The sequence below is a fragment of the Bactrocera oleae genome, chromosome 4, assembly GCF_042242935.1.
Source record: "Bactrocera oleae isolate idBacOlea1 chromosome 4, idBacOlea1, whole genome shotgun sequence".
In the NCBI taxonomy this organism is placed as follows: Eukaryota; Metazoa; Arthropoda; class Insecta; order Diptera; family Tephritidae; genus Bactrocera; species Bactrocera oleae.
In genome coordinates, this window is record NC_091538.1 from 37095045 (window position 1) to 37239223 (window position 144179).

Below are 144179 nucleotides of genomic sequence, written 5' to 3' on the forward strand. Positions count from 1 at the left end.
ATTTTATTTAACTTTTTTATTTTATCAATTGGAATCTTAGTATATCTCAATTCAGTTACTTAAATAGCATATTTTACTCACTGAAACAATTATAATATTTCAGGAAAATATGTTCATATGTTTAGATTTATTGAATATTCCCTTATTGATGCGTATTTACACAAATGTGACAAATACCAATGCTTTCTTAAATACACGTACGTTGATGGTTGTTTCTTCTTGCCCTGCACAAATAAAGAACAACTAGAACGAAGCAAACCTTTATGTGCGTTGCATGAACAATATCTAATAGGCAAATGATAACAATAAAACAATTTCCAAGTGGTTTTGTGGTGGCGTAGGTCGTAAGCGTAAAGGAGTAAAAATCAATCCGAACACGAGTATTTACGTTGGAATCCTGTAAATCATGAAGCTTAATTTTTATTTTTATTTTATTTTATTATTTGACATTTTAGCTGATCTCAATTCAGTTACTTAAATAGCATATAGATTTATTGATGCGTCTTTCGCTTGTTGCGAAAACAACTATAACGATCGCTGGCAAGGAGGAGTCAGGGGGTGCACGGCGACATATTTATTTCAGATTTTTTTTTATTAATAAAATTTATTTTAAAAAAATATAAATATTATATATTACGTAAATAAGCTCTTAGATATCAGCATTTCTGAATTCAAATCAAGCAATATAATAATATGATATGAATCCTCCGTTGAAACTCCTCTGTCCATGGTGGCCCGCTATTATGAAGGTTTTCAGTGATTTTACCAGCAAATATTACTAAGTTAAGGTTGATTCAGGTTGCTTAATAAAATATCAGGACAACCTAATTTCAACACCATTTTGTGAGGAGGGAGTCCAGACGGGTTCAAAGAGTTTAGAAATTCTGTAGGAAAATGAACAGTTTCTTCCAAATCGAGAACAATATCGACCGAGTAGTATATTTTCATCGACGCATCAATCTTTGAAAGAATCAAGTTATTTACCTTATCTACTTGTTAGTTAGTTAGTGACAGAATCGCTCTTTCTTTAAACTAAGATATTGTCTTATAACCTATATTATCAATGTCAGGATATACATTGTTGACTAACTCTTCAATGTTATCTATCAAAACACAAAGGTTTTCTGGGCTAATCCTTTCCTCCCTTTGTATTAACTCTCCATTGCCAACTTTTAGCAGCGTCTCTGGAAATAGCCTGTTCTCACGTGAATATGACGAAACCCTCATATTAGTTTTAAGTCCTAATTTATTGACATATGGCCAAAGGTTGGATCTTTTTAGGGAACATTTATTTTGTCAGCCCGTGTTCCTCGAGTCACAACTGGTAGGATTTACGGAAATCTTTTGAGAACAGAATTATACATCCACCCATAGATGAATTTTTATTAGTGTTATTATCATCGGTGGCGATTTTCAGCGTGAACTTGAATGTATAGTGTGCGGTTCGGCCTCTTTCCAAAAGCGTAGCGGCAATGCCGGATGACGCAACAGCTAACGCAATTTTTCCGGTAGATCTCACTTTTTTTAAAAGCAGATTGAGTAAAATGTTTTTCCTGTACCTCCTGGGGCATCAAGGAAAAACAGTTTCCATCAATTTCTCTTGTGTATTCGGCACTCTTAGTTAAATCTGAGTTAGTAGTATTAGCTGACATCGGCAGCCCAAAATCCTTGGTCGATTTACCCGAAAGTAATTGCATTACTTTGTTCAATTCAAATAATGCTTCGTCATGTATGTTTTGATTATATTGTACATCATCATCCATAGATTAACAGAATAAGTTACTTGACAAAACGCTACTATGACGGCAAATAAATATCTTAATGATGTAGCTGAACTACAAACAGCTGCTTCTGATAATTTGTTTTCCCAGTGAGAATCGTCTTCCAAGAGACCCATAGCTTTGCAAGCTGCTTGATAAGTATTGTAAACAACACCTTGTACAGTTCTTAGGTGTGCGAAGGATGTCGGTCCATTTACAATATGCAGTAACATCCTCAGATAAAAGCATTCGCTGTTGTTGCGATGAATCACGTAGACTCTGCCAAGAGCATGCGTTTTTTTTACTCCGGTTTCATGTATAGTAACTTGTAACTCTGTCATATGTCAGTGTTTTCGCGAAATCATCTTGAGCACATAACTTGAAAAATGCTGTCAATGTTGTATTCCTCTTGTTATTAACAACTTCTTGCATATTGTTCTCAGTGAAATATACTCATTGTTCTAAATGAGCTGCAAGGTGGACAGATGTGGGAGCCCGGTCGTACACTTCGAATGATAAAATATAGCTTCAGAGCTGCAGATGCAACGTCCAGACTGATATTTTTCCACTTAATTTGGTGATTGTATGCTGAAAGTGGCTTGATCACTGCCTTTATTAATGTACTTAGTAACATATTGAATTGCACAACTCTACGTTGATGTGGGCATCCAAATTTTTCAAAAGGAGCGGATTATAGGGAACGATCCATCAATTATCAATATCATAGTTTCGGACGGTAGCATTTTGCCCACCCTGTTCTGGCGATCGACGACGATATTTGGGATATTCGTCATCGCTAGTATTTGTTTGTGTTTGGAACGACTTTGGAAATTTTTTGTTGCATTTAGAATCTCGCATACATGGAGAATTCGGATTTAAAGTCCCACAAGGGCCGTGTACCATATGTTTCATTACGATTTCGTACAGGATAGGAGCTTCATCTTTATCCGAAAATTCAGCTGAAATAACCCTGTCAATTTGGTTTGGTCTAATTTTGTACACTAACCACACCTTTCCTCTGCGAATGGCAGGCACCTTGCCGTGGTGCAGGGGCTTAAGTCGCAAGGCATTCTCGGCATCTCCCAACTGGTGTGAGCGGTGCTTGCACCCTCACACTAGTTGTCAGAAGACGTATGCGTGCGACAACCAAGAGCTGCTACCTCCTAATCCAGGGTGTTATGCGACTCCCGTGCCCATTGGATGATTTGCAGCCAGGAGGTATATTCGGCTGTAGTATAACGGAGCCTTCCCAACACCGGGCCGCATTGGAAAGTAACGGTGGCCTTATCGCGTCAAAGGGCTCTTGCGCGGCGGACTCTTCCCCTATACAAAAGCTGACCCGACGGCTCGCCCTGTCGAGCCAAGGGTCGAAAGAAAAAGATGAGCAAAACAACAAAAACAAAAACCACAACTATAACTATTGAAACCCGGCAACAACAACAGCAATCGACTTTGGACAACGGAAACAACAAGAGCAGCGGTGCAGGTAAGGGCGAATCAGGGACTAAACGTAAGTTCAGCTTCCTGGACGCCCTTTCGTCAGAGGAGCGAGCGCTGTTCGAGGAGCATGCCAGGGATGACGATGATGACATGCCTTCGTGCAGCTGCGCACAGCAGACGACTTCTACTGCGGCCGCTGCGGAAAAAGAAAAAGAGAACCCGACGGAGACTCTCTCGAGCAGGAGCAACTGCTCGGATACAGAGGAGTCGCAACGGGCGATCACCGGTGGGAAACGGAGAAGGAAAAGGGGAGGCAGACTACCCCCCTGCCACCAACAGGATGTCCGGAGGACAGGACGATCCCAGAAGAAAGGAAATGAGCGGTGCCAGCCTGAAGTGGTACCTGAGGCACCTCCAGGAGGGAAGAACTCCGAAACCCTAGCGCGAAACAGGGTGAGAGGTGATAGCACCTCACCGGCTTCAGGAAAGCAAAAGGGTGGTAACACCGCAGCCATTAGGAAGCGTAATGGCAGCAATCGAGGCCTAGTAAGCGCAACTCAGCCCGCGGGCCGAAGTTGCGAAAGGCCAGCTCCCTCGACCACCCAAGCGGCTAAGCGGACAGCTGACGCCGCAGGAGCCGCCCAACACCAATCGGCCAGTGGAGAGACAGCGCAGGTATGCGGATGCCCTCAAAGGCATTCGCATGGCTGTGCAGCCGCTGAACTACTCGGCCTGGATACAAAGCCTCCTTCCATGGGGTATATTTTAAGGGAGGCATGCTGCAGGTTGACTGCAAGGATGGAAGGTCGGCTTGTTGGCTGAGGGAGAATGCTCCCAAGCTAGCAGGCTGGAATGGCCCCATCCTCTGCGCGAAAAAGGGGGATGAAATTCCGCCCATGCATCGCATGACGGTATTCCTCCCTAGATGCGCAGGCAAGTCGTATGAGTTTGCTCTAGGGCTCATCCGCAATCAAAACGATGGCCTCAACACATCGGCCTGGCGGGGGACCAGTAGCATAGCTGAAGATTTAGGGTGGAGGCTCAACCTCTGCATTGATGACGAATTGAGATGACGAATCGTACAAATTCGTCAGGAGGGTGAGCTTCCGCCTGAACTACAGGTTCAGCTCGGTGGTCCTGAGGCCATTCAAGCCAAAAACTATCACCGAGGGTGATGCAGGAAAAAAAATGCAGGTGGATCAGGTTGCGACTCAACCCTGCGCAAGTACGTCGAAGCAGGCGGAAACTGCTGAGACAACGGCGAAGGTCCCTTCCGAGAAGACGGGCGAGCAAGGGGGGGCGCTACCCTCCACTCAGAAGCAGGAGGGGCTCACAAACCTGGCGGGAGACATCGCGGAGGAAGGTGAGCATGAGGACCAATTTCTCATGGAGCCGATCCTGTAGTGGGGCCGCGCTTAGAAGTTGCCCAGCTGAACCTGCACCACGCGGCGTCGTCCTCGGCGGTTATCGTGAGCAGGTTCACGATGGATGGACTGGGCATACTAGTGATCCAGGAGCCATGGGTCAATAAAGGAGAGGTCAGGGGTCATGGAGTCAAAAAAGGAATTCTGGGATCTCTCAAGTGAGAGACCTAGAACCTGCATAGTACTTAGGAACGGTATTGACTTCTTCTGTATTTCAGAGTTCCAAACTCAGGACCTGGTCGCTGTGCAAGTAAGGAACGACGAAGAAGCGGACTTCGTCGTGGCAGCGCCCTATTTTCCGGGGGAGACTCCGACAGCACCCCCAGTGGCAGTCGGCAACCTGGTAGAGTACTGCAGGCGGAATAAGCTGCTCCTCATCATGGATTGTGACGCAAATGCCCACCACGCTGAATGGGGCAGCACGGACTGCAACACACGGGGTGAGTCTCTTATTGAGTTTATAGCTAGTAAGAATTTAAGTATAGCAAACGTGGGGTGCGAACCCACCTTTGTAACTAGTGTTAGAAGGGAGATGCTTGACATCACTCTCAGTAACGAGTCTGAGACAGGGCTGAGGGGGTCACCAGAATCCTCCATGTCGGATCACCGTATTATAAGATTTGCACTGGGGTTGGAGGTCAAACAACTTCCTCCCAAGCGTATCCCTAGGAACACGGACTGGGTCGCTTTTAGGGACTCGCTTGTAACAAATGTTAGCAGTAGGGTGCAGCTGGATAGGAGTGCGACGGCTTCTGGATTGGAGAGCAGACTGTCTGCCCTAAACCAATCCATTATAGAGGCATATCACAGCAGCTGTCCCCTAAAGACAACGACCAAGAGCCGTAACCGCTCCTGGTGGTCTAGTAAGCTCTCAGTGCTAAGAAAAACGGTACGCAAGCTATTCAATAAGGCTAAGCGCACCGGAAACTAGGAGGCTTACATATGCAGCCTAACTGCTTATAATAAGGAGATTAGGACCGCAAAGCAGAAGAGCTTCAGGAAGTTCTGTGAAAGCGTCTCCTCAGCCCCAGAGGCAGCTAGGCTGCATAAGGCTATGGCTAGGGGTAAGACACAGTACTAGCGATCAAAAGATCTGATGGGACCTATACGTCCAGCGCAGAAGAAAGAGCCACTGCTCTTCTACTTGCGCATTTCCCGGAGACGATTCAAGAAGACCATATCCGACCTATGGTCGAACGTAGGCCATCACGCTTGGACTGGATAGTCGCAAAACAGCTCTTCACTGCAGACTCCATCAAGTGGGCTTTGGCCTCCTTTGAAAAATATAAGTCCCCGGGTGCGGATGGTATCCTTCCAGCTTTTCTGCAACAGGGGAAGCAGGTGCTACTGCCCCACCTTGTTCGGCGGACCGAATATATGAGACTTGTTAATGAGGTGCAGGAATACGTGTACATTTAAATGGAAGACTCTGTTAACTATATCGTATCTGTCTTGTGGAGTTGAATTGGTGTTTATATTTTCTTTGATTTCCGGTTTAACCCACGCTCAACAACTTGCTTACTCTTAAAAGAGGTCATTTGAAATGCGTTATTATAACGGCGTATATTGCGCATGAATTGTTTGGATTTCTGATGATCACCCGTAAGAAGAGAGTGAAGTGGTTCAGGTGGGGGGAGAATTTCTTCTAATTTGACTTTTTCTTGTAAGCAACACATGCTTTTCGATTCGTCCTTGAATTTCAATGCCAAGCAATGTTACCACACTACTGACATAGTACCTATTGATGCTATACGATCGTCCTTGTAAGAAATCTAAGGATCGTAATTCATAGCAGAATTTTCCTTATTTACCCATGAATTAGTAACTCGTGCTGATGATTCTCTGGCTTTATGTATTCGATGTCTATCCCTATCTCGGCTGCGGCGAACCTCACGCTCTACTGAAGATTATCTCTCTCTCAGCTCTATATCTATCCCCAGCCTGACTGGGACGAGCCTCACGTTCCATTGACGATTCTTCATCTCTTGCTAAACGTACTCTTCTGGCATTCACAGTACTTCGACCTATGTTCGAACGACAACGTTTTCCAGACATGACTTTATAATTTCTGTACAAAATTTACTCAGTTCTATATGTATATAACCTATGCACAATCATAAAAAACAAAAGACACCTATTTCATTCAGTTCGTTTTTTAACTGAAATACCTCAACTTAAACTACAATTTTACTAAGTATTGTTGTTTTACTGGCTAGAGAGTTCCAATAATAAACGCGCCCGATCGCTGCTAAATTCAAAGTGCTATAGAGCGAACTGCGGCCTCCGACGCGCTATTTATAGACACGCTCCCGCCGCCCCGACCGGCAGGTACCGCCGCAAACGCTACATCCCGCAATTTTAAAATCTGTAATAGTAAATTAAATGTAAATCGAAAATCTTTATATAAATCATATGCTATAAAGGGCCATATAGAGCTATTATGTATTTAAGGTATTTAATTGGATAAGAATTACTGCTGTATTGATTTTATATTATATGATATGGTTATATGATATTATTTGTCGTAAAAAGTAAATGACAAAAAAATGTTATTGTGGGATATATTGTATTTGTAATGCCCTGGTTCTATGCACAGATGTTAAACATCTCTATAGACTTGTACCAGATGAAATAAATAAATAAATAAATAAAATATCCATAAGAGATAGACATATACTATCGCGGAGTTTTCTGTACACCTTTTCAATGTGTACAATACTTAGTACATTATTTTGATAAATCTCGTAGGGTTCAGCCTGCGTTTGTAATGAAAAAATGTATTATTTACAACATTACATTAGAAACTTAAAAAAAAAAACATATAATATATATATATATATATATACATGTAAACCTTCCCTTTGAATCAATCTTTCTATTAAAAAAACCGCATCAAAATTAGTTGCGTAGTTTTAAAGATTTAAGCATACATAGGGATATAGAGATAGAGAAAGGGGCTTTGTTTTATACTATGTACTGATAATCTGCAAATAAGATATATGTGATATAAACTCAACCGAAGAAGCTAAATTTAATATATTATATTTTGTTGATGTGAAAAACGTTAACCAGAGAATCGGAATTCATTATATTGGCGATATGGTGTTTATTCAAAGTCTAGACCAATTTCATTCACATTCGGCGCTAAACCACACAATTTTTAGGAAAGCTTGTCCACTTAATTGCATTAAAATATCACATATTTTGACCAACCTAAGCGGTTTAAAGCGAAGTGTATGTCGGAAATCACTATACGAGTATAAATATGGGGTAGAAATGGGTATGGGCTTGTTGCATTAACCTTTGACATTCTCAGATTAACTCGAAAACATATATTCAACAATTTCATAAATAAATAACTCACACACTAACCGAAATATTCGTCATAAAGTTTGTTAGAGTTATTATATGTATTTATTATAATATAATTTCATATATTTTCGGCATTAACCCATTACGGCCTGCCCATAGAAGTTTTCTACTTTATGGGGAAGTTTACATAGCTGAAAGAATTTTCTTTTCGAAATTTCAGGTTTGTACGTAACCTAATGGGCTAATCAGTCTTCATAGAACACCTAAAATTTAATATCTATGGCAACCTGTTGATCGGCTGATCATCAAGTGTCAATTAAAATCAGCTGAGTTACAAAGTGGATTTGCAATTGTAAAATAGTGCGGGTGTTGAAATTTTGTAATAACTGAAGTAAAAACTCATAAAATATATAAAAAACGGAAATTTTGAACATGCAAAGAACTGCAGGCGAATGTGGACAGCTGGAGCGACGATGATGAGCTTGGACGGCATGCAGACAAAATCAATATAGTCCTTATGCCACCAGACGGTATTGATGCGATCAGTGACAATCTTGAAGACGACGAAGACATCAGTTAGCAGTAATCTAAATTAAAACGGGATCTCACTGATGGTGAAGTTTTTGCGAATGTTGAAATACAACCACCGAAATGGCGTCGTAACAAAAATTACAAGTTTGAGAATCCACATGTCGAGAAACTCACTCAGAAATTATATGGAAAAATTGGTAAGAATTCTCAAATGACTATTTCTTAATGCAGTGTATACATATGTTATAATGTTGAAGGATCAGTAACTCCGCTCCAGGTTTGGGAATGATTCATGGACAAAGAGAGAGCTTCAGCTAATTGTAGACTAGACAAATAAGTATGCATCACAAAACAATGTGTACGGCTTTTTTTACATCAATTCAAGAGATTCGAACTTTTATTTGCATACTTTTTATGACTGGTTATCACACGTTGCCACAAATTGATGTGTCGTTTAAATACGCTTGGATATTTTACAACTGGCCCTTTTTGTGACAATCGCATCAATCGTGCTCCTTTATGAGACATGAAAGAAATGAAGAAGTCACAGGGACCATCCCTCAATTTTGTATTCGACAAAACTAATAACATATTAACATAGCTGTGAGCTGGAACTGTAATTCTGCAATAACCAGATTTTCAAACTATTCCATTCAGTGACTCCTTTTTGATTGCCTTTTATATTCTACAGGTAGTAGTAGTACTACATTGATGAGTAATTTTTTTCAGATATTCCAATGTGTCGTGCTAAAAGATACGATCGGAAAAATCGAAAAATGATGATTATTGACCAACCCTTCTTAATACTCGAATATAATCATCGGATGGGGGGCTTATTCGTTGACTCATTCGACAATGCTATGAACAACTACCGCATTAAGGTACATGGAAAGAAATGGTACTGGCCGTTGCTTATCAATGCATTCGATGCAGTAGTGGTAAATAAGTGGAAACTAAAAATTGTATGTGCAAAATATGATAATGCTAAAGTTATGAGTCAAACTGACTTCCGCGTGGAAATTGCCGAAGCTTTAATAAATCAATCCGTTCCATGACGATCTCGTGGAGGGCGTAATGCCGTAATCTCGAGAATATCAGTAAATGTACAGACGTCTTCGATCATTGAATATCAAAACTGGACAAACGTTGCCACCAATGTTGAGGAAAAACTCAGTTTGGTAGCAGAAAATGTTATGTAATGCTTCATCCAAAACAACGACATAATGGGGAAGAATTTAGATTAAAACGATTAAAAATATGTATTTAAACAAAAAATAAAGTTTTATTTCACTCATTTTTGTCAGCATATAGTTCACACATCTGCCTAATGGGTATTTCAATACCCAATTAAGTATATTCCACTCCATGATCTTGGGATCGTAGGAATAAAACTGTTGATTTATTGACCCGATGCAACCCATTTTCGACATATGATACAAACATACTATTATCAGCAAAGGATTATCTCCAAATTTCATTTATACATCTCACTTATTGACCTATATTTTCAGTAAAAAGGCAGCAATAGGCACCAAGGTCCACATGTTCGATTTTTAATTAGCTTAAAGGCATTATTTGTGCAGAGTTTTATCCCGATATATGTATTCGTTAGAGATTGATTTGTACACTGAAAAGTGTTTGGAAGTTATGTTATTAGATGACAGCAATGAAACTACTGGACTCAAAAGGCAATATATTCTATATATCCCATTTAGGAATTAATTACAAAATATTTAATTACTACGATATTAAATGTATTTTTAAATTCGTTTATATAAGATCTCAATGGAGATTAATATATAAGTAACTTACTGTTTTCTCAAATAGATTGCAAATAAAACATCATCCAATTTTGACACCGGCTCCTTTTAAGCCCTGCCATACCATCCTGGGTGTAAAATTTAATGTTTCTGACGCTGATGATTTTCCATACCATATATGGGGAGTAGGCCTGGTTATAATCCAATTTTATCCATTTTCACACCATCGGCACCCCTACTTAGAGGATTTTCTCTAACCGAATTTGGTTATTGTAGCCTTAGTTGTTTAGTTGATATGTATGTACATTAAACTTATTATAGGGCGGGGCCACGCCCATTTTTTTTTATTTTTACTCACACGTTTCGCTCGATACTGTGATCTCCTGTGCCAAATTACGTGGCAGTGGTTCAATTAAGCCCATCTGCAATACCGGTCATGATGATCATTTATATATACATATGTAATAGAAATAGGTGATAGAAACAACCGTTATTTGAACAAAACTATTATACTCTGTAACAACATGTTGCAAGAGTATAAAAATGCTCCGTAAGAATTCAACATTCATTACTCAACATAACCGTGAATAGATTACAATATAATTTATGTTATAGGTAAAAGACTCCAATAATTTTATTACTATATTTTATCATATGCTGATGTTTAAAACGTACTTAGGAATAATTATTTACAACATTTAATTTTGTTAATTAAAAAAAATAACAACTCACATGGGAAAATACATGTACAATATATAAGGCAAATGGACAATTAGACAAATCAATTCAGTAAAGATCATCTTAAGACCAGCGTTCCAAGTATATTTTTTGTATTTTTTTTTTGTTTATTTGGAGTGTAAACGTATACATGTTTCTATGTGACAACTTAACTGCAAGCCACATACAATTGTCCGCATGAAAAACATGAATTTTCCAAATTTAAATCGGCAATACGTTAGTTAAAGATTGACCTTGTGCTTTTTTGATCGTTATTGCAAAGGAAATATAATCCGCTTGAATTCGAACGATAAAGCGTTGAAGATCATCGGTATTCGTTTGAATCCGCCACCGATAGTTGTTGCTTCGATTAAATTTGGTGACAATTTTTTAATTGTCAATCTGGTTCCGTTGCACAATTTAGGTGCATTCAAATAGCAAATGAGCATTATCGGTGATTCAATCTTTAATGCTAATATGTGCGGTGGCTTTCAGGGTGGTTCCAATGAATTTAAAAATTAAACTGGATAATTGACAGATAGTAATTCGTCCATTACGGCGTCGATCGATTTGTATTATTGTATTGTTAAAATCATCATTTTTAGTGCCAAATTTGCACGTTCGGAAACTCCATCTGAATTTTTGTAATTAGTTGTTAAGCTTGGAAATACCTTGTCGAATATTTGGTTGAATTTGACAGAAATTGTGTGGAAAAGAAATCTCATTAGTTGGCGGAAGTCTCCAGCAAGAAGAATATGAGCACCTCCATTGGTTGGTTATTTCCTCGAAAACAGGCAAAGCCCTGTCAAGTACTGCAAGTGATTTCTTATGCTAATATTGCATGTTTGGTTTAAAATTAAATGAAAGCTTGAATGCTGAATGTCGGGCCACTACCACACCCACAAAATACCATTAATCGAAAACATATGAAATGCCACAATTAAGCACTAAATTAAGATATACACCTGTAATTTGGTAGAGGGAATTTCATTAGGAGGGTCTTATTTGGGTAATTTTTTTTTTTTTTTTAATAGCGTAATAAATTTATTAAAAACGAATATATCTCATAAACCATACGAGCTATATGACCCAAATTTGCACAGAATAAATAGTTTTGACTCCTCCTTCGACATCCGAGATATTACAAGAGGATTTTATAGGAGTCGATGTCAAAATTGGACGAAACCGCCTACATTTAGGTGAAAGCACATATCTCCGAAACAGGCGAAATCGGGCTATAACCAAGCTTACTTCCCATATAGCACAATTTTAAACTCCATATGATTCATATGATACACTCTCCAGTATACAAATCAAGCATCAAAGAATATATCGTTAGTCTAAAAATTGTCAACATCGGACCATAACTGTTGAGAGTCCCCCTTTACCGAAAATGGGGACCCCAGTGCCTGGAGCAAACTTTTACTAAAATTAACGGTCAATCTGTAAGATATATTATATCTTAAATGGACGGATTTTTCTTTAATCGTGCATGTTTGTGCCTATATTGTGTAAAATGGGGTGAATACTACACCATATAACTAATCACGGAATTTTCAAATATCCAGGTGATTTTACTCCATATACATATGTGGGTGATGATATGTGAGATACCTTAATAGCCAGCTCATACACAGATTATTTTGTAACCCAAACCGGTTTATTGTGGGCGAGGGGACGACGGGGGAAGACGAAGGGACCGTACCACTCGTGCTCGGGTGGCACGCTTTGTGTTCTTTCTCGTAACAGCTCGCTGCTACCCTTTTCAGCATTCCTTTTTACTTTCAAATTCTTTGAATGGTTGCAAGAGCCTTCGGTTTCAAATGAATATATACCAGTCGTTCAGAAATTTGAATTCTGTTATCTATTTTTTATATGTAATATGCAAATATGTATGCATAGAATAATAGAAATATTTTGAAAAATTATAAATGAGGAAAAAATTAATATACTCAAAAATATTTATTTATTTCATCTGGTACAAGTCTATAGAGATGTTTAACATCTGTGCATAGAACCATTACAAATACAATATATTTAACAGCTTATCTCCCTATATTATTAATATATTAGTATAGATAATAGTATATTACACTAAATATTGCGTAACAAAGTTATACACATAAAAATTATAAATTATACCAAGTAAGAGCAAAAATGAAGCACTTAATAGATAGCTAAAATTTACTATATTGATTAGTTGTTTATCCAGGATTTTAGATTTTTGTTAAGAGATTTTTTTTACAATTCATGTTAGAATCTTCAAATTATTAGGAAGCATGTTAAAGTACTTAATTGCTATATAATTACATTTTTAATGCTACTTGACTTTTTAATTTTTGGTAATGTTAGAGTATTAGCTCTAGTTTGTACTTGTTTAGTAAGATATTTTGATTTACACTTCTCATAGTATTGTATTAGAGCCTTTAAAAATTTTCTTGATGTCAAGTGGCAAATTAGTTTCATAATTGTTTTTAAAGAACTTTAATAAACGGTTTTGCATTTATGGTATAGGCTGCAGAGCATTTTTGTAGGCTCCACCCCAGGCAATTCCGTAATTGATTACACTTTCGAAAAGTCCATAGTATATAGTTTTTAAGATTTTTATGTCAACCCATTTACTCCGTTTGAAAAAGAGGAAAGCAAAGTATCTGACTTTTTTGGCCAGCTCGTTCACATGAAAATTCGATTTCATATGTGTATCAAAGTACAGACCCAGATATTTGCTGTAATCTACTCTTGAGAGATCTCTGTTGTTTATATATAGTATATAATTGACAGGTATACTATCACAATAACTGCCAAAAGTGATGTATGTTGACTTGTCTATGTTAAGAGATAATTGATTACTTCGTAGCCATTTATTTAGTATCTCCAACCATCTATTCAGGCGTGTTTTAACTTCATTCCAATTTTTACCAGAGCAAAGCACTGCAGTATCATCAGCATAGGCTAAGAGAGCCATTTCCGGTAGATTATTGAAGATGTCATTTATATACATGATAAACAGCAGAGGACCCAATATTGTGCCTTGTGGCACACCAACTTTTACATTAGTTGTTGTACTTATACAATTATTGATTTTTACACATTGTTCCCTTTCGTGAAGGTAGTTTTTAAGTAATTGGTGAGGTATTCCTCTAATCCCAAGCCTCCAGATCTTATCTAATAGTATTTCGTGATTTACAGTATCGAACGCTTTTAACGTCTAGAAAGACTAGGACAGATGGTAAATTTTTATCAATATTTTTATAAAGAATATCTGATGTAAGAGTTAAAGCATCACTGGTACCTCTATTTTTCATAAATCCAAATTGGTTCGGAGAAATTAAGCTATTTTTACTACAGAAATCATAAAATCGGATATATATTATTTTTTCGAATATTTTAGCAAGGTTTGAGATTAGAGAAATATGCCGATAGTTATTTGCTAAGTGTTTGTCCCCGGATTTATGTATAGGTATAATATCAGCTTTTTTTAAGTACAGAGGGCCAAATAGCTTTATTTATACATATATTGAAAATATGCTCTAAAGGTATACTAATATCTTTGGCTATAATTTTAAAAATCTTACTGCTAATGCCGTATACACCACCCTTTAATTTCTTTTATGATTTTGTCAATTTCAGTATAACTAGTTGGAGTAAGAAACATACCATTAGGGTTATGCTTAACATTTTTGTTTATGTCAATTGATAAAAGTTATAAACTCATCAGCAATAACCTGGTGTTCGGATATGATTTCATCATTACATACTAGATAATAAGATAATATTCAATTTAAATATTTAATAACATATACCGGTATTAAATGTAATAATATAGGAGTATACATAAAATAATTCTAATAAAAATGGTAACTTTATATTTTTATACTTACATAAAATATTAAGATGATTTCATATAAATCATTTGCGGTTCGGATTTAGTTCGAATATCATTTTATTTAAAACAAGAATTGTAATTAATTCAAGGATGCTTAATAATAAATAGAAAAAAAGATTTGAAAATTCCTGTTATAAATTTGGCCATGAAAATATTAGTAGCGTGTATTCAATACATTCTGGTGGATTAGGGAACTCCCGACTTCAGTATATCTTTGAAACTACTTATATTAAGCGGGTAGGTATTATGTTCTGTTCTACCACATTTATGATAATTCATTGCAACCAAATGTGACGATCAACCCAAGATACAAATGAAATATGCAACACACAAGTGTCGCGCAGCCGAACCGCACAAACATTTGCGAAAATTTTATAAAAAGGAATAACAGCAAAACTCATTTTGAGTTGCTGGACTCTGGTCAAAAGAGTCCCCATGTAAACGCAGTATAATGAAACTCAGGCAGCAGCATTTTATTCTGTTATCAGTATGTCGTATTGCCAAAAATAGATAACATCGGGAATTATCTCTCATACAAGTATACCTAACATACGAACTTCCGGTTGGCTTTATGTCATGTATATCAGTCAATATGTAAGCAGGGCCCGATCTAAGGGAGGGCAAGCCGGGCATTTGCCTAGAGCGCCAAAAAATGAGGGGCGGAAAAAATTTCCTTATTCCTATCTTTCAACCTTTTGTTCGATATTTTTTAGGTATCGATACTTTTAACAAAATTTAAGTCACATCATTAGATTTGGGTCGTAGGGGATTACTATTCTATATAGGCAATAGCTTATATTTAGAGCGTGTGTTGCCAGTTTCTCGTGACTGATACCTATTTTCCTATTAAGTAGATTTATTTGTATCAATTAAATAAAAAATGGATACAGTTATAAACTCTTTAGAATTAAGATTTTTTCAGATTTCTGAGCACAGTAAACATTTTGCTTTTTGTTTAACATATATGCCTTAAGAGAACAATCAAAAGATGAATTGTTAGAACATTGAAAGAATCTCCAGGCTATTTTAAATATTTTTGTTTATGGTGAAAGAAGCTTTTCTAAATTAAAAATAATAAAAAATTATCTGCGATCCACCATGACACAGGATAAATTATCTGGATTGGCTATGATTTCAATAGAACACAATGTTTGCGACAGTATAAATTTATCAGATGTTATTAAAGATTTTGCAGAACAAAAGGTGCGAAGAAAATTACTATAATTTCGAGGTAGGATTAAATATTCTCTGAAAAACTTTTTTTGTTGTCTTTTTTTTACGTACCGTATGAACCTTAACTTAAATTATAAATTAAACAGCTTGGTCCTAATCTTTTTAACTTCTGAAACGATTTTGATGAAAAATGTTTATTGTTACTTTAGTTAAAGGGCAACAATAGCCCCAAACAGGGAACAATAGCACAAGGGAAAAGAGGCCCATACGCAGCAGTGAGTCGCAATAGGTTGATGATGATGATAAAGATGATGTCGATGAAAATATATCAATTTCTGTGAAATCTCTTATAAAGACATGCATTGTATACTTACTAACATAAAAACACTCATCAACTTTCGTATAGGTACTTCTTCAGAAGGCCCAATAGACTGACGTAAATATTATGGGTAGGTATAATCCCAACAATATCACCTATTTTAGGTAGGTACTTGTATACTTAGCATCCCCCAGCAAAACTAGCTCATGACTTATATAGCTTTGTGTATGTAGAAGGCAGCGAAAATGATATTTGCTAAATAGCTAGATCGGGCCCTGTATGTAAGATATCTTAGCAAAATTAACTGATTAATATTGGATATACTATAGTTCAACGTATATTATTGGAGATACTATAGTTTAATGCCAAAAATATGTGAATTTAGTCTACAAATTACCCCAACTCCCAAATACTACATATATTGATTTTCGTTGTTCTAAAAAACCTTATGTAAATTGCTTGAAAATATGTTCTCAAGTATTCCTTAGCAATGTTAATATTAACTTAAACAGTTTGGTGATTTGGTGTCACCAAATATGTGAGCACCAGTGTATATGGCTGATTTTTTACCGAACTTTATGAGTTCTAGTATTGAAATTCGGGGAGAACATTTTTGTGATAAAAAAATTGGTAACATCGGGTGAGTACTTCCCTTAGCCCCCATATACCTAATATAAAAATTTTCGAACTTCCAGTTGACTTTATACCGCATCTATCGGTCAATATGTAAGAAATCTTAATGAAATTTGGAAATAATCTCCTTCTAATAACAGTGTACCTTTTTGCCTGTGATTAAAAGCAATGGATGCAATACTGCCTAGGTTAGGTTAGGTTATATGGCTGATCTTTCGACATAGAAGAATCACACTTAGTCTGATTATATTCAGCTTTTTGTAAAGCCAAACGAAAAACATCCTGAACCTGTGACAAATCTGCTAAGGTGTTTTATGTTTATTTTCGCTACTTAACTTGGATGTCTAAGTGTAGTAAAATCCGAGGGGTTTTTGTCTTGTTCTGACAAAAGCGGTGTGATCAGGCACCCAAACCAGTCTAATCATAAAGTAACTTGATGCTATAGATAAGGAGTCCAAACACCCCCTCACTAGTATTGAGCGCACAGTCAGCAAGCTGAAGGCTATCGGAGTGGATAGTCACCACTCTAAAGGCGCTCCGAAGTAGCAGATCTTCTGCTACCTTAGTGGCAGCTACCTCCACTTGGAAGACGCTGCAGTGGTCAGGATCCTAAAACTGGAGTTGATGGAAAGTTCCCGACAGTGTAATCCTCCGCCAACCCTTCCCGCAAGCTTTGATCCATCCATAAAAAAGCTCACTGCCACTCTCTTCCAGCGAGTCCTCCCTTCCCATGCCTCCCTCGAAGGTATGTGAGTAGAAAAACAACAGCCAGGGCTAGGTTCAGCGACCTGGTAATCCAAGTACTTCGGAATGAAATCAAAGTGTACGAGAATTTCAGCGTGCCCAGCCTCGTAGCCATCAAAGTACCCAGATTCTCTGAGTCTGAATACAATTGTAGCGGCCATACACCTCGCGGCTATGTCCAAGGGTGCTATATGCAGCAAGGAGTTTAGTGCCATGGTTGGTGGGGTTCGTTGTGCATCACAGATACTAATGAGGGCAGCTCGTTGAATAATCGCCAAGTTTTTCGCGAGTGTAGTCTTTTCAAGCACCTTCCACCTTACAAAAATTCCGTAGAACATTATGGGGTTTACTATTGTTTTATAGAGCCAAAGAACTGCCTTTGGTAGGAGTCTCCATCTCTTGCCAATGGCTCCGTTATGCCCGCGCACTGCCCCACTCCGCCACGATAATTCTATTGTAGAGAAGTTGGAAGATAAGATGCTTTAAGTTCAATTCTACCCCAACCTATTCAAAGCTCTTCCGCAATACATTGTTAAAAGTTCCCTCGATATCGAGGAAGGTTCCCACTGCAAACTCTTTGTTCCTCATACTCCTCTCGAGCCAGGAGACAAGAATGTGTGACTGGAAAGTCGATTTCTTGGGATACTACCCCTTATGTGTAGATCAATCAGTCTCTCTAACGTTTTAAAAAGAAAGAAGAGTGACTGATGGGTCTGAAATCCTTGGCCGACACATGCCATCTGTTACCAACCTTCGGGATAAACGCAATCCTAACCTGCCTCCAAGCCCCAGGAATATAGCGCAGTTTAATGCAGTTCGAATGGATAGGAATCAGCTAGTTGCATGACAGCATGGCATCTCGCTGCAGTTGCTCTTGTATAATGACATCCGTGACAGGAGAAAGCAGTAAAATTCCCCGCCAATTGTGTGTAAGCAGCGAGGGCCAGGGTTTGCCCTTCATAAAAACCGCGGAAATGGCCGCAGCTACCCCTTTCTATCCGTCCTACTGTGGTCGCAAAATGTGGTTCAATGAATGCGCAGACTTAGCGATTAATATTGTGGCAGCTCCCGAACGCTGATGTTACAGATGGTATAGAGAGGGGTTATTGTTAAAATCATCATTTTTAGTGCCAAATTTGCACGTTCGGAAACTCCATCTGAATTTTTGTAATTAGTTGTTAAGCTTGGAAATACCTTGTCGAATATTTGGTTGAATTTGACAGAAATTGTGTGGAAAAGAAATCTCATTAGTTGGCGGAAGTCTCCAGCAAGAAGAATATGAGCACCTCCATTGGTTGGTTATTTCCTCGAAAACAGGCAAAGCCCTGTCAAGTACTGCAAGTGATTTCTTATGCTAATATTGCATGTTTGGTTTAAAATTAAATGAAAGCTTGAATGCTGAATGTCGGACCACTACCACACCCACAAAATACCATTAATCGAAAACATATGAAATGCCACAATTAAGCACTAAATTAAGATATACACCTGTAATTTGGTAGAGGGAATTTCATTAGGAGGGTCTTATTTGGGTAATTTTTTTTTTTTTTAATAGCGTAATAAATTTATTAAAAACGAATATATCTCATAAACCATACGAGCTATATGACCCAAATTTGCACAGAATAAATAGTTTTGACTCCTCCTTCGACATCCGAGATATTACAAGAGGATTTTATAGGAGTCGATGTCAAAATTGGACGAAACCGCCTACATTTAGGTGAAAGCACATATCTCCGAAACAGGCGAAATCGGGCTATAACCAAGCTTACTTCCCATATAGCACAATTTTAAACTCCATATGATTCATATGATACACTCTCCAGTATACAAATCAAGCATCAAAGAATATATCGTTAGTCTAAAAATTGTCAACATCGGACCATAACTGTTGAGAGTCCCCCTTTACCGAAAATGGGGACCCCAGTGCCTGGAGCAAACTTTTACTAAAATTAACGGTCAATCTGTAAGATATATTATATCTTAAATGGACGGATTTTTCTTTAATCGTGCATGTTTGTGCCTATATTGTGTAAAATGGGGTGAATACTACACCATATAACTAATCACGGAATTTTCAAATATCCAGGTGATTTTACTCCATATACATATGTGGGTGATGATATGTGAGATACCTTAATAGCCAGCTCATACACAGATTATTTTGTAACCCAAACCGGTTTATTGTGGGCGAGGGGACGACGGGGGAAGACGAAGGGACCGTACCACTCGTGCTCGGGTGGCACGCTTTGTGTTCTTTCTCGTAACAGCTCGCTGCTACCCTTTTCAGCATTCCTTTTTACTTTCAAATTCTTTGAATGGTTGCAAGAGCCTTCGGTTTCAAATGAATATATACCAGTCGTTCAGAAATTTGAATTCTGTTATCTATTTTTTATATGTAATATGCAAATATGTATGCATAGAATAATAGAAATATTTTGAAAAATTATAAATGAGGAAAAAATTAATATACTCAAAAATATTTATTTATTTCATCTGGTACAAGTCTATAGAGATGTTTAACATCTGTGCATAGAACCATTACAAATACAATATATTTAACAGCTTATCTCCCTATATTATTAATATATTAGTATAGATAATAGTATATTACACTAAATATTGCGTAACAAAGTTATACACATAAAAATTATAAATTATACCAAGTAAGAGCAAAAATGAAGCACTTAATAGATAGCTAAAATTTACTATATTGATTAGTTGTTTATCCAGGATTTTAGATTTTTGTTAAGAGATTTTTTTTACAATTCATGTTAGAATCTTCAAATTATTAGGAAGCATGTTAAAGTACTTAATTGCTATATAATTACATTTTTAATGCTACTTGACTTTTTAATTTTTGGTAATGTTAGAGTATTAGCTCTAGTTTGTACTTGTTTAGTAAGATATTTTGATTTACACTTCTCATAGTATTGTATTAGAGCCTTTAAAAATTTTCTTGATGTCAAGTGGCAAATTAGTTTCATAATTGTTTTTAAAGAACTTTAATAAACGGTTTTGCATTTATGGTATAGGCTGCAGAGCATTTTTGTAGGCTCCACCCCAGGCAATTCCGTAATTGATTACACTTTCGAAAAGTCCATAGTATATAGTTTTTAAGATTTTTATGTCAACCCATTTACTCCGTTTGAAAAAGAGGAAAGCAAAGTATCTGACTTTTTTGGCCAGCTCGTTCACATGAAAATTCGATTTCATATGTGTATCAAAGTACAGACCCAGATATTTGCTGTAATCTACTCTTGAGAGATCTCTGTTGTTTATATATAGTATATAATTGACAGGTATACTATCACAATAACTGCCAAAAGTGATGTATGTTGACTTGTCTATGTTAAGAGATAATTGATTACTTCGTAGCCATTTATTTAGTATCTCCAACCATCTATTCAGGCGTGTTTTAACTTCATTCCAATTTTTACCAGAGCAAAGCACTGCAGTATCATCAGCATAGGCTAAGAGAGCCATTTCCGGTAGAGTATTGAAGATGTCATTTATATACATGATAAACAGCAGAGGACCCAATATTGTGCCTTGTGGCACACCAACTTTTACATTAGTTGTTGTACTTATACAATTATTGATTTTTACACATTGTTCCCTTTCGTGAAGGTAGTTTTTAAGTAATTGGTGAGGTATTCCTCTAATCCCAAGCCTCCAGATCTTATCTAATAGTATTTCGTGATTTACAGTATCGAACGCTTTTAACGTCTAGAAAGACTAGGACAGATGGTAAATTTTTATCAATATTTTTATAAAGAATATCTGATGTAAGAGTTAAAGCATCACTGGTACCTCTATTTTTCATAAATCCAAATTGGTTCGGAGAAATTAAGCTATTTTTACTACAGAAATCATAAAATCGGATATATATTATTTTTTCGAATATTTTAGCAAGGTTTGAGATTAGAGAAATATGCCGATAGTTATTTGCTAAGTGTTTGTCCCCGGATTTATGTATAGGTATAATATCAGCTTTTTTTAGGTACAGAGGGCCAAATAGCTTTATTTATACATATATTGAAAATATGCTCTAAAGGTATACTAATATCTTTGGCTATAATTTTAAAAATCTTACTGCTAATGCCGTATACACCACCCTTTAATTTCTTTTATGATTTTGTCAATTTCAGTATAACTAGTTGGAGTAAGAAACATACCATTAGGGTTATGCTTAACATTTTTGTTTATGTCAATTGATAAAAGTTATAAACTCATCAGCAATAACCTGGTGTTCGGATATGATTTCATCATTACATACTAGATAATAAGATAATATTCAATTTAAATATTTAATAACATATACCGGTATTAAATGTAATAATATAGGAGTATACATAAAATAATTCTAATAAAAATGGTAACTTTATATTTTTATACTTACATAAAATATTAAGATGATTTCATATAAATCATTTGCGGTTCGGATTTAGTTCGAATATCATTTTATTTAAAACAAGAATTGTAATTAATTCAAGGATGCTTAATAATAAATAGAAAAAAAGATTTGAAAATTCCTGTTATAAATTTGGCCATGAAAATATTAGTAGCGGGTATTCAATACATTCTGGTGGATTAGGGAACTCCCGACTTCAGTATATCTTTGAAACTACTTATATTAAGCGGGTAGGTATTATGTTCTGTTCTACCACATTTATGATAATTCATTGCAACCAAATGTGACGATCAACCCAAGATACAAATGAAATATGCAACACACAAGTGTCGCGCAGCCGAACCGCACAAACATTTGCGAAAATTTTATAAAAAGGAATAACAGCAAAACTCATTTTGAGTTGCTGGACTCTGGTCAAAAGAGTCCCCATGTAAACGCAGTATAATGAAACTCAGGCAGCAGCATTTTATTCTGTTATCAGTATGTCGTATTGCCAAAAATAGATAACATCGGGAATTATCTCTCATACAAGTATACCTAACATACGAACTTCCGGTTGGCTTTATGTCATGTATATCAGTCAATATGTAAGCAGGGCCCGATCTAAGGGAGGGCAAGCCGGGCATTTGCCTAGAGCGCCAAAAAATGAGGGGCGGAAAAAATTTCCTTATTCCTATCTTTCAACCTTTTGTTCGATATTTTTTAGGTATCGATACTTTTAACAAAATTTAAGTCACATCATTAGATTTGGGTCGTAGGGGATTACTATTCTATATAGGCAATAGCTTATATTTAGAGCGTGTGTTGCCAGTTTCTCGTGACTGATACCTATTTTCCTATTAAGTAGATTTATTTGTATCAATTAAATAAAAAATGGATACAGTTATAAACTCTTTAGAATTAAGATTTTTTCAGATTTCTGAGCACAGTAAACATTTTGCTTTTTGTTTAACATATATGCCTTAAGAGAACAATCAAAAGATGAATTGTTAGAACATTGAAAGAATCTCCAGGCTATTTTAAATATTTTTGTTTATGGTGAAAGAAGCTTTTCTAAATTAAAAATAATAAAAAATTATCTGCGATCCACCATGACACAGGATAAATTATCTGGATTGGCTATGATTTCAATAGAACACAATGTTTGCGACAGTATAAATTTATCAGATGTTATTAAAGATTTTGCAGAACAAAAGGTGCGAAGAAAATTACTATAATTTCGAGGTAGGATTAAATATTCTCTGAAAAACTTTTTTTGTTGTCTTTTTTTTACGTACCGTATGAACCTTAACTTAAATTATAAATTAAACAGCTTGGTCCTAATCTTTTTAACTTCTGAAACGATTTTGATGAAAAATGTTTATTGTTACTTTAGTTAAAGGGCAACAATAGCCCCAAACAGGGAACAATAGCACAAGGGAAAAGAGGCCCATACGCAGCAGTGAGTCGCAATAGGTTGATGATGATGATAAAGATGATGTCGATGAAAATATATCAATTTCTGTGAAATCTCTTATAAAGACATGCATTGTATACTTACTAACATAAAAACACTCATCAACTTTCGTATAGGTACTTCTTCAGAAGGCCCAATAGACTGACGTAAATATTATGGGTAGGTATAATCCCAACAATATCACCTATTTTAGGTAGGTACTTGTATACTTAGCATCCCCCAGCAAAACTAGCTCATGACTTATATAGCTTTGTGTATGTAGAAGGCAGCGAAAATGATATTTGCTAAATAGCTAGATCGGGCCCTGTATGTAAGATATCTTAGCAAAATTAACTGATTAATATTGGATATACTATAGTTCAACGTATATTATTGGAGATACTATAGTTTAATGCCAAAAATATGTGAATTTAGTCTACAAATTACCCCAACTCCCAAATACTACATATATTGATTTTCGTTGTTCTAAAAAACCTTATGTAAATTGCTTGAAAATATGTTCTCAAGTATTCCTTAGCAATGTTAATATTAACTTAAACAGTTTGGTGATTTGGTGTCACCAAATATGTGAGCACCAGTGTATATGGCTGATTTTTTACCGAACTTTATGAGTTCTAGTATTGAAATTCGGGGAGAACATTTTTGTGATAAAAAAATTGGTAACATCGGGTGAGTACTTCCCTTAGCCCCCATATACCTAATATAAAAATTTTCGAACTTCCAGTTGACTTTATACCGCATCTATCGGTCAATATGTAAGAAATCTTAATGAAATTTGGAAATAATCTCCTTCTAATAACAGTGTACCTTTTTGCCTGTGATTAAAAGCAATGGATGCAATACTGCCTAGGTTAGGTTAGGTTATATGGCTGATCTTTCGACATAGAAGAATCACACTTAGTCTGATTATATTCAGCTTTTTGTAAAGCCAAACGAAAAACATCCTGAACCTGTGACAAATCTGCTAAGGTGTTTTATGTTTATTTTCGCTACTTAACTTGGATGTCTAAGTGTAGTAAAATCCGAGGGGTTTTTGTCTTGTTCTGACAAAAGCGGTGTGATCAGGCACCCAAACCAGTCTAATCATAAAGTAACTTGATGCTATAGATAAGGAGTCCAAACACCCCCTCACTAGTATTGAGCGCACAGTCAGCAAGCTGAAGGCTATCGGAGTGGATAGTCACCACTCTAAAGGCGCTCCGAAGTAGCAGATCTTCTGCTACCTTAGTGGCAGCTACCTCCACTTGGAAGACGCTGCAGTGGTCAGGATCCTAAAACTGGAGTTGATGGAAAGTTCCCGACAGTGTAATCCTCCGCCAACCCTTCCCGCAAGCTTTGATCCATCCATAAAAAAGCTCACTGCCACTCTCTTCCAGCGAGTCCTCCCTTCCCATGCCTCCCTCGAAGGTATGTGAGTAGAAAAACAACAGCCAGGGCTAGGTTCAGCGACCTGGTAATCCAAGTACTTCGGAATGAAATCAAAGTGTACGAGAATTTCAGCGTGCCCAGCCTCGTAGCCATCAAAGTACCCAGATTCTCTGAGTCTGAATACAATTGTAGCGGCCATACACCTCGCGGCTATGTCCAAGGGTGCTATATGCAGCAAGGAGTTTAGTGCCATGGTTGGTGGGGTTCGTTGTGCATCACAGATACTAATGAGGGCAGCTCGTTGAATAATCGCCAAGTTTTTCGCGAGTGTAGTCTTTTCAAGCACCTTCCACCTTACAAAAATTCCGTAGAACATTATGGGGTTTACTATTGTTTTATAGAGCCAAAGAACTGCCTTTGGTAGGAGTCTCCATCTCTTGCCAATGGCTCCGTTATGCCCGCGCACTGCCCCACTCCGCCACGATAATTCTATTGTAGAGAAGTTGGAAGATAAGATGCTTTAAGTTCAATTCTACCCCAACCTATTCAAAGCTCTTCCGCAATACATTGTTAAAAGTTCCCTCGATATCGAGGAAGGTTCCCACTGCAAACTCTTTGTTCCTCATACTCCTCTCGAGCCAGGAGACAAGAATGTGTGACTGGAAAGTCGATTTCTTGGGATACTACCCCTTATGTGTAGATCAATCAGTCTCTCTAACGTTTTAAAAAGAAAGAAGAGTGACTGATGGGTCTGAAATCCTTGGCCGACACATGCCATCTGTTACCAACCTTCGGGATAAACGCAATCCTAACCTGCCTCCAAGCCCCAGGAATATAGCGCAGTTTAATGCAGTTCGAATGGATAGGAATCAGCTAGTTGCATGACAGCATGGCATCTCGCTGCAGTTGCTCTTGTATAATGACATCCGTGACAGGAGAAAGCAGTAAAATTCCCCGCCAATTGTGTGTAAGCAGCGAGGGCCAGGGTTTGCCCTTCATAAAAACCGCGGAAATGGCCGCAGCTACCCCTTTCCATCCGTCCTACTGTGGTCGCAAAATGTGGTTCAATGAATGCGCAGACTTAGCGATTAATATTGTGGCAGCTCCCGAACGCTGATGTTACAGATGGTATAGAGAGGGGTTTCCAAGAAGAAGTTTTGTGTAAACTAAACTTACTCTTTTGTACTTCATATTGTAAAAAACTCTAACTTCACGTAAAAATATCACAGTTAAAAAAAAGAAGATGGCTTTTGGTTGAAATCTTTACTTTCTGATGGTGACGGTTTCGCCCATCTGCAATATAAGCTACTTCAGAGTTTCTGGCAATACGTACATATACTAAGTTTCATAAAGATAACTGACTTTTTAGTCAAGTTATCGCTTGCGCAGTCGGGCGGACGGACAGACTTCCAATATTCAACTCGTCTCGTAATCCTGCTTAAGTTTATACAAGTATATATAGATATAGACACAAATATAGATATTTATGAAGATTTTCGGTTAATTTCTGTCGATTAGTTTTAAACACACCGTTATTCGAACAAAACATTTATACTCTGTGCAACATGTTGAGATGTAGAAAAATTAAACATTTGAATTTTTTGTATTATTGATTTATTTGAATATATCGAAAAACACTACGAAACCGTTTCGTAAATTCAAAAAAGGTGATATATATGGGACCGATTAACCCAACCCAAAATGATCTCAATACCCCAGGGCAAACTGTAAAAAAACGAGAATAGGGATATATTTTATGACGATTTCTTAAAAAAGTCGAATGGGATTTTTAAGGAATGTTATATTTTTAGGTTTTTACTTTAAATATTATTTTAATTACGTTCACATCGAGGCGTAGTAGAGTAAAGCGAAGCAAAATGTTGGAAACTCTCATCATTTTACGCTCTGACAACTTGATATAATATTTCTATAATTTTCTAATTGGACATACATAAATTATTGAAAAATGTATGTAAGTATGTTTAGTATACGAATCCGATAATATGAAGGTAATATTTACATAACGAAATATTAATAAATATAAGAGAGGACGAGAAACAAAACGTGCATTTTATTTATTACAAGAAGTTTATTGAAATGCCTTTGCCGTTGCAACGGAATGGTGGATCTTGTACAACCTTTTAATCACCCGCGTAAAATTTAAAAGTGTTAACTGTAAATATGAATGTTTGAAGAAACATAGAAATTTAATATAATGATACGACGTTTGAAGTATTAGATAAAATAAATATGAAATAGTAAAAAATTTTGCAAAATGATTTTTATTTTTTAATTATAATTTTAAATTTATTATTAATTCAATAATATTTGATTATTTATATCAATAAATATTATTATAATTGAATACATAACTTATGTAATTATATAACTTATTTAATGATAATTTTTTATTTATTTTAATAATAAAAATTTTTTAGCGGAATTTTGGTGGTTTTTGTTGGAATTTTAGGGGACAAATTTTTGAGAGTTGGGAACACTCAATGTGATTAAACACCTTCAGAGGACGGTCAACAATTTCCACACCAATCTTCATTTTGTTGGTATAGACACTAGTTTTAGGGACCTTATTTTGCTATTCTTGTATGGTCTGGAATTACCTAAAACCTGTTTTCATCACTTCGAGGACACTTTAGAAGATAATACTGAAATATCATGGTAAAAAAACTTAAATTCACTTGTCGCCCATAGGTCTTTGGACAGCAATAGGGTAGTATTCAGCAAAGATCAAGAGCTTCAAACCCGCATCTTGATTAAAATACAAGTCCAAAATACACAATTCTAATACAAATCCATTAGCCAACACAACCTTCTTATAGTCCATGGATTAAAAGCCCATTGAAGACAAAGGCCCACAATTATAAAATAAAATATATAAGCTACATTCGTTTTTGAAAAATATCAAATATAAACTGAATTGAACCAATATTTTTGAACCTACTCTTTGTTCACGAACAAGAAGAGAGTTTAAGATATTATAAAACATAATATGGAAGATACCAATGGGTATTATTATATGCATACCATATATGTAGCATGACGAAATGTAGACCGCCAATGAAAGAAATTTTAATGCAGAGTGCTTCTGGATTTTCCTCTTCGAAATTTCACCTACATTCTTCTCTGAAACGTCGGTGTGCTTTCTTTGTATGAGTCTCGCTATATTTGCTGTATTTTTGCCTTTCATTTTAAACTCGCAATGTATTTACTCACTTGTATAATAATTTTTGTCAAAATAAAAGCTTGATTCACGCTTATTTCAAAAATATTTATAAAGATATAATAACTTTAAAAGTATTCGAACCTCCTGAGAACACAAACGCGATTATTTGAAATTACAATGGAAAATGACATCGGTTGCATTTTTCGGCACGTCGTTTATTATTTACCTTAAAAATGCTTATTAGGGATTTTAATTTTGAACCGAACAGAACCATTTTCTTGAGTCGCTTCCGGTTCGGCTTTCGCATTTTAAAATAAAAGCGGTTTGGTTCAAGGCCAGTAAAAAGAGACGGTTCGGTTCAAAACCGGTTTGCAGCTCTGATTATAACGTTTATGATCCCTTTTACTTAGCTTGTCGATTAGCATATTCTAAGATTATAAAAATTGTGTTTATTAATCAATAATACAACTTTAAAGCTTTAAAGCTATTCACCATTAAATTGGATTGTTGCGATGGTTAATACAAAATCCTTCCCTTTCCATGATAAACACCGGTGTTGGATCGAGATTATAACGAGTGCTGTCAAAAGCCCATTTTTGTACAACATTTGAGAGTGATGTTACTATGGGAAAAATAAATTTTATAATTTTTATTGTATTGTATTATTTGACTATTTTTCTGTTTTCATTTTACTCTTTTGTTTTGAAGCTTAATACGATATTTTTACATATCATACTATGTAATTTATATCTGCGGATATACCAAAGGACAAATTCAATTCAATTTGGTATATGATATTTTTACATATCATACTATGAAATTTATATCTGCGGGAATATACCAAAGGACAAATTCAATTAAATTTGGTGAAAATTTCAATCTCCCGCACTCTGATTGTAACAACAAATAAATTAAACAGGCTACGGTGGGCTGGCCATATTATTCACACTGACGAAAACTATCATCCTAAGCAAATTCTCCTAGGCAGATGCAGCAATAACAGAAGCAGAGGCAGAGAAAAACTATGATGGATTGATAGCGTGTTCCAGGACTGAAGCGCTGGAACTACGATGCAACGGGGAGTTGATGATGATGATGATATACATACGAGGTGTGTTCAAAGGAAAAGGAGAATTTTGACTTTTTTTTTGAAAAGTACTTATTTATTCATCAATATCTATTTTGTCCCAAAGTAATCCCCCTCGGATTTAATACTCCTGTGCGAACGCTTTTTCCAACCCTTAAAGCACTTCTGAAATGGGCTTTTCGGTATGGCCATCAGCTCTTTCTTCGATTCTGACTTATCTCATCAACTGTGGCAACACGTTTTCTTTTCATTGGTTTCTTCAGTTTTGGGAATAGCGAAAAGTCGCAGTGAGCCCAATCAATCGTTTGAGCAAACCCGGATCGTTGTTGACGTCATTCAACAACTCCTGAGCGATACTAATGCGACATTGCTTTTACTCAAAATTTAGCAATTTCCGAACAAACTTCGCTGACACACGTTTCATGCCCAAAACATTCGAGGAAAATGAATGAGCATGATGATATGCGAACATCCTCTGCAACTTCGCTAATAGTGATTCGGCGATTAGCAAGAAAAATTTTTTTTACTGTGTCGCTTGTTGACGTGTCTTGACGTCCAGGATGCTCATCGTCATCAACATTTTCTTGGCTTTCTATAAAGCGCTTGTACCGCTTATAAACACTTTTTTGAGACAAAGTGGACTCATCGAATGACACAGTCAATATTTTAAGTGCTTTGGAGCACTTTTTTCCATTTTTAACACAAAATTTATTACATATTCTTAGATCCATTTCATTCAAAAGCCAAAACTCGAAGAGCACATAAAAACGTGACTAACCTTTTTTGTTGTCAAAAACTACTTATCGAAATTGGCTCCTAATGCAAGTACATGATAAACATATGGTACCGATTATAACAAAAACAAAATATCCATAATCGAATGTACACAGCCCGCTAAAAATCAAAATTCACCTTTTCCGTTGAACACATCTCGTATACTTACAAACATATTGTAACGGATTTTTCGAAAAATCGTCTACCTGTAACTCACTGAATCGGTCACTGGATTGGTAATTTAAAGTCCCAATTTAATGGCTATACACTTATCTTTATTCCAACAATTTAACACTTATTGCTCGATATTCGAGCTTACAACTTATTGCTTATATCTTAATTGCTTTTTACACGGCAACACTCTAATTAGAACTGTGTCTGCTGCACAATCCGGCAGCCCTTATATAGTAAATTTTTAACAAAAGTTCGCTACTAGAACATTCTGGCAACTACGAATTCGCTGTCTAGTTGCTTCTGGCAGTTTATCGTCGATTCTGATTTCTTCTGGTATTCGTGTTCGCCACAATATATAATATATAGAATACGATATTACGGGCACTCTTGACAAGCAAAAGAGAATAGTTTAACATCAAATTACCAATAATCGAGACCTGGATGAATAGAATAACATAGTACAAAGAAGTTGGGGATGGAGTTCTTATAGAAATGACAGAAAATCCTGTATAAATTAAACAAAAGCTGTGACATTTTTATCCAATTAGATCCAACTACTTATTTTAGCGAAAATTTATCACTTAAAGTATTTCAAACATTTTTATAAATAAACTACGCTCTGAATTATAATATACAGTACTTTAAATTTTTATTTATCTGTAAATGAATACTCGTATGCTTTAAAATAAAGAAAATTAACTATTTATGTTAAATAACTCACTTTATAAAATGTGAATTTGATTTGAGTTTTACCAAAAGTACTTTGTAAAATGAGTTGTGACCGCCTGTATTCACAAAAATAGTTTGTTATATTCAGAAAGTTTTATTGTTATATTATAGTTTTCTATAGTACCTATGTGACAGAGGGACTCAATAAACAAATTCAGATCTGATTATTTAACACAAGGAAATTAATTTTTCTCCAAGAATTACCGCTTTTTTGCACTTCTACTCCGGCTTCCCGTCTAAATGTATAAAAGTGATTTATGGGAATATTTTTAATGATAACTACTAAAAATTGACGGCTACACTTTTTAAGGCTGTAACTCAAAAATATATTCAAAATTTTAGTATGTTAAAAAAACTGATTCTTCTCAATTGGGGATGTCAAATTTTACAAAAACACATGACATTCATTGTTTGTCGAGAGAAACTTCTGAAAATTTCTTGCAAGATTGAGAATGATAACATTGATCAATCACTAAGCGAAAGTTTGCCCTATCAAATTACCATATATCAAATGAAATTGATGATGCTGGTACTGAAACTTTAGTGGAATCGGCAAAAGTTATATAAACCTTTAAGAAATGTATTCAGTGGTCTGATGAAAATAATATTCCCATTGAAGAAATTTTGTTCTTATGTTAATTTTAATCCCAACATCGAGAAAAAATAATTAAAATCTAATTTTTAATTCAAACATCGGGATTAATATATTAAAAATGTTATTTTTTAATGTGAATGAAGTAATCAAACGCAAAAAGTTTTAATTTTAAAACAGTTCCTTTTGTTCATTCTTAATTATATGCTTGGGATTAAATTAAATTAAATTTTTCATTTTTATTTTTCAATCCGTCAGTTGGGACGCAAACGCAAAAAATTTTAATTTTAAAACAGTTCCTTTTGTTCATTCTTAATTATATGCTTGGAATTAAATTAAATTAAAATTATATATTAAATTAAATTTTTCATTTCTATTTTTCAATCCGTCAGTTGGGATTAAAATTTAAAAATTCCGTATATGAAATTACTACACAAAAAAAAATTAATTCAAATTGTAATTAAATTATTTTTTAATGCAGTATTTGCAACCCTGCATATATAAGTAACTTATTTTTTGTTCAACTTAATTATTTATTTTTCTTCAGTTAAGTACTTGTTCAATTAACAGCCGAATTAAAATTGAAACTTATATCTAAGCTTATACTTGTAATATCACCAACTTAATATTTTTGGCGACGGCAGCGCGAGACATCAGCAGCGACGCATACTGTGAGTGCCATGCTAGTAGCTTCTTGTAGTGGGTAGCGGTAAAGGTGTCGTGATGCATTATGCCGAATTTTATACCTGCATTCATGAGCATTATTAAGCATAGCACAGTACACTGTGTAACCAATTTTTTATTTTGTAAACTTATACATACAACATTTATTCTATGTTTCCAAACACATTTTTCTATATATAATATATACTATTTAGAAGATTTGATTCGACCGATAACACGAATAAAGCAACTCCTAAAGAATAATGCAATGAAAATAAATAGGCATCATACAAATACAAGATTACAAGAGTTATAGTGATTGTGTCAACACTATATCTCGTTTTTAATTGTATCGCCACAGTTAGTCTTTTTATTCCGAGGACGGTTAGCGAGTGAGTACACCAATTTAAAGAATTCAAAAGTAATTTTTTTACTGTTGCTACTACGAAATAATAGATACTGAAATAAACCAGCAGTCTTTGAATCATTTTTCAGCTGTTTAGTAGGGTCTTTTTGTGCATTTTCAGACAAAATTTACCAAAGTAATATATATATATTTTTATATCATTAAAAAAGAGATTTCAACAAAGCTTACTGATTTAAAAAAAATTTTGACTTGTGAATTTTACTTGAAAATTAGGGTTTTTTTCGATTTTTAGTCGAAATTAGTTTTCCTTTTTAATATTTTAAATAAAACAAGTAAGGAAGGGCTAAGTTCGGATGTAACCGAACATTTTATACTCTCGAAAAGTCAAATGGTATACTCCTTTTAGATTTCTTTGTGGATCTTGCCGCCTTGTTCCATGTTGACCAAAATTTTCGGTAAAAAGTCAACTATAGGCATTGGGGTCCACATATTCAGTACCTAGGGGTTTGAACAGTTTTGATTCAATTTAGATAATTTTTGGTCACAAGGTGGCATACTTTAAACGTATTATTCACACAAAGTTTTACGCCGATATAATCATTGTTGCTTGATTTACATACTGGAAAGTGAAAAAATCAGATGGAATTTAAAATGATGTTATATGGGAAATAGGCGTGTTTGTAATCCAATTTCGAACATTTTCGTACTATAACATAGAAATTTGAACTTTGTGCCGAAACAGGTTTGAGTCATTAGGAATTATCCGTTGTAATGACCGTCTGCTAACTCGAAGTTGCAAGTCGAAACTCTCAAATTTGCCTAAATTGGCGATGCAACAGCCGCGATTGTTTCTTGAACATGAACATACGGATTTCAATGGTACGGTCTTTGGACGGAAATGACGGACTGCAAAGCATGGTACCGTTATACTATGCAAACCCTCTTTTTGGTATCCCAAGCATTCAGTTTTAAAAAACATAAATAATAACCTTTCGATTACTCGCACAGAAAAAAATGTATTACGGTTTGTTTTTGTAGTACTATTCGTGAGCCACCCTGTATGGGACACGTCAGGTTTCCTTGTGACATCAAAACATATGTACATATATTTTTTTTAAAAATACAAAAATCAACTATATTAAGAGAAATTATTGCTTAATATAGAAAATATACTTATGATTTAATGAATGTTTGCCTTCTAGAAGGTCTCTTTTAAGTCTCCAACAATAATCTGCTGGTATTCCGATCATTCAGTTTGTACTGTAGATGTAAACATTTACATGTATATTTTATACGGGCTCCGACATTCTTTTGGGTGTTCCAAACTTAAAGCAATAAGTTGGTAACTCGTTCTGCAAAAATCTCCCTCTGATCCCTCCACTGGCGACTGGTAATAGATACCATAGTTTCAGGACGTACAAAAGAGTTTGGATCTCCTGTAAAAAGGCCAGAAGGAGCGAGTTGTTCCCAGAAAACAGCAGCGTATGGTACAAGCTCGACAACAGTTAGGGCGAGGACAAGAGCGAAGCTTCGTCCTGGACCAAAGGCAAGCACAAGTAAAGGTGCAGAAGATAAAGCTGGCTCCAATAAAGCAGCCCATATCAAACCCTGTAGCCAAGGCTGCTAAGCAGGGAAAGAGAGAGATGGTAAAAATGCTGCTGCAAGTAGTGCGTCAGGCAGAAAGTGGCCTGTTGTTAAGATAGACAACCCAGCGAAGGCAAAGTATTCAGATATGCGATGCGCTGCATACTTGCTGAGGAAGGCTGCAACCGTCAACCAACGAGAAGCTTACGAAGGAGCAACTGCATTATCATTGGTGTGCTGGATGAGGGAGATCCAGAAGGAAAAACCCCAGAGCCCAATGGAAATGAGTGCAAGCTGCATTGACAAATGTGGCATTGGAGGTGATATTAAGCAATCCAGGCTCGCCCCCGTCATGTACGGATGCCGGATGGTACCAGGGCCAAATAGAGATACTAGCTTGTGACGATAAGAGATCAGTCCAGCTTTATAAGGCCGCAATAGCTACCCCGGAGCCGGGCTAGTAGCGGTGGACAAGAAGGATATCCCATCCCGACCGAAGGGAAGTGTATGGATCTCGGCTACACCATCGAAGCCGGACCAGATAATGCAGCTTATCAGAGCCTGTAACCAAATCTGTCAACTGGGGGATGGAGATTTGTCAGGGCCTTCGACTACTTTGCAGCGGAATCTGGTGTAGAGACGAAACAAACCACAATGTAATTAATCTTCACCATAGCAAACTAGCTTCTCTATCCCTAGTTAACCGCATGGCAAAAGAAAGGCCTAACTTCGTCCTCATTCAGGGGCCATGGGTTAATGGTGGGCGTATTTGCGGACTGAGGACACCGAGGTATAATTTATACATTGCAAGCTACTTAGGTAGGGCTAAGACATGTTTATGGCTAGTAAAAAGCTTTCCGTATTCTTATTACACAGCTATAGTAATAAAGACACCACAGCAGTTAGCTGGGAGACGGACGCAAATAAATACCGGCTGGTGTCATGCTCCATGCCGTATTTGCTACACACCGTACAACGAAAAAGAAGTACCATTAGAACTGGTACGAGACAGCGAAGCATCCAAGTGCCCGATTTTACTTGGATGCGACTTCAACGCACCCCACTCACTATGGGACAGCACTGACCTCAACGAAAGAGGTGAGTTGCACTTTAATTATTTACTAGGAACTAAGCTTTCGTTATGCAACAGGGGCAGTATGCCAACATTTATAACTAGAAATCTACAGGAAGTATTAGACATAACACTTGTGTCGGAAGAACTGGAAGATAAAATTACCCATTGGAGAGTATTTGAGAAACACTACTTTTCAGATCACCGCTATATTGAGTGAATAATTGAAGAGAATCTATATAGAGTAGAAAAATTCAGGAATCATAAAAAAACGAACTGGCAGATGCACCTGTAGAAGCTAAAAAAGCGTATTCCTATGATTCCGCCATTTCAGCCAGAGAACAAAGAGGACCTAGGCATCCTCGGTAAACAGTTCACAGATTCGTGTCGACAAGCACCACCTCCAGTGCTTGTCCAATAACACGTAGTATAGAAAGAATTAGGCCCCCGTGGTGGTCTCCCTACTTAAGAACTTGCAGAAAGATTGCAGGAAGCAATTCAATTTAGCCAACGAATAATTATTATAACCTCTTAAGGTCATATAAAAAAGAGGTAAGGAATCCCAACTGTAACATTAAAGACGAGTCAGACCGCTACGTTTCATGCTGGCTTTGTGATGGGCTTGACCATATTAGAAGTGCTGGACTGACAGGTAGAATCTTAGGTTCTATTCTCGACTGTAACGGATTGCGTTTTAAAGTTTATAAGCAGACACGCAATGGCTTTAACGAAATCGGTAAACACCTTGAAACCCTCACCGAAAAATTTAGGCACTACGAAAAATTGTTCAAATCTTTTAAGTGCCTGAATGATTCTCATGAATCATCCAAACCTGCTCCTAAGCGTCCTTCCGATGAAGTAACATTTAGTTCTTCTGTACAGAAGAGTACGTCTCCTCCAATTGACCTAATAAATCTCTCCTCTCCTTGCCCTCAAGGTCTCTATCTTATAGTAATAAGTGTCTCACAATTTCAGAGGCTCCCCTTCATAACTTAGTAGCAACTGTTAAAAATTTGGTAGTTATTCAACCTAAAAAATCTATATTTATTTCTAGACTTGCCAAAGATACCTTGGTGGAGGACATTAAGTCTTCCATTTCGTCGCGTTAAAAAATGTATACAATAATATCAATATCCGTAAATTTAACTTCAATTATGATAGAAGTATACCATCGTTTAAAATAGACGTTTCTCATGAAACATTTAAAAAGATCTTAGATAGCTCATTTTGGCCACCTGGGGCTTTTGTACGTGAATTTAAGCCTAAACTTAAAAATCATACTGCTAAATTACCAAAAGCAACCACCAATATAAAAAACTGATTGGTTGAAATTCGCTAAGCATTTATTATCAAAATGTTAGAGGTCTTAATATAAAATTAACCGACTCGTACTTAAACAGTTCCAATTTTAATTTCCATATAATTGGATTTATAGAAACATGGTTAAAACCTCACATTTTTGATAATGAGATTTTAAATAGCGAATTTCAAATATTTAGATGTGATCGACTGAACAGAATCGCAGGAGAAGTTCTATTTGCCGTACATTTCTCTATCTCATCTGAAGATGTTCTCGTTCCAGGAACCGATTTATTTGACATTGAATGTATTACAGTCTATGTTAATAATTGCATTATTTATTTAACCCTATCTTATATATCACCCCATTCGGACTTATCTGTATATATGCTGCATGCTTTTTTAATAAATAGTGCTACCTTGGAAAATAATGCAGGTTTCAATTTACCTTGTTAGTCCAGTCATTATAGTAAGTTCACCTCGGAATTCGAGATACCCAGCTGTAAGTCTGTAAATACTTGTAGTCCAGTCATTTAAGCTTAAATTAGGTAAGAATCTCGGCATTCGAGATACCCAGCTGTAAGTCTGTAAATACTTGTATATTGACACCCTAAAAGTTGTCTCAAAACCTACATATGGTAGGGTGTACGCAACTATTAAATTTCAAAGTCAAAGGTCACAAAAATCGGTTTTTTGCGCTTTTTTTGTAAATATCTCATTTCCTATGGGTTTTTTGCTATTGGTATTTATTATCAATATTGTAGAATAAAAAATTCTCTACAAATTTTGTTTAAAAAAATTTTTCATACGGTGAACCGTTTTCGAGATAGCGGCTGGTGTTCGGGGCACCGCGGTTGGTATAATCCCAAGGAGAGGCACAGTGATGGCCGATCGCATTGTTGGCGTTGGGGTGGAATGCATTTCAGTATCCATATCTATCTGTATGGAGAAAAAGGCGTGATTAGTTACGATTCAGTGGTATAGAGTATGGATATCTTTCTATATGTGACCAACTTTATTTGGTTTGGTGATCGTATTAGTCTACCCATTATTTTGTTAGTATATATGATTGTAATTTGTCATATAATATTATATTTGCGGTTTTTTATTTCTGTTTTCGATTATTTAGACGGATATTTCGATTTTTTTCTTGTAGGTATTATTAAACGGATGGTTTACTACATGCGTTTTCGCTATTATTTGAGATTGGCAGGAAGCATAGTTTAACGAGCGGTCTGGTTAGCGTTCCGTTTCGAGTACGGATGTCAACTACTCGTATATGACCGTCGGAACCATGATGTAGCTTCTCTATGTAACCAAGTCGCCATTCTGTAGGGGGAGGACAATCGTCATTAATTAAAATAAAATCTCCAAGCTTTGGCGCCTTTTCGGGAATTTTCCAGCGGTACCTTTTATGAAGGTCCTTTATATACTCCTCCTTCCATCGGCGGCTGAAATCATGATGGAGAATTTTAATTCTTTCCCATCTATTTTGTAAGGATAGCGACTCCACGCCTGGCTCAGGTATGGCCAGAATGGGTGCTCCGTTTAGAAAGTGCCCTGGAGTTAGGGCTGTGAGATCTGAGGGATCTTGCGAGAGTGTCGTTAGTGGCCGTGAATTGAGAACGGCTTCAATTCGAATTAATAAGGTCGAGAATTCTTCATAATTAAACTTGTAGTTTCCAGCTACTTTTTTGAAGTGGGATTTGAAGCTTTTTACAGGTGATTCCCATAAACCACCCAAATGAGGAGCGCTTGGGGGGATAAACTGCCAATTAATGCCTTGAGGTGCGTACTTCTGTACAATCTCAGGTGAGACTTGTTTGATAAAATCCACAAACTGTGTCTCAGTGGCTCTTTTGTTTCAATAAACGTTTTGCCGTTGTCACTCATTATTTTTGAAGGAAAGCCACGCCGTCCGACGAAGCGAGCGAATGCCGCGAGAAAAGCCTCTGTCGTCAGATTTGTACATAGCTCAAGGTGAACAGCTTTTGTCGTAAAACAAACAAAAACTGCCACATAGCCTTTCATTAAAGTGGGAGATCTTAACATTGAAGCCTTTATCTGGAAAGGCCCAGCAAAATCGACACCTGTTGTTGTGAAGGGCAGAGCAAAGTTGCAGCGTTCAGGTGGAAGTGCTGCCATTATCTGCGTTCGCATTTTTTGTTTGTACGTTGTGCAAACTTTGCACATGTAAATGCACTTCTTTATTTGAGGCTTAAGACGGGGAATATAAAACTCTTGGCGGACTATTTGTTGCATGAGGCGGTGCTCGGCGTGTAGCATCAGTATGTGGACATAATGCAGATATAATGTGACAAGCCGTGCTTTTCTTGGTATGATTATGGGATGTCGTTCATCGTATGTCAGGCTGGAGTTGACAAGCCGACCATTCGCACGAAGCAAACCCTTTGTGTCCAGAAATGGATTTAGTACTAAAATTGAGCTCTTTTTATCGATTGGCTTCGAATCTTTTAGCAATGATATTTCTCGGCTGAAGTAGCGCGTTTGAGTAGATGCGATAAGAGCGCCTTTTGCTTTTTGTAAGTGTAGGTGCGTTAATGTATCGCATTGGTGGTATATTGGAGGTGTTCCGTTAACTTTAGTTTTGAGCTGCTCTATAAATTTGATCATGTAGGCAACTACTCTGAGGGCTCGGGGGAACGATGAGAATCGCTCAAGGATGTCAGTATCATCCGATGTTGCATGAAAGGAGTCGATTTTTCGACTTTCTGGGGCAATTATATTGCGCATGGGCGATTGTGGCCAAGAATCAGGAGATTCTGTTAACCATCGGGGGCCATTCCACCAGAGGGTGGTGGTGACAAGGTGCAGGGGTTTGCACCCTCTTGTAGCTAGATCAGCAGGATTGTCAGCACTGGCTACATGTCGCCAAGTGGCTGATCCTACTAGGTCAAGTATTTGAGACGTTCGGTTGGAAATATACGTCTTCCATGCATGTGGTGGTTTTTCTAACCAGGCTGGTACAATTTCGGATTCGGACCATAGATATAATTTATATTGTGCCATGTTTAAATGTGTTTGTACGATGGACACGAGTTTGGCTAGTAGTAGCGCTCCACATAATTCAAGTCGTGGTAGACTTATTGTTTTTAAAGGAGCCACTTTTGCTTTTGCTACTAGTAAGTGGCATGTGGTCGTATGTCGCTTTGTGTGCGAACATATATAGTTGCGGAATATGCCTTTTCAGAAGCGTCACAGAAGCCGTGTAGTTCGACTTTATGCTCTGGGGCATAATATACCCATCGTGGGATTTGTATCTGTGTGATATCATTTAGATTGCTCGCAAACTGGGACCACTTTTCTAAACGAAGTGGTTTTACTTGTTCGTCCCAGTCGGTTCCATCTAACCATAATTCTTGTATTAGGATTTTGGCTTGTATCATAATTGGCGAAAGCCATCCTGCGGGGTCGAAAAGTTTTGCCACAGAGGATAAGATTTGCCGCTTTGTTATGGCAGATAATGCAGATATTGTCCTGTAGTGTATGAAAACTGGTCAGATATCGCATTCCATTGGATTCCCAGAGTTTTTGTTGTACTTTCCTTTTCGAATTTAAGGAAATTAGTATCTAACAAATTTTCATGTGGTATATATTTTAGAATATTAGGGTGGTTCGCCGTTATCTTTTTCAACGGAAACCCTGCGGTATTTAGGGCTTGTATCACTTGTGATAGTGACTCGTATGCTTGTGGAAGACTGTGACTTCCAGACAAGATATCGTCTACATACGTTTGTGTTTTTAACACCTGAGTTGCCAGCGGAAATTCTGACTTGGTGTTTTCTGCCAATTCGTGCAGTGTTCGGATGGCTAGATATGGAGCACAGTTGACGCCAAAGGTAACTGTTTTTAATTTATAGTCGCGGAGTGGACTATTGGGAGATTTTCGGAAAATAATTCGCTGAAAATCTTGATTGTCTTTATGTACGACTATTTGTCTATACATTTTTTCGACGTCTCCGTTAAATACGTATTTGAATATACGCCAATTTAATATGAGGAGCATTAAATCTGGTCGGAACGTGGGTCCTGTAAATAGAATATCATTTAGCGAGTTCCCCGAGCTGGTGGATCTTGATGCATTAAAGACAACTCTTACTTTAGTTGTTTTTATACTCTCGCAACCTGTTGCTACAGAGTATAATAGTTTTGTTCACCTAACGGTTGTTTGTATCACCTAAAACTAATCGAGTTAGATATAGGGTTATATATATATAAATGATCAGGATGAAGAGACGAGTTGAAATCCGGGTGACTGTCTGTCCGTCCGTCCGTCCGTCTGTCCGTCCGTCCGTCCGTGCAAGCTCTAACTTGAGTAAAAATTGAGATATCTTTATGAAACTTGGTAGACATGTTTCTTGGTACCGTGAGACGGTTGGTATTGCAGATGGGCGTAATCGGACCACTGCCACGCCCACAAAACGCCATTAATCAAAAACAAATAACTTGCCATAACTAAGCTCCGCAATAAGATACAAGACTGTTATTTGGTACACAGGATCACATTATGGAGGGGCATCTGCAGTTAAAACTTTTTTTTTTAAAGTGGGAGTGGTCCCGCCTCTAATAGGTTTAATGTGCATATCTCCTAAACCGCTAATGCTCTAATAACAAAATTCACTAGAAACAAATGTTTTTAGCACCTCTATCGACAGTGTGAAGATGGTGAAATCGGGTGAAAATCCCACCCACTCCCCATATGATGGTACTTTTAAAAAATACTAAAAGCGCGATAAATCAAGCCCTAAACACGCCGGAGACATAAAATTTTATCTTTGGGATGGTACAAAATGACCTTATAAGAACCGCGTTCAAAATTATACAGTGGGTGTGGCACCGCCCCCTTTTAGGTGAAAGCCCATATCTTGGGATCTGCTTAACCCATTTCAACCAATTTCGGTGCATAAAATTCTTCTCATATTTCTATATTATAGCATAAATGGGCAAAATCGAACTACAACCACGCCTATTTCTCATACAACAAACGCCTATTTCCCAACAAACAACATTTTAAATTCCATCTGATTCTTTAACTTTCCACTATGCAAATCAAGCAACAATGATTGTATCGGGGTAAAACTTTGCGTTAATAATGCGTTTAAAGTATGTGACCAAAAATTGTCTAAATCGAACCAAAAGTGTTAACGCCCCTAGGTACTAAATATGTGAACGCCAGTGTCTATAGTTGACTTTTTACCGAAAATATCGGTCAATGTGTAAGATATATAATTGAAATTCATATAATAAAATAAATATATGAAACTCTCGATAATAGGTATATCGGGCTTTGATCCTTGCAAGTTGTGAGAGTATAAAATGCTCGGTTAGATCCGAACTTAACCCTTCCTTACTTGTTTTTAATTATGAACAATCAACAGCTGATATATTAAACAAATTACATAGTATATATTTAAATGTTCTACAAAGAAAAAATGTCATTCCTTTTCAATATTAAAGGGAATATAAAATCGTTAGTTTTTGCTTCATACATACAAATGTACATGCGTATACTTTTCGCGCAGGTCTTGCTCGCTGTGTAGTTAGAAATGTTGATATTCCGATACAATTACTTCGAAATAAATACTCGAGTCCTTTCACTAAAAACGAGTCTTTTTTGTACTTCGATACGTATGCATAAGTATTTGGTGGGTATCAAATACATTGTACAAGTATCGTGTTTTCCAATAAGAGTGATACGTTTAAAAAAAAATTACTCTAATTGTTAAGGAAATTCAAATGTTTTTTTATTCAGTGTGAAGTACAAACGATGCAATTAAGTTCTGAATACTTGTATAACATCAGTTATATGGCTTCCACGACTTATTTTGAACCCAATTATTTTTTTTATTCATTCACTGTCACAATTTCTTGAAATTATCGAATCTCCAAATTTTTCTCGCAATAATTCTTGGAAATTTTGTTGGAACCATATGTGGTTAAGATCAACTTCTTCTAATTACGGTCAAAAGTTGGTTATCATCGAGCTATACCGCTCTCCATAGACAGTAACGGTGTCACCAGCTTCATTTCGAAAAAAGGACCGATGATTTCACCAGACCAAAAACCACACCAAACTGTCAATTTAGGAGAATGTAATGGTTGTTCATCAATAACTTGTGGATTTTCTTCGCACCAGAATCGGCAGTTTTGTTTATATACCACACCACAGGTGGACGATTATTACGACCATAAAATGGCAAAAGCGTACGAAAAGTTGCAATTGGAGAACGATTCTTTTGATTATAAAATTAAATAATTTCTAAACTTTGTTCTCGCGTATATCTTTCCATGAGCAAATTGTAAACATTTCTGACTACAATCAAAAAAAAAAAACAGATCATGACTTATTAAAAATCGCCGAAACGACACTTAGAAATCATACCATTCCTCTTGGAAAACCCGATATTTACTTATAGCAAAGTTAATGAAACTCGGATATGAAATATGCGAAAAAATAAGCATGGCAACGCTAAACTAATTACTTTTTGAAGTAAATTCTATAAAATATATGTACTTTCTAATTTATCTTCTCTGCCTCTCTTTGTTTTTTCAAGCTAACGATTCTATAAATATGATTTTTATAATTTCGTAATTTTTGTAAGATCGCTCGATAGAGAGCAAGAAAAAGTGCGCAGAAAAGGCTAACGATTTTTAAGAAAATTTCGCCCATATAAAGAATTTGGGAACATTTCAAAAAAATTAATTCTATAAAAAATATGTACTTTCTAATTTCTCTTCTCTGCCCTCATTTGTTTTTTCAAGCTAACGATTCTATAAATATGATTTTTATAATTTCGTAATTTTTATAAGATCGTTCTATAGAGTGCAAGAAAAAGTGTGCAGAAAAGGCTTACGATTTTTATGAAAATTTCGCCCATATGAAAAATTTGGGAACATTTCGAAAAAATAAACAAAATGGATGCTATAAGCATTAATTGCAAGTGTGAGATAAAGTTTTGCGGTATTATTTGAAACGTGCATAAGCATGCAAAGCATCATAACATTGTCTTGGAAAATTTAAATACAAGTATATCAAGTGAAAATATGTAAGTTTTTCCAGATCATCTTATATTTTATTATTGCTAAATATACTATTTAATTCTTTCATAGCCCGATAGATAGTTCAAAAACCAGCACACAAAAGACCGCTTTAATGCTTCGACCAAAGCACTCCAATTCACACTGCCTTTTCGAAAGTAGCATCGCAACAAGGTAAAGTTTTTTTGGTTTTTATATAGAAGATGGTGTTAAACACCCTGATATATTCAACAACGTTTTATATTTTTTACGAGGTGTGTTCAAAGGAAAAGGTGAATTTGATTTTTCGTGGGCTGTGTACATTCGATTATTGATATTTGATTTTTGTTATAATTGGACACATATGTTTATCATGTGCTTGCATTAGGAGCTAATTTCGATTAGTAGTTTGTTTTTGACAACAGAAAAGGTTAGTTACGTTTTTGTGTGCTCTTCGATTTTTGACTTTTGAAAGAAATGGATCAAAGAATATGTTAAATTTTGCGTTAAAAATAGAATAAAGTGCTCCAAGGTACTTGACATGTTGACTGTGACATTCGGTGAGTCCACTTTGTTTAAATAAAAGTGTTTATAAGTGGTACAAGCGCTTTACAAAAGGCCGAGACGCTGCTAATGACGATGTGCATCCTGGAAACAAAACAAAAAAAAAAAAAACAAAACAGTGAAAAAAATAATTCTTGAAAATCGTCGAATCACTATTAGGGAAGTTGCAGAGAATGTTGGCATATCAATCTGCTCATGCCATTCAATTTTCTCGAATGCTTTGGGCATGAAACGTGTGTCAGCGAAGTTTGTTCAGAAATTGCTAATGCACCAGCTTACACATCAATGCTTATTCGTGATTTTTTGGCCAAAAACAAAACTGTAATCATGCTTCAACCACCGTATTCATCAATTCACAATGAAAAGAAAGCGTTCTGTCACAATTGATGAGATCAAGTCAGAATTGAAGTAAGAACTGATGAGGGGGATTACTTTGAAGGGGACAAAATATATATTGACGAAGAAATAAGTACTTTTAAAAAAAATTCTAAATTCTCCTTTTCTTTTAAACACACTTCTTATGCCGAGACATGAAGCCCTTCCATGTAGTTTCAGTTATGTGACCTCAACGTTTTTACACTGATGGATAAAAAAAACTGCAAAGCCAAGTTTTCCCCTAAATGTTTAGTGTTTATTACTATTTTTTTGGTTTTCTTAATCTGTTTATAAAATATTGTTAATACTAGTGATTTAAAAAAGATCTGAGCATAGAGATTGTAGCTTATTTAACATGGTTATTATTATTCTCGTTATATTTGAAAATTTTTTTGGTAATGGCCCTTCTCATTTTTTTCCATATAAAAATTGATTCGAGCACGTATATTACGTTATATATATAGAATAAAATAATTTAGTCTTTTAAAAATTTGTCAACAGTATATTGACAATACTAAAAAAAAAAAGAAAAAAAATAAGGAAAATTAAAATCAAATAACGATTGAACATAATGGAAAATAATTTGTTCCGTAATTGTTTGGCTCACAACTGTGCTATACATACGTAAATTCACATATTATATGTATGTATGTACAATAAAACAATGAATTTTGAGAATATTCTTTTTTTACTACATTTAAAAGTATTTCTACCGTATTTCTTTTAAATTACATACCAAAATTTTTGTTTAAAAATGGTTATAAAGTTTGCAATTCTTATCAAAATCTGCATTTCTTATTATTTTACACAGGTGAATGTTTTCTTAGACTTATGGTATGAAACAAATTGTCCCACTTTCTAAAGTTCCAGGTCCAAAATATTTTCAAATCTTACTTTGCTCGAAATACGATTCTGCTAAAGCAGCATGTATAATATAAATCGAATTAAAAGCGCTATAGTCCAGTCATTTAAGCTTAAATTAGGTAAGAATCTCGGAATTCAGATACCCAGCTGTAAGTCTGTAAATACTTGTATATTGACACCCTAAAAGTTGTCTCAAAACCTACATATGGTAGGGTGTACGCAACTATTAAATTTCAAGGTCAAAGGTCACAAAAATCGGTTTTTTGCGCTTTTTTTTGTAAATATCTCATTTCTTGTATTGGTATTGGTATTTATTATCAATATTGTAGAATACAAAATTCTCTACAAATTTTGTTTAGAGGGCTTTTTCGAGATAGAGGGCTTAGAGCGCGCGGTCACAGCATCACTTCAGGTCAACCGGTGCCTCCGATCAAAAACGCGCCATATATAGTTGATGAACTATCGAAAAATCAATGATTATAAATATTTGTCAATTTTTATTAACTATTATATTATATTTTATCATTTTTTCCTAACCTATCCACTTTTTATTCAGTATTAATTTATTTAACAACACTTACCTGCCCATGAAATTGCAGAATTGTTAATGAAAATATAGGAATTATATTTGAATTTAAACCTTATTAATATTAATAACTTCTTACATGATAAAAAAAACTAAAAAAAATTTATTAAAAAATATCATTTAATACATTTATTTTTATTAAAAGTAAAAAAATGGAATAAAGGGTACAAAAACTACAATTTATAATTTTAATCATCTTCTTCCTCTTCATCGTCGTCTTCCGGCTGTTGGTAAATTTCAAACTGGTCTTCATTATCGTCTTCAACGACATTTGTTTCAAGTTCCATCTTCGTTAATGTCGCTCTGATATGGTAGAGCATTGAGACAAGCTTGCCCATTACATTGGCCACAAGCTAAAGAGCATTGCAAGCCCGCTTTCCTGCATCCGCATCGCGAACCACAACCACTCTTGCAGTTGCAGAAAATTTAGCAAATGTTCTGGAGCAGGTGGTAAAATTGTCTGATAGGCTCCAGAAAATGTTTCGCATTGCCCAACCCCATACCTGGGGTTCCAAATCATGCCCTAACCAAGTTTGAACTAATATACACGTTCGAAATGTTGATGAGCAGCTGCACTTGTTGGTGGAATATTTGAATGCTGCACAGGTTTATTAAGTTTTGTAGACTTGACGTAATGCATATAACGAAGATGATCGAGACTTTTCACAGATTTTGGAGCATTATAGACTGCCAATAAGGTTGTGAGTTCCACTCTCTAATAATCTCTGGGCCGAACAATTTTCTTCCTCAAATGCTGCAGCTAGTTCAACCAAATTGGTCAGTTTCTCAAAAACTTTTAAAAATGTTTTTTTTCCCTTTTTAAAAAGCGCAGAAGTTGTGTCACATCCACTTAAAGCGTGCAGAAATAAAATATGTGTTTTGGAATGAGGATAATTATCAAAACTTTTAGTCGAGTATATCTCCGTTTTTACATTGCCTTTCCCAACTTTTTTAAAGAAAATTTCTTGTTCGTAAGACAGTGTACGCCCAATTAAAATGATGAGTAAATCAATATCTTGTCCTATTATTTACAAATTTACAGATTTTAAAGAAGATGCACTTAATTATTTTCTAATTAAAATGTCATTAGTGTTAATGGGAATATAATTATAGTAAGATTTAAGTTTTTCCCTTCAATATTTTTTAATTTTTGGAAACGGTGATCAGTATTATTGAATAGATAAAGATTTAAGGCATGAAGAAAATGATAAAATATAATATAATAGTTAATACAAATTGACAAATATTTATAATCATTGATTTATCGATAGTTCATCAACTATATATGGCGCGTTTTTGATCGGAGGCACCGGTTGACCTGAAGTGATGCTGTGACCGCGCGCTCTAAGCCCTCTATCTCGAAAACGGTTCACCGTATGAAAAAAATTTTTAAACAAAATTTGTAGAGAATTTTGTATTCTACAATATTGATAATAAATACCAATAGCAAAAAACCCATAGGAAATGAGATATTTACAAAAAAAGCGCAAAAAACCGATTTTTGTGACCTTTGACCTTGAAATTTAATAGTTGCGTACACCCTACCATATGTAGGTTTTGAGACAACTTTTAGGGTGTCAATATACAAGTATTTACAGACTTACAGCTGGGTATCTGAATTCCGAGGTGAACTTACTATAATGACTGGACTACTAGCGATGTGTGTATAACTACAGATATTTCGACCGATGCGATGGCAGAGAGAAGTTGCATATGTCGGTGTAACATTATATTTTTTAGACGGTGTAAAATACAAAGCTGCAACCTTGCTAGAAAGGATTTAGAATTGAAGCACACCGCAGACAACATTGGAGTCGTATTAAATTCGATTTGTATGAGTTGAGATGTAGAAAAATACAAAATATGCTGTATTGTAACTGAAAATTTGGCAATGGTGGTAAATGCTGCAGTTTCTTTGGTTGGAAAATCTGGCCATTTAATATGTTTTGCTCAGACTCTAAGCTTAATTGTAGAAATTTGTTAAAAATGAAGTGAATTTAAAGATGTAATTTCTATTGCCTTATGGATAAGAAAAAGTGTCATCGATTCGGATGGATTTCGACGAGCACTGATCGAAGCAGGCGCAACAAAAAAGCTTAAACTGGACGTCAAAACCCGGTTGAATTCTACCACTCTCTGGTCACAATTTGCTCTTAGATGATTTTGTTTACCTCGAATGGACCCGAAATGCTTTTAAGTAGTGAGATTGAGGTAACTAAACAAATAATAGTTATACGTAAACCTTTCGAATTTTCAACCAGGGAAACATCTGCTAAAAAGTATGTTACGTTGTCAAAAATCAGCCCATACCAATTTGAACCACGGAATCGGAGGATGCTATACTAAACTTTACACGACTTATGTATACATACATATGTATATAAACAATCAGAATAACGAGTCGAGTTTGATTCTTGGGGACTGTATGTCCGTCCGTCTGAAGCGATAAATTTACAAAAAATTGAGATATCGTAATGAAAATAATTTTATAAATTATGTCCAATCCGCTCCTGAATATTTGGGTATGTGAAATATCTGAACTCTGCAAACTCTGAATCCGTAAGCTCACAAACGACAAGAGCAATTACGAATTTATAAGTCTGAAAAGTGTTTTCTGCTATATAATGAATTCGAATGATCAAAAGTATATTTCAAGATAACATACTTGATACTAATAACCTCTGCTCAAATTTGAGCAATAACATGTTCACAATAGTACATTCGTAAAGAAAATATTTACAAATATCTTGGTATTCCCATGGTAAATAAAAAGGTAAAGGATATCAGAAAGAAATATAAACTTAAACTCCGGGATCATCGAGCAGAATCGTTAAAAAGATAGTGACCCCGTAGCTAAAAGCTAAGTCATAAAATGGAACTTTACTGGTGATGAGACGTGGGTTTATAAATATGACGTCGAAACTGTCCAAAAATCTACCAAATGGCGCTCTAAAAATAACATGTCAAAATCGGTAAAAAAATAAAGGCGATGCTCTTCGTTTTCTTTGATTACCGTGATGTGGTTCACCATAAATTCGTTCCACAGTGTCAAACGGTCAATAAAGAATACTGACGGTTTTGAGATGCCTACATCAAGCAATGCGTGGAATAAAGGACAAGTTAGGTTTTGAGCCAGCCCAACGTATGCGATTATTTACTCACATACCATCTGATGTGTGGTTAGTTAAAACCAGAAGCTAATTTGTTTTCTTATTTCTACTTTGCATTACCTTCTTAAATATTTTAAGGCTTCGCGTGTCTAGTTCTGTCTTCAATCCTAAACTCAGAAGCATTATCACAGGTACCCTGCTTACATTTTCTCACTATCATTATATTTGAAAAGACAATGATGAACGAGAGCAATACTAATATTTTATACATTTTTTTACATATTTCTTATTAATTTTTTTTTAAATCACAGAGTTAAATATCGTAAAAGCTGAAGATAATGAAAATTAACTTTACAATTTTTTTAAATTTTTATTTGCGATCAAGATTTTGTTTTATACCTACGGTTGTATTACAAATATTTTCTTCAGCAAATTTCATTATTTCCTGTAGGGTTCTTAAGAATACAAAATTTGAAACAGCTGTATGAATACAAATACACATACACAATGATGTTAAGTAGGCGTTCGCGAATATTGTGTTGATTGTTAACATTGAAAATAAATGCAGTGCACATGCACTGCTGACCTAAACTGCGACAGTCTGTCTGTCATGGCTCGAAGCGGTCGGTAAACTCGTGCCAAATCTGATATGATGATTGAGACGAAGGCACAGCAGACTAAGGACAGAGATAGGGAAACAAGTGCATGTCTGCAATTATCTGATGTTGTACAGCCAGGTACGGTGATGTGTAAAGGCAACAAAACAATATACAGAAAACGTAATGGATTTCGATTCTATGTACATTTGTCGTTAGTTATGACGCGGTCAAGGCAGACAGACAAACAGGTAGAGGATATCAAATACGTCAATTTACTTACACTCTTCATATGATCGAAACCAAGTCACAGTGGACAATCTTTTCAGATTCCTGAATTCAAAAATATATTTTTGATTAAACATACTATAAAACTATAAAATCTATCCTTAAGGGCTTAACCATTAGTTTTATTTAATGTGAGTATATATGTATGTATGTACATATATAGGTATGTATGTAAATACAAAAATGTTATATTCTTCATGTTTTATATATTTTCAAATACTAACTAAAAATTTAATTCAGATTTCTGAATGAAGTTTCTCAATGTAAAAAGAGTTACTTTGTATAATTTTTTGGTATCCTAGTCCAGGAACTCAGATTATATGGCTTTTCTTCAGTATTTATGAACTTGAACACAGTGGCGCTCGATAGTGAGTACATATTGTTTATTGTTGTCTGCCATTCGGCTGCATTTTTTAGCAAAGCTCAGATACTCGGTCATTAAGTCAGACATACAAAATCATGTAGCCCTTGTTTATACTTTTACTGCCCGTTCGGAAGGCTGTTGCCGAGTCTACTCAGACGATGCGTTAAACAAGGCATTCATTCAATTTTATTTAAATATCATCGGCAGCTGCGACGCAGCGGACTAACGCCTGCATTTCACCAGTTGCGCTTTGGTTTTTAGAGTCTAATTTGGAATGCATGTTTCATTCAGGGCGTTTCGTACAGAATGTTACTGGCCAGTTAGTAATTATATATGTCTGGGCATGGCGCGAAATTATGTTTGTAATTTTTTGTTTCAATAACCTCTTTACATTTTTATGGATGCACTTTCCGTCCAGTGATGCAGAGAAATTCAAGGTCCGAATCAAAGGTGCAAGACCGATTTTATTTTCAAATAATATGAAATTTAATATTATACTTGTACCAAAAAATTCAAATATGTATGTATATTAGTGAGTATGTTCGAACGCTTAAAATCTTATAATTGTATATATTGTATGTAGTAATCTGGGCTATCGATATATAATACTAATCGAATTTTATTTTTTAGGATAATACTTACAATATATTTTAGGTTATCTTATTAGACTAATGCAGAAGTCTTTGAAAATGATAAAGGAAGTCCGAAAATCATAGCAGGTTGAAACCCACCGAAAACAAAAGATAAAACGACAAACATTAAAGGAACAAGTAAAGGAAAGGCTAAGTTCGGGTGTTACCGAACATTTTCTATTCTTGTAACTTGAATCAAATGCCTTCAGGTGCTGGCAAAACTTTATATAAACTTTATATAAAATAAGTAAGGAAGGGCTAAGTTCGGATGTAACCGAACATTTTATACTCTCGCAAAATCAAATGGTATACTCGTTTTAGATTTCTTTGTGGATCTTGCCGCCTTGTTCTATGTTGACCGATATTTTCGGTAAAAAGTCTACTATAGGCACTGGGGTCCACATATTCAGTACCTAGGGGCTTGAACAGTTTTAGGTCAATTTAGATAATTTTTGGTCACAAGGCGGCATACTTTAAACGTATTATTCACGCAAAGTTTTACCCCGATATAATTTTTGTTGCTTGATTAGCATACTGGAAAGTGAAAAAATCAGATGCAATTTAAAATGATGTCATATGTGAAATAGGCGTGGTTGTAATCAGATTCCGCCCATTTTCGTGCTATAACATAGAAATTTGAGAATAAAGTGATGTATAGAATTTGGTTGAAATCGGTTAAGCAGATCCCAAGATATGGGGTTTCACCTAAAGTGGGCGGTGCCCCTCCCCCACTAATTTTGAATGCGCTTCCTATTAAGTCATCTCATACCATCCCAGAGATAAAATTTAATGTGTCTGGCTTGTTTAGTGCTTGATTTATCGCTCATTTAGTAGTTTTTAACAGTGCCGTTATATGGAGAGTGGGCAGGGTTGTCACCCGATTTCACCCATTTTCACATCGTCGATAGAGATGCTAAAAATATTTGTTCCCAGTGAACTTTGTTATTATAGCCTCAGTGGTAACGGGGATATGCACATTAAACTTATTAGGGGGCGGGACCACGCCCACTTAAAAAAAAATTAAACTACAGATGCCCCTCCCTAATGTGATCGTGTATACCAAATAATAGTATTGTATCTTGTTGTGGAGCTTAGTTATGGCAATTAATGTGTTTTTGATTAATGGCCTTTTGTGGGCGTGGCAGTGGTCCGCCCATCTGCAATACCAACCGTCTCACGGTACCAAGAAACATGTGTACCAAGTTTCATAAAGATATCTCAATTTTTACTCAAGTTACAGCTTGCACAGACAGACGGACAGACAGTCACCCGGATTTCAACTTGTCTCTTCATCCTGATCATTTATATATTATATATATAACCCTATATCTAACTCGATTAGTTTTAGGTGATACAAACAACCGTTAGGTGAACAAAACTATTATACTCTGTAGCAACAAGTTGCGAGAGTATAAAAAAATCTGCAACTAAGATATATGTACGTGATATCAACTGGGCCGAAGAGGCTAAATTTTATATACATATGTATATTTAGTTGATGTGAAAAACGTCAATCAGCGGATCGAAATTCATTATATTAGGGGAATTAGGTGAATTTCATAAAAATATCACATTTTGACCAACCTGAGCGGTTTAAAGTCAGGTGGAAAGACGGAAATCATTATATGGGGTATATTAGAGGCAGAAAAGTGGACTACCTAATTTCAATAAATTGGAAATTGCTCAGTTATATGTGAGGACGTATATGAACCCAATTTTTTTAAATATTTAACTCACGCACTGGACGACGTATTCGCCATAAAACTTGTTAGAAAAACGAAAACCATAATATGTAGTATATGAGATTTGGGGTAGTATCGACCCGATTTTATCTATATTTGTCAATTCCACATGCTATTACCATGAAACATACTAATAAAATTATCCCAGGGTTTCATTAAGGTACCTCATATACCACACCAATTTATATGGAGTATGTTGAATTTTTTCGCAACAATTTTCATATAAGGCACCTGAAGGCATTTGATTCAAGTTACAAGAATATAAAATGTTCGGTAACACGCGATACTTGTTTCTCCATATATTGACCGAATATCGAAAAAACCCAAATTTCCATAAAAGAAATCTCAAATGAAAATATTTGATTTTTTAAAAAGTCAGTAGGCTTTATATCGCTGAAATACCAACTTTCTGATGGTATAAAAAATATATATTAAAATTGAAAAACGATTAAACACTGCTTCTTTTATTTCATCTTCCTATTATTTCGTAGTAGTAGCAGTAAAAAAATCAGTTTTGAATCGTTTGTAGGGTTTTGTTTGCATTTTATGACAAAATTTACCATAGCATCTATATAAAAAGTAGAGACTTTAATGAATATAAAAGTGTTTGGAATATAAGAAGGTAAGCTTACACCAAATTTCGTTAAAGAAAAAGTTTTTTTGTACAAGATGAAAATAATAACCCCTAAAACTTTGTTATTTGAATTTTTAACTTAAATTTTGAGGTTATGTGAAAAAAGTCTATTAATAAGAGTTATATATCTCATTACCTACAACATTGCCCGGTAACTTTTTTCTATGGGACAGGATAAATCGTTTTTAACGTTGTACGTCCTTAAACTATTTTTCTTTTAATGTTTGTCATTTGATCTTTCGTTTCCGATGTGTTGCATCGTACTATGATTTTTTTTTGTTTCAAAAATTATCTATCCTTATATCTATATAGTCTATATATTCAAAGTTTTACCATTTTCATGAAGTTGTGTTTAGAAAACAGAATTTGTTTCGTAATTTGTTGAAGAGATTATGTTTACCTATTTTAATTTTGAATAATGACTACATAACACTGTTTTTGTAGTTTGTATTAAAATCATGTGTTTCAATTAAAATGTTATTTCGATTTTTTATAGACATTTTTCTGGAACTACATAGGTATTTAAGTATATTTAAAATAATATATATTTGTTCTATGATTCCATTGTTTACATTGTATTGTAATTTGCAACGGTTAATAATCATATATTTTTTCTAGTTAAATTAATTTTTTGTCTCTTGAGTTAAATTTTTAATTTTAGTATTTCGTATGCCCTCTACAAGACTTTGTTCTGTTAATCTTGACTTGAATATTTTCAACAAGATTTTCTTAAATATTTGGCTGATTCGGGTCGTTTAAAATAGCCGAAACATGCTCTATCGGGCTTAAGTCAGGCAATCACCGCATTGCCTGTGGCACTTGAAACGATTAAGAGCCTTGTTAGATAACTTTTTTTGACGACCGTCAGTCTTTTAAAATTATATTTTTTTTTTATGTTCACATAGGTGTAACTTAAGAGATACTCGTTGTTACTCCTTGTATTCCTCCTAAATGTTGAACTCAAACGTTCCAAAACAACGTAGTACTGTTTATATTAGTTGTAACGTAGCAATATTTTTAAGTAATTTGAGCAAGCCAAAACTTTGTAGTAGATTTGAAGACATCAAACAAATTGCTTATAAAATATAAAATTTTTTGAATATAATAATTTCTAGCGGCAGTTTCACGACATCATGTGCGAGAACTACAAATTATGTCTGCAGCCATCGGAGAAGGATACGAATCGACCATTTACACGCCTGCTTTTGGACAGCTGGCAAAGAGAATATGACAAACGCCCTTATCGGAATTTTTGCTTCAATCTTCTTGAATTTGAAGAACGCTTGCGTCGAAAATTCCATCCAGTGTATGATTTTTTGGTAATAGTTAGCTTTCTAAAAAAGAGAGCCCTCTGTTCAGTGCAACTTACAGGAATTCATTTTCTACCTTATGAACACGATGTACTGCAGAGTTTTGTCGAAAGCGTCATAACGGTTAATCATATTGAATTGCGGCAAATGCAGTTGCCGACAAGATTTTTTGAGCTGCTGCGAGATAAAGGTGCACGAATGAATGTCAAAGAACTAATATTAGAAGGTTAGGTAAGCCTAAGTCTTTTTTTATGATGTTTATACATACATTTTACATATATATATATATGAATGCAAACAGGTACAATTTTGACGGCTCCAGACATCGACTCTCTTCATAAGTTCATTATTGAATCGAAAATTCTTCGGCATTTGAACGTTTCCAATTGCAGTGTCACCCAATATGGCTTTCCTTTACTAGTCGATGCCATTCATAAATCTAATTCCATGCGAAGTTTCGTATGTAATCGGCTAGTCGGCAAACGCATTACTTTGGACACGACTAAGATTGCACATGTAGTATCCTCACTTATCTGGCAGAACAAGCTGGAAGAACTGGAAATGCAAAAATGTGAAATTCAATCCTGCGATATGGAAGTAATTAGCGAGTACTTGGAAACGCCAAAGAGTTCATTGCGAAAACTAAATTTCGCTTACAATTGCATTGGATGTGACGGAACTGAGTATCTTTTTCGTGCCACAGTCCTTAGCAATACCTTAACCCATTTAAATATTGGTAGTAATAAATTGGGAACCATTGGAGGGCAGACGGTGGCCAAGTATCTTAGTTCTTGTTATTTACTTGTCTATCTTAACATTACATGGAATCACATTTGTCCAGATGCTATGAATTTAATTTTAGCAACAATTAAAAAACCTATTAAACTACAAAGGATTGAAATTATTGGAAACCAATTTGATACCAAATCTGCTAGCATTTTGCGACGCCTGCTCGATGCTGGAGCTCTACCTCAAGCGGGAATCGATGTAATACCTATTTACGACGAGAGTATAGCTCATTATCGTGTCACTCGATACAATTAAAAATCACATATACATATATACAAATGTATGCAAATTAAATATTTATTTGATATAAAAACATACTGCGCAAGATTGTAATAAAATGGTTGTTTTGTTTTTTTTTTAAATTAATTTTTTATTTTTAGGCTTGTGTTGATTAGGTTCTAATTAGATAACGTACATACTTGGTAAAATCAGCACTGTTAATGATTATGAAGTGACCAACGAAGAGGTGAGCTATGCTCCTGTGGAAGACTAATGCACACAGGCCTTTTTAATGTCTAAATTCCCTAAACAGTAGATACTACTTATAAAATTCCCCTACATCAAAGAGGTTTGTTTTAGTTTTTCTTATGTTTGGACTATAACAACATAATAACAAATTCGTCTCCGTAACCAATTAATTTCAAGTCACAGACACATTTTTATTACAAAATTGCTTTCCTTTAACATATTAATTTAAATGAAGCGGATATGTAACTAAGCGAATTTTAAAAAATTTCTAAAAACAGTGGCAAGCCGTAGTTACTTATCAGTTGACTAAGAGCTACTACTACAAACGAAAAAATATGAAGAATTTCTCAAATGAATAAGAAAAATGGACCACAATTACACATTTTCCCCAAATGTGTATGTAACAGTACTTTCAATCACATCGGGAAGAGCTTGTCTAGTTATAAAGATTTTAAAAATTGTAAATTGCCAATAGAGAGTGCGCATTCCTTATGAATTTCCCATAAAAATCCATTTTTATCCCACAAGTATATTTCACTTTTCAATAAAAAGCTCAAGCTTTAATAAAGATATCGAAATAAAACTTAGTAAAACTAGCACGCCTAATACATAGAAACTCTGACATAAATCTAGTTGGAATGTATAGGTATGTACGATGTAACATTATACTGTACGTATAGATTAGAATGCGAGATACATATATCTGATTCACTACCTAGAATTAGCAATTACCTATGTATACATACCGCATATAGATACAATACATCTTAAATCATTAAAACGAAGATAACTAACTGTAAGGGATTCCATGGGTTTCACGTCTTCAAAAGCCAAAAGATTTTTTATTGTCTTATTTAATTCTCTTACATCTCTTGAATATTGTTCCAAATTCTCAAGTTGATACCAGTAATACTTTTCGAGATACAGCTTTGAAAAGTTGCGCGCGAGAGGTTAGCTATACGGTCACTTTAAACGCGTTTTTCTCGGAACTGTGTTTTCAAAGACGGTTGTAAAAAATTCCAATTTTAACTTTTTTTCCTTCGTTCAAGTACGAGTTTTTGGTCTTAACTAAAACACATATTTTTTATTTCATTTTAGATGATCTTGTCAGGAGTTATGCTGACAATGCGGACTCACCTTTTTTTCGAGGGGCCAAGTGAATTTTGTTATTATAGCGTTAGCGGTTTAGGATATATGCCCATTAAACCTATTAGAGGCGGGACCACGCCCACTTTAAAAAAAAAATTTTAACTGCAGATGCCCCTCCCTAGTGTGATCCTGTGTACCAAATAACAATCTTGTATCTTATTGCGGAGCTTAGTTATGGCAATTTATTTGTTTTTGATGTTGGGCGTGGCAGATTACGCCCATCTGCAATACCAACCGTCTCACGGTACCAAGAAACATGTCACCGTTTCATAAAGATATCTCAATTTTTACTCAAGTTACAGCTTGCAGGGACGGACGGACGGACAGACAGTCACCCGGATTTCAACTCGTCTCTTCATCCTGATCATTTATATATACATAACCCTATATCTAACTCGATTAGTTTTAGGTGATACAAACAACCGTTAGGTGAACAAAACTATTATACTCTGTAGCAACAGGTTGCGAGAGTATAAAAAGACATGAAGGAGGGAGTTTAGGTCTACAAATTTTTAAATACAACGTAATAGGTTTGGACCTCTAATAAGCTGTACCGATACTAAAGTTAATCTGGTAATCTCGAACGATTCCTCCATAAATTTTATGTTGAGTTTATTTATTTATAATCAGTTAAGAAAGGTTGTAACTATAAGGCAATATTATTTTCAAACGTGCCTCCAATTTCGTCTTCATTAAAATTGTGTAGATGTTGTCCACTAGCCATTACGAATTCACATCCGCTTTTAAGCTGAGCGGGACAAACATTGTCAGACGTGATAATTTCGCGAATTGAAATCAGAATAATTGAAAACTCAAAATTTTGTCAAGCTATATTTGTAGTGTAACTTTCATGCTATTTATGGATAAATAAAAGCACACTTTGCGTTACCATGTGGTAAGAGTGGGTTATTTCGGATTAATAAAATTGAATGAGCATGTTTTTCTAATAATGGTGCATCTTTGTACTAAAATGCAACTTGCCCTAAGCCCTATATAACTGATATTCAGGATTTTGAAACACTGCTTTTACTTCTTATATATTGGTGATGGTAAGTGAGTTACTGATCATTCTCTAACTCAATCACTTCATTTTTTTGCAAATGTCTCCCATCAAATGCTTTAAACCGTCGAATTCGAGATCCAATAATGCGTTGTCAGAACTCTGTTCTTCAGGAACTTGCACTTGGAGTTTTGGTAGTAGTAACAACTAAAAACCTAAAGCTTAAACCGACCAGTAAGAGGTAACCGTGTCCCTTATAAATCTCAAAGAATTGTGGAATTACGCTAAATTACTATAAAATTTCGACACTCGCGAGAAATGTGTTTCATTTGCTGAGGCTTGCACGGTTGGCGTATTCCGATGCCGGAAAGGTGCCTACCGTAAACGAACTGCAGCGTCGAGGTCGAATGGGACATGGTTCGAAAACATTAAAATACCACTGCCTCAATTTTTTTATTTAATGGATCGCACATATCATATTGGTTGCATGCGGAGGTGCGAAAGAACAGTTTTATCAGGGTGCCAATTTTATCCAGCGCTACCATATGCGACGGGTATAATTACTGCCGCGAAGTGGTAGTTTTATACCAGGTTGATCATCAGGTAGGGGTAGGTAAAATTGGCGATACTGAAAAAATTGTTCAAATAGACGAAAGCAAACTCGGTAAACGAAAATACAACAAAGGCAATAATAAATATTCATACGTAATTATTAAATGTTTTCTATTTTGGGACGGAGAGGGGAAGGCCACTGGGTCCTAGGGATGGTAGAGGATGGGAGTGACGACCTTCGGCTGGAAGTGTGTCCTGAAATCGTGAGGCCTGCTGAAGTGCTCGTACCCTTAATAAGAGATATGTGGTACAAGGTACCATAATATGTACTGATTGCTGGAAGTCGTACGACTGGCTGTCCAGTCACGGGTATGAGCACCGACGCGTTAATCCTAGCGACCCAGACAATCAGTTTGTTGCAGAGGATGGAACCTATACGCATAGGATAGAGCCCTAGTGGCGCGTTATTAAACGTTTTTTTTTATTAGAGATAATTATAATAATAGCGAAGACTTTTCAATTTTAATATAGGAATACATATGGAGGAAAAATATAGCCAATCAGCATCATGATCCATTTGTAAAATTATTAGATGCAATAAAACATACATATAAGTCATAAGACCTTTTTCTTTTATTAAAATGGAAAATTTAGTTCATAATATTTTGTAGATGGTAATTGGGTATTTTTTTATTTTGATTGCTTTCATTCGTTTGGATACGGCAACACTTATTATCCGTCAACATGGAACCCATTTGTTATTGTGCCTATAACGAAAATTGTGTAGTGAAGTGTTAAAATTTGTGAAATTTTCAACTTAAAATGTAAATATCTCTCTAATTAAATATATTCTTTATCTGGAGAATCTCCTCTATCCAACCATACCCCTCTTAACTCTGAAATCTTGGGATAGTATACTAAAGTTTTCCCATATTTTTGTGTACAATTACACACTGCACATGTTGTCATCGTTTACTATAATTTTAACACTTTTGAAACACACTTGATATATTTAAAAAACGAGTAATCGTACAACGATTTTGCTATACGCTTTATTTTCATACAATGCGCGTCCGCTGTGAATTTACCACTTTTTTAAGGAATTTGACTTATTTAAATATGTCATTCGTTGAAATGAAAACAAATCTTGGGATCACTGCTTTTTCTTCTATGTGTAAATGATATCTTTAAGGAACTACCTTAAAACTGTTTGGCAGCTTATGCAGATAATACAATAGTTAATTGTATAGGTAAATCTTGGGCGGAAGCTCAATCACAAATGAATGTGCAGTTAAGTTTAATAGGGAATTAGATGTGTAATAATTACTTAACTTTAAATGTTGAAAAAACTAACTATATAACTTTCGGTTCATATAAAGACAGTATTCCAGAAAGTTTTGAGTTAAAAATTTATGATAAGACCATTAAAAGAACTGATAATTGTAAATACTTAGGTATATATTTTGATACTCATATGAGATGGGATCTTCATATCAAAGAAGTCATAAAAACAACTAGATATTTTCTTTTTATATTCTCAAAGTTTAAAAATATAATGCACTCAAAACAATTTATTACGTATTATTCGATAGTATAGTCAACTATGCTGGGGAGGTAGTTATAAGAATGTTACAAAATTGTTAATAAAAATACAAGATAAATTAATTAATCATTTATGTGATAAAAACGAGAGAACACCCGTACTGGGTTTTAACATAAATTTATTTCTGAGTCACTATGTTATCATTATTCCGATTGTAGAGAGGTATTTAATGAATATAAAGGTAAGGCTAGAGCTCAACCGTTACAGTTACCAAAGATTAATAAAAATATATCTTACAAAGACTCAAAATATAGAGCAATTAAATACTACAATATGTTACCGCTGAGTCTAAAGTTGTTAAATATTTAAAATAAAGCAAGCAAAAAGAAAATAACTGAGTGGATTGTAGACACTGATATTTAAAAATACTATGTTTTCTTTTGTTTTTCTATTATACATGACATTGTTATTAATAGATTAGTACTTAATTATAATAAACTAATATTACCAGGCCTATGTACAGGTGTTTTGTAACACCTCTATAGGTGTATACTTTGTATGTAATATGTACTTTGTATCCTGGGATAAATAAATAAATAAATGTTCAGGCAACTAGAGTTGCTATGTGTATACATTTTTTTTCAAATTGAAAAATTCTTGAAGTATAAAAAATGTTTTTTAAATGCAAAACCAATTCAAGACATCTTAGATACAAATTCCTATAGCTGCAATACAAGCGATTGGATTCAAGTGCTTGTATGAACAACTTATTCATTTGCTTCTTGCAACAAGTTGTTCCAGAGTATAATAATTTCAATTTGTAGCATCTAAAACGTATCGGCATAAATATAGAGTTATGTATATACATTTATATAAATGATCAGGATAACGATACGAATTGAAATCCGATTGACTGTTTGTCTGTCAGTCGGGCCGTCTGTGCAAGCGATAATTTGAGTAAAATTTAAGACATCTAATAAAACTTGGTACACGTGTTCATTGGCAAAAGAGTGAGTACGAGTTCGTAGATGGGCGTAATCTTTATAAGAGCCGGTATGAAAATTGGACTGTCGGCGTGGCGCTGCCCACCTTTAGGCGAAATTCCATATATCCGGACCTAATCTATCAATTTCAACGACATTTAGTGCATAGAACTATTTGCATTCCCATATTGCGGTGCGAAAATAGGCGAAATCGGATGGAAACTACATCCACCTCCCATTCAACACAATTTAAATTCCATCTGATTATTTCCCTTTCCAGCATACAAAAAAAAAAAAATTAATCATATACATATGCAGATAAAACTTTGCACGATCAAGCCCCCAAAATCCCAAAAATGTGAACCCCACAGCATATGGCTAACTTTTGTCGAAAATATCGGTCAATTTGTGAGAAATATAATTGAAATAAGGATAGAATTATTTTCTGATAATAATTGTAGTATGTCTGTATTTTAAAAATGGGTTAAAACAGGTCAATATTTCCCTTAGCCCCCACATACCTAATCGAAAGATTTTCCAACTTTCGGCTGTCATTATACCCCATATATCGGCCAATGTGAGAGCTATCCTAATTAAATTGAGTGGGCGTGTTATTCTCCTTACGATGCAATTCTGTGTTTAAAATGAATAAAATCAGGTGAAAAGTTGTTATAGCCCCCATATACCTAACTAATATCAGGATTTTCAAACATCCGGTTGACTTTACTCCTAAATTGAAATTCAAAGAGCATCTGTTTCTGTTAATAATATGTAGTAATGCCAAAAATAGATAAAATCGAGTCAATACTACACCGATCTCCCATATACCTAATAAAAGATTTTCAAACTTCCGGTTGGCCTTATACCGTATACATATATCGGTCAATATGTAAGATATCTTAGCAAAATTAACTTAACATATAATATTGGATATATTTAGTTTAATGCCGAAAATATGGGAAATTATATAGTACTACGTATAATAATTTCCGTTATTCTAACAAACATTATTATGTTAATGGTTTAGCGCTGAACATGAATGGAGTTGGTCTAGACATTGGTCCCAATGTCATATCCCTAATATTAGCAATCCCGATCTTCTGGTTGACGTAGCATTGACTTAGACTCTTCGGTTAGGTTTATGTCGGATATATTTCATTTGAGAATGATTTTAATATAATTTTGGCTGACGGGAAGTAAAATATAGTTATTAAACTAATTGAGTCTAAAACCTCTAATATAACTTAATAATATACCAAATTTGATTGTAATTCATTCACGATTTTGTCAAATAATAAATGTTGAATTGTTTTGCAATATTTTTTAATATGAAGTTTTGCCAACACCTGATGGTATTTCCCCGGTTTTGATCCTGGAAAGTTACAAGAGTATGAAATATTTGGTTAGACCCGAACTTAGCCCTTCCTTCCTTGTTCTGTTTATATCGTTCGATTTGTACTTTTGTTTTCAATGATTTAAATTTATTTATATTCAATTGAATCTCACATGAGGGATGTTCACTTGCAGACGAATCATGGTTGATCGAAGGAAGGGTAAAGAAGATACTCCGCCACATGCCGCAGCACTTAAATCAGTAGTAAAAACCCGTATATTCTACCTATTTAAATGCTTTGTAACATTTCCTTATGTTTAACAAACTCTAACATTACCAAGAAATTACTGGAACTTTTTATATGCCTTTCGAATCGTCAAAATGGAAATCGACACTCAGGAAGACAAAAGTAAAGTTCCTTCATTCTCAGCACATGTCTAACATGATGGTGGAGTGTACTTCAGCAAAACTTCCACAAAATCATTTTGTCAGCCGATGTTGGTGGTGATCTAGGACCTGACATCCTTGATGATTGATCATTTGAGGAGAGATAATATAATATTAATTTACATTAAACGTTGCAGATTGTTTGGGTTTTCATTGGCTTTCTCAATTGTCTTTCTTATTTGTGCATAAATATTTACACAGAAACATATATAAATATGTATAAATTACTCGTACATATGTAATACATACAAAAATCAAGTAAGGAAGGGCTAAGTTCGGGTGTAACCGAACATTTCATACTCTTGCAACTTGCAAGTTACAAAGGCGGAGGAACACCTTCAAGTTTTGGCAAAACTTTGTATCGTACTATGGAATATCGCCGTGATTTCATCCATTTAAGGAAAGAGGATACACTAGGGTGGAACGAAAAACAAACTATTATTTTTTTGTTTAGCCTGAGGATAAAATTTGTAGATTATAAAAAAAGAAAATTTTGGGAAAACAAAAAAAAAATTTTAACATCTAGAGGCGGCCTACTCACTTGTAAAGTAAATTTCGAGTTTTTATTTCGTAAAAGTTATTTCGCTGAAGCAGTCCTCTTTCTGGGCAATTAAAAGTTATCAACTTAAAACAAATGTACCCAAATTTTTTTCGATCCACCCTAGGATACACTATTATTAGAAAAATATTCTTTCTGAATTTCATTAAATTTCTTAAATATTGATCGATAGATACGTTATAATGGAACCGACGGTTCGGAAATATAATATTTATGTTAGGTATAGTCGTATGTAAGGGAAGTGTTGACCTGCTTTTACCCATTTTTGGCACAAGTTATAGGGCGATTTCGATAACGTTTGGACTTAAGATGAAATACCTCGAGGGCACTATTTGTGCAAAGTTTTATTCTGTTAAATTTATTGATGTTTGATTTGTATACCATAAAGTGAAGAATATATGGGAATTAGGCGTGGGTGTCATCCCATTTTCCCACTAAAAAGCCCTTCCCTACGATCCAGGTTGTGAAGTTTAATGCTTGTGGCTCATTCATTCTGTGAGAAATCGTACTTTAAATAGTTTTCAAAATAACCTTTATATGGGGAATGGGCGTGCTGAGTGTTTGGTTGATATATCTTAAGCGGTTTGGAAGATACGTACATTAAACGATTTAGGGAGCGGAGTCACACCCACTTTTTTATTATTTTTTAGCCCACAGGTGCCCGGTGCTACCACGATATCCTGTACCAAATTACAGTTTTAATACGGCTTAGCTATGGCACTTAATTTGCGGCTTAGCTATGGCACTTCAAATGTTTTCGTTAAATTGCGATTTGTGGGCGTGCCAATGTTCCGATTCCACCCATTTCCAATACCTGCCTGCCAAGAAATATGTGTGCCAAGTTTCATCAAGATATCTCAATTTTTACTCAAGTTATCGCTTGCACGGACGGACAGACAGTCACTCGGATTTCAACTCATCTCATCATCCTGATCATTTATCTACGTATATATAACTCGATCTCTATCTCGATTAATTTTAGGTGATACAAACAACCGTTGGGTGAACAAAACTATTATACTCTGTAGCAACATGTTGCAAGAGTATAATTTTATATGTACAAGTACATTGTATAAAAGTAGGTACACATAGATCCCAACCTCTTGTACCCTCACAATAAATGCACAAGCATATAGTACATACATACATAAGTACATAGGTACTGTCGATGTCACTAGCTTTGCAAAATATACGAAATTCATAAGTCTCTAAATTACACTTTCAAATTCAATTCCGTCTCAGACGCGCCAATAATAAATTATTTCTATTCAACTGCTATTGTTAATGTATGTTTTATTTGTTACTATTATTTACTTCATTCACGTTCTTGATGTCTCGCCATCGGATTTCCGTATGCTAATTGAAGAGATATTCTAATCTGGTTAGATAACACCAGAACTAAATACTTGGATATACATAAATATTATACCACAACATTGTATCACATATATAAGTTTTTGCCCTCTAAATGAATAAATACTGTTTTTGGTACGAAATATATGATTATTCCAATGATCCTCCAATAATTTTATGTCATCCCTAAAATGACTTTCCGAAAGCTCTGCAAAAAACCCGTCTACGGGTTAATAGCTTCTTCATTTGACGGAGAACGCTTTCCACGAAGGAATCGTTTCAGGCTTCTGAAGAGGTAGTAGTCGCTGGCAGGCGAATCTGGTGAATACGGTGGACGCTCAAGCAATTCGTACTTCAATTCGTTGAATTTGTCATTGTTAAAACACCTTTGTGAGCAGGTGCATTGTCTTGATGAAAAATTATTTTTTTTGTTCTGTAAACCAGGTCTTTTCTCACGATTTTTTCCATCTAGCTGATCCAAAGACTGCAATAATATTCAGAGTTGATTGTTTTACCTTTCTGCAGGTAATCAATCAACAAAATTCCTTTTGCATCCCTATTCATCTTCACCTTCTTTGGAGCTGAACAAATTGCTTCAGTCCACTGTAAACGTTCTTGTTTCAATTTATAGTTTCAATTCATAGTTATAAAACAACGTAAGAAATCGGTTTTATTTTGCTTAAAACGCTCCAAATTATGCTGAGAAATTTGTTTTCGATCGAGTTTTTGTTAAATTATTAACGTGTGCGGCAGTAACTTCCACTATGAGGTACTCGTTCGTCTGAGATGCCTATGGCAGACAAACATGTTTTTGAGTATACTTCAGTAACGTTAATATGAAATGCCAGCAATTCAGACCTTCTCCTAGCCCCTATATCGTGGTTCTGACTTTCCAGTTGACTTTAAACCGGTTATGTATCTCAAAGAATGGATCGTCTAGTCTTTTTCTTCATACACCTAATATTATAATGGTCAGTCTTTTTGATTGATTTTTATTCCATTGTTCCAATATTCCTAACAAAAGTTGGAAAGCTACTGTCCTTGTGTATTTTTTACAGTATATGTTAGGTCATTAATTTGAAGCGTAAACAACGATACTGTTTTTACACAAATATTCTAACTTTATGCCGTATATTAAGTGTTTTGGCGGGTAGTTCTTCTTCATACTTTAATTTGAAGAAAACCTCTGCCGAAAGTTATCGCATTTTGGTGGAAGTTTATGATGAATATCCTCTAGCTAAGCGAACGTGCCAAAAGTGGCACCATTGAAAAGTGATGATTTTGGCTTGGAAGACGAAGAACGTCCTGGGTGGCCAAAAAAGTTTTGAGATGTGGAATGGAAGCATTATTCGATGGGGTTGGTACCAAATCTTGTCTTATCCAGAAGTAACCCGATGCTGTTGATAGTGAGGTTATTGTTAGGTATTGTTATTAAAACTACTTTCTTATAACTTTTTTTTATATACTCTATAAACAAATATCTTTTGATAATTTATTCGGAAGTCCAAGTTTAAATAACATTTGCGGGGAATCCTAACCAAAATATGTACGAGTATATACATTGACATTTGATACTGCTAAGCAAAACAATACTCTGCGACAAAATACCAAAATACCCGCTCTTTCTTAAAAAAACTACGTTAAATCTCTTTAAATAAAGATTAGAAACACACGTAATCGCAATCTGTTCTCACAAATAACCCACTGATTTCGCAATTTATTTCTGCGGGATTCTAAGTGGTAGTTCGTTCTTTTGCTTGTCATATGAACAATATTCCATGAAATTTCAGTGCTGCAAAAGAAAACTACGAGATACTCTCAAGAAGAAAAGCGAGTTTCGGCTCATTTTATCTATGGATTGCAGACTGATTTGACTGTCGCTTTGTCCCATCGTATGTGCTCGTTTTAAGCTCTTCGTTTGTGCGTGTTATGCTAGAAACAGTCACCGACGCAAATCCGTTGATCGAATAAGCTGACGTGTGAGCGCAATGTAAATGTATACTCACCACCGCTTCTAAAGTTCGCATATATAGGGAGATCCATTTCGAGGTTTCCCACTTTTCTAAAGAAACACAGAAAATTAAAATTTGATGGAAAATTTGTATTACTATTCGAAAGAACATTCTTTGGCATTTATTTCTTGAAGATTATCTCTTTCAAATGTTGGCAGCCGCTACGACTTAGATGATCCATCCATTGAGTCCAATTTTCGATGACTCATTCGAGCATTTTGACTGCTAACTGGCGAATGACATGCGAGATGTTTTGATCCAAGGCCTGAATCGAAGCGGGTCTTACGGTGTGATATCACACGATCTTGTGGGCCTTGATGGTGGTGTGGGAATCTGAGAAGTGGCACGCTCTTATTGAAACCAAATGTCGAAGAAATCATGAGCTTTAATTTCAGGCAGTCGGTAATCATGGCGCGATAACGGTCGCCATTGACGGTTACGTTCTCATCAGCATCATTTTTGAAGAAATATGAACCGATGATTCCACCGGATCACAAACCACACCAAACCATTGTTTTTTCCGGATGAAATGGCAGCTCTTGAATTTTTCTTGGTTACATACCCATTGAGCCAGAAATGGGCCTCATCGCTGAACAAAATTTGGCTCGAAAACGTCGGATATTCTTGGAACTTTTCAAGAGCCCATAGAGCGAAGCGATGTCGCTTGGGAAGGTCGAGCGGCTTTAATTCTTGCACTAGCTGTATGTTTATTGTGTGTTGAGAATAGTACGCTCATTAGGCCGATTATGTTGACCATAAATTGAGCGAAGCGCGAAACACATTCTTTACAGAACGTGAACTTTCGTCGTTCAAGCGTAAGTCTTTTCATGATGAAATGGCAAACAATACTTTTTTTTATTATTTTTATTGGTAATTCGGCTTTTAGACTATGTTATAGAAAATTTAATATATGTTATCAAAGTTTTATTTTCATTCAGGTTTTATAGACATCTCTAAATAACGAAATGTAACAGCTGGCAACACTGGCTATGTGCTGCCGATCACTGTTGTAAAGACTTTTGAAGATATAGTGCACAAACAGTCACCGACATTCCTCTCTTCTGTACTTACCGCCCGTATCAAACCAAATTTGTCAAAAGTTATGCCCCCAGTTGCAACGCAGAAATCGGTTGTTCTCTTTTGTTTTCATTTCATCAATGTTGCCATTGTTCTATTTTTATACACGATTTTTCACACATTTAGTTTTTTAGTTATAACTTTTCATAATGTAAAAGTTCAAAACTAAAAAACTAGTTTGTATATTTATAAATAAGTGTATTCGACTGTGATTTTGAGTTATTTTAGGAATATTTCAAATAAATTCAAGTCCATTTTTTAATTACTACAAAATATCGAGATTGGCAACCCTGCGTTGCAAGAGATTGCTCTCTCACTCTCAGCTCACTCGTTTCTATGGAAAAAATCCAATTTTCACGGATATCCTACCGTACGATCTGTTGAAGCGGACGGTAGAAGCGGTGGTAACTGATCATTTACATTGCGCTCTCATAAGATAGGTCGTTTTAGCTGATTCGGTCCACGGTTTTGCGTCGGTGACTATGCCAATAGTAGTAGAAATATTTAACACACTTTATATCTTATAAATTAGAACACCATCTAATATTCGGATGCGATCGATTTTATGATACAACATGTCGTCTGACGTCAATTCCCATTGTATACATTTTGTTTTAATATTATTAAACTGCATTAAAAAGATTTGTCCAACAAATGCCAACCTACATCTGAACTTCTTATTCCGCCTATAGGTACATACATACATTAATATAATATGTTGCTGTAACTGTGAAAATACAAATAGTTTAATGACACATTTCCTGTTTTCGCAAAGCAATTCCCAAAAATTATCAATTTGTATTGTCGCACGCATATCTAATTTAAGAACTCATATCGCAAAAATCACGAATATTCTACAGATTGGTTAAAAAGTTGGTTGGTATCACCAAGAAATAGAGCTACTAGCTCCAAAACCAAAATTGGTACATTTGTCGTGAGAGCACATGCAAAGTAATGCGCTTATTAACAATGGTTAGAAGTGTATATGGTGTGTGTGTTCTCACCTTCAAAACGCACCGTTGAATTTTGGGCTGGTGAATTTAAACGTGGTCGCACTTGGTTTGAAGACGATCTAGCAAGTTCATAATATTGTAAGTGAACACAGATCCAAGTTTGACTAAGCGTACTTCATATTTTACATGGAGAATTACATAGGAAAAAGCTGTTTGGAAAGTTACTGCAGCACACGTTAACAATTTAACAAAAACTCGATCGAAAACAAATTTCTCAGCAAAATTTGGAGCGTTTTACGCAGAATAAAACCGATTTCTTGCCTCGTTTTATAACACTTTGATCCTAAATTGAAACAAGAGCGTTTACAGTGGACTGAAGCTGGTTGTTCAGCTCCAAAGCAGGTGAAGATGAAGTGGGATGCAAAACGAATTTTGTTATACTGAATATTATTGCAGTCTTTTGGATCAGCTAGATGAAAAAATCCGTGAGAAAAGACCTGGTTTGCAGCACAAAAGAAATCATTGCAATGCATCTGCTCACAAAGGTGTTTTACCAATAACAAAATTCAACGAATTAAAGTACGAACTGCTTCGTGGAAAGCGTTTTTCGTCGATTGAAGAAGCTATTACAGCCGTAGACGGGAATTTTGCAGAGTTTCCGCAATGTTATTATAGTGATAGCATAAAATTATTGGAGGATCATTGGAATATGGGTATTGAAGTTAAGGGAGATTATGTTGAATAAAAAAAATATATATCGTACCAAAAGTAGTATTTTTTAATTCGAGCGCAAAAACTTTCCAACTAACTTGTATATAAATATGTTCATAAAACCAAGAGGGTATGACCGACCTTATGTACATACCTACATAAAGATATAAAATGGTAAAACACGTTGGTATCGTATCATACTAACACGTAACATAAGTGCAGTCCAGAGAATATCTACGAAATGAGACTTTCGCAACTAAAAGAGTAAAAATGTTGAGGTACATCAGTCCCCTATAAAAAATCGAATAAAGAGACATGAATATAAATAATTATTGAGATAATTATTAATGACAATTAAAAGAACTCATTAATAAATCGACTACAGAATAATGCTAATAAATGTCTGAACTTCAACAGATACGCACTTTGCAACTGAACAACAAAATACTTAACGTCCGTGTAAAATATATGTATGTTTATACATACATACATATACATATGTTTATATGTATTAGAATATGTAGATGCAGGTGTTGATATGGTTTTTCGATCCGAAGTGCCAGCGTCAACATGCATAAGAATTCGATGTCTCAATTTACTCAAGCTGTTGCTTGCACGGGCAGACAGACGGACGGACATACATACATATAACTGAAATTCAATTCGTCTTTAATTTAATTTATTTTATTAAGACACCTTTTTATGACGAGCGGTATAAGCCGAAATCATTTGCCTAAAAATACTTAATCCCTTTAAACATATTAATATAGCTCAGACACAGCCGATATATTGTAGAAGTATATGGTATAATAATAACCAAGAGGGCGGAAGATATATAGGTTGTAAAGTCTTCTCATACCATCTCGGGGGTAAACCTTTAATGTCTCTATCGTATTTAATTTTTTATTTATCGCGCTTTAAGTAGTTTTTAACAGTACCGTTATATGAGGAGTAGGCGAGGCTATCATCAGATTTCATCCATTTTTACAGTGTCTGAGCGAATTTGGTTATTTTAGCTGGAATAGTTGGGGAGATATGTACATAAAACCTTTTAGAGGGCGGCGCCCCGCCCATTTTTTCCAAATTTTTAGCCTACAGGTGCCTCTTGCTATTGCAATCCCTTGTGCAAAACAGTTCTATATCTTAATTTAGGGCTTAATTATGGCACTTTATAGGTTTTAGTTTAATGACGTTTTGTGGCCGTGGCCGATTATGCTTCACTATAAACTCGTCCTTATTTCATTACAATATCTCAATTTTTACTCAAGTTACAGCTTGCATAGTTACGTGGACTTGAATTTTGCCCATTTCGCACTGCAATCTATAGATATCAAAATAGTATTACGTACTGAATTTTGTTGACATCGGTCGAGTAGGTCCTGAGATATAAGTTTCCACCTGATAATTGGTGGTACAACGCCTGTCGTCCAAATTTGACTCCGGATCCTAAAAAGCATTCTAATTTCTGGAGTAAATTTTGTATGTCTCGCGCGCGTTTAGTTATAGATTTATCGTATTTTTAGTAGCTTTTAACAAAACCGTTATATGGGGTGTGGGCGAAGTTATTGTCCGAATTCACTCATTTTCACAAAGCGAATGTACAGTATGTACATTAAACTTATAAGGAGCAGGACCACTTTTAAAAAAAATTTGAGTTACTGTTAGTGGATATTATTAAGGAAGTGTTAGGGGATATAAAAGTGAAAAATATAAATGTAAAATGAATTTTAAATCGAAGAAATACTCACATTAAATAGTTGAAATTTTAAACTTTAAACGCAAATATCTCGAAAACTATAAGTTGGTATTCTTTAGCCGACCTCTGAAGTCTGCTGAAATGCTTTACGACAAAAATAACCATGATTGGATAATGTAGGAAGAAATGATCCGAAACATAGGAGCAGACTCTGTCCTTAATGGAAACAAGAAAATTATATTGTTACTTTAGATTGGCCATCACAGTCCCAGACGCCAATCCAATAGAAAATGTTTGGGCTGTAATGAAGGCCAAATATCAAGATAACATTTAAAATCAACAAAAGATTTCATGCGGTTACTCTAACATACCTGGAGTATGGGAAAATTTTGTTGCAAGTTGCCATCAAAAATGTTAGGCTATAATAGGCAACTCGGGAAATTGGAAAAAGTATTGAATAAACGTCAGCTATAACAAAATATATTATATTTTCTATAATTAAAACATGTTTCTCAACCTACCTTCACTTTGAAAAATGAAAACTTTTTTTTTTTAACGCACAGTATATACTCGTATATAATGTATAGTTAGCAATAGCTCAGCTTCGTATTTATTATCAGGCCTCCAACCACTGGAATAATATAAAATTTTTGATCCTGGTCAGCTAATATAGACGCTGGTTGAAAAGTTTCTGCTTTCGAAATGAAAAAATACTGTTTTTGGTATGAAATATATTTTTTTATTCAATATAATCTCCCTTAACTTCAATACACGTATTCCAATGATCCTCCAATAATGTTATGCTTACGGTTACAATAGCTTCTTCATTCGACGAAAAACGCTTTTCACGAAGAAATTGTTTGGGTTTCTGAACAGATAGTAGTCGCTGGGAGCCAAATCTGGTGAATACGGTGGATGCTCAGGCAATTAGTACTTTTAATTTTGAATTTTGTCATTGGTAAAACACTTTTGTGAGCAGGTGCATTGTATTAACGAAAAATGATTTTTTTTTTGCTGCAAACCAGGTCTTTTCTCACGAATTTTTTCATTTAGCTGATCCAAAAGACTGCAATAATATTCAGAGTTGATTGTTTTACCTTTCTGCAGATAATCAATCAACAAAATTCGTTTTGCATCCCTATTCATCTTCACCAGCTTTGGAGCTGAACAAATAGCTTCAGTCCACTGTAAACTGTTTTTGTTGAATTGTTAACGTTTGTGTAGAATCAACGTTGTTCACGAATTCATTATATATTATATCTATACTATAGTCTTAAATGTAAGTATGTTTACAGAAGATCAACGCCTTGATAAAGTGGTGAAAGGTAGCAGATCTCATCAGTATGTGTGTGAAAATGGTCAAGAACCATTCTTCTTTCCATCATAAATGAATATATAATACAATATATAATATTAACTATCTTCGCTTGAATCGTTATGACTGATGGTGAATTTTATACAAGTCGGTACAAATTAAATATAAGTTTATTTTTTGCAATGTGTACCACTTGTAGTGGGATCGTTGGGGAATAAGTCAAGTAAATTGACTTTAAAAATCGAGCAAATCCATGCCACTTCACATTATAGATTTGTATTTCATAGTGGACGCCAATTTAAAAGTAAAGCGTTTGGAGTTAATGAATACCACTTCTGATATAACCACCAACATGTAATTTGTTACCGTTATAAATCATATGTATTTTCATATCTATGTGCCATTGCTTAGATAATGCTGTTTATCCGAATACAAGAACAACTTTGCTATTTCCATTCGATTCCTTACGCACAAATTTCTCAGGAAAATTGTTCAGTAAAGAGGCGACTTGCAGTCTACCCACAAATTGCAAAATTTTAGACCCCGTTGTGTAGGGATGTTGCAAATTTTAAATAATTTTTATTTATTTATTTGTTTTTAAAAATACATATAAAAGAGGGAGTTGCAGGGCTTACACAACCATTATTGTAAGTTGTACGACTCGCCGGTGAAATGGTTACAATTCTGCCTTTAGAGAATTTCATTTAATTTTTACGTTAACTACTCATATTCTGTCGGAATATTTTCTATTAGATTGATTTCTATTATATCCAATCCACCCCTTAACACTAATTGCTAATCACATCTTTCGTGTACGTGCAACAAGTTACATAGGCACTTCACATTGACCGATTTCGTACGCACGTTTCAAAATCGAAATTTTTTTTGATTTGGATTTGAATTCGGAATCATTTCGAACTTCAGGCCCTTCTAAAGACATTACTTGGTGTGTCGAATGAAAGGAATCAATAATACAATGAAATAAAAAATATCAGTTTCTGCAACGTTTGGATATAGTTATAATAGATAAATTAATTGTTTGTGATTATGCTAATATAAATGTACCAATAAAGCTAAAAGTAGTCATGTTTGATCTCATATTAAATTGTACAGGTGATAGACTCATTTAGTCCTGTGGGAACGTACATACCAAAATCAATAATCTTTCTTATTTGTCATTCGGTTGCTAATTGAAGAATTTTTTCATTAAATTGAGATATCTTCCGCTAGAAAGAATACATGCTATTGTAAATTAACTCACCCAACGATTAATACACTGGGTATACGAGAGCAAAAGTCATCAGTGGGACCTAATACATTTTAGAAGTATGGGAGGTAGGCCAAGGTCTAGATCGGTTTCATTCAGATTCAGCGCTAAATCTTTAAACATTATAATAAGGAAAACCTGTCCTCTTAATTTTATTAAAATGTCGATCATATTGACCAATATAAGGGGTATTAAGTTAAAGGGAGAGTAGAAAATCACAATATTGATTATATTGTGGCTAAGGCAAAATCTGAACACCATTTAATGTCATGTTAGGTCTCTATGCCAGTTTTTAGGATTACTCACACAAATTACTAAATTATTTATATTGGGGCCAAAGAAATTTCACAACAAAAAAACATAGAAGTAACCTAAAAATCATGTGTCCTGGTATCAAAAATGGATAAAATCGTGAAAGAACTTTCTCCAGCCAAAATAAGGATTTTTAAACTTCCGATTGCCTTTATTCCTATATACAAGACAATATGAGATCACAGCAGAATTAAGTGAACGTATAATCTTGTATAAACCATTGCTTTGTGGCGAATATTGGTGAAATCGGATCACAAATTTACCAGCCCTATACCTATATTACATTTTTTTAGTTATTCTAGTATTATTTCTGGCGACCATATCATTGTATCTGTTATCTTAATAAAATTCTGTGTAGAAATTAGAACATAACACTTCAACAGCCGCAATACCGGATATAAAGTCCCCAGAGCCTATGGGTGACCTTATAACAAAAAATGGCGGTCAATATGAAAATTATCTTAATGAAAGTAAGATACATTTTTCTGATATTAATGTGGTTGACTTTATACCGTTATGTGAGATGCCGCGGCAAAATGAACTGATCGATTTTGGATTTACTTAAATTCTCTGAGTGAATTTAGCCCTAATATGATTTTATAGCCTTAATATTGTAAAACCAAATGTAGTATAGAAGGTATACGAGTCCGTGACATACATAATATTACATTATATTTTTATTCTGAAAATAGGAAGATTCATTGATACGGTTTGAGATATAATCGCTGTTCGTCAGGTGGTACTTTTAACCGAATGTTAAACATATTCCGCACAGCAGAACTAAACGGTTCCGGTTCATTCTTTTTGGGGTGCTGATAACATTGATATAACTGTTCCAAAGAAAAACACTGTTAATTAGCCTTTCTCTATTTTTGTAGAAATATTGGACAGTCGTGCGAACTTCTTTCAGCTGTTGGTGAACACTAACAATAAAAATATCTCCTGCCATAAAATGTATATATCTTCCCTATACAGTCCGGTTCACTTGATTAGATGCACTGATTTTTATAAAAGCCAATATTTGTTTCCTCTATTCAAGTGAACTAATAAATGAAGCACTATATTACAGCTGCTGAAGTTTTATTGTTCCGAAATACCATTAACTGAAATAATATTATAATATTTCGATGTGTGTACATTTTTGAATAAAGAGAACCGTACCTTCTTTAAATAATCAGCAAAACATTTTTTTGTAGATCAAATAGAGTCGTTGTAATGAGCATTTGCTTTCATGAAAACCAGTGCCTTTAATCAAGTGAACCATGCTATATATTACCAGCTCTCTTATTCCAGTTTATAAACAGAACTTCGAGGTCTATCTATCCATCTTAGACCTATACCAGTCTCTCGTCATGACGAATGAATCTTCTCCGAGGATGCTCAAGGAGACATTTTTCTCGTTTGTGAGGGAAGACTTGATTCATTTGATTCTGCTAGAATATAAAACAGTTTATCAATTCAATTAAAGAATTTTGATGAATCAATATGTACGCTTGTTGATATGATTACGTACAACAAAGAAAATACCTAGACGTCTGTATAATACATATGTATATATGTATATATATATGGAAATGTGGTATATTTATAATAGATGAAAATGTTGCTCGGGTTTACTTAATACTCTAAGTGCAAAACTAAACGCATATGCAAAATATCCAGACAAATGACGTGAGTATTTTTCCGGTGTATCATTGCCTTAACATCGTACAGCGTAGTAGTGGGGAGCACAAGCATTTACGAAACGATTTAACAGCGTTTCGCATGCGAAGTATACCAAACACAAACCAAATATTGTATCAGAAATGAAATGTTATTTAAGACCTGAAGCGCCTCGCACAAATCACTTCATACTTGGTGTTCTTAGAGTGAAGACATCCGGAATCGGAAGAAAAGCAAATAAACAATATTTATAGCGTAGTTATAATAATGTTTGTGTAAAGATATAAATAAAGTGATCGGAGAATAAACACTTAATTTGAATCATGAAATACTAAATCTCTTATGTTATGAATTATATTTTTTTACATGAAAATGATAGTACAGAAAACCAACTAATTGGTAAAAAAAATATTGTTATATTCGTAGGAAAATTTGTAAAAAGTGAAAAGAAAATATGAATATGGTGCTCCTTAAATGTGTTGTCTTTACCCTGTGCATTCTGTTGACCATTTTGGGTCAAGTTAATGGTCACTTATTGAAGCGTGGCGCTTCCTTTATGGATGACGATGCTACCGTTCGCACCGAAATTGTCGACCGCAATAATCGTACAATTTTGGCTAGATTCAACCTAACGGTAGCTCAAATGAACAGTATTATGCAGAGCCAAAATCCAAATAATGAAGATCGCGCTGGTCAAGATGCCACACAACGCTTTCATGTTATCAAAGAGTTTCGGTAAGCGCTTTTAATTATAAATTGAAACGACAAATTAGAAAATAAAGTTAGTTTTTAATAAAATTATGCAATTAAATTTAAAAACGAGTAATGTGAAATACTGAATTTGAAACTTTTTATGTTGTGGCACAACAAAACTAGTGAAATGATTATTTTTTACTTGTTTCCACTCCAAAACCGGCATTTATAGTTTAAGTTAACATATAAACGCAAGTCATAACAATTTTTGCTCAGCAAAATTCAACACGCCAAATTGGGAATAAGCTCTAACTTAATTCGTATCCTGTATGTCATACTAATGATAGATAACAGAAATGTGTCGTTTTTACTATTCAATTTTAGCAACGTTTGACTTTGTAACCCCGCGTTCGGTCAAAATTATTGTGGTGGCTGTATCAATTTACAATTATTTAAATTTGAAAAATAAGTTCAGTTATCTACATCATAACATTTCGTGTTGACGCTGATTATGTGCATAATATTAAAATATGTGACCCAATAAAATAGACACAGTGGTAAAAAAAACATTTACTATCTCCTGATTTATCACTAATATTTTATTATTTTATGAAAAATATTTAAAATGGTATAGCGATTTAACCACTTTGGCGGTCGGCGAGGTCTAAAGGTTAGAGGCCCCCTATAACTATGCTAGTCTTGAATTCGAGACTTGAAAAGTTTTTTCTCGCAATCCAATTTATGAAGACTCTATTATGTCAATACCGTTCTTAAATAAGATGAAGAAGGTATTTGAACATAAAAGTAAAATAAAAGCTCAGCATGTGGAGTTAATGTTGTCTACTTAAGATTTTAAATTTTAAATTGTAACATATCCCCTGATGGGCTGCCTGTTGAGGTTAATTACGCGCCAATCATGATCACACGCTCAAAAAAATGTATGTGATTATGTATTTCACTTAAGAACACTTCCGATTCAAGGAAATTCCTAAATGTTCATTTCTAAATATAGAATTATATTTGGGCATGTGGCACACAAATGTACATACGTATGTTTCATAGTACATATGTATGTTGCCTGTAAGGATCTATTTAATGTATATGTGTATATATGTACATTGTATTTGTAGTTATGATCTTTTATAATAAATTGTTTATTACAATGTTGAGCATTCGGAAACACAATGTGCCTTGGAATTTTTGAAGCTGTGCAGGTGAGCAAATTAACATGATTTATTATTAACGAATTGCAATCACTGCACTGGAGTACAGGTTTGACTTTTTTATTTGCTATAAACAAAACCAACCGCCGAGCAACTAAAGGCTACACTTGGAAAAATCAGATAGCTGTCCACTTGCCCATATAATATTTGTGTGTTAAGGCATAGAATTAATTATTTAAAATTATATACAAATGCAACATTACCCGTCAGGCCGAAGGCTCCAGAAACTAAACTTTGAGAGTTTAAAAATTTTGAAATTTTGCGAAGCTTGCTTATTTCAAAAAGGATTTTTAAAATTATTTATCTGAAAAACTTTTTATGTACAATTTTGAGTAAAATTTTACTAAATTGTTCCAAAACACTTAAAATAGTAACATTGGCATACGCTCAGTCCATTCTAAACGATTTGCTATGAAGTACGAGCTATTTTAAAAAACACCAGAAAGGCAATGAAGAGCCGCCTTACCAGCAAGTCAATAAATAAAGTTTAATTATAAAAGGCGATTATACTAGAAAAATATATAAGAACACAAATCTTAATTATGTTAAATAAATATAAAAAGATTTACTTTAAAATTATGTACAATAAAATTCAAATATTCAATTTCGTAGCGCATAAATTAAACCCGTACTAGCTTAATTAATTAGTATTTACTTGGTCCTCCTTTGCCTATACTACAGTCTACACTTGATTTCTCATGGAAAATACGAGTTTTTTTGTAGTTTCTGCCAATTTGGTGCCAAACCATCCTTTAGTTCCTCTTTTTTTCTTTCTGCTTTTTATGTATGTATACTTTGTAATACTTCCCACAAATGATCTATCCAGTTAAGGTGATTGAGGTGGCGAATAAAGTTTTTTTGGTACATTACAAATTAACCACCCCTTGACAATTGGGGAGTTGTTCTTTGGGTCATTATCCTCTTAGGAATACCAACCGTCATTTAGACTCAACTTGCTTGCAGATCCGTGCAAATTGCTTTTCACAAAAAAATTTAACAATGTGGTAATAAATTTTAGGGGAAGGAATCTTCGGAAATCTGAATTAATGTTATGTAAAAAAAGTATGCTGAAGCGTGCGAAACATGTCACCTTTAGTATACGAATGATTTTTGCTGATTATTTACGACCACTTAGTGGATTACGTACATTTGAAATATAGAGCACTTTGCTGTGAGACCAGCTTATATTAAATATTCAATACTCCAAAAATTTACATAAAATAGTTATATACAATATATGTATGCTAATATACATACATATGTAGATAACGATTGAGGTCAAATGTAATTAATATAAATATAAACAAAAACAAAGTTGTATAAGTTTCAGAAATTACTTACATGATGTGTCTTGTCATTTTTTTTTTTTGATAATTAAGAAATATGTGTATCAGTGTATTTTTAGGATTTCGTACATATATCATTTATGTGTTACTTAACATATTTGCAATTGATTTTTTAGTTTTATTTACCTTTTAAACAACGAGATATAAATTTTTTTTTCTGTTCGTTCTTCGTATTAAATACAAATATGTATGTAGTATATCTAGATGTTCTGATCTTAGAGACTCGAATTAGCTCTATGCATCCGCTGTATATGGCACATTTTTAATTCCTCCATACATTAGATGCTTTACCCGGTGATGGTTAATCTACCGCTCAAACAATGAACAAATATTAGAAGACATTACCAATGGTAGTTGGACGTGCCGATTGATCCCCTAAGTGGTTTCATTACTAACAAGACCAAGTGGAGGAATTGTTTTTTCCTAAATCAAAACCTCAGGGCATGGCGGTTTTATAGCATAATTTGGGAACAATTTCAGTAAAGGGTTTTCACAATAATGTTTCTTTCGTCCACCTCTCGGTGAGTTACCACCAAGAATGATAGAATTAGAAATCACGCCAACTTTTCATAATTAGTATACTCTGAACAGAGTATATTAAGCAAATAAGCCACGAATTTTGTAACATCCAGAACGAAGACCCTATAAAGTCGCATATATAAATAGTTTGCGACGAGCTGAGTCGATATAGCCATGTCCATTTGTCTGTCTGTATACACGCGAACTAGTTCCTCATTTTTTGAGATATCAATAATTTTGCACACGTCCTTTTTTCCCAAGAAGTTGCTCATTTGTTGGAACCGCTGATATCAGACCAACTCCATACAATCTGACCCATCAAAATCAAGTTTTTGTATGAGAAACTTATTTTTGACAAGATATCTTCACAAAATTTGGCACAGATTATTTTGCAAGGCAGCTTCAATTTCAATCAAATTGGACTACTACAAGTATAGCATATATGTTTAGCTACCACTCAAACTGATCGAACAAAATCAAGATAAAGGTTTTTAAAAAATATAGTTTTCCCTATTAAGTAACCTTAATTCGGATTGACGTTGTTTATAGGAACAATCTAGCTAGAAAGAACAAGCAAATTGTTTTCCGTTGGTTGCAACCCGGTGGCCAGTTACGGTTTCAGATTTACTTATACATATAAGTAGTTGCTATAAAAAATGCTTTTGTGAAGGGTACTATAGCTTCGGTGCAGCCGAAATTAACGTTTCTACACTCCTTCAACATGTTGCTACGCAGTATAATAGTTTGGTTAACCTAACTGTTGTTTGTAGAACATGAAAATAATCGAGTTAAATTTAGGGTTATGCATATATACTAAATGATCAGGATAACGAAACGAATTGAAATTTTACTGAGATTTTTTAAGAGGGCTTTATAGCAGACGGTGTGAAATTTGACGATGGGCGTGGCAACACCTACATTTAGGAGAAAATCCATATCTTAGGACTTTCTTAGGAAAGGTTTCAACCAAATTAGGTACATAACATTATCCTGAAGATCCTATGTTACGAAGTCATTCACTTTCCAGTATACAAATCAAGAATCAATCAATGTATCCGGATAAAACCTTTCACAAATAGTGCCCTCAAGGTATTTTATCTTACGCCCAAAAGTTAAAAATCGGCCCATAATTTTTGAATAACCCAGACGTCAAATATGGGGACCCCAGTGCGTATGGCTGACTTTTGCCGAACATATCGGTCAATGTGTGAGATCTAGTATTGAAAATCGATTTCTTTGATAATATTGTACCATTGAGTCAAGAATGGGTTGAATCGGGTCAATATTATATGTTACTTCCCTAACCCCATATACCTAATATGAAAATTTTCGAACTTCCAGTTGACTTTATACCACATAAGCCGATAATGTAATATTGTAGTTATTTTAATAAAATTGAGAGAGCGTCTTTTTCTAATAACAGTGTGTCTTTGTGCCTATGATGGATAAAATCGGCCAGAAACTTGCCTTAGTGTCATATAACTGATATTCACAATATTGAAACGTCCGGCTGACTTTTCACCATGTATATGTTTATATTTATATATATATTTCTAAAATTGTTTTAACATACTAAGTTCTCAAGTATACCTGAGCAATGTTAAAAATTATAGTAATCAGCCCTTCCATTTCTATGTCCCCAATGGTTTGAGTATAATTTTCGCTGATATGAAGTAACTTATAGTAATCAAACTAAGAGAAGATATGACCCTCAAAATTAGTTAATATGATATCAAATTTGATTGTAATCGATTGTAATCTCGTAGAACAATAAAGCTGAACTCGCTACATTTTTTAATATTTCTGACACCTGAAAGTATTTAACTTGCAAGTTGCAAGAGTATAGAATATTATGTTACACCCGAACTTGGCCCTTCCTTACTTCTCTAGGTTTATTTTTGGTTTCATTAGTAACAGAAATGACGTCACAAAAGGCAAGAAAATGCAAGAAAAACTCAAAGAAACAATTGAAATATATGGTTGTGTATATTTAAAATTACTACGATTGTCAGTGGTCGAAATACGACCAATAAAAATAAAACAAAATATAACAAAATGTGAACAAAATCTAAAGAAAGTTATAAAAATTAAAAAAAAAATTAACCATTACACAATGCACTTGAAATTAATTTAAAAATTTCTAACTCACCAAAATAAAACTAATGATGTCAAAGGTTATTTCCACATTGATATGTTTTATTTTACAAACAATACTTGAAATTTAATGTGCGTTAAAAATGTGATTGTAGCAGAATTCAATGTTGCAACACGCAAAACCACATCGCAACCACAAATCCCCCGTAAACGATACGCAATTATCCGATATGTGTATTTACTACTTATACAGAACAGCGATGAAATGTACTTCTGTATACGACTGTGTTAAGTGTGACGAGCAAAAGAGAAATAAAATCGACCAATGAAAATGTGGCACCGCGTTTGTAGTTATTGTTGTCGCTAAATTTGGGCCAACGCTTTTTTACCTGTGTTCCCGTTGACGTGCATGCGAACGGTATAAGTTTTATCCATATGTGTATATATGTCAATAGCAACACATTCAAGTAAGGAAGGCACAAGTTCGGGGTGTAATCGAACATATTATACTCTCTCTCTAAAATCCACCCAATTAACTCAAATGACTGAATCAAAAGGTTAAATTTAATATATTAGGTATGTATATGAAGAAAAAATCAAACAAGTATTAGGAATTCATTAATATAGGGATGTGAGGTTTAGGCCAAGGTCCAGACCGATTCGATTCATATGGAGCACTAAAGCACTTTATTTTTAGTAAATCTACTTAATCTCATTAAAATATTACACATACTTTCGGAATTAGGCTGTAGTACATCCAATATCTTACGTTGACTTTATTTTGCTAAGACATCTTATTGGCCGATACATGTAAATATAACCGAAAGCTTTAAATTCGTATATTAGGTACAATGAAACCAGGTTTACTAGCTATTTAATTAATTTTAGCCAAAAGGATTCACTGTTATCGCACACCTTAAATACACTTTGTTTGCAAAGCTTTATTTCGATAACGTCATTGATCCCCAATTTATATAATGTAAAGTGAAACAAGGGCTAAGTTCGGATGTAATCGAACATTTTCTACCCTCGCGAAGTCAAACGGTGTACTCGTTTGATAATTCTTTATATTATTTGCTTAGTTTGCATAGCGGAAAGTGAAATAATGGAATTTAAATGTGGGAAATAGGCGTGGTTGTAACCCGATTCGACTATTTTCGCACTATACCATAGAAATATGAGAAGAATGTTATGTACCGAATTTGGTTAAAATCGGTTAAGGGGTTAGTGTTAGTCAGAGGCGCAAGAAAATAAGAATTTTCAGCAATTTTTTTGCTATTAAATTATGTTATTTTACAAAAGTAGTAATATGGCATTAATATAAAATGTTTTGACTTGAAGCCACGAAATTAGTTTTTTAAATAGATCAGGCCCGAGATTATTATGTATTCTAAAAGCTGTATAAATTTCATTAAAATCTATTAAGCGGTTTTTGAGTTACAGTTGTCACCAATTAAAAAAACATAGTTTGAGAGAAACACATTTAAAGTATTTTGCAGCTGCCGCTAGCTACCTGCTCCCGACCGCTTTGAAGTGCCCGAGCACTCTTTGTTGTTAGTCGAATAACTCAAAAGGTATACTTTAAAGATATTACACTTAACGAAAATGCAAAATTTGAATGATTTTTTAAAAACTCTGACTACCCTAACCCCTTAAGCAGATCCCAAGATATGGGTTTTCACCTGAAAGTGGTGCCACGTCCACTGTCTAATTTTGAACGTGGTTCCTATAAAGTCATGTCATACCATCCCAGAGATAAAATTAAATGTCTCTCGCCCTATAAGGGGGCGGGACAACAAAAAATGTTAACTGCAGATGCCCCTCCCTAATTTGATCCCGTGTACAAATAACAGTCTTGTATCCTATATTGGAGCTTAGTTATGGCAATTTTTTTGTTTTTGATTAATGGCGTTTTATGGGCGTGGCAGTTAATGTTAATTCAAGCTTCAGCGTCCAGCTGCTGTAATAGTTTGGCGGGAGTCTCCTGTAAAGGCGTTACACCTCTTCATTTCGGTGAAAAGGGGGTTAAAACCAGGGCAAAAGTGTACCAGAAGATTTTTTTAGAAGGCGTGATTAAGTGGTTAAGCAATACTCTCTTCAATAAGGAGCATTGGATCTTCCAGCACGATTCTGTTTCAGCACACAAGCCAAAATCCACCCTGTAGTGGCTTAAAAGCAATGTTCGTGGTTTAGTTGCAGACGATAGGTCCTCGCGAAGTCCATATCTGAATCCATTGGACTACAGTTTATGGTCAGAGGTGGAGAACATAGTCTGTCAAATATCCCATAGAAATTAGGAGTGCCATAAAAAATCTTTGGGCGAGCAGCGCCATCAATACCAATAGAAACTGTGCGTGCCGCTATTGATCAATGGCCGAATCGTTTTTGGGCTTGTAGGAATCCAAAAGATGACCATTTCGAATAAAATATTGGACAACTTTTAATATATGCATTACTAAATAAAATTCACTTTATTAAAAATTGTAGTATAGTATTATACTCGTAGTTTCATATTTATGATTGAAGAAAACGATTATTTTCTGTAGTAACATGTTGCAAGATGGATTTTTAAAAATGAGTGTTGTGTCCGATTACTTGTATAATAACAATAGTGCAAATAGAGCGTTAGAGTTTTTTCACCTTTCCATCGGAGGAACAAGTTGCCAAAATTTTTTTGTAGCTTAATTGAATTTTCAATTTTATAGATTTAATTAATTTCACATAATATATCAAAGTATACCTTTGTTTACAAAAAAACTATTTCTGGAAACATCGTAATCACATCATATCATTTAATCAGCCCTTCTCTAGCAATTCTCTGTTTCAAAGGCGAGTGTTTTCAAGTTTTGACAAAACGACATATTAAGTATTAGGTATATTGTAGCTCACTCATCAAATTGTATCTAATTTTTCCTTCGGGACATATTGTTAGATTGGAGAAGATGGGTTTTGAAAATGTATAATTCGATTTCAAGCATTTTAATATCAGAGTTGGCACACATTGAAAGAATGTGGTGCTTTGGCCCATTTTGGAACCGTAACATAAATATGTCAAAATAATTTTATGTACTAAATTTGGTTGAAATTGGTCGAGCAGTTGTTGAGATATCAGATTTCGCACAAAAGTAGCGAGTGGCCTACACGTAACCCTTTCGTACCATGTTTATTGTAAAATACAATGCATATGACGCTTTACTTTTCACATAGCCTTTGTATAGAAGGTGGGAGTGGTTATCACCAGGTTTCACCCATTTTCATAGCACAATAAGAAGTCTTGTTGTTGTTTCCACCAAGTGAGGTAGATATGTACAAAAAGCCTGTTGGGGAGACTTTCCAAAATGTTTCAACACAAGTCCCCATTTTTACAGTGATGATCTGCACGAAATTTTATAGCTTAATTGGTAACTTAGTTATAGCACTTTAAAGTTTTTGATTAACTCAATTTTGTGGGCATGCCAATAGTGCGATTGTGTCCATCTGCAATAGTTTTACTGTAGTTATTGTTTGCACCAGACGGACGAATAGACGGGGAGATATCCGGAAATCAATACTTATCGTCCGGATAATTTTGCATATACATATAACTTAGTAATTATCACGCTTGGTTTTAGGTGTTTCAAAGAACTGTTAGGTGAACAAAACTATTACACTCTCTGCAACGAATTGTGATAGTAATATACAAATTATCCAAATATTTGTCTATATATTTTTAAAAATGTTTCATTACAATCTAATAAGTTAATATTTTTTCACGACTTTATAAAAGTGATTATTTCAATTTAAATGTAAATTTCACAGTATTCCTGCCATTGTTGATCGCATGTCGCAATACTATTTTTATCATTCATTGTATGTACTTACTACATACTTATGTATGAATATTAGATGTATCGGAGACGGTTAATGAAATACATGTCTATATTTATAAGCCTTTAAAATGCTGTACATATCTACAAGATATTTTTAATTACTCGATCGTATGCCGCGTTAGCACGTAGATAAAGGGTGTTTTTAAAGGTATAATTGGCTAACAAACCAGCTGTCAAAGTACTCATGAAAAAAAGTTTTCGGAAGATTTTATTTGTTCATATATTTTTATATCATCTCTATTGGCCTCTGATAAAACTAAAAACACATACAATGTATATTAATATGCAAGAACGACAATTGTAAACAAAGCATTATCCTCCTTTCGTTCATTACGTCATACACTAATGTATGTTTTCCGTCACATGCACTCCAAGAGAAGTAACGGTACGAAACTGTCGTAATACACGTTTCTATCATTCTTGACTGACACAGAAGTTGAAGGAGAAGGAAGTACACACTATGTACATACATAACCAAATAATAATTCCATAACTGTAACTTTCAAAATATTTGTCGTAAGTGGATCATTACGAATTATGCCCGCATTTAAGAAATTGTGGTCGACACAAAAATCAAAATTTGAAAAGGTTATATTTTAATATGAATAAATATCTTAGTACATATGTATGTACATTTAAATACATATGTATATACTCGGACAGTTGCTTTACCCTTGGTCAAAACTTGCTATATACTTGTATGTAAATATGTAACAAACAGATCATGGCCACCGCGATCCACATATGTATGTATATATATACAAGCACACTTACATATATACATAAGTATGAAAAGGCAAAACAGATGAACGAAAGCGCACTCGCAAACAAACTATTGTAGAATGATACTAGCATTTTATGCAACGTCATCTGCAGCCAGCTGGCGGTCCTCAAATGCACACGAACACCGGCTTAGGTTGGGCGGTCATTAAGGAGATGGCCAGACAAGCCGGCAGACAAGACAAGTGGTCAAAAATACCAGACGCATTATCTTTATGTAAAGTATGCTCGAACCCATGCACCTAAACTGCTATAGTCGAATGGTTGTTGTTATTATTATTATTATTATGGCTATTGTATGCAGAATCGGCTAGTCTGTTGCTGCGTCTAGCTGCGGCGTCTGGCGTATGGTGTCTGGTGAAGTTTACTCATTTTACGTCTGGTCGCCATTTATCTGAATATGTAGTATTTCTGTAGCTGCGTCAGCGTTGCCTTCGCTGTCGACAATTGCGTCCCAATCAGTGCTTTGTCGGTACCGAAGTTTGTTTGAGCCGGCATTGCAGTTGCATTTCAATTCTTTGACGTGGCTTCGAGTGACAGTTATCACAGTGAACCACTGCAATTAATACTTTTAGAAATTGTAATTTTCAATACTTCATTTGCATTAAGACTTTATCTTTAAAATGTTATTTGAAGAAGTCTGTAATTTTTGTATATTGTTCAATCTATATAGTATATTCCCTAATTCACACAAAAACTTGTTTTTTAAATAAAACAAGTAAGGAAGGACTAAGTTCGGATGTAACCGAACAATTTATACTCTCGTAAAGTCAAATGGTATACTCGTTTTAGATTTCTTTGTGGATCTTGCCGCCTTGTTCTATGTTGACCGATATTTTCGGTAAAAAGTCAACTATAGGCACTGGCGTCCACATATTCAGTACCTAGGGGCTTGAAGAGTTTTGGCTCAATTTAGATAATTTTGGTCACATACTTTAAACGCATTATTCACGATATAATCATTGTTGCTTGATTTGCATACTGTTGATGTTATATGGGAAATAGGCGTAGTTGTATCTGATTTCGTCCATTTTCGTACTATAACATAGAAATATGAAAATAATGTTATGTACCAAATTTGGTTGAAATCGGTGGAGCAAATCCCAAGATATAAGGTTTAACCTAAACGTGGGCGGTGAATTTTGTTATTATAGCTTCCGTGGTAAAGGAGATATGCACATTAAACTTATTAGAGGGCGGGACCACGCCCAATTAAAAAAAATTTGAACTGCGGATGCCCCTCTGTACAAAATAATAATTGTGTGATCCCTCTAATTCAGTTTTAAAAAATATTTTAATGTACATATGTATGTATTTATGTATAAATATATAGCGATACAGATATACCGAAATAGACCACTATAGGTGAAGTAATCAACAAACAACAAGCTGGACCGTCTGGAAACTGTCTGGGATCTGTCTAGGCCATGTTTGAATGGCTACCGTTAATGAACTTTTTGTAGGTCGATACTGCTGTTGTGTCATTGTATGTACCACAATAACACAATCAATTCTGCGCCTACTTACATAAATACATATTTATATACAAACTTATGATGTTTTTGGTAAACGAAACTAAAATAAGAGTTTCATTATTTATTTTTTAAGATGCATATTAAGAGTAGACCGCATTGTCAACTGATAGAGATATTTTTTTAAAATCGCCACTTAAAGCCAATTAATCCAAGGCATTTTTTAAGACTAAGCAAAGGGCATAAGAGTTTTTCCTTTCCTTCAACTTAATAACTGTGGTCAGCAACTGCTTGTAACTCATATTATAATATAATTAAAATTAAATATTTGTTTAAATTTAAAGGTACACTACCCTTGTATAATTGATTAACTTGACGTTGTAGTTACTAGTACAATACATAAGTACTTGACTAAGAGGGTCTTCGTTTCCTTTGGTAAAAAGTTTAAAAATAGACTAACTTACATATCATGACTAAATACTATACTGACAGTGTCTGTAACTGAAATTAGTTAGACTATGGATATGTAATATGTACATATAATTAATTAGATAAATATGTGTAGAAAATTATATAATATAAGGTATAAAAAATACAGGTTTGATCTAAAAAAATTGGTGCTTTTAGGAAATAGGTAGGTATCTATGTCATTCTTCCACCATCAAAGGGAAGAATTTAATAGGTAAAGGAATTCCATGGTAGTAACTCAAGGCAGCGGATGTTGTTGCTTTCTTATTGCTTTTGTAGTTGGTGGTGGTTATATTGTTGCAGACGTTACAGCAGCTGTTGCTGTTACCACCGCTTATGATAATGAAGAGCAACTGGCGAGACAGTGTCTAGCCATGTCTGTTATTTGTTGTGGCTGCTCGGCAACAACAAGAGTAAATTGTACGCAAGCGCTTAGTGGGCCAGAAGCCACAAACGCGAACACGGCGCAGAAAGCACAGTCGCACAGACAGACACCCAGACGACCAGACAGCCGGGCATGCAGCAACACTAATCGACAATACAGGCTCACAAACTGGCACGCTGGAAAGCGAAATGAACGAACATACTTGCTTACATTTATCCGTGCATTTGGATGTGTATATACAAATAAACAAGCGCACACGTCTGTAAATAGGTATGTCCAGCACTACACATTATAAAGTATACATACATGTACACGTGACAAATAGTTGAGCGTGCAAAATAAAAATGACACCAAACAATTGAGCACTCTTGATAAATCAACAAGCGACTAGCCATCTAGTCAACAAGTTAACATATTCGGACAGACGTGAATGAATGAGTGCGCAGCCATCGCATCAAATAGCACAAGCATGCTGACAATAAAGAATAACAAAAAACCAAAGCAGAGAACATATAAAAGATTGTAAGGAGATGTTTGCAGTTAATATGATCGTCACTTTGATTACGCTCATTGCTCAGCCCAATTGAAGCAAACCTTTACACATTATTTGAAAATAAGACACATAGAAATGTACATATATACAATACTTGGGCACGTTTATAAAAATATACATAAATATTTACTTACAGATATGTGTACAATAGTGATCACGAATTTAGCACTCTTATTTTGAAAACAGAAAACAGAGCAAAAAAAAAAATATTTCTTATCCTGGATACGAATCAATTGCATCGACTTCTGAAACTTACCTTGACATAATTCAATTCTTATTTTAGTATTTAGTTGTAAATCCTCTATTTTTGATAACTTCAGTCTGTTAAGTACATAGAAAATACTTAAATTTTCAACTCAAATCTCGCATTGTCTCTTCCTAATTGCATTCTAAGCATTTTGAATTTCGGTCCACAAATCTGCTAAGTTCTACGTTTTTTTTTCCACATAATGCTCTATGTCATTCCATAAATTATCAATTGGATTGAGTTCGGGAGACTGGGCTGGCCATCCTAAAACATCGATTTATTTGTACTCTTCACGAGTCGCGATGTGTGCTTTGGTCGGTTTCATGCATAAAAATCCGCTTTAAAGGCAAATTGTCCTAAGCGAAAGTAATCATATCATTCTCAAATATTTTCTTGTACAGATATTAATCTATTGTGCTGTCAATTTTTACTATGGGGTCTACACCGTGCCAAATAAAAGGCTCCCCACCATGTAAAACGGTTTTGATTGTGTACCTTGGATCGTACTGCTTGTTTTGAGGTCGCCCACATACATTTTTCCATCATATTCGAATCTACAAAATTTCGATTAATCAGCGGACGTCTCACAGTTTTTAAGGATACAGCAATATCGTAGTTCGTCTCGAATTCCTTCTGTATGTCCTTGTATGTCCTTGGAGCTTCTGAACGGTTAACAAAAATCCCTCGAATTATTTCGTTCTCATTTGGAGACGTTTTTCACGGTCGTGGAGTCTGTTTTACGTTTTTTGTTGTGCCAAACTTTAGTAAAAGTTTTGCTTGGATTAGATCCCTCTTTGCTTCTGAACATCAGCGACCTTTTGCTATTTCTAGTTTCAATCGACAATATTTATAAACTAGTTTAATAATTTCTGTTTATAATTACCTCGAATGAATTGTTGTCCACCCCAAAACTTAAACCGAATATCACCAAACTAGAAAATGTGCCAAATTCGTGTCCAGCTTTAAATCAATACTATTGACAAAAACCGCGTTTATTTTATAACTGATGAAAATAAAACGTGTAAAAAGTAACGGAATTGCAGAAGTGCCAACCAGAAACTGGACTTTTCCCTGAAATGTTTTAGATCAGTGGAAAAATGCCTACTAAAAACAATGACGTGTGTGCTAAATTCGTGGCCACCACTGTATATACATACTTATGTAGATAAAAAGACATCTGGACTCTATAAGACGGCTTTTACACACAGATTTTTTTGACCCTCGTTTTCGTAAAATTCTCTTTTGGTGTCGCTCTGTGCATTCACACGAGCAAAAAGAGTCTAACAAATTGAGTCTAGTTTTTCTGCATTCCTTTTCAGAAAATTTTCGTAAATATTTGTGCGGTTCGACTGCCCAACACTTAGAGCGTGTTGCATATTTCATTTGTATGTTGGGATGATGGTCTCACATTTTGCTTACAATGAATTAGCTTGAATGTGGTAGAACAATAAGCATAATACCTACCCGCTTAATAGTTTCAAAGAAATACTAAAGACGGGAATTCCCTAATCCACCAGAATGTATTGAATACCCGCTACTAATATTTTCAAGGCCAAATTTATAACAGGAATTTCCTAATCTTTAAGTATTAAAAATTCATAATTTCTTTACTCCATATTTTTGTCTATTTATTATAAAACATCCTTGAATTAATTACAGTTCTCATTTTAAATAAAATAATAATCGAACTAACTCCTTTGCGGTTAAAAGAAATACATATGAAAGCAACTTAATATTTTATGTTAATATAAAAAAGTAAAGTTATCATTTTTATTAGAATTATTTTATGTATACTGGTACACTATTACATTTAATACCGCTATGTGTTCTTAAAAATGTAATTTAAATATTTTTGAGTATCTTAATTTTCTCCTTATTTACAATTTTTCAAAATATTTCTATTATTCTATGTATACATATTTGCATATTACATACAAAAAATAGATAACAGAATTCAAATTTGTGAACGAATTCATTTGAAACCGAGCGCTCTTGCAACCGTTCAAAGAATTTGAAACTGTATACTTGTACATTTTATATAGTGAAGCCATGACTTTGGTTTGTATTGGAATATTTGTATTCATTTGAATAAATTAAATAATAAGAAATACGTGTTTACATCAAATAAGTAGTAATAATTAAAACACTGCATAGACCTCAACAAAATTGTGTTGTCATGGAACAAGAAAAAAACATAAAAGAAGAGAAGTATGTTAGGAAGTAGTATCGGTTAATGGAAAATATCCCAATACAATTGATATCCCGCTAATGAATTTCGTTTAGCGTAGTTTGATTCGATGTTTAAGTGACATGCATTTGATTAATGTTAAATTAGAGTAGGGTTAATTCGTGTGAAACAAGACCCATTTTTATATATATTTTTTTTTTGATGAAACAGTTAGAATCTATTTTATTGTAAAATGAAAAATATTACCAAATTAAAAAATAAAATCTCGGAAATTATAGCAGAAATAGTGCTTAAAATTTCAATACGATCGTTTTTCTTTGAAAACGTGAGTTGTGGCTTAAACACTTTAAAGTTTTGAAATCTGTTGTAAAACGTTCTAACAAGCTCGAAACTTCGTAAATTTTGCTCGATTTAGATTCACCATTTTTAAGATATTATACATTCATGTAAGGTAAACAATTAAAAAGTCTTACTCCTCCCTTGAACTATTACAGCCCTTACAGTAATTTTTTGTGTGTGTTCTAATTGTAATGTTTTCTTTTTTTTTCTTATTTATTTTCGTACCCTTCCGAAAGGTAGACCTAATATAAACAACTCTATAGACACAGAAGGAAATATACTTACATATATATGTATACTTTGCGATAGAAACGTGGTTGCGTTTATTAAGGCAGACCGTTTTTAAATTGAGAGCAAAAAATTTAAATTATTAAAAAGTATTGGGGAGTGTTTAATTCAAAATATATAATACACATACATATATATAACTATTATTCAAAATATTAAGCAAGACTAGCACAATAATATGTATTTCCAGACAAATAGTTAGTATGTTGGACCGGGAAGTGATAGCTTTAAGTTGTAGACCCCTCCGGTAATTCCCCCTCTGGTCCAATTCCAAAATAACATTACGAGTGACATGAAAAAAGAATTTGTAGAAAAACTTTTAACTGAGAATTATGCCAATACCTAACCATGGCTGCAAAATTGTTTTTTAACTAACTAATGATATATATGTATGTAGATAGTTGGAATTGTAATAGGTAATGCATTTAAAAGACAAAAGTACGAAATGTCAGCATCAGCATTACATTTTTATCTATGTAGCTTTCGTATATATTATGTTGATAATCACAAATCATCAATTTTGATTTATATCTTACAGTATTAATGATATAAAGAATCGTTTGCAATCAGCTTTCCAAGCAAGTAATTCAGATGAGACTCAAGGTCACCCATTGCACGAAATAGCAGCATACCCCATATGCAACTCAGAGTCTACCGAAAGCTCCTGGATGCATGACAACAACGTGACAATTCGATTTTCTGACAGTCTTTTTGAACCAAAGCGTGACAATTTGAATCTGGACAGCGCAATACTTCGGCTATATAAAGTCAATCCAAACAATACAGACGATCCCAACGCATTAAACGACGATGGTGACAAAGAGACTAAAACCTGTGGTGATCCTCTAACGGTAAATCCGAACCATATTGAGGCATATAGGCAAACAAAATGCGAAATTTCCTTATATTCTTTCACTAGCTAACTCCACAAATACGTGTTACAGTTTCCATTGTACGACAATTGCGCAGAAACAAGCGAGGTATGTCTCCGTTACTCACAAATTTTTTGAAGTCGCACTAAGTTATTCATATCATTAATTTTCAGAACGTAAGAAGCATATTTGCAATACAACAATGATGAATATATCCAAAACCGGGTGGGTCGAGATTGACATCAGGCGCGCCATATACATTTGGGAAAGTGTCGAACGCCAACAGCAGCAGCAATCTCGCCAGCAACCTATTCAAATTGGCTGGTTGATGATCGAAGTACATGACGAAGAGGAGAATCCACTCAAGCCGGGACTGTTTTTCAATCCACCCAAATGTGATCAGGCAGGTATGTGTTGCGTTAACCATGCCTAAATAACACCGCCATTTTAACAAGTAGAACTGATTTCAAAATACAGTTTTTATTAAATATATAATTAGATTTGAAGAAACTCACTACATTCCTTAAACGTTTAAGTCATAACATTTGCATACTTCCATATGTATGTACAAACATACATATACTACAAGTATATGCAACACTTCATTCCAAGAAAAACGTATGTACATAATTTGTTTATATACTTACGTAAGCTCAGCTGAATGGCTCGCTTTTATGACGATAATGTCTAGATTGACGCTGTAAATCAGACACTTCGTAGTTGGCAAATCCGATTCTTCGTCATTAAGTTTCAGCCTTCATGAGTTTCCTTTTGACTTTTTAACAATGTAGGCAGAATTCCTTAACCCCTACTAAATTCAATATTTCTGCAAAAGTTCCAAAAACAAAAAAATGAAATCCGACTCGGTAAGGACGCAATATTTACAAATGTATGCATATGTGTATTTGTTGTGAAATAATATGCATTGCTTTTCTACGTTTCTGGTTTTTAGTTGTTTGTGAGCTGAATATTATTATTCAGTGTAAAAGTACTGAAACTTATTAATATTAAAAATGATCGCTGTTTTAAGTTTGCGCTGTTTAAGACTCATTATACTTTTGTTGATTTTGCATGATTTGTCGTAGCTTTTGGCTAATATAAGTTATTGCTTTATTCAAAAGAATAATTTGATTCAATTACACACTTAAAACCGTAGGTGCAGAATAATGTAAATATTATATATATAAATATATAATAATAACCTTTTCAAAACAACAAAGTAAGCACAGTTGTTTATTATTTTGGGGCAAATAAATAAATATAGTAAGTGTATGTAGACTGACTAGATAATTTCAACCTATGAAAATTCGAAAAAAACATTTATTTTGTTTCCGCATATTTCGATAGTCTAAATCTTTAAAAATAGCATACAAAAAAGAATATTTCGAACATATTTTTTCGAGTTACACCTCAGTTTTTTTTGTCTTTAAACGCGTTGTAACTAGAAAACACTCGATAACATTGCCTTCCAAAGTATATGGTATATACAATTTTAGGTCTAATTTACATTTGCTGAAGTAAGTAGCAGAAGTAGTATGATAGCTTAAAATATTTATTATATATTTGTTTTCACTATTATATGAATGTAGGAATCTATGCTAATGGTTGAGGAATGGGTACATTGATCATTATATTATATACGCATTGTATAGTGTGAAGTATTATACTATTAATTTTGAAAAGTACGCGCCCGTTTTTATAATTGATTTGGCAGTGATATGTATGTAAATTTGTGTGACTAAACTGTTTGCCGCATGCGCTAATATAAGAAGTGTAAATACGTACTTCAAAGCTTCAAAAATATGTGCTTTTGTTTTACAGTAAGGAATCCAAAAGGCGATAATATTATTTTTACTTCATATTTGTATTTCAGAATTTGCAATCCCGTGGAATTACTACGGACCGCACACGTCTATGTCTCCTTTTGCAGCGCACGAAGTGCCAAGGTTAGCAAAACTACGCAAGCCATTAAATAAATCGCCTTGACTTCCTGTCCAAATTATTATTATTTTCATTGTGTTCTTAAAATCTGCAATTTTAGTTTCCAAATTTAATTTAGTGTTTTTTTTTTTAATTTTCAGATATCCAAGATTAGATGTTAAATTGATAGGATATGCATCATTTGCACCAAAAAATATTAAAAAAGAAGTTCACGACATGTTGCGTGGAAACTTACGACGACAATTATTTAACCACTCTAAGACCTCTGAGGAAGACTTCCAACCGGATGAGCAACATTCTACATCAGAAAAAACTCTGACCGCTGATAATCTATTCCAATTGTCCACATCGAGTGATGCGGAACCTAAGCACAGCGCAAAAAAACGCCAATCCGACCAAAATATTGCCCTTCAAAGCTTTCACATAGCTTATCACGATCATAACCATCGTAGTAATAAGCGTAACCTACGTGTGAACATTGAAAAGCAGGATAACCGATTAGCCACCTCGAAACAAAAGGCTCATCTTGAATCTAACCAATCCCAAAATGGTAGTCTACAATTTAAAGTTTATAGTCGACACAACACTCATCGACGTACTCACCATTCTCACAAACAACATCAGCTACATCCCGAATATTCTATAACTTATCCTGCCTTTTAAACGAAAGTAGTAATCCAAAGAATTATCCCATCCATGAACCGCTTAAAACATTACACACAAAATCCATAAGCATGTAATGTGTAATCTTCCCTGTTCAGTAGGCCGTTTAACTTAATTAGATTTTAACACTTACATACATATATACATAAACTTAGAAGCATAGGTTATAAGTCTATTTAAAAAATCTTCAAAAGAATTCACATCGACAGTAACACACACAAATATGAATTTAATTTATGCAATACGCATCAAATCTTAGTGCCCAAACAGTCACCGACATTCCTCCCTTCCTTACTTACCACCCGTATCAAACCAAATTTGTCAAAAGTTATGCCCGTAGTTACAACGCAGAAATGAGTTGTTCTCTTTTGTTTTCATTACACCAATGTTGCCATTGTTCAATTTGTATACACGATTTTTCACACATTTGGTTTTTAGTTATAATTTTTCTTAATGTAAAAGCTCAAAGCTAAAATCCAACTATTAAAAATAGTTTACCTATTAATAAATAAATGTTTATAAATAAATGTATTCGACTGTGATTTTGAGTTATTTTAAGAATATTTTAAATATATTCAAGTTCATTTTTTTATTACTACAAAATATCGAGATTGACAACCTGCGTTACAAGAGATTGCTCTCTCACTCTCAGTTCACCCGTTTCTACGGGAAAAATCCGGTCTGTTGAAACGGACGGTAGTAGCGGTGGTGACTGATCATTAACATTGCGCTCTCATAAGATAGGTCGTATCAGCTGATTCGGAACACGGTTTTGCCTCGGTGACTGTTTGTGCCTTTACATTCATTCATAAATACAAACGCTCCCAGTACCAACAGTCCATAAGAGATGATTAGATGATTCAAAAGGCATTACTCAAGATTGGTATTTACATATCGCCTCTGCCGCAACGAATAGAATAATATAGTTTTCTTTAGAGACTGTGAGTTTTGTAGTTTTGGCTTCTATATATTTATATACTAAAACAAGTTTTTTGTTTTTGTTTTAAAACACAATATTTATACTTTAAAAATTAGATTACTTATGTAACTTTGTTTACAAATACTTTTTTAGTTATTATCCATATTATTTATTGCATTTTATTGTCTCAAACTAATGTGACATAAACATATGAACATATGATGCTCTTTTCGTAATGGAAGTGAAAAATATGTATTCAATATATACTTAAAATATTATGTGAATTTCATAGAGAAACGAAATTAAAATTCTAGTCCTTGCTAGAAGAAACTATGCAGAAAAAAATATTTACCTTCATTTGCAAGTAAATTTTTTTCATAATTTTAAACAAAAATAGTTGTATGACTATGTGTATGTACGTGAACATATTTATTATATACATACTTATATATGTAATTATATCTCAACAAAAAATTGTCTTTAATATGAGCATACACGTATTACTTTCAATATGATACAGTTCGAAACGAAATAATAAATATAATAAAATAATAGCAGACAATTCAATGTTGTTAAATTTAGATCCGTACAACCTTTAAAACGATTAGCATTATTTTTCATCATTCCAGGCGACCTCTTCAAAGGTCATATCCTTTGCGACTAATTCTTGATTCGTCGCACTTTTGCAGGGATGGTACTATTTATTTTATATATACATATATGGCATATGAAAATGATATTTTGAATTGCCAATCTTCACATTTCGCCATTATTTTTCTTTATATGCCTAAGTATATGTACTACATACATTGAGTTACGTACATCCTATATGTATGTATATGATGACAAAAATTTCTTATTTCAAAACGTTTAATAATTGTACTTTACTTAAGTTACTTAGCCTATATAATACCTGGACAAAAACGAAATTTTTGTTAAATAATTATTAATTATACTTGTAGTCAGTGTTATATAACTATGCATTAAATAAATGGCAAACTAATCGGAAATTTTTCCGTGATATGTAAAATAACGAAGTAATTAACATTCTGTATAATTCGAATGTAGCTAACTATCAATAAAGCAAAATAAATAAGCGCAAGTGTATTTACTCATTTTTTTGTTGATAAAAAATACCTTATATGCATAGAAAATAATTTTTTTTGTTTCTTCAAGTAACGATAATTTTGAAAAAATTTCCCTAAATATAAAACAATTCATCATCAAATGGCTGTCTGCACCAATCAAGCGCAAAAACAATCCTCCGAAGCTGGCAGTAAAAAAGGGAGCCCCAAAAAACTGTGTAATAGAAAACATTAACACTGATTCTTCAGTAAAACAAGAGAGTATACATACAAGGTGCAATTCAAAAGGTTCATGACTTTTATTAAAAAACGAATATTATTTATTTTATTTTATTTAAATAGTCTCCTTCCGCCTGAATACAACGTTTTGCACGTTCAAGAAGGTTATCGAATGACTTTTTTTTTGTCATTTGTCGGTATAGCGTTGAGGATGGCGGTCGTCGCCTTTTGGATGGCATCAACGTCAGCATAGCTGTTTCCTTTCATGGCCAAATGTAGTTTTCCGAACAAATAAAAAGCGCAGGGTGCCATATCAGGCGAACAAAAAGTTTGGGTTCTTTTTGGCCTCTTTAATGATGTCTCTTGAATGTTGAATTCTGAGGTCTTTTTCGTGTTGTTTCAAAGTGTACGGGACAAATCGAGCACAAACCTTTCTGAGGCCCAAATTTTCTGTCAAAATACGATAAATCGACGCTGCGGATATTAATAATTCCGATTCCATATATTTAAGCGATGATTTCGGCTCTTTTTTAATGAATTCACTCACAATTTCCGTGTTTTTTTCGTTCACAACATCTTTTGGCCGGCCCGAACGTTCGTCGTCTTCCAAGTCCTCCCGTCCCTCTTGAAAACGTTTAAACCACTTGTGAATACGGCTACGGGATAGACAATCATAGCCATAAACTTGTTTCATCATTTGATTAGTTTTGGTAAAAGTTTTACCAAGTTTAAAACAAAACTTAATGTTGGCTCTTTGTTCGATGTTCATTTTTCGACCCACACTACAAATGTAATGTCACATGTAGCGCGATATCTCAGCTGTTATACAAGTCAGCTGTTATATAAATTTTATACGACAACACTGAAGAATACACACTTGAGGGATAACAATTTCAGACAGAAGGCGCCACTAGAAGCCGCGTTGCTTAAAAAGTCCTGGAACTTTTGAATTGTACCTTGTACATATGTCAGAAAGCAAAAACCAATGCGCACAAGCCCAGCTCTCAAACTGTAAATAGTTCAAATCGACACGCTATACTGGCTGAAATTTCTCCTCCTGAAAATGGCTATATTTTTTAAAGCCAAAAGGTGAGTCTGACAATCCAAATGTGCTGGAATAAAAATTACCCAAAGATTCAAAACTTTGATTCAATTCGGATTCACTTTTCATCTTTAAAAAATATAGTTTGAAAAAACTATAAAACACGTTTTTAAATCACTTAAACCACATAAAAAATGAAAAAAAAACCCTTATATAAACTGGCAGTAATATTGATCGAAAAATACTTGTATTATTGTGAGAAAAGTGTGGTATGCTCGATAAACGGAACATTTGCCACAAAGCTTGCTTTAATTCCACTTATTAAATGTTATTATAGATTTTAATTAATATGGATTCCAACACAAGGTGCGAGAATTTTTTTTTTTTGATCTATAATTGGATATTTTCACTAATTTTTGGCGTCATTCCATGTAATAATCGAAAAAAGGGGTTCAGATAATTTTATAATAAATATATATAAATTTGGTTGCCACATAACAGCAGCACTAGCCTCGTCTAATTTTACCTGTCAAGCAACTTGTGCGATATTGAATTTTTCCTATATGTCGGCGAGGCGTATGTCCATTGCCCAATTTTTGCTTCACGTGTGAATATATGTGTATATTTCTGAAGATATTTTTAAGAAAAAAAGAAAAGAAGAGAAATACAATGTCTTAGGTATCAAAATAACTTTGGTAGTTTAGGAGATATGAATATTAATCCGCACTAAACAGTTGCACAAATCGACTTACTACAGTTGGTTTCAAGTCATTCGTTCATTTAACAAAACACTGCAATGTTTTGTTCTCAACGAGCAATTTAATTAATGTGAGCACTGAGAGCACAAGCAATAACATGCATGACAATTTTCTTTCTAAGCATTGTTGTTCCAAAACAATACTGCAGGAGAAGACAACAAAGACAATGGCAATAAAAATCAAATCAATGACAACGAGTGCAATAAAACATTTTCCATATTCCTACAATATATTTGTGCGTATTGTTATTATTTATTACTAGCGTTTTTTCTCATTAAAGTGTAGGATATGCTATTTTATAAAAAATTATGTAGCAAGAACCATTTTACACATTTATTATACACATATTATATAATCAAGTCTAAGCTAATATATTTGCTCGTTATGAATATAGGTATTATTATACTAGGCATAAATTTAACAAAATATGTAAGCGTATTTTAATTGTACTATTATTACATTGTATTTGTAATTGTAATTAAAACCAGTAAAGAAGGGCTAAATTCGGTTGTAATCGAATATTTTATACTCTCGCAATTTACAAGGACCTAAGCCGGAGAAGTAATTTGAGGTGCTGACAAAACTTAATAATAAACAAGTAAGGAACATTTTATACTTTCGGAACTTGAAAGGATTAATGCCAGTGAAAAATATTTAGGTGTGGCCAAAAAGTTGGTGTTTTATTAAGTAATATATTCATTTAATTTTATTGGTATATTTTACTTCGTGTCAGCTAAAATTATATTAAAATTATCCTCAAATGAAGTATATGTGATATAAACTCAACCGAAGATACTAAATTTAATATATTGAGTTGATGTGGAATACATCAACCTGAGGATCGGAATTCATTATGTAAGGCATATGAGGTTTAGATCAAGGTCCACACAAACTCCATTCATATTCAGCCCTAAACGATTAATATTATACAATTTTAATATTTTTAAGAAAACTTACCCACTTAGATTCATTAAATTATCACACATTTTCACCTACCTAAATGGTCAACGATCATCTGGAATGTCGGAAATCACTTTGGGTTTGTTGCATTAACCTTTGACATTGCTCAGGTATACTCGATAATATATTTTGAAGTATTCTATAAGAAAATAACTCACACACTGACCGACATATTCTACATAAGGTTTGTTAGAATATTCAAAATAATTACATGTATCTAGTATAATATATTTTCACATATTTTCAGTATTAAACTACCACATAGTATATCCAATATTATACGTTAAGTTAATTTTGTTAGATATCTTACATATAAAGCGATATATACGGTATATATAGTATTGGCCCGGTTTTATGTAGTTTTGGCATTACTACATATTATAAACAGAAAAAAACATCACCAATATATAAGGAGTAAAGTCAACCGGATGTTTGAAAATCCTGATATTAGTCATAGGGGAGTTAGGACAAGTTTTTTTTTGAGCTATTTTAGATGAGCTAAAAGTTCGAAAATCTACACATTTGGTGTATGGGGCTAAAGGAAGTATTGCCCGATCAAAGCCATTTTTGACATAGAGACATACTCAGGGGTGTTGTGGAATCCAAGACAGATTTGCGTGGTTGTCAGAATTGCAAACCAATTATGATTCTCAATGGTGTCACAGAATCTGATTGGATTTTTGTCTTTTCGAAAAAAATGCAAAACCAATATTCGAATCAGCTGCTTACTACTGTGTGCAAATGAATAAATTTGAAAGCGTTTGATGAATTTGGAGTACCGAATAAAGTCTACTAAAGTTTACAATGAGTTCCGCTGTTTAAGTTATTATTTTAATGGAAGAAAAAAGCAACGAAAAAATTAAAAGGAAGATATTAAAAAATCACAATGATCCACCTAATGCACCAGGGGAGTCGCATGTGAAATTCGGCTTGTATTTACTGGTATGTTTGTATAAATGCTTACTTTACAGATTTATATCTCATTATCGTCTAAATAACAACGTATTTGGGTGTTAAATAACGTTTTGTGTATCCTTTAAAAATATCTAGATATTTTCCATAAACTCAATAATTATGACACTTTGAGAATTAGTCTTATGTTTTGCCCTATAAAAATAACGATAAATTAAATCGTAACAATTATTAAATTATTTTCTTAATTTATAACATGTTTACATATAACAAGATTATTTCCATTTACGAGCTTAACTCGATAATCTGTAATTAAGAAACGAAATTTACCATACACAATTCTTCTCTTTTAAATCCGAGATTATATTTTAATCTTCGATTATACAACTAGATTTGCGGTGTTGTTCCCAGTTTTATCGATAATTTTTGCGAAGGAAAGGAGAAATGTCAAATGACAAAGTAATCAAAAATGGCCGATAAAACATTAATTTAAAATATACTTAAATTTGTAAATTTATCATGAAAAATAGGTCAAAGTGGAACAGGAAAGAAGTTAAATTGCCGCAGCTTCGTGGCGTTAAACAATTTGACTAACAAATACAGGTAAGTTTATTTAATATGCATATGTATTTATTCATATAAAAGTTTCCAAAAAATAAAGCTATTTACAAAGATGAAAAGAGATCATTTGGTCCCTGTGGTGGCAGCCCGTCGACTTGGGAATACTATAGGAAAATAAATTGTATCCTCGACAGCTATTAAAGCACAGGTGAGTGAAACAAAACAGTATTTTGAAAAGTTTGTATTTATTTTTATAAACTAATTTATTACAGTTAACGAAATTGTAGAAGATTATGAATCATCGTTTAATAGCTCGCCGATGATTGGATTAGATTCACACAAGAATTGTTGTTTCCAAAGGATGCAGACGAGGAATCTGCAAAGAAAAATAAATGTATCAGTAAACATTCAAAATGAGTTTTTGGAGGAATTCCAGGCGGCGAATAGGAGAACGTCGACAGAATTGAAGGAGAAAGAAATGCCATCCTCGAAAAATTTCTGGAAGCCTTTAAGCAAAGCAAATAATCACGAATTTCATTTGCGATATATACATTAGGCTGGTTCAAAATTAATATTTAATTTTTTTTTTCGAAATTCTCTCGTAAAAACATTCGTGGAGATGTAAAAAGACGCCTGTGAAAATCAGAGCCCTTAAGAGGTCGCGCATCGCAGATTTCAATTTCCCATTTAAATAACACGGATAAATATTTATTTTAATTTTGGAATTTTGCAATTCTGAACCGGTTTAACGGATTGTTGAACCAAATTATATTCTTATAGGAAATTTGACGCTCTACAAAACAGTCTGATCAGTGAAGATCCACTACCATTGATAATTGTATTGTTCCATTCAAACGAGATACTGTTCCAAACGGTGGGGTAGTTATTTACCAAATAATAATAATGTTCCAACATTATGACTCCGAATATTGAAAATGTATTTTTTATTAATTAAATTTCTATTAAATTCCATATTTTTATTTGCTATTAAAAAAATTGTACAATATATTAAATATTATGATTTTTGAATCCCTGCTTTGTCTCTTCAATTGATTTGTTACGCTTGAGTTATGCGAAAATACGCCTAAAAGTATGCAAATATTTTGCGCATACTTTGTGATCGATGTTAGGTTTATTTCCGTTACGGTATTTCTTGATTCGGTCGTTGCGTTCAAAGGCCGCGATATATGTTATGCAATAGCTGTATAAAAGGACAATCCAAATAAAATTCAAAATGAAATAAATTCTCACTCAATGAAAATCTTTATTTTTCCCCACCAGCGGTGAGGATCTAAAAATTTTTAATTAAGAATATACAAACTAAGCTCAAATGAATGTATCGGGATAAAACTTTGCACGAGTACTAACTTTGAATTGAGCTAGGTTATGACCAAAAATTATCGAAATCGAAACAAAACTGTTAAATCCCCCAGGTACCGAATAATGGAGTGTGCTAAAAATGGGTTGAATCAGAACCCTCAGTAACCATATACCTAATAAAAACATTTCGAACCTCCAGCTAACTTTACCGCAAATATCGGTCAATATGAGAGTTATCAATGTATATTTTTGTATAAAATAGTTAAAATCGGTTTAAAACTTACCCTAGCCGCAATATAACAAATATCAGGATTTTAAAACATCCGGTTAACTTTATCCCGCATATATAATATATGTGGTGGAATGTGAAAAACTTTAATGAAACTCAGAGATCTTCTTCTGTGGTAATAGCAAAAATGGATAAAAGCGGTTCAATACTATCCCTATCTCTCATATACCATATATAAGATTTACAAACTTCTGATTGACTTTATATTGTTTATATCGGAATTTCCCGAACCCTCATATACCACACATAATGATTTGTTATTATGTGTTATTCAAACAGGCAAACAGTGTATGAGTTATATATTTATAAAATTAACTACTTGAAGGATTTGCCCCGGATTTGATCCTTGCAAGTTGCAAGAGTATGAAATGTTCGTTTATACCTTTCTTAAGTCTGAAAACTTTTGTTTAAAATAGAGACATAAATACTATCATGATAGCCATGCATCTCATAAAGGGAAGGGTCCATGTTAGAAAATGCCTATTCAATTTTTGTGCCCACGAGTGTAGTTGAATATTCTACACCAAGCAGGGAGCTAGTTTTTTTCTTGGAGAATATTATAGTCCCAGTCGACTTTAAACAAATGTTAAAATCTTCAACAATTAGGGCATTTCGATTGCACAAGTAAGACGTAAGGAATTCCTGAAGCTCTGCAATTAAGTTGCTAATTGAAAAAGCTGAATTCCTGTCTAGAACCAAAATATTAATATTGAAACATTTAAACAAGGCAGCTTCTAAAACTTTATTAGAATAGAATAGAATACATTTTCTTTATAACCTTTGATTCCATAGAGCTAGCAATACTATCCTTTGCATATATTGTTATGCCCCTTTTTTTACGGTTGCTTGTCTCCGTGGTATCTATCCTCAGCTCATTGGAGCAAAACCTGGTATATCAAAATTTTTACAGGAATAACTTCAAGTTTCTGCAAAACATAAAATATCTGAAGAAAGCATCATGCAGTCGCCTTTTATATCATTAACATGAGCGTGGAAACTCTAAATGTTATGAAACAAAATTTGATGTCCTGATGTTCGGAAAATCATAAAATTAGGACTTAATGTCAAAGACTTAGTTTTCAATTCCATCAGTTCTGCAGTAGTAGCTCGACTACAAGCGACATATATCGAAGCTCTAGGCATTCTGGGTCGAGTATGAACTACAACTTTATTATATATGGCACCCTTACTTTTATGAATAGTTATTTCCTCAGCCGGAACAACTGGCATCGGATTTCTTTCAATTAACATTTGTTCATTTCTTTTATATTAAAAAGATTTCACAACTTTTTCAAGGGCAATCTAGGCATTATAAGGCGTTCTTCAATTGGGGTTAAATCTTTCAAACAATCCGATATTTCAGGAAAGTATAGATTGTTAACTAAACATATTATTGGAATGTTCTTTTTAACAATCACAATTTTGCAAGCTGCACAAAAATTGTAATTTCCATATATCGAATGAAATTTTTGAATTAAAAAGATGGCGGATGCAGCATTCGGGTGACCTTGCGCAATAGTTTCGATTTTAGAACTTGGTGTGAGAACCATAGTCCCCCGCAGCAAATACATATTGAAGTAGGGGCCTTCTTTATATTTTAAAAATAAATGTTTTTGTAATCTGTTAAATTGCCCTTATAATCAGTTTCTATAATATTATTTTTTTTATTAATCGGGTACGTTGGGATTGCCTTTCGTTTACAATTTGCTTATTGACAGGGTTATCTCTACGAAGGCGAACTTGACTTTGGCTAAGACGTCTCTGGTTCAAAATTTCTTCCTTCGTAACCCTCCTAATAAGCTGTCGACGTTGTGTCTCTATGACGCTCCTCTCTCCTTATTTCAGGATTTCTTCTTTGCATTTGATCACGTAAGCGCAATAAATTCCTATACTAAGGATTTGGTGCGCGAAGTTCTCCATGTTCCCTAGTGTTCCTACTTTGCTCTTCAGAACGTAACTCGGGATTGTCTCGATGAGATCTATGTCCCCGAGTATTTCTAATTTGCTCTTTAGACCGAATTTGGAGATCTTGCCGCCTTGTCCTATGTTGAATAGTATTTACAACTTGTTCAACAGATCGTACCTCGGGATTTTCACGCCGAGACCTTTGTCCCCGAGTATTTCTAATTTGCTCTTCAGAGCGAATTTGGGGATCTTGGCGCCTTGTTTTATGATGAACAGTATTTAAACTTTGTTCAAAAAGACAAACCACGTGGTTTTCCCGTCGTTATCTACGTTCTACGAAGCGAATTTGAGATTTCCTGCGCCTTATTCTTTGTAGAAATGTATCGGTATTTTACTCGGACAGACGTTCTTCGAGGTCTAATCTACGATTTGCGTTGCTTTCAGTATCTTGTGATTTCTCAATAACTCTATACAATGAGTTTGATCGAAGAGCATACATAATTGAATCCTTATTATAAGTTTTGATGCTGCCATGCTATTTTAATAATTTAATTTTTTATATGGTTCTGATACAGTTTGTTTAACAGATCTTTTAGACGTGTATCTTATCACAAACACTATATAGTCACACTGTTTGAATATAATTACTTCTTTACTGTTCAAGTAATATAGCGTGGCTGAAGGTTTAAAAACATTGTACTCATACTTATAATATTTATATATTTGTAAGCATATGTATACGTACTTTTGAATGTGTCACGTAGATATATGTACATTAGCATAATAATATGTGAATAAATTGATACTAATTTGCACAAAGCCTTTAACACTTATTTCCGAATAAAGCAAGGAAAATTCAATACAAGTAAATTGAACTTTAACAAATTAAATTAAATATTCCGCAGAGAAAGAGTCGAAAAAAACGATGTTCACTTCGCAGGTTAACGATGACGGCGGACGATCGAAAAGTTGCACACAGGAGCTTTCGTATCAAAAATGTTGACTTGGCGCTCAGGCCTGTGGACGAAACGAATGATATATAGCGAATGAGAATGGTATGTTGTGTTGTCCTGTGTGGTGTCATCTGGTGTGGGGTGAAATTCCTTGAGTGTTCACAGGTGTGGTGAGTTTCATTAAGGTGTGTCAGTTTTTCCCGAGTAGAGCGGTGCACTTGGAGGAGGGAGTTAAAACTCATTTAAACATCCTGGGCCCCCTAGGCGAATATTTTGCCTATTATTACACGTATATGCTTATATTGCATGTATTTCGGCGTACTGCTGGTTGAGTAGCCGAGGGCTCGGCATACATGGTGATAAAGTTATATCCATATTTACCTGTATGGGCAGAACGCATATTCGGTATGCATTTTGCTGTGCGTGCAAAAGATATATAACTTAATTTTGCGGGTTTTGAGGTTGTATGTGCTTTTCATACTTATTGTATTGCGGTTGTTTCTTTTATAATTTTATTATCTGTATTGTTTGTTTAAAATTTCTTTACCATCGGTTTATTACGGTTAGCGACTCCACGCCTGGCTCAGATATGGCCAGAATGGGTGCTCCTTTTAAACCTTGAAGAGGGATCTTGCGAGAGTGAGATTTGTGATTTTCACTCACTTTTTTGAAGTGAGATATACAACTTTTACAAGTGTTTCCCATAAACTACCCGTTTGATGAGCGCTTAGATAGTTGCGATAAGTGCGGCATTTGCTTTTTGTAAGTCTGGGTGCGACACTGTGTCACATTGTAAATATGGTGATCCCTTAACTTTATTTTTGAAGTTTTATACATTATAAAAATGTTGTCAACTATCAGGCACTATAGAGGTGTCGATTTTTCGGCTTTCTTAGGACAATTTTGTTATATGTTAGTGCGATTTTAGCAAGTAGTAGCGCGCCACATAACTCAAGATTTTTGAAGCAGGATTTTTGTATCATTATTGGCTGGAGCCATCCTGCGGAGTCGAAAAGTTACATATTTGTGTTTTTAAACCTGATCTTTTCAGAAAGGACTCTGACTTGATTTTTTCTGCCAATTTGTGGAGTGTTGGAACGTTGGGAATTTAGTGGTAGTCGTATGACGAACCGGCCATTATTTGATCGAGTAGTTGTGGCTTTGTAGAAGTCTTTACAATACTGATCTTCTGGGGTTGTAATTGATATCAGGGGGCGTTTTTCTAACTCCCGAAATTTCCTTAATTGTGAATGATGGAATTCTTTAGAGTATTCGTCAACTTGAGTTGTTGTTGTGGAAACTAGTTCTGTAACTAGTCCACTTAGGATCCAGCCGAAAATAGTATTTTGTGCCAATAGTTTGTTTGAAATTTTCTCAACACCCTCGAGTATTATCTGAGGTATGAGATCGCTGCCTAATAGAATGTCTATTTGAGCGGGGGTGTTGCAGTAGGGATCTGCTAGCTTTAGGTGTGAAACCTTTTGCCAATGCTTGCTATTTATGTGATAGCCTGGAAGCATATTTGTAAGTTGCGGTAAGACTATAGCTTCTGCTTGTATGTGCTTATCCGCTTGGGGGGAAATTAGGGTAATGGGGCAGATTTTATTTGAGTTTTGGACTACTCTTCCGCCTATTCCCGTGATTTCAAAATTGGCTAGTTTTGTTGGCAGTTGTAGCCTATTTTGAGCCCTAGACGCTATGAAAGATCGTTGTGATCCTTGGTCTATTAAGGCCCTAAGTTTAAACAGTTCTCCTCGGTGTTCGATGGAGATGACTGCTGTGGGTAGTAATACCCTATTTTGTATTTCGCTGTGTAGCGTTTGAGTTTTTTGTGCCTTTGAGCAACATGGTGTCTTTTGGCAATTTTTGGGATTTCGGTTTTTGGGAGTTGTTGTTACCACTAAACCTGTGGTTATTTTTGTATAAGCGCTTCTTTGGGGTGATATGGGAAATTTGCTGTAATGAAGCATTGAGTGGTGTCTTTTGTGACAATATAAGCAATTGAACTTGCTTTTGCAATTTTTATACTTATGCTCATGTGACAAGCAATTTGTAGAAAGTCTTTTTGATCTGACCAAATTATTTCGTTCGTTAACTTTTAAGTTTTTAAACTTCTCGCAAGATTGTAGTTTATGCCCTCTCGTGCATAGTTCGCATGACGTATGATTATTTTGTTCGGATGTGAACGATTGAGATTTGTAAAAGCTTCTGTGTAATTTATTTTTGCTACTAGCTTGGGGTCTATTGAAGCTTCTTTTTTGGTCGTGTTGTACATTTTTTGTTTTAATTAGCTTTTTGTCTACCCTTTCAGCGATTTCGTACTGGGTAGTTAGAAAGTCTTTCATTTGTAGCCACGTGGGGCATTTCTTTCGTGATGAGAGCGATTGCTCCCATAAAAGTAACGATTTTTCTGGTAATGCGGCAGTGCATATGTTTACCAGTATAGGGTTCCAGCTGTCTGTGGGAATATTTTGTATCGATAAAACCGACAAACAGTTTGAAACAGTGGATTGTAGTCTTATAAACTCTTCACTGGTTTCTTTTTGAATCTTAGGCAAGGTTATTAGTGTCGTTACTTGGTTATCGACCAATATTCTTTCATTTTCATATCTTGCATTTAGAGCTTCCCAAGCCAAATTGAAATTGTCGTCATTAAGTGCGAACTGTTTGACTATTACGCCTGCTTGACCTTGCGTTTTGTATCGGAGGTGATACAATTTTTGTGCTTTTGATAATTTTGGATGGTTGATGTAAACGGCAGCGAACATGTCCTGGAAGGACGGCCATTCTTCATAACCTCCATAAAATATTTCTGTGTCACATGCGGGCACCTCGAGATGGATGCCTGAACTTGCCTCTTGATTTTGTACTTGTGGCAGCTCTACTCTCGGATGTGGAGTAGGTGCAATAGCTTTTATTAGCTTTAATTGATCAGAAATCATAGCTTTTGTTTCTTCGTACTGGTCTAAGCAGTTTACGTATAGTGCGTAAGCCGACGATTTAAAATCGTGTGGTAGATCTGAATTGTCATAATCTACTACGACGTCATGAGCCGTTTGGAGACGATTCCAAAAATTGGCAATATTTTGTTTTTTTATTTCCAATAACGATTCAGAGATGTCTTGAATCGGTGAAGATGAAAATCGAGTGCAGTATCGTGTTAATCTGTCACTCTCAGAAATGAATTTGGTGGCACACATATTTTTGCCTTTTATTTGCTTTGTGGTAACGTGTCTTGCGCGTGTAGCTTCTGCAGGTGTAATTTGTAATTGTAATTAATTAAAATTGTCTCAGTGTTAACTGATTTAAACGCAGCAATAAATGATAATTAATACCGAATACTCTTTTACGTATACTTGTATACGAGTTTTTGTCGGACTAGATAAATATTTAAATGCGAAATAAATTTTTTAATTTGTAAATTATTTTAAATATTTTGTTGTGAGTGTAATTTAAATTTTCTTAATTTTATTATTAAGAATCGCTCTTTTAATTTAACAATATTTTTTATGTCCTTATTGTTGATGTATTTAGGTACACCCTAATACACGGACTTGTTAGTATATATTTATGTGCTCGTGAAATTGAGAGCTCGTTGAAGAGATCAATACACTTTGTACATAAGTATTAACGGATTGTTTGTGCGTATGTATGTATATTTTCTAATGCAATTGAGAGCTCGTTGTAGAGATCAATTTGCTTTTACTTTTGTGTACGCAATCCTGCTTGTTTGTTACAAGGGGTCTTGCGGGATGTATGCCAATTGTGGACTTTGAAAATATGTACAATTATAAAGTATATGTTTTAATATGTACATATATATATTTAAATATTATTTTTGTTTGTGTGCAATTGAGTGCTCGTTAGAGAGATCAATGCGTTTTTGTTTAATTCGCAATCCTGCTTGCTTGTGTTTTAACAAGAGCAAGAGGTTTTGTTGAATAGATGTACATATGCGTATGTACTTTAGTTCTTGTTAAAAGAATATTTTATGTATTTATATATATATATATTTTTTTTTTAAGTTTTTTTTTTTAAGAGTTTGTTTGCTTTTTAAAAAAAAAATTAAGGAAATTTTATTTCACTTTGTTTATTTATTCGCAATTTGAAAATCACTTTTTAGTGAATGTTTAAAATTTTAATAATTTAATATTACCCAATGTTGAGTATGGTATAAAAATATAGGTAGATTGTATGCCGTATGTATGTATAAACTGGGCTTCTATATTTTGCAATAGAAATAGAGCGCGAAAAAAGAATTCAAAATTTGCAGGTATTCTCCGTATGCACATATATGGATGTAAATATGTACTTGGTTATTGAAAATATATAAATATGTCGTTTGTATATATTTTGTTTCTCTTTCTTTGACTTTGGTTTTCCTCAAGGGGCTTTTGGAGGACGTATATCTGTATATACAAGTTACGTGCTTGTGCGTTTGTCCCAGTGTCTGTCTTCTTCGGCATCCAGTTGGCTAGCTCCTTATGCGTGTTTGTTGTTTGTATTTTTGTGGTGTATGGTGCTTTAGTTTCGCGCTCAATTTATGTATGCTTTTAGTTTATTTTAGTTTTCGCGCTCGATTTGTGTTGTATTAGTTAGTTGAACCCGTTTTTGTTTGTGTTTTGACATTCACTTTTTATAAATTCGTTATTTAATATGTTTTTTTTTTTTTTTGTATTTTACTGCAGTTGTTAGACCTATATGTCAGGCTATTGGTGATTTTTTTTTGAAGTTGTATATTTTAAAATATTTGTATATGTAGCCATGCATGTACATATGTATGTACATATATTTTTTTTTTCGTGTCACTGCACTTTTTGGCTTTTTAGCTCACTGCTCTCTTCCGATTTATATATTTCATATAATTTTTCTATATGTTTCTTAATAGTTTTTTTTTTTTTTATATAACAATCCGAAGGTGCCTTTCAGTAAGGCTCGAAGGACCATGAATAAATTGATACTAATTTGCACAAAGCCTTTTACACTTATTTCCGAATAAAGCAAGGAAAATGTGATGAAAAAAGTTTACAAATTTAAAATTTGTTAAAATCTTTCAATACAAGTAAATTGAACTTTAACAAATTAAATTAGATATTCCGCAGAGAAAGAGTCGAAAAAAACGATGTTCACTTCGCAGGTTAACGATGACGGCGGACGATCGAAAAGTTGCACACAGGAGCTTTTGTATCAAAAATGTTGACTTGGCGCTCATTACTGCAATGGTGTGGGAGATATATACATTAAACCTATTGGGAAGCAGGGCCACACCCACTTTTTAAAAATTTTCAAACCACAAATGCCCTTTGTTATTACGATTCATTGTACCACATAACAGTTTTGTATCCCAATTCGCGGCTAGTTATGGCAGTTCACAAGTTTTCGATTAATGGCGTTTGTGACAGTTGTCCGATTACGCCCATCTACAAACTCGTCCTGACTTTTTCGCCAAGGAACACGTGTACAAAGTTTTTTTAGAATATCTCAATTTTTACTCAAGTTACAGCTTACACAGACAGATGGATAGACAGACATCCATATTTCAACTCGTCTCGTCGTCCTGATGTCTTTGTCATTAAAAGAGCAGATCGATAAATTGAAAGTAAACGGAGTCAAACCACCACCCATCGCAGACGTATAGCTTGAGTTGTCTCGCGAAACCAGAGTGACCCTCGCGCAACTTCGTTCTGGATATTATAGCAGATTAATCTCCTCCTTATCCAGAATAGACCCCGATATTCCAAATATATGTACGGCGTGCAATGAGTCTCCGCATGACACTAACCATCTTCCCTATGGTCCGACCCCGTCAAAACAGCTCGTTTCCTGGGCCTCCCGTTATATAACCTCGCCGACAACCAAACTATAACTTATCACCCAAGCGAGGACTAGGTAATCGTTACAACAACAACAACATAAATTGAATCTCATAAAAAGCTGAAGTTGTTTTCTCCTTAATTCAATAAAAATACATTTTTACCGTTAATGGAATAGCGAATTTCAAAAACAATAGAAATGAGAGTGCAGTTAATAAATGTATTTATTTACTATATTTAAGTTTTTTGTCAAACATATCTACGTACACTACAAATAAATAATTAAACATAGAGGAAGATACTTTTTTTTTGGCATCTGTTCCAAAAACTCCGTTAATGCATTGGAGATAAGTATTTCACATTTTCCGTTTGTGAGCGCGAATTATTTGGTTTGGATTATGGTGCGTAAATTGCTTTCTGGTATGACAAAATGAAAAAAATTAAAGCTTTGTAGCGCATAACATCCACAAGACACAAGCAAAGATAAATAATACCGGTAAACTCAAATAATTTTTTTTTTTTTGTGTTGCTTGGTGTACCTCCCTACCCTCATCAAATGCGTTTTAATTATTTTGATAATCTGCGTTTTATCAGTTGCGCTCTCTTTTCATGAAGCCTACTTTTCAGAAGAGGTTGCTATAAATCATTCTGATTTTTATAAGAGGTAAATTGGAATTAAATGATTTTCCCTTGAACTAATCGATTTTAATGTTAGACACATGTTTGGTAACAAATATATTATTTTTTCTGTTTTATATACATATGTATATTGATAATTTTTGAATTTATCTGATTTAAGAGTTTGTTTGGCGGAGATATGCACATTTACTTAGAGCACAAACAGTCACAGACATTCCTCACTTCCGTACTTACCGCCCGTAACAAACCAAATTTGTCAAAAGTTATGACTGTAGTTGCAACGCAGAAATCAGTTGTTCTCTTTTGTTTTCATTTCACCAATGTTGCCATTGTTCTATTTGTATGCACGAATTTTTACACATTTAATTTTTCATAATGTAAAAGCTTAAAACTAAAATCCAACTATTAAAAATAGTTTACTTATTAATAAATAAATGTTTATAAATAAATGTATTCGACTGTGATTTTGAGTTATTTTAAGAATATTTTAAATATATTCAAGTTCATTTTTTTATTACTACAAAATATCGAGATTGACAACCTGCGTTACAAGAGATTGCTCTCTCACTCTCAGTTCACCCGTTTCTACGGGAAAAATCCGGTCTGTTGAAACGGACGGTAGTAGCGGTGGTGACTGATCATTAACATTGCGCTCTCATAAGATAGGTCGTATCAGCTGATTCGGAACACGGTTTTGCGTCGGTGACTGTTTGTGCCTTTACATTCATTCATAAATACAAACGCTCCCAGTACCAACAGTCCATAAGAGATGATTAGATGATTCAAAAGGCATTACTCAAGATTGGTATTTACATATCGCCTCTGCCGCAACGAATAGAATAATATAGTTTTCTTTAGAGACTGTGATTTTTGTAGTTTTGGCTTCTATATATTTATATACTAAAACAAGTTTTTTGTTTTTGTTTTAAAACACAATATTTATACTTTAAAAATTAGTTTACTTATGTAACTTTGTTTACAAATACTTTTTTAGTTATTATCCATATTATTTATTGCATTTTATTGTCTCAAACTAATGTGACATAAACATATGAACATATGATGCTCTTTTCGTAATGGACGTGAAAAATATGTATTCAATATATATTTAAAATATTATGTGAATTTCATAGAGAAACGAAATTAAAATTCTAGTCCTTGCTAGAAGAAACTATGCAGAAAAAAATATTTACCTTCATTTGCAAGTAAATTTTTTTCATAATTTTAAACAAAAATAGTTGTATGACTATGTGTATGTACGTGAACATATTTATTATATACATACTTATATATGTAATTATATCTCAACAAAAAATTGTCTTTAATATGAACATACACGTATTACTTTCAATATGATACAGTTCGAAACGAAATAATAAATATAATAAAATAATAGCAGACAATTCAATGTTGTTAAATTTAGATCCGTACAACCTTTAAAACGATTAGCATTATTTTTCATCATTCCAGGCGACCTCTTCAAAGGTCATATCCTTTGCGACAAACTTTTGCAGGGATGGTACTATTTATGTTATATATACATACATGGCATATGAAAATGATATTTTGAATTGCCAATCTTTACATTTCGCCATTGAAAAGAGCTTATTTTTCTTTATATGCCTAAGTATATGTACTACATACATTGAGTTACGTACATCCTATATGTATGTATATGTTGACAAAAATTTCTTATTTCAAAATGTTTAATAATTGTACTTTACTTAAGTTACTTAGCCTATATAATACCTGGACAGAAACGAAATTTTTGTTAAATAATTATTAATTATACTTGTAGTCAGTGTTATATAATTATGCATTAAATAAATGGCAAACTAATCGGAAATTTTTCCGTGATATGTAAAATAACGAAGTAATTAACATTCTGTATAATTCGAATGTAGCTAACTACCAATAAAGCAAAATAAATAAGCGCAAGTGTATTTACTCATTTCTTTATTGATAAAAAATACCTTATATGCATAGAAAATAATTTTTTTTGTTTCTTCAAGTAACGATAATTTTGAAAAAATTTCCCTAAATATAAAACAACTCATCATCAAATGGCTCTCTGCACCAATCAAGCGCAAAAACAATACTCCGAAGCTGGCAGTAGAAAAGGGAGCCCCAAAAAACTGTGTAATAGAAAACATTAACACTGATTCTTCAGTAAAACAAGAGAGTATACATACAAGGTGCAATTCAAAAGGTTCATGACTTTTATTAAAAAACGAATATTATTTATTTTATTTTATTTAAATAGTCTCCTTCCGCCTGAATACAACGTTTTGCACGTTCAAGAAGGTTATCGAATGACTTTTTTTTTGTCATTTGTCGGTATAGCGTTGAGGATGGCGGTCGTCGCCTTTTGGATGGCATCAACGTCAGCATAGCTGTTTCCTTTCATGGCCAAATGTAGTTTTCCGAACAAATAAAAAGCGCAGGGTGCCATATCAGGCGAACAAAAAGTTTGGGTTCTTTTTGGCCTCTTTAATGATGTCTCTTGAATGTTGAATTCTGAGGTCTTTTTCGTGTTGTTTCAAAGTGTACGGGACAAATCGAGCACAAACCTTTCTGAGGCCCAAATTTTCTGTCAAAATACGATAAATCGACGCTGCGGATATTAATAATTCCGATTCCATATATTTAAGCGATGATTTCGGCTCTTTTTTAATGAATTCACTCACAATTTCCGTGTTTTTTTCGTTCACAACATCTTTTGGCCGGCCCGAACGTTCGTCGTCTTCCAAGTCCTCCCGTCCCTCTTGAAAACGTTTAAACCACTTGTGAATACGGCTACGGGATAGACAATCATAGCCATAAACTTGTTTCATCATTTGATTAGTTTTGGTAAAAGTTTTACCAAGTTTAAAACAAAACTTAATGTTGGCTCTTTGTTCGATGTTCATTTTTCGACCCACACTACAAATGTAATGTCACATGTAGCGCGATATCTCAGCTGTTATACAAGTCAGCTGTTATATAAATTTTATACGACAACACTGAAGAATACACACTTGAGGGATAACAATTTCAGACAGAAGGCGCCACTAGAAGCCGCGTTGCTTAAAAAGTCCTGGAACTTTTGAATTGTACCTTGTACATATGTCAGAAAGCAAAAACCAATGCGCACAAGCCCAGCTCTCAAACTGTAAATAGTTCAAATCGACACGCTATACTGGCTGAAATTTCTCCTCCTGAAAATGGCTATATTTTTTAAAGCCAAAAGGTGAGTCTGACAATCCAAATGTGCTGGAATAAAAATTACCCAAAGATTTAAAACTTTGATTCAATTCGGATTCACTTTTCATCTTTAAAAAATATAGTTTGAAAAAACTATAAAACACGTTTTTAAATCACTTAAACCACATAAAAAATCAAAAAAAACTCTTATATAAACTGGCAGTAATATTGATCGAAAAATACTTGTATTATTGTGAGAAAAGTGTGGTATGCTCGATAAACGGAGCATTTGCCACAAAGCTTGCTTTAATTCCACTTATTAAATGTTATTATAGATTTTAATTAATATGGATTCCAACACAAGGTGCGAGAATTTTTTTTTTTTTGATCTATAATTGGATATTTTCACTAATTTTTGGCGTCATTCCATGTAATAATCGAAAAAAGGGGTTCAGATAATTTTATAATAAATATATATAAATTTGGTTGCCACATAACAGCAGCACTAGCCTCGTCTAATTTTACCTGTCAAGCAACTTGTGCGATATTGAATTTTTCCTATATGTCGGCGAGGCGTATGTCCATTGCCCAATTTTTGCTTCACGTGTGAATATATGTGTATATTTCTGAAGATATTTTTAAGAAAAAAAGAAAAGAAGAGAAATACAATGTCTTAGGTATCAAAATAACTTTGGTAGTTTAAATATTAATCCGCACTAAACAGTTGCACAAATCGACTTACTACAGTTGGTTTCAAGTCATTCGTTCATTTAACAAAACACTGCAATGTTTTGTTCTCAACGAGCAATTTAATTAATGTGAGCACTGAGAGCACAAGCAATAACATGCATGACAATTTTCTTTCTAAGCATTGTTGTTCCAAAACAATACTGCAGGAGAAGACAACAAAGACAATGGCAATAAAAATCAAATCAATGACAACGAGTGCAATAAAACATTTTCCATATTCCTACAATATATTTGTGCGTATTGTTATTATTTATTACTAGCGTTTTTTTCTCATTAAAGTGTAGGATATGCTATTTTATAAAAAATTATGTAGCAAGAACCATTTTACACATTTATTATACACATATTATATAATCAAGTCTAAGCTAATATATTTGCTCGTTATGAATATAGGTATTATTATACTAGGCATAAATTTAACAAAATATGTAAGCGTATTTTAATTGTACTATTATTACATTGTATTTGTAATTGTAATTAAAACCAGTAAAGAAGGGCTAAATTCGGTTGTAATCGAATATTTTATACTCTCGCAATTTACAAGGACCTAAGCCGGAGAAGTAATTTGAGGTGCTGACAAAACTTAATAATAAACAAGTAAGGAACATTTTATACTTTCGGAACTTGAAAGGATTAATGCCAGTGAAAAATATTTAGGTGTGGCCAAAAAGTTGGTGTTTTATTAAGTAATATATTCATTTAATTTTATTGGTATATTTTACTTCGTGTCAGCTAAAATTATATTAAAATTATCCTCAAATGAAGTATATGTGATATAAACTCAACCGAAGATACTAAATTTAATATATTGAGTTGATGTGGAATACATCAACCTGAGGATCGGAATTCATTATGTAAGCCATATGAGGTTTAGATCAAGGTCCACACAAACTCCATTCATGTTCAGCCCTAAACGATTAATATTATATAATTTTAATATTTTTAAGAAAACTTACCCACTTAGATTCATTAAATTATCACACATTTTCACCTACCTAAATGGTCAACGATCATCTGGAATGTCGGAAATCACTTTGGGTTTGTTGCATTAACCTTTGACATTGCTCAGGTATACTCGATAATATATTTTGAAGTATTCTATAAGAAAACAAGTAAGGAAGGGCTAAGTTCGGATGTAACCGAACATTTTATACTCTCGCAAAGTCAAATGGTATACTCGTTTGAGATTTCTTTGTGGATTGACTGATATTTTCGGTAGAAGGTCAACTATAGGCACTGGGGTCCACATATTTAGTACTTAGGGGCTTGAACAGTTTTGGTTCGATTTAGAAAATTTTTGGTCACAAGGTGGCATACTTTAAACGTACAATGGTGTCACAGAATCTGATTGGATTTTTGTCTTTTCGAAAAAAATGCAAAACCAATATTCGAATCAGCTGCTTACTACTGTGTGCAAATGAATAAATTTGAAAGCGTTTGATGAATTTGGAGTTCCGAATAAAGTCTACTAAAGTTTACAATGAGTTCCGCTGTTTAAGTTATTATTTTAATGGAAGAAAAAAGCAACGAAAAAATTAAAAGGAAGATATTAAAAAATCACAGTGATCCATCTAATGCACCAGGGGAGTCGGCTTGTATTTACTGGTATGTTTGTATAAATGCTTACTTTACAGATTTGTATCTCATTATCGTCTAAATAACAACGTATTTGGGTGTTAAATAACGTTTTGTGTATCCTCTAAAAATATCTAGATATTTTCCATAAACTCAATAATTATGACACTTTGAGATTTAGTCTTATGTTTTGCCCTATAAAAATAACGATAAATTAAATCGTAACAATTATTAAATTATTTTCTTAATTTATAACATGTTTACATATAACAAGATTATTTCCATTTACGAGCTTAACTCGATAATCTGTAATTAAGAAACGATATTTACCATACACAATTCTTCTCTTTTAAATCCGAGATTATATTTTAATCTTCGATTATACAACTAGATTTGCGGTGTTGTTCCCAGTTTTATCGATAATTTTTGCGAAGGAAAGGAGAAATGTCAAATGACAAAGTAATCAAAAATGGCCGATAAAACATTAATTTAAAATATACTTAAATTTGTAAATTTATCATGAAAAATAGGTCAAAGTGGAACAGGAAAGAAGTTAAATTGCCGCAGCTTCGTGGCGTTAAACAATTTGACTAACAAATACAGGTAAGTTTATTTAATATGCATATGTATTTATTCATATAAAAGTTTCCAAAAAATAAAGCTATTTACAAAGATGAAAAGAGATCATTTGGTCCCTGTGGTGGCAGCCCGTCGACTTGGGAATACTATAGGAAAATAAATTGTATCCTCGACAGCTATTAAAGCACAGGTGAGTGAAACAAAACAGTATTTTGAAAAGTTTGTATTTATTTTTATAAACTAATTTATTACAGTTAACGAAATTGTAGAAGATTATGAATCATCGTTTAATAGCTCGCCGATGATTGGATTAGATTCACACAAGAATTGTTGTTTCCAAAGGATGCAGACGAGGAATCTGCAAAGAAAAATAAATGTATCAGTAAACATTCAAAATGAGTTTTTGGAGGAATTCCAGGCGGCGAATAGGAGAACGTCGACAGAATTGAAGGAGAAAGAAATGCCATCCTCGAAAAATTTCTGGAAGCCTTTAAGCAAAGCAAATAATCACGAATTTCATTTGCGATATATACATTAGGCTGGTTCAAAATTAATATTTAATTTTTTTTTTCGAAATTCTCTCGTAAAAACATTCGTGGAGATGTAAAAAGACGCCTGTGAAAATCAGAGCCCTTAAGAGGTCGCGCATCGCAGATTTCAATTTCCCATTTAAATAACACGGATAAATATTTATTTTAATTTTGGAATTTTGCAATTCTGAACCGGTTTAACGGATTGTTGAACCAAATTATATTCTTATAGGAAATTTGACGCTCTACAAAACAGTCTGATCAGTGAAGATCCACTACCATTGATGATTGTATTGTTCCATTCAAACGAGATACTGTTCCAAACTGTGGAGTAGTTATTTACCAAAATAATAATAATGTTCCAACATTATGACTCCGAATATTGAAAATGTATTTTTTATTAATTAAATTTCTATTAAATTACATATTTTTATTTGCTATTAAAAAAATTGTACAATATATTAAATATTATTATTTTTGAATCCCTGCTTTGTCTCTTCAATTGATTTGTTACGCTTGAGTTATGCGAAAATACGCCTAAAAGTATGCAAATATTTTGCGCATACTTTGTGATCGATGTTAGGTTTATTTCCGTTACGGTATTTCTTGATTCGGTCGTTGCGTTCAAAGGCCGCGATATATGTTATGCAATAGCTGTATAAAAGGACAATCCAAATAAAATTCAAAATGAAATAAATTCTCACTCAATGAAAATCTTTATTTTTCCCCACCAGCGGTGAGAATCTAAAAATTTTTAATTAAGAATATACAAACTAAGCTCAAATGAATGTATCGGGATAAAACTTTGCACGAGTACTAACTTTGAATTGAGCTAGGTTATGACCAAAAATTATCGAAATCGAAACAAAACTGTTAAATTCCCCAGGTACCGAATAATGGAGTGTGCTAAAAATGGGTTGAATCAGAACCCTCAGTAACCATATACCTAATAAAAACATTTCGAACCTCCAGCTAACTTTACCGCAAATATCGGTCAATATGAGAGTTATCAATGTATATTTTTGTATAAAATAGTTAAAATCGGTTTAAAACTTACCCTAGCCGCAATATAACAAATATCAGGATTTTAAAACATATGGTTAACTTTATCCCGCACTGACTTTATATTGTTTATATCGGAATTTCCCGAACCCTCATATACCACACATAATGATTTGTTATTATGTGTTATTCAAACAGGCAAACAGTGTATGAGTTATATATTTATAAAATTAACTACTTGAAGGATTTGCCCCGGATTTGATCCTTGCAAGTTGCAAGAGTATGAAATGTTCGTTTATACCTTTCTTAAGTCTGAAAACTTTTGTTTAAAATAGAGACATAAATACTATCATGATAGCCATGCATCTCATAAAGGGAAGGGTCCATGTTAGAAAATGCCTATTCAATTTTTGTGCCCACGAGTGTAGTTGAATATTCTACACCAAGCAGGGAGCTAGTTTTTTTCTTGGAGAATATTATAGTCCCAGTCGACTTTAAACAAATGTTAAAATCTTCAACAATTAGGGCATTTCGATTGCACAAGTAAGACGTAAGGAATTCCTGAAGCTCTGCAATTAAGTTGCTAATTGAAAAAGCTGAATTCCTGTCTAGAACCAAAATATTAATATTGAAACATTTAAACAAGGCAGCTTCTAAAACTTTATTAGAATAGAATAGAATACATTTTCTTTATAACCTTTGATTCCATAGAGCTAGCAATACTATCCTTTGCATATATTGTTATGCCCCTTTTTTTACGGTTGCTTGTCTCCGTGGTATCTATCCTCAGCTCATTGGAGCAAAACCTGGTATATCAAAATTTTTACAGGAATAACTTCAAGTTTCTGCAAAACATAAAATATCTGAAGAAAGCATCATGCAGTCGCCTTTTATATCATTAACATGAGCGTGGAAACTCTAAATGTTATGAAACAAAATTTGATGTCCTGATGTTCGGAAAATCATAAAATTAGGACTTAATGTCAAAGACTTAGTTTTCAATTCCATCAGTTCTGCAGTAGTAGCTCGACTACAAGCGACATATATCGAAGCTCTAGGCATTCTGGGTCGAGTATGAACTACAACTTTATTATATATGGCACCCTTACTTTTATGAATAGTTATTTCCTCAGCCGGAACAACTGGCATCGGATTTCTTTCAATTGACATTTGTTCATTTCTTTTATATTAAAAAGATTTCACAACTTTTTCAATTGGTGTCCAGGAACTTTCTAGAAGATAAGGCTTTTTTGATCATATTATAAACCAAGGTAAATAAAGGTTCGAAAAATGTAATCGACAGAGTTGTTGGAAAAGAACAATGATAATAAATTGTCATACGAATGTTATGAATATCTGGCAGTGGTTTTTACAGTTAATTCATATGGAAGTCCCTGCATTCCAGAAGTTTTAAAAATTTTAACTCTATTCAAGATATTCGCATTTTCACATATTCAAAATCCTTGAACTCAGTCTTAGCAGTTGTAAGGATAGCGACAATGGGGATTTGATTGAGTTTAAGAGCAGTGAAATTATCTTCGTGGGCCCAAAATAAAAGTATGGCATCATTGGGATATTCTTCGGAATTAACTACTCGAGTTTCAATTAGTGATATGTCGTCCTTTGTCATAGTACCAGATGCCATATGGTTTAATGCAACAGCGAAGGCCTGATTTTCCCGTTGCTTCATTATTTCTATTAATTCAAAGTTTTTAAATAACTAACTAACAAAGGGGAACTAACTAAAATGTTGTTTGCATCATTGGAATTAGAAAAGAATATCCAATAAATTTGTGACCTACATATATGTTTTGGTTTAGTATAATTTATTTGATATAACTTCATTCAAGAACCTAGAAATTCCTATGTTAGATTTGTTAATATAATAAATTATATTTGAACAACAAGCATATACATCCAGTATATACTGGATATCTATATTTGGTCTAAGGAGTTTCAAAATCAGAGGATTATAAGCATTTATAAATCGATCCTGAAGTTTTCTTTTTGGAAAAATTTTGTTTTTAAAAACATGATCTAAGGGCTAACAAATACTCTTCAAAAGACATATTTGTTCTACTATCAGATAGGAAGTGTTCAAAATCACTTAAATTAGAAATGTTTTCTGTATTAAAATTTGAATTTAAAACATTTAGAATTTTGGAAAAGTTTTCCTTGTGTTCTTCGGAATTTTGAATTGTTTCTGTAATACCATGTACATGCGGGGAACCACTCTCCAGTAGACGGTTTTAACAAAATACTCTGGAAAAATGCCGGCATTATCTTTAAAAAGCTAAAAGATTGTAATAGATTTTGGGCCTAGCTCGGTAACGACTTGAAAAATTGCTTAGGCAAATGGATATACTATTCTTGATTTGCAACAATTCTGATTTCTTTTAATTGTAGAACAATTTTGGAATAGTACATGCTCTCCAGTCAAAGCGGCAAGCATGCACGTTTCTGCCCGACATATGTTGCTCCAAATGACATTCTTCGGAATTTTTACCTTGAATTATGTTAATTGGTCTTTGCCCTTCACCTGGCGCTATAACTAAACGGTTATAGTCTTAGTTTTCTACAGGAATATTGACCAAAAGCATTTCTTAACCGCCTGGATTGAACTTTGAAGGTACAGGTGCTATAGGAATACGATTGCCTGAACGGTTAATGTCGGAAGTATGAAGGCATTGAATCAATCTGACATCTTCTGCATATGCAACAAAATGAACTTCTTCATTATTAAATAAAGAAATCCAGTTCTAATTAATATGTATGTTATGTTCACGATACAAAGGGGTATTCACTAAGAATTACAAAGCTTCCATAATCTTTGCGGGGCGTATGGCTACGGTCATGTAATCATGATTGCATTCCAAACGCCTTCTTAAGTGAATTTTTATCACATGAGCTTCATCAAACGAACACAGTAGAGATGTTACAATATTGTTAACAGATATGGGTATATTAGCCCCAGCACCTTTGAGCAAACTCTGACCTTGATATCCTAAAGGACGGATTGCCATAAAAGGCAATCTTGGAATTATAAGGCGTTCTTCAATTGGGGTTAAATCTTTCAAACAATCCGATATTTCAGGAAAGTATAGATTGTTAAGTAAACATATTATTGGAATGTTCTTTTTAACAACCACAATTTTGCAAGCTGCACAAAAATTGTAATTTCCATATATCGAATGAAATTTTTGAATTAAAAAGATGGCGGATGCAGCATTCGGGTGACCTTGCGCAATAGTTTCGATTTTAGAACTTGGTGTGAGAACCATAATCCCCCGCAGCAAATACATATTGAAGTAGGGGCCTTCTTTATATTTTAAAAATAAATGTTTTGTAATCTGTTAAATTGCCCTTATAATCAGTTTCTATAATATTATTTTTTTTATTAATCGGGTACGTTGGGATTGCCTTTCGTTTACAATTTGCTTATTGACAGGGTTATCTCTACGAAGGCGAACTTGACTTTGGCTAAGACGTCTCTGGTTCAAAATTTCTTCCTTCGTAACCCTCCTAATAAGCTGTCGACGTTGTGTCTCTATGACGCTCCTCTCTCCTTATTTCAGGATTTCTTCTTTGCATTTGATCACGTAAGCGCAATAAATTCCTATACTAAGGATTTGGTGCGCGAAGTTCTCCATGTTCCCTAGTGTTCCTACTTTGCTCTTCAGAACGTAACTCGGGATTGTCTCGATGAGATCTATGTCCCCGAGTATTTCTAATTTGCTCTTTAGACCGAATTTGGAGATCTTGCCGCCTTGTCCTATGTTGAATAGTATTTACAACTTGTTCAACAGATCGTACCTCGGGATTTTCACGCCGAGACCTTTGTCCCCGAGTATTTCTAATTTGCTCTTCAGAGCGAATTTGGGGATCTTGGCGCCTTGTTTTATGATGAACAGTATTTAAACTTTGTTCAAAAAAACAAACCACGTGGTTTTCCCGTCGTTATCTACGTTCTACGAAGCGAATTTGAGATTTCCTGCGCCTTATTCTTTGTAGAAATGTATCGGTATTTTACTCGGACAGACGTTCTTCGAGGTCTAATCTACGATTTGCGTTGCTTTCAGTATCTTGTGATTTCTCAATAACTCTATACAATGAGTTTGATCGAAGAGCATACATAATTGAATCCTTATTATAAGTTTTGATGCTGCCATGCTATTTTAATAATTTAATTTTTTATATGGTTCTGATACAGTTTGTTTAACAGATCTTTTAGACGTGTATCTTATCACAAACACTATATAGTCACACTGTTTGAATATAATTACTTATTTACTGTTCAAGTAATATAGCGTGGCTGAAGGTTTAAAAACATTGTACTCATACTTATAATATTTATATATTTGTAAGCATATGTATACGTACTTTTGAATGTGTCACGTAGATATATGTACATTAGCATAATAATATGTGAATAAATTGATACTAATTTGCACAAAGCCTTTAACACTTATTTCCGAATAAAGCAAGGAAAATGTGATGAAAAAAGTTTACAAATTTAAAATTTATTAAAATCTTTCAATACAAGTAAATTGAACTTTAACAAATTAAATTAAATATTCCGCAGAGAAAGAGTCGAAAAAAACGATGTTCACTTCGCAGGTTAACGATGACGGCGGACGATCGAAAAGTTGCACACAGGAGCTTTCGTATCAAAAATGTTGACTTGGCGCTCAGGCCTGTGGACGAAACGAATGATATATAGCGAATGAGAATGGTATGTTGTGTTGTCCTGTGTGGTGTCATCTGGTGTGGGGTGAAATTCCTTGAGTGTTCACAGGTGTGGTGAGTTTCATTAAGGTGTGTCAGTTTTTCCCGAGTAGAGCGGTGAACTTGGAGGAGGGAGTTAAAACTCATTTAAACATCCTGGGCCCCCTAGGCGAATATTTTGCCTAGTATTACACGTATATGCTTATATTGCATGTATTTCGGCGTACTGCTGGTTGAGTAGCTGAGGGCGCGGCATACATGGTGATAAAGTTATATCCATATTTACCTGTATGGGCAGAACGCATATTCGGTATGCATTTTGCTGTGCGTGCAAAAGATATATAACTTAATTTTGCGGGTTTTGAGGTTGTATGTGCTTTTCATACTTATTGTATTGCGGTTGTTTCTTTTATAATTTTATTATCTGTATTGTGTGTTTAAAATTTCTTTACCATCGGTTTATTACGGTTAGCGACTCCACGCCTGCCTCAGATATGGCCAGAATGGGTGCTCCTTTTAAACCTTGAAGAGGAATCTTGCGAGAGTGAGATTTGTGATTTTCACTCACTTTTTTGAAGTGAGATATACAACTTTTACAAGTGTTTCCCATAAACTACCCGTTTGATGAGCGCTTAGATAGTTGCGATAAGTGCGGCATTTGCTTTTTGTAAGTCTGGGTGCGACACTGTGTCACATTGTAAATATGGTGATCCCTTAACTTTATTTTTGAAGGTTTATACATTATAAAAATGTTGTCAACTATCAGGCACTATAGACGTGTCGATTTTTCGGCTTTCTTAGGACAATTTTGTTATATGTTATGTTAAGTGCGATTTTAGCAAGTAGTTCGCGCCACATAACTCAAGATTTTTGAAGCAGGATTTTTGTATCATTATTGGCTGGAGCCATCCTGAGGAGTCGCAAAGTTACATATTTGTGTTTTTAAACCTGATCTTTTCAGAAAGGACTCTGACTTGATTTTTTCTGCCAATTTGTGGAGTGTTGGAACGTTGGGAATTTAGTGGTAGTCGTATGACGAACCGGCCATTATTTGATCGAGTAGTTGTGGCTTTGTAGAAGTCTTTACAATACTGATCTTCTGGGGTTGTAATTGATATTAGGGGGCGTTTTTCTAACTCCCGAAATTTCCTTAATTGTGAATGAAGGTATTCTTTAGAGTATTCGTCAACTTGAGTTGTTGTTGTGGAAACTAGTTCTGTAACTAGTCCACTTAGGATCCAGCCGAAAATAGTATTTTGTGCCAATAGTTTGTTTGAAATTTTCTCAACACCCTCGAGTATTATCTGAGGTATGAGATCGCTGCCTAATAGAATGTCTATTTGAGCGGGGGTGTTGCAGTAGGGATCTGCTAGCTTTAGGTGTGAAACCTTTTGCCAATGCTTGCTATTTATGTGATAGCTTGGAAGCATATTTGTAAGTTGCGGTAAGACTATAGCTTCTGCTTGTATGTGCTTATCCGCTTGGGGGGAAATTAGGGTAATGGGGCAGATTTTATTTGAGTTTTGGACTACTCTTCCGCCTATTCCCGTGATTTCAAAATTGGCTAGTTTTGTTGGCAGTTGTAGCCTATTTTGAGCCCTAGACGCTATGAAAGATCGGTGTGATCCTTGGTCTATTAAGGCCCTAAGTTTAAACAGTTCTCCTCGGTGTTCGATGGAGATGACTGCTGTGGGTAGTAATACCCTATTTTGTATTTCGCTGTGTAGCGTTTGAGTTTTTTGTGCCTTTGAGCAACATGGTGTCTTTTGGCAATTTTTGGGATTTCGGTTTTTGGGATTTGTTGTTAGCACTAAACCTGTGGTTATTTTTGTATAAGCGCTTCTTTGGGGTGATATGGGAAATTTGCTGTAATGAAGCATTGAGTGGTGTCTTTTGTGACAATATAAGCAATTGAACTTGCTTTTGCAATTTTTATACTTATGCTCATGTGACAAGCAATTTGTAGAAAGTCTTTTTGATCTGACCAAATTATTTCGTTCGTTAACTTTTAAGTTTTTAAACTTCTCGAAAGATTGTAGTTTATGCCCTCTCGTGCATAGTTCGCATGACGTATGATTATTTTGTTCGGATGTGAACGATTGAGATTTGTAAAAGCTTCTGTGTAATTTATTTTTGCTACTAGCTTGGGGTCTATTGAAGCTTCTTTTTTGGTCGTGTTGTACATTTTTTGTTTTAATTAGCTTTTTGTCTACCCTTTCAGCGATTTCGTACTGGGTAGTTAGAAAGTCTTTCATTTGTAGCCACGTGGGGCATTTCTTTCGTGATGAGAGCGATTGCTCCCATAAAAGTAACGATTTTTCTGGTAATGCGGCAGTGCATATGTTTACCAGTATAGGGTTCCAGCTGTCTGTGGGAATATTTTGTATCGATAAAACCGACAAACAGTTTGAAACAGTGGATTGTAGTCTTATAAACTCTTCACTGGTTTCTTTTTGAATCTTAGGCAAGGTTATTAGTGTCGTTACTTGGTTATCGACCAATATTCTTTCATTTTCATATCTTGCATTTAGAGCTTCCCAAGCCAAATTGAAATTGTCGTCATTAAGTGCGAACTGTTTGACTATTACGCCTGCTTGACCTTGCGTTTTGTATCGGAGGTGATACAATTTTTGTGCTTTTGATAATTTTGGATGGTTGATGTAAACGGCAGCGAACATGTCCTGGAAGGACGGCCATTCTTCATAACCTCCATAAAATATTTCTGTGTCACATGCGGGCACCTCGAGATGGATGCCTGAACTTGCCTCTTGATTTTGTACTTGTGGCAGCTCTACTCTCGGATGTGGAGTAGGTGCAATAGCTTTTATTAGCTTTAATTGATCAGAAATCATAGCTTTTGTTTCTTCGTACTGGTCTAAGCAGTTTACGTATAGTGCGTAAGCCGACGATTTAAAATCGTGTGGTAGATCTGAATTGTCATAATCTACTACGACGTCATGAGCCGTTTGGAGACGATTCCAAAAATTGGCAATATTTTGTTTTTTTATTTCCAATAACGATTCAGAGATGTCTTGAATCGGTGAAGATGAAAATCGAGTGCAGTATCGTGTTAATCTGTCACTCTCAGAAATGAATTTGGTGGCACACATATTTTTGCCTTTTATTTGCTTTGTGGTAACGTGTCTTGCGCGTGTAGCTTCTGCAGGTGTAATTTGTAATTGTAATTAATTAAAATTGTCTCAGTGTTAACTGATTTAAACGCAGCAATAAATGATAATTAATACCGAATACTCTTTTACGTATACTTGTATACGAGTTTTTGTCGGACTAGATAAATATTTAAATGCGAAATAAATTTTTTAATTTGTAAATTATTTTAAATATTTTGTTGTGAGTGTAATTTAAATTTTCTTAATTTTATTATTAAGAATCGCTCTTTTAATTTAACAATATTTTTTATGTCCTTATTGTTGATGTATTTAGGTACACCCTAATACACGGACTTGTTAGTATATATTTATGTGCTCGTGAAATTGAGAGCTCGTTGAAGAGATCAATACACTTTGTACATAAGTATTAACGGATTGTTTGTGCGTATGTATGTATATTTTCTAATGCAATTGAGAGCTCGTTGTAGAGATCAATTTGCTTTTACTTTTGTGTACGCAATCCTGCTTGTTTGTTACAAGGGGTCTTGCGGGATGTATGCCAATTGTGGACTTTGAAAATATGTACAATTATAAAGTATATGTTTTAATATGTACATATATAAATTTAAATATTATTTTTGTTTGTGTGCAATTGAGTGCTCGTTAGAGAGATCAATGCGTTTTTGTTTAATTCGCAATCCTGCTTGCTTGTGTTTTAACAAGAGCAAGAGGTTTTGTTGAATAGATGTACATATGCGTATGTACTTTAGTTCTTGTTAAAAGAATATTTTATGTATTTATATATATATTTTTTTTTGTTTAAGTGTTTTTTTAAGAGTTTGTTTGCTTTTTAAAAAAAAAAATTAAGGAAATTTTATTTCACTTTGTTTATTTATTCGCAATTTGAAAATCACTTTTTAGTGAATGTTTAAAATTTTAATAATTTAATATTACCCAATGTTGAGTATGGTATAAAAATATAGGTAGATTGTATGCCGTATGTATGTATAAACTGGGCTTCTATATTTTACAATAGAAAGAGAGCGCGAACAAGGAATTCATAATGTGCAGGTATTCTCCGTATGCACATATATGGATGTAAATATGTACTTGGTTTTTGAAAATATATAAATATGTTGTTTGTATTTATTTTGTTTCTCTTTCTTTGTCTTTAAATTTTTGTTATATGTTTGTGCCTTTGCTTACTTATTTAAGGCAATCCTGCTTACTGTGTTTGTTAAAAATAAGGGGTATTGCCGGAAAATATTTGCAAGTAAATACTTGAATTCTGTTTTTGTTTTTTGTGTTTGTGAAAGATGTGTGTTTGAAAACACAAAGGTAAGCTTATAGGCATACAATAATTATTTACATAATATATAATATATTTGGATATATATATTGTACCAAACTGGTTTTAATGTCAGCGGTATTTCGATTTGTACCGTGATCTATACCAGTTTGGTAATCTTATTTTATATTAGTGTATAAATAATAAGTGAAATAAATACGCACACTTTGGTTTTCCTCAAGGGGCTTTTGGAGGACGTATATCTGTATATACAAGTTACGTGCTTGTGCGTTTGTCCCAGTGTCTGTCTTCTTCGGCATCCAGTTGGCTAGCTCCTTATGCGTGTTTGTTGTTTGTATTTTTGTGGTGAATGGTGCTTTAGTTTCGCGCTCAATTTATGTATGCTTTTAGTTTATTTTAGTTTTCGCGCTCGATTTGTGTTGTATTAGTTAGTTGAACCCTTTTTTGTTTGTGTTTTGACATTCACTTTTTATAAATTCGTTATTTAATATGTTTTTTTTTTTTTATATTTTACTACAGTTGTTAGACCTATATGTCAGGCTATTGGTGATTTTTTTTTGAAGTTGTATATTTTAAAATATTTATATATGTAGCCATGCATGTACATATGTATGTACATATATTTTTTTTTTTTGTGTCACTGCACTTTTTGGCTTTTTAGCTCACTGCTCTCTTCCGATTTATATATTTCATATAATTTTTCTATATGTTTCTTAATAGTTTTTATTTTTTTTTATAACAATCCGAAGGTGCCTTTCAGTAAGGCTCGAAGGACCATGAATAAATTGATACTAATTTGCACAAAGCCTTTAACACTTATTTCCGAATAAAGCAAGGAAAATGTGATGAAAAAAGTTTACAAATTTAAAATTTGTTAAAATCTTTCAATACAAGTAAATTGAACTTTAACAAATTAAATTAGATATTCCGCAGAGAAAGAGTCGAAAAAAACGATGTTCACTTCGCAGGTTAACGATGACGGCGGACGATCGAAAAGTTGCACACAGGAGCTTTTGTATCAAAAATGTTGACTTGGCGCTCAGGCCTGTGGACGAAATGAATGATATATAGCGAATGAGAATGGTATGTTGTGTTGTCCTGTATGGTGTCATCTGGTGCGGTGTCATCTGGTGCGGGGTGAAATTCCTTGAGCGTTCACAGGTGTGGTGAGTTTCATTAAGGTGTGTCAGTTTTTCCCGAGTAGAGCGGTGCACTTGGAGGAGGGAGTTAAAACTCATTTAAACAATATGTAATATGTATGTTTTTCCAAAAAACGAGTAATTTGTATTGAAGTCATTTGCTCGGAAAACTCAAATCCTTTGTTTAATGCTTTTTAAAACAATGGGGATTTACATACCTCATTTTGCCGTTAATACATACATAAGTAACTGTATTTTAAGACATTTGAGGTAGGTAAATCTCCATTGCTTTAGGGAAATTTACGGAGATGTTTTCCGGGTAAATACTTTCTAGAGATATACTACAAGTATATACGTATATGTACTATTAAGAAATTTGTTTAATTATCTAGAAAGGCTTTACAAGGAAAATCTCTCTATAAGTTTTTTGTGTTTAATAGATTCTGAAACAATATACCATAAAAATCTAAAAGGACTGCTCATGATAACCTTTTAGTTTATATATATAATATGTGTATATCATGTCTATCTACTATGTACATCTGAATGAGTACCTAAATCTTTCATGCGCTACTAATAATCGTAAAACCACAACAAATCTTGTTTATCTATCTGTTTACATATATTTAAAAGTAAATACCTAAAACGTTATTTTGTTGAGGCTACAGTTCACCTCCAGACCTTCATATTCAAATTTGTGGCACAACGAAGTTTATCTATTATAAAAAAAAAAGTTGTTATCTAAATTCCCTCACAGATTGGCCTATATATTGTATAATAATGAAACATTGTTAAGTAAATGGGGGCTATGGGAATCGATTATCTGATTTTACCCCTTTTAAGTACAAAAATATGTTATTACCAGAAAAAGACGTTCTCCAAGTTTCATTGACCGATATTTTCAGTAAAGCACTTAGGTTCACATATTCTGTATTTTGGGGCTTGATAAGTTATGATCCGATATCTACTATTTTTAGCCGTGAGATTTCATATGTATATTGAGGGCAGAATTTGTGCAAAGTTTTATTCCGATAAATTCATTAGTGTTGAATTTTTATACTGTAAAGTGAATGAAGTAGATGCAATTTAAAGTTGTGTTATTTGGAAATAAGCGTGGTTGTAGTACGAGTACCGCATTTTCGCACTGTTAGACAAATATATTTGCCGAATTTTGTTGAAATTGGTATAGTAGTTCCTGAGATATGAGATTTCACCTAAAGGTGGCCGGTGGTACGACCATTGTACAATTTCGTTACGAGATCCTATGAAGCCTTTCCGCTTCATAACATATAGGATTTGAAAGTTAAAGCTTCTGGCGTATTAACTTAATGAATTAGCGCGCCTTTAGTAGTTTTTGTTACAACCGTTATGTGGAGAGTGAACGTATTTATTATCCGACTTCACCCATTTTCACACCGTTTAAGGAAGTGCTGGAAGGAATTATCTTCATGAAGTCTGGTTAATAAAGCTTAAGAATTTTTTTTTTAGACTATTAAAACCTAAAGTCAGCCGGATATTTGAAAATCCGTAAATTAGGTACATGGGGGCTATGGGCGTATTCACCCGATTTGATTCATTTTTATGTTTTGTGATATTTTAGTTATACACAGTTACTAAAACTGGATTCTCTCTGAATTTCATTATGACGTAAGATGTATTTACCGATATATGCGGTAGGAAGTCAACCGGAAGCTCGAAAATATTTATATTAGATATATGGAGGCTAAGAAAAATATTGACCCGATTCATCCCATTTTTGACATACAAACATACTATTATCAGGAAAGTATTCCCTCCGAATTTGTTTTATTATATATCTTACACATTGACAGATTTTTTTCGGTAAAAAGTCAGCTATGTGCACAGGGGTATTTGGGGGCTTGAAAAGTTATGGTTAAATTTTAACAATTTTTAAGACTAAGAATAACATATCTTATGGGTCCTATTTGTGCAATGTTTCATCCCGATATATTAAATGGGGCTGGATTTGTATACTAGAGAGTGAAAAAAATCATGTGGAATTCAAAGTTGTGTTATATGGGAAGAAGGTGTGGTTGTAGTTCGATTTCGCCAATTATATGATAATGTCAAAATAGCCCTAAGTACCAAATTTTGTTGAAATTGGTCGAGCTAGTCCAGGAATATGTGATTTCGCCTAAATGTCCAATTTTGAAATCTGATCCTATTAACCACTCCGGTGCCATTCTTGATGCAAAATTTATTGTCCCTGACGCTTTTAGTTATTAATTTATTACACTTTTAGTAGTTTTTAACCAATCCGTTATGTGGGGAATTATCGTGGTTATCATCCGATTTCACCTATTTTCACACTGTCGTAAGAATTGCTAAAAATATTTGTCCTGTGCAAATTTGGATGATATTACTGCAATGGTGTGGGAGATATATACATTAAACCTATTGGGAAGCAGGGCCACACCCACTTTTTAAAAATTTTCAAACCACAAATGCCCTTTGTTATTACGATTCATTGTACCACATAAGAGTTTTGTATCCCAATTCGCGGCTAGTTATGGCAGTTTACAAGTTTTCGATTAATGGCGTTTTGTGGGAGTGACAGTTGTCCGATTACGCCCATCTACAAACTCGTCCTGACTTTTTCGCCAAGGAACACGTGTACAAAGTTTTTTTAGAATATCTCAATTTTTACTCAAGTTACAGCTTACACAGACAGATGGATAGACAGACATCCATATTTCAACTCGTCTCGTCGTCCTGATGTCTTTGTCATTAAAAGAGCAGATCGATAAATTGAAAGTAAACGGAGTCAAACCACCACCCATCGCAGACGTATAGCTTGAGTTGTCTCGCGAAACCAGAGTGACCCTCGCGCAACTTCGTTCTGGATATTATAGCAGATTAATCTCCTCCTTATCCAGAATAGACCCCGATATTCCAAATATATGTACGGCGTGCAATGAGTCTCCGCATGACACTAACCATCTTCCCTATGGTCCGACCCCGTCAAAACAGCTCGTTTCCTGCGCCTCCCGTTATATAACCTCGCCGACAACCAAACTATAACTTATCACCCAAGCGAGGACTAGGTAATCGTTACAACAACAACAACATAAATTGAATCTCATAAAAAGCTGAAGTTGTTTTCTCCTTAATTCAATAAAAATACATTTTTACCGTTAATGGAATAGCGAATTTCAAAAACAATAGAAATGAGAGTGCAGTTAATAAATGTATTTATTTACTATATTTAAGTTTTTTGTCAAACATATCTACGTACACTACAAATAAATAATTAAACATAGAGGAAGATACTTTTTTTTTGGCATCTGTTCCAAAAACTCCGTTAATGCATTGGAGATAAGTATTTCACATTTTCCGTTTGTGAGCGCGAATTATTTGGTTTGGATTATGGTGCGTAAATTGCTTTCTGGTATGACAAAATGAAAAAAAATTAAAGCTTTGTAGCGCATAACGGCCACAAGACACAAGCAAAGATAAATAATACCGGTAAACTCAAATAATAATTTTTTTTGTGTTGCTTGGTGTACCTCCCTACCCTCATCAAATGCGTTTTGATTATTTTGATAATCTGTGTTTTATCAGTTGCGCTCTCTTTTCATGAAGCCTACTTTTCAGAAGAGGTTGCTATAAATCATTCTGATTTTTATAAGAGGTAAATTGGAATTAAATGATTTTCCCTTGAACTAATCGATTTTAATGTTAGACACATGTTTGGTAACAAATATATTATTTTGTATTATTCGTATTATTTTATATACATATGTATATTGATAATTTTTGAATTTATCTGATTTAAGAGTTTGTTTGGCGGAGATATGCACATTTACTTATAGCACAAACAGTCACAGACATTCCTCACTTCGGTACTTACCGCCCGTAACAAACCAAATTTGTCAAAAGTTATGACTGTAGTTGCAACGCAGAAATCAGTTGAAACAGACGGTAGAAGCGGTGGTGACTGTTCATTTACATTGCGTTCTCATAAGATAGATCGTATCAGCTGATTCGGTCCACGGTTTTGAGTCGGTGACTGTTTGTGCCATTAGACTATTTTTTCTCAACTCATCATGTCTTTTATACTCTCGCAACATGTTTCTACAGAGTGTAACAGTTGATACAGTGTCGGACAAAACTAAAGCACGAAGTTCACCTTGTACACATTTAGTTAAGAACAAATTGTAAAAGTTTTGCCAAGCTTTTAATTTTTTTATTCATATAATAGGATTATATGTTTAATACAAAAATTAATCAAGCTTTACACCTTTTTATTACAAATAAGATTTTGACATACAAAAATTCCACATAATATGTATATTTGCTGCGAAAAAGCTAAAGCACTAACTATATTTACTTATTAATTGACCTTAATTTCAACAAGTCCCGTTAAAATTCCATCTGTAGTTACCTTTATTTGAAGAGCGTGTTGAAGTAATTTTAATACAATTAGATTAGTAATTTGTGATCAATCGATGGTGCTGCTTCGTAATAAAAAATAAAAAACATTTGTGAAATGACACGTAATAAGTATTCAGTATTATTCAAGGAAAAAATTATAAGCAATTTTGAAAACGTTGAATCAGTAAATAATATTTCGAAAAAATTCACAATTAATCCTAGCATTGTCTCAAGATTTATAAGAAGTTTTCGTTCTTCGGGCTCCCTAACCACAATTCATGGAGGTGGCAGACCACGTAAAACTACTAGCCGTGAGGATATGACCATAGCGCGCTCCATAAAAAGAGATCCCTTTATATCAGCTAGATCAATCCAGAGCGAATTGGGCTTGAATATTTCGTGCAGGTCCATCCAGCGACGATCTGTAGAAAATACTTCATAACATGCAGAAGTGCCAAAAAGCCATACATTTCGCACAAGAATCGAAAAGCGCGGGTTGAATTTGCAAAAGCTCACGCCAGCTGGAGTATTACAAAATGGAGGAGTGTACTTTTTTCTGATGAGTCACAGTACAATATTAAAGGAACTGATGGTAAATCTGGTACGAAGGCCAAAAGGTCAACGTTTGAATCCGCGTTATTCACAAAGTACTATAAAACATGGGGGAGGTAACGATCCATCATATTAATGGCATCATTTATCGTTTTATGTACAAAAACATCCTTCGAAACGTTATGCTTCTTCAAGCTGACGAGGAATTGCCGTTAAAATGGAACTACCAACACGAGAACGATCCGAAGCACTCGGCCAAATGTGTAAAAAATTGGTTTATTTCCAATAAAATAGAAGTTTCGAAGTGGTCCGTGCAATCACCAGATCTCAATCCCATAGAGAATCTATGGGAAATTGTAGATCGGAAAATTCAGCGAAAAAATTGTAAAAACAAAGACTCTCCCTTTATCCAAGTCGGACGGGCATGGAAAAACGTTTCTCAAGACATTTTAAACATTTTAATTGAATCTATGCCACAAACATGTGAAACCGTCATAAAAAACAATGAATATGCAACCAAATCTTATATTAACAACAAATATTTTTACGTTTAGACTATATTAATGTGCTTTAGTTTAGTCGCATGGTTATTGTTAATTTTTAAGTCATGTTTGAGTGTAAAATTAATTAATATGTTACGTTTTTTTTAATACATCAATAAAAATGTTTATTTTTGTGAAATAAAATAGAAAATATTAATTTTATAACAGTAAATAAATTATATGCAGCCAAATGGTAATATGGTAAATTTTGTTATTAGTTTTGTCCGACACTGTATATATAAATGACCAGGTTGAAAAGATTAGTCGAATTCCGAGTGACTGTTTATTCGTCCTTCAGTAAAATTTACGATATCCTGATGAAACTTGGTAGACGTGCTCCTTGGACTATAAGAAGCTCGGTGTTGTAAAATCGCACCACTACCACTTTCACAAAATGCCGTTAATCGAAAATCTATAAAACGCAAAAGTGTGCATGCATCGTCCCTTACTCCCATATATCTAATAAAAGAATTTCAATGTTCCGATTGGCTTTATACAGAATATATCGGCCAATATGAAAGATATCTGAACAAAATTATAATTGATTTTAATTTATTAATTATAGTTTAAATCCGAAATTTGTGAAATCGTTTTACAAATTACCTCAGTTTCCATAGACTACATAAAATTAATTTAGTTATTCTAGCAGGTTGATATATCGATCAGTGTATGAGTAAGCGTCATGAAATTGCGTGGAAACATGGTCCCGAGTATTCTTGAGTAATTCTACAAGTTATTTGATTCAATTCAGACATTCCTCAAGCCTCAATATACCTCATATAGTGATTTCTAACTTTACACGATTAATGTTCGTGACGATATGGTCAATATGCCTGATATATTAAATAAATTAATCTTAAAAATTATGTGGTTTAGTGCTGAAAGTGAATGGAATTGGTGTAGACCTTGGACCTAACCTCATATCGCTAATATAGAGAATTCTGGTCCTTTGTTGATGTTTTCCTCATATGCCCAATATACTTGTATTAAATTTAACCTTTTTAGTGGAGTTTATATTACATATATCTCATTTCGATTAACTAGGTAGATATAAATATAAACATTCGGACACGAAGCAAAATATAGTAATGACACTAAGTGAGTCTATGATCCATAATATAAATTATTAAGATTACGGTGCTACGCCCATTGCCCGATTTTTACACTGACTCCCATGAATCCAGTACCAGTAGTTAAATCGAATGTCTTTGTCATTTATTTACTAAGTTATCGCATTTTTAGTAGTTTTCAACATAACTGTTATACGGGAAGTGCCCGTGACGTGGTTATCATTTGGTGTCACCAATTTTCACAGTAGAGTGCTAAAAAGACTTCTTTCAAGCAACTTGGATTAAAATAGCGCGCCCATTTCACTCCTATGCCCTGTACTAAAATATAGTTTTGTATCTTAACTTCGGCTTTGATATGGCACTTTATAGGTTTCCAATTACCAGTAATTTGTAGGTGTGGCAATAGTCCGATACACTCTCCTGAAAACTTTAAGTCAGCGTTAGCAAAAAATATGGTAGTATTATTAATCTGGAGAACCTCCTCTATTTTAGAGTCTCATATAAATGAGATGATAATTCAGCGCCTTAAAGTCAGATTATGGAAAATCAGCATAAATCGTAAATCAGCATTTACACCAAGTACCTTTTTTAATGCTAAAATTGTTAAATTAATGCACCTTGAAATTGACGGAGCATTTATTCTCTTCTCAAAGTAGTCTAAAATACCCCCATTCACTTCACGGTGGGGTTAATCAATTTTGCCAAAAGCAGTGTATGTCAACATATATACATATAAATAATAGTACCAAACATATGATTAACAATATTTGCTCTAGGTATATGACATACACCTACACATGTATGTATATGTATATATATGAGTTTTAAGGTAACTGTATATCCATATATAAGTTCATACATACATATATATGTTATTATACATACATATGAGGGTAGATATGTGATTTCAATGTGGAGAGTTTTCGCTATTAAATGCATCTGCAATTCAACTTTCATAAAGGTTCTTTTCAAAAATAACTTCACTAATTTGTTATTTGATCTTCGGTTCAAAAGTTACCGCTTCACGATGTCATCAACATACCCTGTGAGAGGAACTTGAAATTATTTTATTTAATATCCTTTTATTAATTTAAAAGTAAATAACTTATTAGAAACAACGTAGCAAAATATTAAGTAATCTCTTATTGTTTAAAATTTATTTAAAAAATGAATATATACGCAACAAGTAAGGAAGCGATAAGTTCGGTTATAACCGAATATTTTATACTCTTGAAACTTGCAAGAACCAAAGCAGTCAAGATACCTTCAGGTGTGACAAAACTTAATACCCAAAAATATTGCGAAAGAAGAAAGAGTTAACATCAAATTATCTTCAAATGAGATATATGGAATATGGACTCAACTGAAGATGCTAAATATAATAGAATGTTTCGGTAGTTCGAAAATATTTATATTAGGTATATGGAGGCTAAAGAAAATATTGACCCGATTCATGCCATTTTTGACATACAAACATAATATTATCAGGAAAGTATTCCCCCTGAATTTGTTTTATATATCTTACACATTGACAGACTTTTTGGTAAAAAGTCAGCTATGGGCACTGGGGTTCCTATCTTCGGTATCTGGGGGCTTGAACAGTTATGGTCCAATTTTAACAATTTTGAAGACTAAGAATGGCTATCTTAAGGACACTTTTTGTGTAATGTTTTATCCCGATATATTAAAGTGTGCTGGATTTGTATACTAGAAAGTGAAAAAAATCATGTGGAATTTAGTGTTGTGTTATATGGGAAGTAGGTGTGGGCTGGTCCAGGAATATGTAATTTCGCCTAAATGTGGACGGTGCCACGCCCATCGTCCAATTTTGATATCTGATCCTATAAACCACTCCTATGCCATTCTTGATGCAAAATTTAATGTCCCTGACGCTTTTAGTTATTAATTTATTACACTTTTAGTAGTTTTTAACCAACCCGTTATATGGAGAGTGCGCGTGGTTATCATCCGATTTCCATAATAATTGCTGAAAATATTTTTCCTGTGCAAATTTTGGTGATATATCTTGAATAGTGTGGGAGATATATACATTAAACCGATTAGGAACCGGGGCTATACCCACGTTTTAAAAATTTTCAAACCACAAATGCCCCTTGTTATTGCGATTCATTGTACTACATTACAGTTTTGTATCCCAATTTTCGGCTAGTTATGGCAGTTTAAAAGTTTTCGATTAATGCTGTTTTGTGGGCGTGACAGTTGTCCGATTACGCCCATCTACAAACTCGTCCTCACTTTTTCGCCAAGGAATACATGTACCGAGTTTCAATAGGATATCGCAATTTTTAACTCAAGTTACAGCTTGCACAGACAGACAGACATCCATATTTCAACTCTCGTCTCGTCATCCTGATGATTTATATATGTATATATGACACTATATCTATCTCGATTAGTTTTGGGTGATACATACAACCGTTAGGTGAAGAAAACTATTATACTCTGTGGCAACATGTTGCAAGATTAGAAAAATCTTTGTCATTAAAAGAGCAGATGGATAAATTGAATCTCATAAAAAGCTGATGTGGTTTTTTCCTTAATTCAATAAAAATAAATTTTGCCAGCCAATGGAATAGCGAATTTCTAAAAAAAAAAAATAGAAATGAGAGTGCAGCTAATAAATGTATTTATTTAATATATTTAAGTTTTTTGTCAAACATATCTACGCACACTACAAATAAATAATTAAACGTAGAGGAAGATACTTTTTTTTAACATCTGTTCAAAAAACTCAGATAATTCATTGGAGATAAGTATTTCATATTTTCCGTTTGTGAGCGCGAATTATTTGGTTTGGATTATGGTGCGTAAACTGTTTTCTGGTATGACAAAATGAAAAGCTTTGTAGCGCATAACGGTCACAAGACACAAGCAAAGATAAATAATACCGGTAATATCAAATAAATTTTTTTTGTGTTGCGTGGTGTACCTTAAAGATATTAACCTCATCAAATGCGTTTTAATTATTTTAATAATCTTTGCGTTTTATCAGTTGCGCTCTCTTTTCATGAAGCCAATTTATCAGAAGAGGTTGCTATAAAACATTCTGATTTTTATAAGAGATAAATTGGAATTAAATTATTTTCTCTTGAACTAATCGATTTTAAAGTTAGGTACATGTTTGTAAACAAATATATTATTTTTTCTGTTTTATATACACATGTATATTGATAATTTTTGAATTTATCTGATTTAAGAGTTTGTTTCTCGATGATATGCATATTTACTTAGCATTTTTGCTCAACTCATCATGCCTTTTATACTCTCGCAACATGTTGCTACAGAGTATAAAAGTCGATGGCAATACGTATAACTAATCGTGATAGATATAGAGTTATGTACAGTGTCGGACGAAACTAAAGCACGAAGTTCACCTTGTACACATTTAGTTAAGAACAAAATGTAAAAGTTTTGCCAAGCTTTTAACTTTTTTATGAGTATAATAGAATTATATGTTTAATACAAAAATTTATCAATCTTAACTTACAAAAATTTTCACATAATATGTATATCTGCTGCGACAAAACTAAAGCACTAACTATATTTACTTATTTATTGACCTTAATTGCAACAAGTACCGTTAAAATTTCATCTGTAGTTACCTTTATTTGAAGAGCGTGTTGAAGTAATTTTAATAAAATTAGATTAGTAATTTGTGATCAATCGATGGTGCTGCTTCGTAATAAAAAAAAAACATTTGTGAAATGACGCGTAATAAGTATTCAGTATTATTCAAGGAAAAAATTATAAGCAATTTTGAAAACGTTGAATCAGTAAATAATATTTCGAAAAAATTCACAATTAATCACAGCATTGTCTCAAGAATTATAAGCGTTTTCGTTCTTCGGGCTCCCTAACCACAATTCATGGAGGTGGCAGACCACGTAAAACTACTAGCCGTGAGGATATGACCATAGCGCGCTCCATAAAAAGAGATCCCTTTATATCAGCTAGATCAATCCAGAGCGAATTGGGCTTGAATATTTCGTGCAGGTCCATCCAGCGACGATCTGTAGAAAATACTTCATAACATGCAGAAGTGCCAAAAAGCCATACATTTCGCACAAGAATCGAAAAGCGCGGGTTGAATTTGCAAAAGCTCACGCCAGCTGGAGTATTACAAAATGGAGGAGTGTACTTTTTTCTGGTGAGTCCAAGTACAATATTAAAGGAACTATTGGAATAAATCTGGTACGAAGGCCAAAAGGTCAACGTTTAAATCCGCGTTATTCACAAAGTACTGTAAAACATGGGGGAGGTAAAAATCCATCATATTAATGGCATCATTTATCGTTTTATGTACAAAAACATCCTTCGAAACGTTATGCTTCTTCATGCTGACGAGGAATTGCCGTTAAAATGGAACTACCAACACGAGAACGATCCGAAGCACTCGGCCAAATGTGTAAAAAATTGGTTTATTTCCAATAAAATAGAAGTTTCGAAGTGGTCCGTGCAATCACCAATTTGTAGATCGGAAAATTCAGCGAGAAAATTGTAAAAACAAAGACTCTCTCTTTACCCAAGTCGAACGGGCATGAAAAAACGTTTCACAAGACATTTTAAACAATTTAATTGAATCTATGCCACAAACATGTGAAACCGTCATAAAAACAATGGATATGCAACCAAATCTTATATTAACAACAAATATTTTTACGTTTAAACTATATTAATGTGCTTTAGTTTTGTCGCATGTATTTTATGGTTATTGTTAATTTTTAAGTCATGTTTGAGTGTAAAATTAATTAATATGTTACGTTTTTTTTAATACATCAATAAAAATGTATATTTTTGTGAAATAAAATAGAAAATATTAATTTTATAACAGTAAATAAATTATATGCAGCCAAATGGTAATATGGTAAATTTTGTTATTAGTTTTGTCCGACACTGTATATATAAATGACCAGGATGAAAAGATTAGTCGAATTCCGAGTGACTGTTTATTCGTCCTTCAGTAAAATTTACGATATCCTGATGAAACTTGGTAGACGTGCTCCTTGGACTATAAGAAGCTCGGTGTTGTAAAATCGCACCACTACCACTTTCACAAAATGCCGTTAATCGAAAATCTATAAAACGCAAAAGTGTGCGTGCACCGTCCCTTACTCCCATATATCTAATAGAAGAATTTACATGTTCCGATTGGCTTTATACAAAATATATCGGCCAATATGAAAGATATCTGAACAAAATTATAATTGATTTTAATTTATTAATTATAGTTTAAATACGAAATTTTTGAAATCGTTTTATAAATTACCTCAGTTTCCATATACTACATAAAATTAATTTAGTTATTCTAGCAGGTTGATATATCGATCAGTGTATGAGTAAGCGTCATGAAATTGCGTGGAAACATGGTCCCGAGTATTCTTGAGTAATTCTACAAGTTATTTGATTCAATTCAGACATTCCTCAAGCCTCAATATACCTCATATAGTGATTTCTAACTTTACACGATTAATGTTCGTGACGATATGGTCAATATGCCTGATATATTAAATAAATTAATCTTAAAAATTATGTGGTTTAGTGCTGAAAGTGAATGGAATTGGTGTAGACCTTGGACCTAACCTCATATCGATAATATATAGAATTCTGGTCTTTTGGTTGATGTTTTTCTCATATGCCCAATATACTTGTATTAAATTTAACCTTTTTAGTGGAGTTTATATTACATATATCTCATTTCGATTAACTAGGTAGATATAAATATAAACATTCGGACACGAAGCAAAATATAGTAATGACACTAAGTGAGTCTATGATCCATAATATAAATTATTAAGATTACGGTGCTACGCCCATTGCCCGATTTTTACACTGACTCCCATGAATCCAGTACCAGTAGTTAAATCGAATGTCTTTGGCGCATTTATTTACTAAGTTATCGCGTTTTTAGTAGTTTTCAACATAACTGTTATACGGGAAGTGCACGTGACGTGGTTAGCATTTGGTGTCACCAATTTTCACAGTAGAGTGCTAAAAAGACTTCTTTCAAGCAACTTGGATTAAAATAGTGGTGGCGCGAATATTTTTTTAGAAATTTTCAAACCATAGACGCTCATGTATACTCCTATGCACTGTACTAAAATACAGTTTTGTATCTTAACTTCGGCTTTGATATGGCACTTTATAGGTTTCCAATTAACAGTAATTTGTAGCTGTGGCAATGGTCCGATACACTCTCCTGAAAACTATAAGTCAGCGTTAGCAAAAAATATGGTAGTATTATTAATCTGGAGAACCTCCTCTATTTTAGAGTCTCATATAAATGAGATGATAATTCAGCGCCTTAAAGTCAGATTATGGAAAATCAGCATAAATCGTAAATCAGCATTTACACCAAGTACCTTTTTTAATGCTAAAATTGTTAAATTAATGCACCTTGAAATTGACGGAGCATTTATTCTCTTCTCAAAGTAGTCTAAAATACCCCCATTCACTTCACGGTGGGGTTAATCAATTTTGACAAGAGCAGTGTATGTCAACATATATACATATAAATAATATTACCAAACATGTGATTAACAATATTTGCTCTAGGTATATGACATACACCTACACATGTATGTATATGTATAAATGTGTAATGTATGTACAAATGTAGTATTTGGGAGTTAGGGTAATTCG

The 144179-nt window shown here is 34.1% G+C and overlaps 1 protein-coding gene and 4 long non-coding RNA genes across 12 annotated transcripts; 2 read left to right on the plus strand and 3 right to left on the minus strand.

Moving 5' to 3' along the window:
- The first annotated feature begins 5049 nt into the window (after positions 1-5049).
- On the plus strand, positions 5050-55713 carry LOC106624423 (protein NLRC3). 8 transcript variants are annotated; one of them, XR_011396302.1, is made up of 4 exons: positions 5050-5064; positions 8157-8664; positions 8725-8804; positions 14575-14811. It is a non-coding gene; the product is annotated as a protein NLRC3 (long non-coding RNA). The 8 variants fall into 8 exon arrangements; XR_011396300.1 differs by lacking the exon at positions 14575-14811 and adding an exon at positions 9197-9773 and having other exon boundaries at positions 8725-8825; XR_011396299.1 differs by lacking the exon at positions 14575-14811 and adding an exon at positions 9197-9773.
- On the minus strand, positions 28203-28797 carry LOC118682830 (uncharacterized). The gene is made up of 2 exons (XR_004978634.2): positions 28611-28797; positions 28203-28546 (listed from the first exon to the last, which is right to left on the minus strand). It is a non-coding gene; the product is annotated as an uncharacterized lncRNA (long non-coding RNA).
- A 3418-nt stretch (positions 55714-59131) lies between the features above and the next one.
- LOC138857167 (uncharacterized) lies at positions 59132-71656 on the minus strand. Its single transcript, XR_011396182.1, has 3 exons — positions 71559-71656; positions 71240-71486; positions 59132-59287 (listed from the first exon to the last, which is right to left on the minus strand). It is a non-coding gene; the product is annotated as an uncharacterized lncRNA (long non-coding RNA).
- Positions 71657-75867: 4211 nt separating this feature from the next.
- ana (anachronism) lies at positions 75868-97709 on the plus strand. The gene is made up of 7 exons (XM_070109334.1): positions 75868-76012; positions 76170-76478; positions 92746-93058; positions 93127-93187; positions 93253-93486; positions 94953-95025; positions 95161-97709. The coding sequence occupies exons 2-7, from the start codon at positions 76198-76200 to the stop codon at positions 95681-95683; spliced, it is 1485 nt and encodes a 494-aa protein (XP_069965435.1). The 5' UTR covers positions 75868-76012; positions 76170-76197; the 3' UTR covers positions 95684-97709.
- On the minus strand, positions 87892-90456 carry LOC118682825 (uncharacterized). The gene is made up of 3 exons (XR_004978633.2): positions 90276-90456; positions 89888-90219; positions 87892-89748 (listed from the first exon to the last, which is right to left on the minus strand). It is a non-coding gene; the product is annotated as an uncharacterized lncRNA (long non-coding RNA).
- Positions 97710-144179: the final 46470 nt, after the last annotated feature.

Bases quoted from the DNA above. Each gene is read 5' to 3' on its own strand.
- ana (XM_070109334.1), top strand. From the start codon at position 76,198: ATGAATATGGTGCTCCTTAAATGTGTTGTCTTTACCCTGTGCATTCTG. The intron at 93,188-93,252 runs GTATGTCTCCGT...ATTAATTTTCAG, and splicing joins ATTGCGCAGAAACAAGCGAG to AACGTAAGAAGCATATTTGC. The intron at 93,487-94,952 runs GTATGTGTTGCG...TTTGTATTTCAG, and splicing joins ACCCAAATGTGATCAGGCAG to AATTTGCAATCCCGTGGAAT.